Source organism: Magnolia sinica, chromosome 17 (genome assembly GCF_029962835.1).
Source record: "Magnolia sinica isolate HGM2019 chromosome 17, MsV1, whole genome shotgun sequence".
Lineage (NCBI taxonomy): Eukaryota > Viridiplantae > Streptophyta > Magnoliopsida > Magnoliales > Magnoliaceae > Magnolia > Magnolia sinica.
In genome coordinates, this window is record NC_080589.1 from 34,628,811 (window position 1) to 34,772,989 (window position 144,179).

Genomic DNA, 144,179 nt, shown 5'->3' on the forward strand with positions numbered 1-144,179 from the left:
TTGTGATCATTCCTTCTGTAGGATTAGGTCTAAGGTGTTTCTCACCCCTTGCAAGTCCTCGTAGGAGGCCTTCGGCGGGAGTGTACGTGGTGGGTGCTTTGTATTGACCCTTGCTATGTAGAGAGCATAAACACTTAGGTCCTTGTAGTAGGTCCTTGACCAGGGAGGTTTAAAAGTTAGGTGCTTTGTGTTGACCCTTGCTCATGGGAGCATAAACTTGTGAGGTTCCTTGACTGGATCCCTGGCCAGTGTGCCTAAAATCGGGTGCTATGTATTGACCCTTGCTCGTGGGAGCATAAATTGTGTCATGTGGACACGCTATGTCAGCCTTTGTGTAGGTTGTACTAGTTAGAGGTGAACTTGTTTTAAAACTTCCGGTTTGAGGTGAACCTGTTGTGAAACCTCCTTAGTGAAATATGGTATACTCATGAGTTGAGTGTGTCAGCTGGGAGTGGAGTAGACAAGTAGTCGAACCACTATAAAAATGACTATGTTTGTGATTGCTATTGTCTTCCATTACTTATGCGAATTCTATAAATGCCTTCATATTTAAGATCACATCTCACACACTGTCACATCCATCATAGACTATAACTTGTTTCCTGTTTATTATTTAAATTAGTTTTATGATTGGAACCTTTACCGGGCTTGGAAGCTAGTAAAGTTACTCTTTAGTAATCCGAATGTATGCCTGCGTTTAGGATTAGAGTGATAAGATTTAAATTGTCATAAAATATTAAAAAGTCTTATTCACCCCCCCTCTAGGATATATTGGTATATTCCTACTTCAACTAAAGCAGTCATTACTGCAATTTCAATTGGTATCAGAGCGGGTCTCTCGTAACGGCTTCACCACCTAGAGAGTGATCTTGACTGAAGTTGGTAATATGGCCAAAGGAGAGGGCTCATTGGTCACTAGACCTCCAGTATTTGATGGATCAAATTATATATACTAGAAGGCTAAAATGCACTACTTTCTGAGATCTTTGGATCATGATGTTTGAGATATAGTTGAAAGAGGATATGTACCACCATCTGAAAAAATAGTACTTGAAAATAGCACAACTATCACCAAACTAAAATCCAAAGAAAAGTGGACAACATTCGATAAAGAAAACCAAACTGCTGAGGCTAAAGTTATGAATGCTATCTACCATGTTGTGTCTTAAGATATTTTCAATCAAATCAGTATATGTGGGACAGCCAAAGAAGCATGGGATTTGTTGGAATAACCCATGAAGGAACAAGCATTGTGAAGAGATCCAAACTGCAACTCCTAACATCATAGTTTGAAAGTCTCAGAATGGAAGAGCATGAGACCTTCATGGAGTTTTTCACAAAATTGAATATCATTTGCAACTCCATGGGTGGATTAGGTGAGAAAGTTCCAGTCCCAAAAATTTGTAGGAAAATACTGAGATTATAACCGGAACGGTTCAATCCTAAAGTAACAACCATTGAAGAGTATAGAAACATAGATGAAATGAAAGTAGAAGAACGGGTAGGTTCCCTACAAACATTTGAACTACACTTCAAACAAACCCCAAAATAAAAAACCACTGTCCTCAAAACTTCAAAGAATACAACAAATGAGGACATTAAAAGTGAAAGAGAAAATGAAGATGAGGAACTAGCTTTATTGGCACAATGGTTCAGAAAATTCTTTCAGAAAAATCGTGGCCGTCCATTTAAAGGAAGAAAGGTGGACAACAAACTTTCAATAGGTAAATTTGGTAAAAAGACCAAAGAACCACAATGTTATGCCTGTTAGAAATTTGGAGACTTATCTACTGAATGCCCAAATAGAAAAACTAAGGGTAAAACAATGGTTGCCACATGGGATGGCACGGAAGAGTCAAACTCAGAATCTAGCAACTTAGAGAGCGATGAAGACCAGAAATCTTTGAAAATTCTTATGGTCTCCACTGCTCCAATCATTCCCATTGAAGTTGAGAACGAGGAAGAACTGCAAGCCACTGAATCATTTCCATCAGATAATGAGGAAACTGAAAAGGAAGAAGAAGAAGAAAAGGATAAATTGCAGGATGCCTATAATCAACTTTACATTCATAGCATTAACATCCTTAAAAGACTTGGAATGTTTGAAAACAAAAAGGAATTGCTGCAAAATGATCTGGATAAAACTTTGAAAATTAATACACATCTAATTAATGATCTACAGTAATATCATTCAGAGAATGATATATTGGAAAGAATCAATCTGTCCCTAATAACTGAATCATCAAAACTTACTAAACAGATTGAACTATTGGAGGAAGAAATTGAGCATCTCCAAAAAGAGAATCACACACTCTGGTTTGACTTAGAAAAATCCAAAAAATCTACTGAAATAAACTATAAATTTTTCCAGAGTGGTGAAAAGCTAGAAAAATTGTTAGGGATGGGAAGACAAGGAAAAGACAAGAGTGGCCTAGGGTATGATAAAATTAAAACAAGAACTGGAAATGCAGCACAAATGGATAGATCTTCTACTTCAGGAAGTAAAACTAGAACTACTCCAGTTTGTCATCTATGTGGTGACTTGGGTCATTATAAGTTTGAATGCATGACACCTGGGGGGACTCAACATAACTCTGGTTAAAATCATACTGATAAACACAAGCCAACCAGAAGAAGAACACATCCATCATCACCTAGAATGACCAACAGAATGGAGGGGTTAATGAATCAAGTTGCTGAACTTAAGTAAAGAAACTAAAAGCACCACAATTAAAAATCTGGCTACAAAATGGATAGTGAAAGAAAAGAAAAATTGCCCTGTAACTCACTCAATTCATATGCCTTGAAATATTGAGCATGGAAAGACAAGTCCAAGTCATGCATCTGAATCTGGGTAGCTGCTGAAATGATGCAATTTTGTTGAACTCTTAATGGTATATCTGAGGTCTCTCACCTCAACTTTTGTGTATAAACATTCTAATGTTTACAATTTTGGTTTATACAATGTGTGTACAAAATTTTGCAATATATACCACTTGATTCATAGATATACTAAATTATACATGGAAGTTTGTCGAAATGTTGAAAATTGAAAAACATTCACTATCGATATGTCTGTTAATACATCATGTGAACGTTTCGATTACATCGACCGAGAATCGATACCATCGACGACCTCTCGAGTAGCTGAAACGTCGAGATGGTTGGTCTTCCCTTGAACTCTTCATTGAAAATATCAAATAGGGTATATTGATATCATCGAACCTATGCTCGATGATATCAAAGGTTACTGCTCAATTAAAGTCGGAAGACAGAAAAAGAGGCTCACTTGTTTGGCATTGCATCTCTCCGAACAGTTTTTTGGTTGGACTCTTTCATCTCAAGCTACAATGTCTAATGACAAAGGACTGGTTCTTCCACAATGTTCCTCAACTAAGAGTAAGAAAGGTAAGAAGAATATGACTGCCTCATCTCCATTTGTCAACTTAAACTTTGTGGTAGAACGAGTATTCCATAGGAAGTGCATTGCACCTTTTGGGGTCATCAATCTCTTAGAACGGATTGGGTGGGGAAATATCGTAAATTTTGGTGGAGGATTTCAGCATAATTTTGTGCATCAGTTTCTGAACTTAATCTACAATGTTGAAAATAATCCTCCAATCATTTCAGTCGCTGTCATAAATCGGACCGAGCACATCACCCCTAGACTGATAAGTCGTCTGGTTGGTGTAGAAGTCACTAGGATACCTGTATCAGAATGAAATATGAATGACCTTGTTGTATGGGGAGAAGTTACTCGAGCACGATGTAATGGTGCTACAATACCGAGAAATGCAAAGAATGTTCTTCATGTTAAGCATCTCAATCTTACATATAAAATTCTTCACAGCATCTTCAACACAAATGTCTATCCTTGTGAAGTCTCTGCCAACAAAATTTCTCCATACATTCTTAATGTTCTATGTAAGACCCGTATCTTAGCCCATATCGTTCTGTATGCTTTCGCAGTCCTCTTGGTCGAATTCCGGTAACCCGCGATCTGTAACCGGCATTTGTGCGCGATCCTGAATTATATCCCATATTCTAGAGTTGGCTTGACTCGAGACTTGTACTCTTGCGACCGCGCCATTGCTACGGTTCCGATGCCGCGTATTACGCAACAAGGAAATACCCGGCCTAGGAGATGTGGGCACGTGTTTAGTTCGAGAAAAATGCTGCGCATTGCATATTTTGAGAGAATCTCTATAACATGTCCCATCAATCACATCAATCATAAGTTAAGTACATCCCATCACAAGCCATCACTCACCCTTACCTCTTCTTACCCAAAGTCAAAGCAACCCATGCTTAGCCTTCCCTTTCTTACCAATAAGTCAAAAGAGCCCATACCTTCCATCCCATCTCCCTTACATCTCCTCTCTGTCTCTCTCTTATTTTCTCATTTCAAGCAAATCCCATGATAGCAACCCACGTTTAAGCTCCATGGGAGAGAGCTAGTGTGGCCTACCTTCCTACCATCGGATCCCACCATCCTAAGCCCATCTCAACCGTTGAAATTGTCCCTTTAGAGCTCTATCATTCATTGGTGGAAGAAGGAAGAAGAGATCTTTAGGTGGGTGATTTTTGTGTGATTTTGATGATTAGAGGGCCCACATATGGTGGGACCCATCTGAATGTATGTGATTGTAAGCTAAAGGGGCCCATAGGGGTGGGGTCCCTCCCTTTCTTACGTTTCTCTCCCTTTCTCTCTCTTTCTCCCTATCTATCTGTCCCTCTCTCTATATTTTAGTGATGGAATGTGGCCCACCTATAAAGTATGTATTATATCCATGCCGTCCATGTACTGGACCCACCTTGCTAGACTGTCCAGCGGACGGGATTGCTGCCCGTCCGTTTGGACAGGCCTAGATGTAGGAAAACATGAATATCAGTTTGGCCCAGTTGTTGGGCCACCATGTGGATGAGGCCCCACCGCAACATACATACATAAATACATACATATATATATATATATATAATATACATCTGGTGGGTCCCACATGGGGCCTACCACATATGTACACTATATATGTATATATATGTATATATATATATATATATATATATATATATATATATATATATATATATATATATATAATATTAAATAAAAATATAAATTATATCTGGTGAGCTCACGTGGGACCAACCTTTATTGCACGTAACACATGTGTTGTGTCTAGCCGTCCATCAGGGACGGTGGTAGTACCCACCTGTGATGTATTTGTTTTATATCCTACGCCATACATCCCCATCACAGTGTCATTGTTTTGATTAACACCATCCATCAGGGACGGCGCGACCCTCTAACGTGTGGGTTTTGTTCCACACCGTCCATCTAAGGACGTGGGACCCATGTATATGTTGTATCCGTACCGTCCAAGTAGGACGGTGGGATCCACCATCATGTATGTGTTTTAGCTGCACCTCGGACGGTGCTGACCACTTGAGGTTGGGTTTCATCCACATTGTCCTGATCACAGACGTGGGGCCCACCATGAGGTTTTATCCACACCGTCTAATGGGAGGATGTGGGACTCACTTTGGATGCATATATTGTACAGCCACCCCCTCCTGTCCAGTCCGCTGGACGTTGGTTTTTTTAGCTATATATTTATATGTATATATAATAATAATGTATTATATTATATGGGGTGGGCCACACATGGGGCCCACCTAATATGGACGTGGATTGGTTGGAATATATCCCACTAGCCACCATGATGTATGTGAAGTATATCCACCAGCAAAGGACGGTGGGACTCCACCTGACGTATATGTTTTATTCATACCATCCATCTGTTTGATGGAATGGGCCCACCCCACATGTGTGACACATGTGGGCAGGTGGGACCCACCTTGATTATGTAATGTATTCCACATTGTCCGTCTACCGTGGAGCACACCTTAATGTTATGTATTTTCAGCTACACTGTCCATTCCGTTTGCTGGATAGGTGTGGCCCACCATGATATATGCGTTATATTCTCACCGTCCATTTGACAGTGGGACCCACTTTGTGTACTTCACAGCCACGCCGTCCATCCATTTTGGCTGCCACGTGAGGCCCAGATGATGTGTATGGAGCCCATTTGGAATGTGCAGGGCCCACCCCGATACGACGTATATAAGGCCCTTATGTAAGGCCCCTCGTGATGTATTTATGACCTTTGAATCAGGCCCATGTGAAGTATTTATGGCCCATTGATGCGGCCTACTTGATGTATATTTGAGGCCCATATGTGGTGTATATCATGCCTAAGTGGTGAGGCCCGATGTGATGTATGATGCCCATTGGTGCGGCCCATTGATGTGACCCACTTGATGTGTATATAGGCCCATTGATGCGGCTCATTGTGATGTGTATTAAGCCCATGGGATGTGGTCCATTGTGATATATTTTCGGCTCATATGATGAGGCTCATTGTGATGTATATGCAGTCCATGAGTGAGGCCCATAGTGATGTTTATTAGGTCCTTGTGTGAGGCCATGGGCCCACTGTATGTTTGGCTCTATGTGGGCCACTCCTTGGGAGTAATGTTGAGGCCAAGTATCGAAGTCGATTTCAATTTGTTGAGGACGAGTATTGAGGCCGATTTCGATTGTCGAGGCTGAGTATTGAGGCTGATTTCGATTTGTTGAGGTCGATTGTATACGTCGATTCCAATTGTCAAGGCCAAGTATCGAGGCTGATTCCGATTTGTCGAGGCCGAGTATCAAGGCTGATTTCGATTTGCCGAGGCCGATTGTATAGGCCAATTCCGATTCTCAAGGCCGAGTATCAAGGTCAACTCCGATTGTTGAGGCCAATGTATAGGCCGATTCTGATTATCGAGGCTGATTCTTTTTTGTCGAGGCTGATTGTATAGGCCGATTCTGATTGTCGAGGTCGAGTATCGAGGCTGATCGTATAGGCTAATTTTGATTGTCGAGGACGAATATCGAGGCCGATTCTGATTTGTCGAGGCCGATTGTATAGGTCGATTCCGATTGTCAAGGCTGAATATCGAGGCCAATTTCGATTTATCGAGGCCGATTGTATAGGCCAATTCCGATTGTCGAGGACGAGTATCGAGGCCGACTCCGATTGTCTAGGCCGATTGTATAGGCCAATTCCGATTATCGAGGTCGATTCTTATTTGTTGAGGCTAATTATATAGGCCGATTCCAATTGTCGAGGTCGAGTATCGAGGTTGATTCCGATTTGTAGAGGCCGATTCAGACTGTCGAGGCCGAGTATCGAGGCCGATTTCGATTTGTCGAGGCCGACTCCGATTGTCGAGGTCGATTGTATAGGCCGATTCCGATTATCGAGACCGATTCTTATTTGTCGATGCCAATTATATAGGTCGATTACGATTGTCGAGGTTGAGTATCGAGGCTGATTCCGATTTGTCCAGGCCAATTATATAGAACGATTCCAATTGTTGAGGACGAGTATCGAGGCCGAGTTCGATTTGTCGAGGCCGATTGTATAGGCTGATTCCGATTGTCAAGACCAAGTATCGAGGCTGACTCCGATTGTTGAGGCTAATTGTATAGGCTAATTTCGATTGTCGAGGCCAATTCTTATTTGTCGAGGCCGATTCTATAAGCCGATCCCGATTGTCGAGGCCGAGTATCAAGGCCATTTTCGATTGTTGAGGCTGATTTCGATTATCGAGGACGATTTCGATTGCCAAGGTTGATTGTCAAAACCTATGTGATATATATGCAGCCTGTGTTTAAGACCTAATGTGATGAATATGAGGTCTATGTGATGAGGCCCATTGTGTTGCATTTGAGGGCCAGGCGATGGAATCCAATGTGATGTATATTCGACCCATGTGAGAGGCCCATCGTGATGTGTATTAAGCTCTTGAGTGAGGCCCATGTTGTATATTTGGTCCTTATGTGAGGCCATGGGTCCACTATATGTTAGGCTTTATATGGGCCATTCCTTAGAGACAATGTTGGTGAAATGTCCACATTGTCGAGGTCAATTGTTGATGCCGGTTATTGATACCGATTATGAGTATGTGACAGCATAACATCATGATACATGCCCATACGCATCATCTACATGTTTATTGTGAGATGTGATTGACCCTTGCATATGCCATAGTACAGATGGTTTATGAGACTCCCTGATAGGTGGAGTTATCCCACATGAGCACACGGTATGCCCATGATTGATGCATGATTGGACTACATGACTCATGTATCTTGCATTGTGTGTTGTGATTACTGTATGTCCTAGCGACATCAGTGCCGTAGCCTCCACATGCATGTCGTTGATGGCTAGATGAGACACCAAAAATATATGGTTCGAACATCTGGTCACTTTGGATGTTAGTGGGTGAAAGTCCTTAAACTTCCGTGGCCAGGAGACGCCCCAAGGTTTAGACCGAGTGGATACATGAGTGCCTAAGTGCCGAATACCAGTAGGCCGTGTCTCCCACTGTGTCGTGGTCGGTTGGGAGGGGGTGTGGCCTTATCTGCCCGAGTGAGGGGGTTATAAACTAGGCTGAGTTTGACCAGCTCCCAAATGTGTCCGTTATCAATGAGCCAGGTAGGCATTGGTATACTACTAGTAGGCGGGTAGTGAGGTCTTTTCCACTCGCTAGGCTATGTGGCCGGCTGGGGCGATAGCCAGCTTGGAGTGTACTAGACCCCGGTGATGATGTTAGAGATATATAATACTGATTTGTGGAGCTAGAGTTGCATATTCATTTATTCACTATCCACTCGGGCTGGTGGTGCGTAACTATTTGTTATGTGTAACTTCGCAATGACAAGATTTCGGTTGAGGCGCGTGACTAACCTGAGATCAGGAGTTTACCATATTGAGTTTGACTATTCAAATTTAGGTATTAGATTGGTTTGGATAGAAGTCCCCTGTGATGGACCCCATAACCTACGATACTATGTACTATCATCCCAACTTCACACTCCAACATAGTCATTCCATTTACACAGTATATTGCATTACATCCGCTGCATATGGCATTTAGGGTTACTGTGTTTCCACATTTATATGGTTTAGATATAGCTGATGGTATTCATGAACTCATTAGGAATTGTATATTGCATTGCATCCACGACAACTGATATTTGGTTCTTTATGACTCTTCATTTGCATAGCTGATTTGTATTGCATAATCTAACATTGTTCGACTCATAGACTTACCAGTATTTTCGATATTGTATGATTATGGTATTGTATTGAATACTTGGCACTTACCTTGTGCACAAACTTACACCACCCTCCAAGCTTTTTATAAACTTATGCACGATAGATGCGTGTAGGTGATGTTAGGTTACAATAGCGTGGAGCTTAGAGCATGTAGCTGACTTCTGGAGCTTTGATTTTGACATATGTATTTTATCTTTTAGCATTGTATTCAAATGTTTATATTAGTCGATATATGATGACGATTTTGCCTTTGTGATTTGGGTGAACTTGTGGTTATGCTCTTTACATGTAAATGTACATTGGAAAAAAAATCCTCCTTGTAGGATCCCAGGATCAGAATCTAGCACAGCATCTTCAACACAAATGTCTATCCCTGTGAAGTCTCTAGCAATAAGCTTTCTCCATACATTCTCAATGTTTTATATGATGTTCATCTAGGTATTCACGTGTGACTACCCACTCTCATTTTACAACGATTAATTCGGGTGTCTTCAGATGAATCCATCACTACACTTCCATTCCCATGTCTTGTGTCCAAGCTGTCATGACAATTTGGGCTGCCTCCTACTAATGATCTCCCGCACCCGTGTGTCTGGTTCAACCACGAAGACATTTGCAATTTGAATATCATTGACAATGTGTTTCGTGGGGGAAAAACCGATCTAATCTCAGGTAAGGGAAATTTTGAGCACAGCCTCGACTCTGTTAATATCATTCACGCTATCGCAGAACGAGACATTATTCAGGACCTTTTGGATGGACAATCTCACATGATGAAATGGCTCGATGACTGTGAAGCTTGTCTTTCAAAGATCAAACACATGCTGATGATTCTGCAACATGCTACAAAAAAAAATTGGATTCCTTACCAGCGCAATAAAGGCATTCGTTGTCTACATTATGTCCTTCCCTTCATCACATACCTAGAGTCTCCCTAGAATGCCAAGAGCATTAATATCTTTTTGAATGCCCTTCGCTCATATGTGCGTGTGTGTGATGAATTACTAACCTGCATAGTATGACATGTTTTTTTAAGGACTATACTTTCTTTTTGGAGTGCCCATGGATGGGCTTGACATGTTGTTTGGTTTTGGGATGAATGTTATACTACTGCCAATCTTGGGCAGTATACATATAAATTCTTTTGGTTATGGCTATCACATATCTTCTTACTGCCATATTTTGCAATTCCCTGTTCTCCTTGGTTTTTCTGGGTTCTATCAATTATGCGTGTGATGCTTGCTCTTCATTTTCATATTTCTGCTATTCACTGCTCTTCTTGTCCTGATAAGCATATATGTTTTCTAAAATATGATGATCTTGCTCATCTATCTTCTATGCTTATACTCCCTGATTTCATGGTTCTCCCATATTATCTAAACTTCAGTCAATATCAATTGTTTTGGTATCCTTTGCCAATGATTGACAAAAAGGGGGAGAACAAATCCACACCTCGAAAAAGTTGTGTGTATCTACTTGTGGATGGTGATGTAGGTGTTAGGGGGAGCAGCTACAACAAGATAGGGGGAGATGCTGATAGGGGGAGCAACTTCTGAATGCTTGTATATGTGAACTAGATAGCATTGCACAATTGTGAAAAGTTCATGTACACACAATTTAAGATGTCAGTATAGAAGTTGTTCTAGGGTGTTTTGGTATTTTGTCACGTAATTGACAAAGGGGGAGATTGAAAGTGCCTTAGTTTGTCAATTAGCGTGAGTGTTGAGTTGGCTAGACAGAGAAGCTCCATAGGAAGATCAATCAATCGTCTTCCTCAACTGGATGTGGGCTCGAACTCGCCACTGGTAAATCTTAGCCTCACATCCCATGTCCCAAAACACCAGGTAATTAAAACCCTGAAAATTGATTTGGAATATCATAGGGCTTTTGGGTTAGAAAACCTTTCTTTAGGACTTCAGAAAAATCTCTAAGTTTTTTACCTTTGTCGATTTATCGATAGACTGATCGATGTAATTGAACAGTGTTGTCGATCTCCTAGAAATTCACTTGATAATATCAAAATGAGGACATAAGATGTCCAACAACCGCATATACCTCTGGATGGAATTATTGGTGTATCGATAGCCATATCGTTATCATCGAAATTTGAATCTCGAGTCTATCGAAGTTGACTTGATAAAATCGACATCATATATGATGTGTCCAAATTATGCTAAGGCAAATCATGAAATCTTCGATATATCGAAGTATTCCTCAATATCCTCAGAATTCAAATTTCAATGATATTAGAAGCCCTTCGATGATATCGGATTGGACACTCTGCTATCCAGCAATATTTTCATGTTGTTTTATCTTAGATTGAGGGTCACTTGGTAGAATCGATATTCGAATTTTGATGATATCGAAACCGGGTCGATTGCATCGAGAATGGACATAAACTGTCCAACAAGCTTAACTGGAAAATCTTTTGGATTTATTGATGCATCGACAAGTTTATCAATATCATTGAAATTCAAATTCCGATGATGTTGAGTGTGTCTTGATCATTCTTTTAACCTGAGATATTTCAAAGGCAAGTCTCTCTCATTTTTAAATGCTGAGGAATCGAACCTCGTGTCGATGAAATTGGAGTTCGAAATTTGATGACATCGACGCATGTTCAAGTTTCTCGACCAGTTAGCAAAAGGTTTCAAAAGTGTTTGACATTTGAGTTCGTGACATCGATTGGCCAGTTGATGTTATTGAGAGTATACGATCAATGATATCAAACTCTATAAAAAATGTGACCGTTTTATATCCATTGGAACCTTCTGCCTATTTAATGAGAGCTTGCCCTTGGTTGTTGGATAGAGAAAAAGAGAGAGTGTTTTTATGTGCTTAACCCTAGATCATATACCCTAAATCTTTTTCTCTTGTGGGAGTTCATCCTCCAATCCACCCTCATCATTGACATTCAATAAAGTGGATTGGGGAATGAACTTCCACATTCAAGGATCCTCCAGCTACCACCTTAATAGCAAATCATTAAGCTGGGATGCCTTGAATGCATAGATGATTGGAATTGCTCTATCTCCCTTATAGAAAAACATTCAATAGAGTAGGATTCCATTATAACCTTGACCCAACCCGTTGCCATGTATTGGTACATCTTCTGAGTTGCGGATCAAGGAAGCTAAAGATTCTTCATTAAATGAGGAGATCTTTAATAATGCGCTGAACTCATCTGCTTATCTGTAAGTCATTAGAGTCAAGAGGACCCTTGTGATCATTCCTTCTGTAGGATTGGGTCTAAGGTGTTTCTCACCCCTTATACGTCCTCGTAGGAGGCATCCGACGGGAGTGTACGTGGTGGGTGCTTTTTGTTGACCCTTGCTCTATGGAGAGTATAAAACTTAGGTCCTTGTAGTAGGTCCTTGACCAGGGTGGTCTAAAAGTTGGGTGCTTTGTATTGACCCTTGCTCGTGGGAGCATAAACTTGTGAGGTTCCTTGATTGGATCCCTGGCCAGTGTGCCTAAGATCGGGTGCTATGTGTTGACCCTTGCTCGTGGGAGCATAAACTGTGTCATTTGGACATGCTATGTCAGCCTAGGTGTAGATTATACTGGTTAGAGGTGAACCTATTTTAAAAGCTCCGATTTGAGGTGAACCTGTTGTGAAACCTCCTTAGTGAAATCCGGTACACTCAAGGGTTGAGTGTGTCAGCCGGGAGTGGAGTAGACAAGTAGTCGAACCACTATAAAAATGACTGTATTTGTGATTGCTATTGTCTTCCATTACTTATGTGAATTCCATAAATGCCTTCATATTTAAGACCACATCTAACACACAGTCACATCCATCATAGACTATAACTTGTTTCTTGCTTATCATTCAAAGTAGTTTTATGATTAGATCCTCTACCGGGCTTGGAAGCCAGTAGAGTTACTCTTTAGTTATCCTAATGTATGCCTGCGTTTAGGATTAAAGTGATAGGATTTTAAATTGTCATAAAATATTAAAAAGTCTTATTCACCCCCCCTCTAGGACATATTGGTATATTCCTACTTCAACTAAAGCGGTCATTACCGCAATTTCAATTGGTATCAGAGCGGGTCTCTCTTAAGGGCTTCACTGCCTAGAGAGTGATCTTGACTGAAGTTGGTAATATGGCCAAAGGAGAGGGCTCATTGGTCACTAGACATCCAATATTTGATGGATCAAATTATGCATGCTGGAAGGCTAGAATGCACTACTTTCTAAGATCTTTGGATCATGATGTTTGGGATATAGTTGAACGAGGATATGTGCCACCATTTGAACAAATAGTACTTGAAAATGACACAACTATCACCAAACCAAAATCCAAAGAAAAGTGGACAACATTCGATAAAGAAAACCAAACTGCTGAGGCTAAAGCTATGAATACTATCTATTGTGCTATCCCAAGATATTTTCAATCAAATCAGTATGTGTGGGATAGCCAAAGAAGCATGGGATTTGTTGGAACAACCCATGAAGGAACAAGCACTGTGAAGAGATCCAAACTGCAACTCCTAACATCACAGTTTGAAAGTCTCAGAATGGAAGAGCATGAGACCTTCATGGAGTTTTTCAAAAAATTGAATATCATTTGCAATTCCATGGGTAGATTAGGTGAGAAAGTTCCGGTCCCAAAAATTTGTAGGAAAATACTAAGATCATTACCAGAATGATTCAATCCTAAAGAAACAACCATTGAAGAGTGTAGAAACATAGATGAAATAAAAGTAGAAGAACTGGTAGGTTCCCTACAAACATTTGAACTACACTTCAAACAAACCCAAAAATCCAAAACCACTGTCCTCAAAACTTCAAAGAATACAACAAATGAGGACATTGAAAGTGAAAGAGAAAATGAAGATGAAGAAGTGGCTTTATTGGCACAACGGTTTAGAAAATTCTTTCAGAAAAATCGTGGCCGTCTATTTAAAGGAAGAAAGGTAAACAAGAAACATTCAGCAGGTAAATTTGGTAAAAAGACCAAAGAACCACAATGTTATGCCTGTCAAAAATTTAGACACATGTCTATTGAATGTCCACATAGAAAAACTAAGGGTAAAGCAATGGCTACCACATGGGATGATACAGAAGCGTCAAACTCAGAATCTAATGACTCTGAGAGCGATGGAGACTAGAAATCGTTGAAAATTCTTATGGTCTCCACTGCTCCAATCATTCCCATTGAAACTGAGAACGAGGAAGAACTGCAAGCCACTAAATCATTTCCATCAGATAATGAGGAAACTGAAAAGGAAGAAGAAGAAGAAAAGGATAAACTGCAAGATGCCTATAATTAACTTTACATTCATAGCATCAACATCCTTAAAAGACTTGGAATGTCTGAAAACAAAAAGGAATTGTTGCAAAAAGCTCTGGATAAAACCTTAAAAATTAATACACGTCTAATTAATGATCTACAACAATATCATTCAGAGAACGATAAGTTGGAAAGAATCAATCTGACCCTAAAAACTTAATCATCAAAACTTACTAAACAGATTGAACTATTGGAAGAAGAAATTGAGCATCTCCAAAAAGAGAATCACACACTCTAGTTTGACTTAGAAAAATCCAGAAAATCTACTGAAATAAACTATAAATTTTTCCAGAGTGGTGAAAAGCTAGAAAAATTGTTAGGGATGGGAAGACGAGGAAAAGACAAGAGTGGCCTAGGGTATGATAAAATTAAAACAAGAACTAGAAATGTAGCACAGATGGATAGATCTTCTACTTCAGGAAGTAAAACTAGAACTTCTCGAGTTTGTCATTTATGTGGTGACTCGGGTCATTATAAGTTTGAATGCATGACACCTGGGAGGACTCAACATAACTTTGGTCAAAATCATATTGATAAACACAAGCGAACCAGAAGAAGAACACATCCATCATCACCTGGAATGACCAACAGAATGGAGGGGTTAATGAATCAAGTGGCTGAACTGAATAAGAAAACTAATGAATTTGTAAGACAAGGTAACATGGTTCAATTGCCCAACTTAAGTAAAGAAACTAAAAGCACCACAATTAAAAATCTAGCTACAAAAGGGATAGTGCAAGAAAAGAATAATTGCCCTGTAACTCACTCAATTCATATGCCTTGAAATATTGAGCATGGAAAGACAAGTCCAGGTCATGCATCTAGATCTGGGTAGCTGCTGAAATGATGCAATTTTACTAAACTCTTAATGGTATATCTGAGGTCTCTCACCTCAACTTTTGTGTATAAACATTCTAATGTTTATAATTTTGTTTTGTACAATGTGTGTACAAAATTTTGCTATGTATACCGTTTGAATCATAGATATACTAAATTATACATGGAAGTTTGTCGAAATGCTGAAAATTGAAAAACATTCACCTTTGATATGTCTGTCAATACATCATGTGAACGTTTCGATTACATCGACCGAGAATCGATACCATCGATGACCTCTCAAGCAGCTGAAACATCGGGACGGTTGGTCTTCCCTCGAACTCTTCATTAAAAATATCAAATAGGGTATATCGATATCACCGAACCTATGCTTGTTGATATCAAAGGTTACCGCTCAATCAAAGTTGGAAGAAGGAAAAAGAGGCTCACTTGTTTGGCATTGCAACTCTCCAAACAGTTTTTTTGTTGGACTCTTTCATCTCAAGCAATAATGTCTAATGACAAAGGACTGGTTCTTCCACAACGTTCCTCAACTGAGAGCAAGAAAGGTAAGAAGAATACGACTACCTCATCTCCATTTTTCAACTTAAACTTTGTGGTAAATTGAGCAGTCCATAGGAAGTGCATTGAACCCTTTGGGATCATCAATCTCTTAGAACTGATTGGGTGGGGAAATATTGTAAATTTTGGTGGAGGATTTCAACATAATTTTCTGTATCGGTTTCTGAACTTAATCTACAATGTTGAAAATAATCCTCTAATCATTTCAGTCGCTGTCATAAATCGGACTGAGCACATCACCCCTAGACTGATAAGTCATCTGGTTAGTGTAGAAGTCACTAGGATACCTGTTTTAGAATGAAATATGAATGGCCTTAGTGTATGGGGTGAAGTTACTTGAGCACTATGTAATGATGCTACAATACTGAGAAATGCAAAGAATGTTCTTCATGTTAAGCATCTCGATCCTATATATAAAATTCTTGACAGCATCTTTAGCACAAATGTCTATCCCCATGAAGTCTCTGGCAACAAGCTTTCTCCATACATTCTTAATGTTCTATATGATGTTCATCTAGGTATTCACGTGTGCCTACCCACTCTCATTCTGCAACAACTAATTCAGGTGTCTTCAGACGAATCCATCACTACACTCCATATTCTAGAGTTAGATTAACCCAAGACTTGTACTCCTGCGACCACACCGTCGCTGCTGTTCTGATGCCATGTATTGCGCACCAAGGTAATACCCGGGCCAGGAGATGTAGGCCCGCGTTTAGTTCGAGAAAGATGCCGCGCGTTGCGAATTCTGAGAGAATTTCTATGACATGTCCCATCAATCACATCAATCGTAAGTCAAGTACATCCTATCACAAGCCATCACTCACCCTTACCTCTCCTTACCCAAAGTCAAAGCAACCCATGCTTAGCCTTCCCTTTCTTACCAACAAATCAAAAGAGCCCATACCTTCCATCCCATCTCCCTTACATCTCCTCTCCCTCTCATTTTCTCATTTTTCAAGAAAATCCCATGAGAGCAACCCACATCAAAGCTCCATGGGAGAGAGCTAGTGTGGCCCACCTTCCTACCACCCGATCCCACCATCCTCAGCCCATCTCAACCATTAAAATTGTCCCTTTGGAGCTCTATCATTCATTGGCGGTAGAAGGAAGAAGAGATCTTTAGGTGGGTGATTTTTTTGTGATTTTGATGATTAGAGGGCCCACATATGGGGGGACCCATCTTGATGTATGTGATTGTAAGCTAGAGGGGCCCATAGTGGCGGGGTCCCTCCCTTTCTTACATTTCTCTCTTTCTCTATCTTTCTCCTTATCTATCTCTCCCTCTCTCTATCCTTTAGTGATGGAATGTGGCCCACCTCTAAAGTATGTACCATATTCATGCCATCCATGTACTAGACCCACCTTGCTAGACTGTCTAGCAGATAGGATTGCTGCCCGTCCGTTTGGACAGGCCCAGATGTAGGAAAACATAAATATCAGTTTGGCTCAACTGTTGGTGTCACGCCCCGAAATCCGCCACCTGGGTATATTCGACCCCAATTTCGTACCCGTGGGCATGACTTATGTTTTGTATGTTTACATTTCATATTCCACACATATATTGACAAAATTGTGTGTGTGTGTATAATATTAAATAATAATATATATTATATCTGGTTAACCCACGTGGGACCCACCTTTATTGCACGTAACACATGTGTTGTGTCCATCCGTCCATCAGGGACGGTGGTAGTACCCACCTGTGATGTATTTGTTTTATATCCCACGCCGTACATCCCCATCACAACATCAGAGTTTTGATCAACACCATCCATCATAGACGGTGCGACCCGCTGACATGTGGGTTTTGATCCACACCGTCCATCTAAAGACGTGGGACCCATGTATATGTTGTATCCGTATCGTCCAAGTAAGTCAGTGGGATCCACCATCGCATGTGTTTTAGCTGCACCTTGGATGGTGCTGACCACCTGAGGTTGGGTTTCATCCACACTGTCGAGATCATGGACGTGGGGCCCACCATGATGTTTTATCCACACCGTCCAATGGGAGGACGTGGGACCCACTTTGGATGATATATTGTACAACCACACCCTCCAGTCCAGTCCGTTGGATGTTGTTTTTTTTAGATATATATTTATATGTATATATAATAATAATGTATTATATTATATGGGGTGGGCCACACATGGGGCCCACCTGATATGGACGTGGATTGGCTGGAATACCTCCCACCAGCCACCATGATGTTTGTGGAGTATATCCACACCGTCCACCAGCAAAGGACGGTGGGACTCCACCTGACGTATGTGTTTTATTCATATCGTCCATCTATTTGATGAAGTGGGCCCACTCCACACGTGTGACACGTGTGGGCGGGTGGGACCCACATTGATTATGTAATGTATTTCACACTGCCCGTTTGTCATGGAGTACACCTTGATGTTATGTATTTTTAGCCACGCTGTCCATTCCGTTTGCTAGACAGGTGTGGCCCACCATGATGTATGCGTTGTATTCTCACCGTCCATTTGACGGTGGGACTCACTTTGATGTACTTCACAGCCACGCCGTCCATCCGTTTTGGCTGCCACATGAGGCCCAGATGATGTGTATGGAGCCCATTTTGGAATGTGTAGGGCTCACCCCAAAACGATGTATATAAGGCCATTGTGTAAGGCCCGTCGTGATGTATTTATGGCCTTTGAATCAGGCCCATGTGAAGTATTTATGGCCCATTGATGCGGCCTACTTGATGTATATTTGAGGCCCATATGTGAGGGCCATATGTGGTGTATATGAGGCCCAAGTGGTGAGGCCCGATGTGATGTATGATGCCCATTGGTGCGGCCCATTGATGGGACCCACTTGATGTGTATATAGGCCCATTGATGCGGCTTATTGTGATGTGTATTAAGCCCATGGGACGTGGTCCATTGTGATATATTTTTGGCTCATATGATGAGGCCCATTGTGATGTATATGCAGTCCATGAGTGAGGCCCATAGTGATGTTTATTAGGTCCTTGTGTGAGGCCATGCGCCCACAGTATGTTTGGCTCTATGTGGGCCACTCCTTGGGAGCAATGTTCGTTGAATGTCCACATTGATGGGCAGTGATGGTTAAACGTCCACATTGTGACCTTCCCTTAGGCCTTTTTTAGTTAGGCCAATTATAGAGACCGATTTCGATTGTCGAGGCTGATTATCGAGGCCGATTCTTATTTATCGAGGCAGATTGTATAGGCTGATTCCGATTGTCGAGGTCGAGTATCGAGGCTGATTCCAATTTGTCAAGGCCGATTGTATAGGCTGATTCTGATTATCGAGGTCGAGTATCGAGGCCGACTCCGATTGTCGAGGCCGATTGTATAGGCCGATTCTGGTTATCAAGGCTGATTCTTATTTGTCAAGGCCGATTGTATAGGCCAATTTCGATTGTCGAGGTCGAGTATCGAGGTTGATTTCGATTGTCGAGGCTGATTATATAGGCCCATTCCGATTGTCGAGGCCGAGTATCGAGACCGATTTTGATTTGTCAAGGCTGATTGTATAGGCCGATTCCGATTGTCGAGGTTGAGTATTGAGACCGATTCTGATTTGTTGAGGCTGATTGTATAGGTCAATTTCGATTGTCAAGGCCGAGTAACGAGGCCGACTCTGATTATCTAGGCTAATTGTATAGGCCGATTCTAATTATCGGGGTCGATTCTTATTAGTTGAGGGCGATTATATAGGCCGATTCCGATTGTCGAGGTTGAGTATCGAGGCCGATTCTGATTTGTCGAGGCTGATTCAGATTGTCGAGGCTGAGTATTGAGGTCGATTCCGATTTGTCAAGGCCAATTATATAGGACGATTTTGATTGTCGAGGCAGAGTATCGAGGCCGATTCTGATTTATCGAGGCCGATTGTATAGGCCGACTCCAATTGTCGAGGTCGACTCCGATTGTCGAGGCCGATTGTATAGGCCGATTCTGATTAATGAGGCCGATTCTTATTTGTCGAGGCCGATTGTATAAGCCGATTCCGATTGTCGAGGTCGAGTATCGAGGGCGATTCCGATTTGTCGAGGCCGATTGTATAGAACGATTCTGATTGTCGAGGCCGAGTATCGAGGCTGATTTCGATTTGTCGAGGCTGATTGTATAGGCTGATTCCGATTGTTGAGGCCGATTATATAGGCCAATTCCGATTGTCGAGGCCAAGTATCGAGGTCGACTCCGATTGTCGAGGATGATTGTATAAGCCGATTCAGATTGTCGAGGCCGATTCTTATTTGTCGAGGCCGATTGTATAGGTCGATTCCAATTGTCGAGGCCGAGTATCAAGGCCGATTCTGAATGTTAATTCTGATTGTTGAGGCCGATTTTGATTGCCGATGCCGATTGTCGAAACTTATGTGATGTATATGCAGCCCATGTTTAAGGCCTAATGTGATGAATATGAGGTCTATGTGATGAGGCCCATTATGATGCATTTGAGGGCCAGGCGATGGAGTCCACTGTGATGTATATTAGGCTCAAGTGAGAGGCCCATCATGATGTCTATTAAGCTCTTGAGTGAGGCCCATGATGTTGTATATTAGGTCCTTGTGTAAGGCCATGGGTCCACTATATGTTAGGCTTTATGTGGGCCATTCCTTGGAGACATTGTTGGTTAAATGTCCACATTGTTAAGGTCGATTGAAACCGATTATGGGTATGTGATAGCATAGCATCATGATACATGCCCATACGCATCATATACATGTTTATTGTGAGATGTGATTGACCCTTGCATATGCCACAGTACAAATGGTTTATGAGACTCCTTGATAGGTGGAGTTATCTCACATGAGCACACGATATGCGTAGGATTGATGCATGATTAAACTACATGACTCATGCATCTTGCATTGTGTGTTGTGATTACTGTACATCCTAGTGACATCAGTGTCGTAGCCTCCACAGGCATATCGTTGATGGCTAGATGGGACACCAAAAATGTTTGGTTCGAGCATCTGGGCACTTTGGTTGTTCGTGGGTGAAACTCTTTAAACTTTCGTGGCCAGGAGACGCCCCAATGTCTAGATTGAGTGAATACATAAGTTTCTGACCGTTCTCACACTCTTCACTCCGGACTCCATCAAATCGACCCAGAACATCATCTAAACTTGATTTTTGAGGTGATGGCCAAGTCCAACATGGTGACCAATACAGCCTCAGATCATCGCTATTGGACTTTCGACGCACGGTCCAGGTCCGATCCAGAACTTCCAAAAATTCTCAAGAGCAAATGGATTTAGCGATGAATCCCAGATTTCAGAGTAACATAGCGCTAACGATTCTACAAGTTTTAAGTTATGCAGATCCAATTTAAAGTGATTGATGTTAATTTCACAAGCAATCGAATTTAGCGCTAATTACCCCATAATAGCTTCTAAGGAAAATAGAGGTAGTACTCGGGTCTTGGCACGAAATTTTTCAGGTCATTACAATCTACCCCCTTAAAGAAAAATTGTCCTTGAAATTTGTACCTTCTCATATTCCTTAAGGATCTGAGGGTAGTTCTTTCTGACCTCAGCTTCAGTCTCCCAAGTAGCCTCTTCTTCACTATGATGCGTCCATAATACTTTCACAAGAGGGATGACCTTGCTACGCAATACCTGCTCATTCCTATTTAAAATACGCGTCGGTCGCAGTATATATGTGGCATCCTCGCTCAACTGCACCTGCTCCCAACTGATAATATGCGAAGGATCAGGAACGTACTTCTTCAGCATAGAAACATGAAATACGTTATGCACGCCCGCAAGTGGTGTGGGCAAAGCAAGGCGGTATGCTACCACTCCCACTCGATCTAGTATTTGAAATGGACCAATAAATTGGCGTGAGCTTTCCCTTCTTACCGAACCGTAGAACTCCCTTCATAGGAGAGACCTTAAGAAATACATGGTCTCCAACCTCAAACTCAAGCGGTCGCCGCCTCGTATCAGCGTAACTCTTCTGCCTACTCTGAGCTGTCAGAAGTCGACGTCGAATAATGTCAACTTTCTCTGAAGTCGCCTGCACCAACTCCGGGCCAATCAAACTACGCTCGCCAACTTCTGCCCAGCAATGCGGTGCTCTGCACGGGCGACCATACAATGCCTCGTAGGGAGCCATGCCGATACTCGCCTGGAAACTGTTATTATACGCGAACTCTGCATAAGGGAGACAATCATCCCAACTGTCCTTGAAATCCAAAACACAAGCTCGCAACATGTCTTCCAGAATCTGATTCACACGTTCCGTCTGCCCATCTGTCTGCGGATGAAACGCGGTGCTGAACTTCAATTTCACACCCATCGCTTCCTGGATACGAGTCCAGAAGATAGATGTGAAACGCGTGTCTCTATCAGATACAATCTCCAAGGGAACTCCATGCAGACGTACAATCTCCTTGATATACAATCTAGCCAACTCGTCTGCAGAGTTTGTGACTCTGATCGGTAAGAAGTGAGCCGACTTCGTCAATCGGTCGACGATCACCCAAATAGAGTCATGTCCCTTCCTCGTTCTCGGCAACCCAGAAATAAAGTCCATAGAGATGAAGTCCCACTTCCATTCTGCTATGGGCATGGGCTGAAGCAACCCAGGAGGTCGGCGATGCTCTGCCTTGACCTGCTGGCACGTGAGACAACGAGATACAAACTCAGCAATGTGGACCTTCATGTTGTCCCACCAATATGATCTTCTCATATCCTGATACATCTTCGTGCTACCTGGATGCATCGCAAGCTTAGAACTATGGGCTAACTCGAGAACCTCCCGTCTCAAGTCAGGAATGTCTGGGACACATAACCGGCCACGAAGTCGTAGGCCCCCATCAGAACTAACACTCCACTCGGAGTTCTCATCTGTACCAACCCGCTTTCTCATCTTCGCCAAAAACTCATCATCTACTTGAGCTGCAACGATCTTCTCATCGATGAGGGGCTGTACACGAATGTGTGCGATAACCTCATACGGCTCTTCCACCGTAAGTTTCTGCTCAAAGTCTCGCACAAACTCCAACATGTCCCATTCTGCTATCATCAGCGGAGCCGCAAACTCTATAGCCTTCTTGCGACTCAACGCATCTGCCACAAGGTTCGCCTTGCCCGGATGGTAAGAAACATCGAACTTAAAGTCTTTCAATGTTTCCATCCATCGGTGCTGCCTCATATTTAAATCACGCTGCGTGAAAATATACTTAAGGCTCTTGTGGTCGCAAAAGAGCTCGAACTCCTCTCCATAGAGGTAATGTCTGCAGATCTTTAATGCAAAAATGACACGCCAACTCTAGGTCGTGTGTAGGGTAATTCTCTTCGTGTTTCCTCAAGCTGTCTCAAAGCATAAGCAATCACCTTCCTTCCGCATAAGGACACAACCCAGGCTAACACGAGAGGCATCGGTATATATCGTATACTTAACCCCTTGCTCGGCAATACTAGCACAGGGGCGGACGTTAATTTGTCCTTAACTCTTGAAAAGCTACCTCCGCCCTCTCATTCCAAGCAAACTTCAAATTTTTCCGTGTCACTGAGACAACGGTCCGGCTATCTTCGAGAAGTCTTGTATGAAGCGTCGATAATATCCTACTAGACCCAGAAAGCTTTCACCTCAGTAATCGAACCAGGTTGCTTCCAGTCCTAAACTGCAGCTTCCTTAGCAAGATCGACACTATCCCTTCCTGGACACCACATGTCCCAGAACTTGACTTCTTCTTTCCGACACTTCTTGAACAGCGCAAAAAGCTGATTCTTCCTAAGAGTATCCAAAACCGCTCTTAAGTGCTCCTCGTGCTCTTCCCGACTCGCAGAATATATCAAGATGTCATCGATAAAGACAATGACGAATCGAAATAAGAATGGCCGAAACACCCTGTTCATCAGATCCATGAACACGGCCGGTGCGTTCGTAAGACCGAACGACATCACAAGGAACTCATAGTGACCGAAGCTAGTCTTGAAAGCGGTCTTCTGCACGTCCTCATTCTTGACGTGCAACTGGTGATACCCTGACTGCAGATCAACCTTCGAAAAGTACCGTGCCCCCTTCAACTGATCAAACAGATCATCAATCCTAGGCAAAGGGTACTTATTCTTCACAGTTACCAGATTCAACCTGCGATAATCAATACATAATCGCAAGGAACCATCTTTCTTCTTCACAAACAAGACAGGTGCTCCCCAAGGAGACACACTAGGCCGAATAAAGCCCAAATTCAACAAACCATCTATCTGCTTCCTCAATTCCTCCATTTCACTCGGAGGCATACGATAGGTGGGCAAAGAAATGGGTGCCGCACCAGGCATGAGATCGATAGTAAAGTCAATCTCACGCTGAGGAGGTAATCCAGGAATCGACTCAAACACATCTTCAAACTCCCAAACTACAGGCGTGCTTTCAAACGCCGATTCAGCCATACTCTCCAACAAAGAAGTATAATAATTAAGACGAAAGGGTAACTGACCTGAACTGGGAAAGTAACTGTCTCGCCCTCAGGTCCATGGATTGTCACCGACCTTGCTTCACAATCAATCTCTGCTCGCATCCTCGTGAGCCAATCCATACCCATAATAACATCATAATGAAAAAGAGGTGCGACAAAAAAATCAACACGAATCGATCCACTTCCTAGATCAACCCAACAATCCATACAACGCTTGTTCATAGCAAAGGAGATCCCAGTAGCGGTAGTGAGTGTCACTCTTTGCATAGAATTAGTGCTCAAACCCAGATGCCTAACTACCGCATATGATATAAGAGAGGTAGTAGACCCCGTATCCACTAATATAGAAACGGGAATACCTTCAATGTGCGCTATAACCTCGAAGGATCTCGGCACCAAGTCAGACATAGGCGCTTCAACTGAGAGCGCATGAACTCGAGCCTGCTGCTGACGATTCGACGGAGGAACCATGGGCTGCTGAGGTAGCCTGAAGCTAGGTACAGAAGGTCTGAAGGATGGATAGGCTGGCACTGAACGAAGAGGTGGAGGCGATATAACCTGAGGCATCGGACGACTGATCCTCTGCGGTCGAGTAAATCTACTATCCCGCATACATGAAAAGCAAGAATGATCTAAATGCCCCATCTTTCCACAGTACGAACAGCGAAGATCAGCTCGCACCTGTTGAGCGGGCTGCGCTGAACGCCTCGGAGGAGAATCTGCCCGCGGCCTCTTGCCAAGAAATGGTGCACTCTGAAAGTCAGGTCACAGCCTAGGAACCATAGGTGCTCGCATACGGGACGACTTGTCCCCGTCCTGCTCTGCTCGCAAGGACATGCTCACCAACTCTGCATAGGAAGATATGCTAGCACAGCACATCTTCGATCGGATCTCAGGCCTCAATCCCTTAGAAAAATGCCGCATCCTCATCGGCTGATCGCTCAGAATCAAGGGAGCATAGCGACTTAGCTCAATGAACTGGTTCTCATACTCCGTCACCGACATCCCTCCCTGGTGGAGGCGAAGGAACTCGCTCTCCTTCTCGTGTCGGTACATAACCGGAAAATACTTCTCGTGTAAGCGTGCCTCAAACGCCTGCCACGACCACTTAAATCCTTCCTCAACAGTGCGAAGAACATTGTCCCACCATAGACTGGCCTCCTTCTCAAACATGAAGGAGGCAAGCTCGACCTGCTCAACCTCAGAGCAGTGCAGCAGTCTCAGCATCTTAAAGATGCGATCGATCTAATACTCGGCCTCCTCGGGTCTATGAGAACCCGCAAATGTGGGAGGTCGTAAGCGCTGGAATCGCTCAAAAGTGCAGCTCGCACTGGCGCTCCCAGATGGGGGCATAGGTGAAGCAAGAGGAGTCGCCCCCACTGACTGAGTAAAGATGTCAGCCATGGAAGATAGGAACTGCTGCTGCTGCTGAATCTACTGCTACTGCATCAACAACATCATCTGCTCAAACCTATCAGACGGTGGAGTAGACGAAGATGCACGGCTCTACTCAGGAACCGAAGGCGTGACTGGAGGAGCCATAGGTGTCGGCCCAACACCGGCATGAGACGGGCCCGTCTGTGGATCCGTCTGGCTATCGCTCAGGGGAAGAACCCCGACAAGTGACTCAACCAAGGAGAGACGGGCCGAAGTCTTCGAACCCTTAGGAGGCATACCCTACATTCAACAGAGGATGCAACCTGTAAGATTCTACGTCTACATAATCCATCCACACAACAATCACAGCACAACTTCAAAGATAAACAACATGCATGCCATTAAACAAAATTGTCGCAATACAAGAAGTGCAGGATTACATGAATCACGACAAGGAAAGCATGTGCACTACAACATCTAAAACTTCAAACAACAACAAACCACTTCCAACTATAAAGCCAACAACGGTTACACACAGACAGAAACAACAAAACAAAGCAAAGGACGGCTACAATGACAACTACTCGTCGAAATCAGGAGATGGAGGTGGGGCACCCTTATCCTGTAAGCAACACAGGATAGACTTCAGAGTTCGAGTCACCTTCTTGAACTTATGCTTCACAAGGCCTCGAAGATCCACAATATCCTGGCGTAGAACAGCCTGCCCTTCCTCAAGCCGTGTGAGACGGGCATCCCTGGCAGCCTGATCTGCGCTCTGCTCTGGTGCCACAGGAGGAGAGCTCTCACTCGTATCCTGTGCCTCAACCTCTTCCTCGTCCTGCTCTGTTTCTTCTTCAATCTCAGCTCCACCTTCGGCATAACTCTCTTCATCATCGCTCTCTGACTCATCCTCAGTCTCTGAGGCTTGACGACGAGGACCAATATCCATCTGTTTAAGGGTCGTCAGATTAATATGACGAACAGGTACCGACTTTTTTGCCCCAAGCCGATAGCCAAACTCATGTGCAAGCTTACAGATAAGTAGGCCAAATAGAAGCGAGTCGGTCCTCCTAGTCGAACGAGCGATGAGAATAATCTAGCGCAAGATGTACGTCGGTACACATAACTTCGCTCTTTGCGCCACCTGATACAGAAAATCTACCATCAGGCGCGTACACTCGCTGCGGTTGCTCCACCTTGGCTATACATTGAACGTACACATGTGGTGAAGCGATCGGAAGTCGTCCGTCATGTTGGTAGCCAGAAGACTTCTATTAGGCTGTCATTTGACCAGACGACCATACAGGAACTGAGTGCGACGATCCCTCTCGCGCATACTATTCAAATTCTTCTCACTAGCATGCACCTCACCAAGTGGCACATTGAGGAGTCGGGATATCAAAGCGACGTTGACCGTGGCCTCCCGACCGCTACCACATGGAATCTTGAACTGCAGAGGCTCCAGCGATGGATCATAAATATTGACATAAAAAGCTCGAACGGTACTTGCGTTGGCGCGATACTCGCCCTCAAATAAGGGACACTAACTAGCCTCTTCCAGGCGCTCCAACAACAGAAACTCGCCATATAGCCGCGGATCAACATGAGCCTCAAAAAGAACCCTGCGGCCTTCATAGAATCCATGAGATAACTCCGTCAACAAAGTTCTTCCAATGGGAGCTCGAGGATCAAGGTCCCGCTTGGTCTGAAACTCACGGGCGGCGGTCGTGCTCGCGGTGGCACCTCTCGGCCTCCGTGCACGGGTTGGACGGCTAGGGCCGGCTTCATCCACGGGCGCTCTCTTCTTCCCCATCAAAGAAAGAAGGGTAGAGATGGAAAATATGGCCGTGATAAACTCAAAGAGGGCCATAAAAATGAGAGAAAGAGAGAAATAGGAAGAATGGTGAAGCTTCCACACACTTGAGATCCTAAAGGAGGATTTGAGAGCCCAAATGAAAAGAAAAGAAAGTGTAAACAGCAATGGGGGTGAGGGTTTGAGATGGGTTGGTGGGGTGTGCACGAAAATGGAAGAAGAAGAAGATTTGGGGAGAGATTTGGTGGAGTTTTGAGAGGAACTTGAAGGAAAGGAGAGCTTGGGAGGGTGGATTGTGAAGGGAATAGGGTTTAGAAGAGGTTTTAATCAGCAAACCGTGGAGGGGTGGGCCACACTAGGCCACATGAGCGTCGGCCCGAGCCGGCCCGCTGATCGGCGAGGGCTCGTCGAACCGGTGAGGACATCGCCGGTCTCTGGACCGTCCGACGATGGCTCGCCATTTGGGCGAGGTCCTCATGGTCCCCTAACTCCAAAATGATGGGGGTCCCCCATGGGTCCACCTGGAAATGCCCCGATCGACCCCTTTGTCCGATTTGACGCCTATCGGGCCATTCGGGTTGCAATCTGATACAAACACAGATTTACTGATAATTGAAGGGTGGGGATGGAAAGTTAAACCATCTAAACTCATTAATAGATGGTCTAGAAGAGATTTTGGGTCGCTGTGTGTGATCAGGAGAGAGAACAGACTCGATCTCGGCGATCGTTTTCAGTAAACTTTTGCCGATAGAAGCAATAGGACACATACACAAATTCTATGATAAACTCGCACCTAAATACACAAAGGTGGTGATAGCGTGCGGTGTGTGACCATAACTCAGGTCTGGTTTAATCCAATTCATGCTTTGATACCAACTTGTAACGCCCTGAAATTCGGGGGTCGAGCATAACTCAGCTCCCGAGTTTCAAAACATCACTTATGCAACATATTGAATGATGGATGTATGTTGTCTGTATGAGTACATAAAACATGGAATAGATTAAGTCAAACTGCAAACATAATTCAGGGATAAGTGAAGAATGCAAGCGGAAGACTTAAAGAAAAATATGTGTACATGTGCAAATCCCTGAAGTACATATACATACCAGGTCATACTTACAAGTGTTACAAGTGTTACTATCAAAATGACAAGTATAAATTACATCATCTAATCCCAAAAAGAAATTCCAGAATCCCACGCATCAGAACAAGGCTCACTAGAACTCGCCTGAAAACTGCATGAAAGAAAATGCAGCCTCATCATCATCGAACTCCGGCTCTGTCTCAGGGGTCGCATCAATATCTGCATCTAAGACAGAGTCTGGTGGGTGTTTAAACACCGTCCCAGAACGTGGGAGTGAGTGATCAACTCAGTGGAACAATAAAGCAAAGGTTAACATGTTATCAATTCAATCAAGCAGTAATGATAAAGCAGAATAATCAAACATGTCCTAAGTACTCTTGTTAGTGCAAGGATGTATGTAGAATGATGCGTGCCCTCGCGCGTACACCCTCAGCGTCTTCATCTTACGTTACGCATGACATCGCCTCAAAGTGCGCCACCTCTTCCAGGCACATGCAAATGCGGTGCATGAACATGATTACCAAGTTGTTATTAGTCCTTTTCATACAGCAGGATTGGGAAGCTAAGGTACCTTCCTCATATCACCATCCAAACAGTGATCCATTCTAGGGTCGTCAGTCCTAGATCATCTCATACAATCATATGGTTTTAGGTCGTTGCAAAGGGTTCGTCACCAATCAATGCACGCCTATCATACCTTTGTTACTACACTAAGGCTCGTCACCTCAATGCGGTATCCAGGTATGCTCGAGGTCACTACAAAGGGCTCGTCACCAATCAATGTAGGCCGACAACACGAATATAGTGTCCCATACCACCGTATTCGGCTCACGAGTTTGGTTGCTCACTGGTCATTACGGGGAGGCTCGTCACCCCAGCGTAGGCCGATAGCTCGACCACGGTGTCCCATACCACCATGTCCGGCTCATGAGTCTTAGCGGATCAAGGTACAATGGTTAACAGGATTTACACTGGTAAGTTTGGTACCTTAGATTCAAGCAATAACGTCCATACATGGTGAACATACATCGGACAATCGGGTTACTTGACGAACTCGACTAGCACGAGCGCACGTTGGGTTGAACGACATAGAGTGCGCAAACACTCCGCGTGGCCAAACCACTGCCAACAACTCTAATACGACTTGGGTTCATCAAATTGCGTCCTACGTGGCGAAAGCAATCTCAGCCACGAACTCAAGGCCGATTATCGATTTCCTGGACTATTCATAGTCCCAAACACATTCCACTACAACAGATATTCATATCAACAATTTAGAATAGTAATGGAACAACAACTCAAATCATGTAGTATGTAAGCATTTGAAGAATAACAACTTAACATGGATTTGAACATAAGTAATACTTGAAATTAAACAACAAGGAATTTGACTTGCATATAGGAAATCATACACCACAATAAGAGAGTTGAGAATCGCTTCTCAACGCCCACAAATAGTATAATTTATTGTACTTTAAGTCATTCAGACATTTCTACAAACACTTAGAATACATAGTTCAACATACATGACGTATGTTGAAATACACGCATTTGGACAATTCCTTTTGCCAAGGAGTTTACACACATACAGTTAGCATAAGTACACGACAAATAATCATGGCAATCATATGTTCATATTATATACGTATACGGTACTTTCTACATATACATAGAATACACAAATCTCAATATAACACATGCATATCAGGAAAGCAAAATAAACATAGCTTTTAGCATGCGAAATCTCATCCATAGCAAGAATAAACCATTAGATGGCATTGAAAGCCTTGAAAACCATAACCTATACAATTACACCTTGAACTGATTCAGACGATATGTCTTCGTCAACGGCGACAGAATAACCTAAGGCAAGAATAGAAATGAGCTACAACAACACATAGACTCATCTAAGCTCTAAAACAGATTAGGGTTAGGTTAACTTACCCAAGGATGGACTCAGAATCGCCGGAATAACGATTCAAAAGTGTAGGTTTAAGGATGTAGAGCAACAGGAAAGAATCTAAGATGATTCACCAACTTCTCTCTCACTTTCTCTCTCTTTTCCTCTCTCTTTCTTAGCTAGGGTTAGGAAATTCGTATGGAAAAGAGAGCTAGGGTTTTAAGGTCTATTTATAGGCCTAACATTGATGAAAATAACCCCAGGGCCAAGGTATACTTAGGTTATAACCAAAACAGGCTTCTCTCGATCCAACGGAACACTTCTGGTGGGCCTATTTCCACGTGCGGTTAGACTTAAGCTTACTGACCATGGATCTAAGTCAGACTGAGTTTTCGTACCGATCGGATCTACAGATCAACCGTGGCGGACCACACTCAATTCAACGGTCACCGAAACTCGATCAGGTCCACAAGCACAAGGACATGCCTGGGCCATCTTCCCTGATCCGAGGGTGAAATTGGGTCAGAATCCAACGGTCAGATTGCTTAAAATCATCGCGCAAGCGACACGACTCAGATTTCATAAAATCACATTTAATTTCTCACCGTTCTCACACTCTTCACTCCGGACTCAATCAAATTGACCCAGAACGTCATCTGGACTTAATTTTTGAGGTGATGGCCAAGTCCAACATGGTGACCAATACAGCCTAAGATCATCACTATCGAACTTTCGACGCGCGGTCCAGGTCCGATCCAGAACTTCTAAAAATTCCCAAGAGCAACTGGATTTAACGATGAATCCCAGATTTCAGAGTAACATAGCGCTAACGATTCTACAAGTTTTAAGTTATGCAGATCCAATTTAAAGTGATTGATGTTAATTTCACAAGCAATCGGCTTTACAGATCAGCCGTGGCGAACTACACTCAATTCAACGGTCACCGAAACTCGATCAGGTCCACAAGCACCATGACATGCCTGGGCCGCCTTCCCTGATCCGAGGGTGAAATTGGGTCAGAATCCGACTGTCAGATTGCTTAAAATCATCGCACAATAGACACGACTCAGATTTCATAAAATCATATTTAATTTCTCACCGTTCTTACTCTCTTCACTCCGGACTCAATCAAATCGACCCAGGACATCATCTGGATTTGATTTTTGAGGTGATGGCCAAGTCCAACATGGTGACCAATACTATCTAAGATCATCGCTATCGGACTTTCGACGCGCGGTCCAGGTCCGATCCAAAGCTGGATTTAGCGATGAATCCCAGATTTCAGAGTAACATAGCACTAATGATTCTACAGGTTTTGAGTCATGCAGATCAAGTTTAAAGTGTTGATGCTAATTTCACAAGCAATCAAACTTAGCGCTAATTACCCCACAAATAGCTTCTAAGGAAAATAGAGGTAGTACTCGGGTCTTGGCACGAAATTTTTCGGGTCATTACAATCTACCCCCCTTAAAGAAAAATTTCGTCCTCGAAATTTGTACCTTCTCATATTCCTCAAGGATCTGAGGGTAGCTCTTTCTGACCTCAGCTTCAGTTTCCCAAGTAGCCTCTTCCTCACTATGATGCGTCCATAGAACTTTCACAAGAGGGATGACCTTGCTACGCAATACCTGCTCCTTCCTGTCTAGGATACGCGTCGGTCGCAGTACATATGTGGCATCCTCGCTCAACTGCACCTGCTCCCAACTGATAATATGCGAAGGATCAGGAACGTACTTCTTCAGCATAGAAACATGAAATACGTTATGCACGCCCGCAAGTGGTGTGGGCAAAGCAAGGCGGTATGCTACCGCTCCCACTCGATCCAGAATTTGAAATGGACCAATAAATCTCGACGTAAGCTTTCCCTTCTTACCAAACCACAGAACTTCCTTCATAGGAAAAACCTTAAGAAATACATGGTCTTCAACCTCAAACTCAAGCGGTCGCCGCCTCGTATCAGCGTAACTCTTTTGCCTACTCTGGGCTGTCAGAAGTCGACGTCGAATAATGTCAACTTTCTCTGAAGTCGCCTGACCAACCTCGGGCCAATCAAACTACGCTCGCCAACCTCCACTTAGGCGGTGCTCTGCACGGACGACCATACAATGCCTCATAGGGAGCCATGTCGATACTCGCCGAAAGCTGTTATTATACGCGAACTCGCATAAGGGAGACAATCATCCCAACCGTCCTTGAAATCCAAAACACAAGCTTGCAACATGTCTTCCAGAATCGGATTCACCGTTCCGTCGCCCATCTGTCTGCGGATGAAACATGGTGTTGAACTTCAATTTCACACCCATCGCTTCTTGATACGAGTCCGGAAGATAGAAGTGAAACGCGAGTCTCTATCAGATATAATCTCCAAGGGAACTCCATGTAGACGCACAATCTCCTTGATATATAATCTAGCTAACTCGTCTACAGAGTTTGTGACTTTGATCGGTAAGAAATGAGCCGACTTCGTCAATCGGTCAACAATCACCCAAATAGAGTCATGTCCCTTCTTCATTCTCGGCAACCCAGAAATAAAATCCATAGAGATGAAGTCCCACTTCCATTCTGCTATGGGCATGGGCTGAAGCAACCCAGGAGGTCGGCGATGCTCTGCCTTGACCTGCTGGCATGTGAGACAACGAGATACAAGCTCAGCGATGTGGACCTTCATGTTGTCCCACCAATATGATCTTCTCATATCCTAATACATCTTCGTGCTACCTGGATGCATCGCAAGCTTAGAACCATGGGCTAACTCGAGAACCTCCCGTCTCAAGTCAGGAATGTCTGGAACACATAATCGGCCACGAAGACGTAGGCCCCCATCAGAACCAACACTCGACTCGGAGTCCTCATCTGTACCAACCCACTTTCTCATCTTCGCTAAAAACTCAACATCTGCTTGAGCTGCAACGATCTTCTCATCGATGAGGGGCTGTACACGAATGTGTGCGATAACCTCATACGGCTCTTCCACCGTAAGTTTCTGCTCAAAGTCTCGCACAAACTCCAACATATCCCATTCTGCTATCATTAGCGGAGCCGCAAACTCTATAGCCTTCTTGCGACTCAACGCGTCTGCCACAAGGTTCGCCTTGCCCGGATGGTAAGAAACATCGAACTTAAAGTCTTTCAATGTTTCCATCCATCGGTGCTGCCTCATATTTAAATCACGCTGCGTGAAAATATACTTAAGGCTCTTGTGGTCGCAAAAGAGCTCGAACTCCTCTCCATAGAGGTAATGTCTCCAGAGCTTTAATGCGAAAATGACAGCTGCCAACTCCAGGTCGTGTGTAGGGTAATTCTCTTCGTGTTTCCTCAACTGTCTCGAAGCATAAGCAATCACCCTGTCCTTCTGCATAAGGACACAACCCAGACCAACGCGAGAGGCGTCAGTATATATCGTATACTTAACCCCTTGCTCTGGCAATACTAGCACAGGGGCGGACGTCAACTTGTCCTTCAGCTCTTAAAAAGCTATCTCCGCCCTCTCATTCCAAGCAAACTTCAAATCTTTCCGTGTCAACTGAGACAACGGTCTGGCTATCTTTGAGAAGTCTCGTATGAAGCGTCGATAATAGCCTGCTAGACCCAGAAAGCTCCTTACCTCAGTAACTGAACCAGGCTGCTTCCAATCCTGAACTGCAGCTACCTTAGCAAGATCGACAGCTATCCCTTCCTTGGACACCACATGTCCCAGGAACTTGACTTCCTCTTTTCAGAAATCGCATTTCTTGAACTGCGTAAAAAGCTGATTCTTCCTAAGAGTATCCAAGACCGTTCTTAAGTGCTTCTCATGCTCTTCCCGACTCGCAGAATAAATCAAGATGTCATCGATAAAGACAATGACGAATCGGAACAAGAATGGCCGAAACAGCCTGTTCATCAGATCCATGAACACGGCTGGTGCGTTCGTAAGATCGAACGACATCACAAGGAACTCATAGTGGCCAAAGCTAGTCCTGAAAGTGGTCTTCTGCACGTCCTCATTCTTGATGCGCAACTGGTGATACCCTGACTGCAGATTAACCTTCGAAAAGTACCGTGCCCCCTTCAACTGATCAAATAGATCATCAATCCTGGGCAAAGGGTACTTATTCTTCACAGTTACCAGATTCAACCTGCGATAATCAATACATAATCGCAAGGAACCATCTTTCTTCTTCACAAACAAGACAGGTGCTCCCCAAGGAGACACACTAGGCCGAATAAAGCCCAATTCCAACAAACCATCTATCTGCTTCCTCAACTCCTCCATTTCACTCGGAGGCATACGATATGTGGGCAAAGAAATAAGCACCGCACTAGGCATGAGATCAATGCTAAAGTCAATCTCACGCTGAGGAGGTAATCCAGGAATCGACACAAACACATCTTCAAACTCTCAAACTACAAGTGTGCTTTCAAACGCTGATTCAGCAATACTCTCCAACAGAGAAGTATAATAACCAAGAAGAAAAGGGTAACTGACCTGAACAGAAAAAGTAACTGTCTCGCCGTCAGGTCCATGGATTGTCACCGACCTTGCTTCACAATCAATCTTTGCTCGCATCCTCGTGAGCCAATCCATACCCATAATGACATCGTAATGGTAAAGAGGTGCGATAAAAAAGTCAACAAGAATCGATCCACTCCCAAGATCAATCAAACAATCCAAACAACGCTTGTTCATAGCAGAGGAGATCTTTGTAGTGGTAGTGAGCATCACTCCTTGTATAGAAACAGTGCTCAAACTCAGACGCCTAACTGCCACATATGATATAAGAGAGGTAGTGGACCCTGGATCCACCAACATAGAAACGGGAATACCTTCAATGTGAGCTGTAACCTCGAAGGATCTCGGCACCAAGTCAGACATAGGCGCTTCAGCTGAGAGCGCATGAACTCGAGCCTGCTGCTGACGATTCGGCGGAGGAACCATGGGCCGCTGAGGTGGCCTGAAGCTAGGTACAGCAGGTCTGAAGGATGGATGAGCTGGCGCTGAACGAAGAGGTGGAGGTGAAATAACCTGAGGCATCGGACGACTGATCCTCTGCGGTGGAGTAAAACCACTGGCCCGCATACGCGAAAAGTAAAAACGATCCAAATGCCCCATCTTCCCACAATACGAACAGCGAAGATCAGCTCGCATCTGCTGAGCGGGCGGCGCTGAACGCCTAGGAGGAGAATCTGCCCGCGGCCTCTTGCCGAGAAAAGGTGCACTCTGAAAGTCAGGTCGCGGCCTAGGAACCATAGGTGCTCGCATACGGGACGACCTGTCCCCGTCCTGCTCTGCTCGCAAGGACATGCTCACCAACTCCGCATAGGAAGAAATGCTAGCACAGCATATCTTCGATCGGATCTCAGGCCTCAATCCCTCAGAAAAATGCCGCATCCTCATCGGCTGATCACCCAGAATCAAGGGAACATAACGACCTAGCTCAGTGAACCGGTTCTCATATTCCGTCACCGACATCCCTCCCTGGCGGAGGCGAAGGAACTCACTCTCCTTCTCATGTCGGTATGTAACCGGGAAATACTTCTCGTGGAAGCATGCCTCAAACGCCTGCCATGACCACTCAAAACTCTTCGCAACTGTGTGGAGAACACTGTCCCACCAAAGACTGGCCTCCTTCTCAAACATGAAGGAGGCAAACTCGACCTGCTCAACCTCAGAGCAGTGCAGTGGTCTCAGCATCTTAGAGATGCGATCAATCCAATACTCGGCCTCCTCGGGTCTATGAGAACCTGCAAATGTGGGGGTCGTAAGCGCTGGAATCGCTCAAAAGTGCCGCTCGCACTGGCGCTCCTAGATGGGGGCATAGGTGAAGCAGGTGGAGTCGCCCCCACCAACTGAGCAAAGATGTCAGCCATGGAAGACAGAAACTACTGCTGCTGGTGCTGCTGCATCAATAGCATCATCTGCTCAAACCTATCAGGAGGCGGAGCAGACGAAGATGTACGGTTCGGCTCAAGAACCGAAGGCGTGACTGGAGGAGCCATAGGTAGAATCACAGGTGTCGGCCCAGCACCGGTATGAGACGGGCCTGACTATGGATCCGTCTGACTATCGCTTAGGGGAGAAACCCCGACAAGCGACTTAACCAAAGAGAGACGGGCCGAAGTCTTCGAACCCGTAGGAGGCATACCCCACATTCAATAGAGGATGCAACCTGTAAGATTCAACATCCACATAATCCACCCACACAGTAATCACAGCACAACTTCACGATAAACAACATGCATTTTATTTAACAAAATTGTTACAATACAAGAAGTGCAACATTACATGAATCGCGACAGAGAAAGCATGTGAACTAAACATCTAAAGCTGCAAACAACAAACGACTTCCAACTACTAAAGCCAACAACGGCAACACACAGAAAGTAAATAAAAAAAACAAAGCAAAGGACGACTACAACGACAACTACTCGTCGAAATCAGGAGATGGAGGTGGGGCACCCTTATCCTGTAAGCAACACAGGATAGACTTCAGAGTTTGAGTTACCTTCTTAAACTTATGCTTCACAAGGCCTCGAAGATCCACAATATCCTGGTGTAGAACAGCCTGCCCTTCCTCAAGCTGAGCAATACGGGCATCCCTGGCAGCCTGATCTGAGCTCTGCTCTGGTGCCACAGGAGGAGAGCTCTCACTCGTATCCTGTGCCTCAACCTCTTCCTCGTCCTGCTCTGTTTCTTCTTTAATCTCAGCTCCACCTTCGACATAACTCTCTTCATCATCAATCTCTGTCTCATCCTCACTCTCTGAGGCTTGTCGACGAGGACCAATGTCCATCTGTTTAAGGGTCGTCAGATTAATGTGACGAGCAGGAACCGGCTTTTCTGCCCCAAGCCGATAGCCAAACTCATGTGCAAGCTTACAAATGAGTCGGCCAAATGGGAGTGATTCGGTCCTCCTAGTCGAACGAGTGATGAGAATAATCTAGTGCAAGATGTACGTTGGCACACAGAGCTTCGTTCCTTGCCCCACCTGATACAGAAAATCTACCATCAGGCGCGTACACTCGCTGCGGTTACTCCACCTTGGATATACATTAAATGTACACATGTGGTGAAGCAAGCAAAAGTCGTTCGTCATGTTGGTAGCTAGAAGACTTCTATTAGGCTGCCATTCGACCAGACGACCACACAAGAGCCGGGTGCGATGATCCCTCTCGTGTATACTATTCAAATTCTTCTCATTGGCATGCACCTCACCAAGTGGCACATTCAGGAGTCGGGATATGAAAGTGACGTTGACCGTGGCCTCTCGACCACTACCACAAGGAATCTTGAACTGCAGAGGCTCCAGCGAAGGATCACAACTATTGGCATAAAAAGCTCAAACAATGCTTGCATTGGTGCGATGATCGCCCTCAAACAAGGGACACCAACCAGCCTCTTCTAGACGCTCCAACAATAGAAACTCACCATATAGCCGCGGATCAACATGAGCCTCAAAAAGGGCCCTATGGCCTTCATTGACTCCATGAGATAGCTCCGCCAATAAGGTTCTTCCAATGAGAGCTCGAGGATCAAGGTCCCGCTTGGTCTGAAACTCACGGGCGACGGTCGTGCTCGCGGCGGCACCTCTCGGCCTCCGTGCACAGGTTGGGCGGCTAGGCCTGGCTTCATCCACGGGCGCTCTCTTCTTCCCCATCAAAGAAAGAAGGGTGGAGATGGAAAAGATGGCCGTGATAAACTCAAACAAGGCCATGAAAAATGAGAGAAAGGGAGAAATAGGAAGAATGGTGAAGCTTCCACACACTTGAGATCCCAAAGAGGGATTTGAGAGCTCAAATGAGAAGAAAAGAGAGTGAAATCAGTAATGGGGGCGAGGTTTTGAGATGGGTTGGTTGGGTGTGCATGAAAATGGAAGAAGAAGAAGAAGATTGGGGAGAGATTTGGTGGAGTTTTGAGGGAAACTTGAAGAAAAGGAGAGCTTGGGAGGGTGTTTTATGAAGGAAGTAGGGTTTAGAAAGAGTTTTAATCAGCCAACCGTGGAGGGGTGGGCCACACTAGACCCCAAACTCGTCGGCCCGCCCGGCCTGGCCTGCTGAGCGGCAAGGGCTTGCCGAACCGGCGAGGTCATCACCGGTCTCTGGACCGTCCGGTGATGGCTCACCATTTGGGCGAGGTCCTCCTGGCCCCTTAGTTCTAAAATGATGTTGGTCCCCCCTGGGTCCCCTTGGAAATGCCCTAGTCAGCCCCTTTGTTCGATTCGACGCCTATCGGGCCATTCGAGTTAAAATCTAATTCAAATATAGATTTACTGACATTTGAAGGGTTGAGATGGGAAAATAAACCATCTAGACTCATTAATAGATGGTCTAGAAGAGATTTTGGGTCACTGTGTGTGATCAGGAGAGAGCACAGACTCGATCTCGGCGATCGTTTTCAATAAACTTTCGCCGATAGAAGAAACGAGACATAAACACAAAATCTATTATAAACTCGCACCCAAATACACTAAAGTGGCGACAGCGTGTGGTGTGTGACCATAACCCAAGTCCAGTTTAATCCAATTCATGCTCCGATACCAACTTGTAACGCCCTGAAATTCAGGGGTCGAGCATAACTCAGCTCCCGAGTTCCAAAACATCACTTATGCAACATATTGAATGATGGATGTATGTTGTCTGTAAGAGTGCATAAAACATGGAATAGATTAAGCCAAACTGCAAATATAATTCAGGGATAAGTGATAGACGCAAGTGGAAGACTTAAAGAAACATAAGTGTACATGTGCAAATCCCTGAAATACATATACATACCAGGTCATACTTACAAGTGTTACTATCAAAATTACAAGTATCAAATAACATCATCTAATCCCGAAAAGAAATCCCAGAATCCCACGCATCAGAACAAGGCTCACTAGAACCCGCCTGAAAACTACATGAAAGAAAATGCAGCCTCATCATCCTCGAACTCCTGCTCTGCCTTAGGGGTCGCATCAATATCTGCATCTAAGACAGAGTCTGGTGGGTGTTTAAACACCGTCCCAGAACGTGGGAGTGAGTGATCAACTCAGTGGAACAATAAAGCAAAGGTTAACATGTTATCAATTCAATCAAGCAGTAATGATAAAGCAGAACAATCAAACATGTCCTAAGTACTCTTGTTAGTGCAAGGATGTATGCAGAATGATGCGTGCCCTCGCGCGTACACCCTCAGCGTCTTCATCTTACGTTACGCATGACATCACCTCAAAGTGCTCCACCTCTTCCAGGCACATGCAAATGCGGTGCATGAACATGATTACCAAGTTGTTATTAGTCCTTTTCATACAGCAGGATTGGGAAGCTAAGGTACCTTCCTCATATCACTATCCAAACAGTGATCCATTCTAGGGTCGTCAGTCCTAGACAATCTCAGACGATCATATAGTTCTAGGTCGTTACAAAGGGCTCGCCACCAATCAATGCACGCCTATCATACCTTCGTTACTACAATAAGGCTCGTCACCTCAATGCGGTATCCAGGTATGCTCGAGGTCACTACAAAGGGCTCGTCACCAATCAATGTAGGCCGATAGCATGAATATAGTGTCCCATACCACCATAATCGGCTCACGAGTTTGGTTGCTCACTGGTCACTACGGGGAGGCTCGTCACCCCAGCGTAGGCCGACAGCTCGACCATGGTGTCCCATACCACCATGTCCGGCTCATGAGTCTTAGCGGATCAAGGTACAATGGTTAACAGGATTTGCACTGGTAAGTTTGGTACCTTAGATTCAAGCAATAACGTCCATACATGGTGAACATACATCGGACAATCGGGTTACTTGACGAACTCGACTAGCACGAGCGCACGTTGGGTTGAACGACATAGAGTGCGCAAACACTCCGCGTGGCCAAACCACTGCCGACAACTCTAATACGACTCGGGTTTGTCAAATCACGTCCTACGTGGCGAAAACAACCTCAGCCACGAACTCAAGGCCGATTACCGATTTCCTGGACTATTCATAGTCCCAAACACATTCCACTACAACAGATATTCATATCAACAATTTAGAATAGTAATGGAACAACAACTCAAATCATGTGGTATGTAAGCATTTGAAGAATATCAACTTAACATGGATTTGTACATAAGTAATACTGGAAGTTAAACAACAAGGAACGTGACTTGCATATAGGAAATCATACACACCAATAGGAGAGTTGAGAATCACTTCTCAATGCCCATACTAGGTTGATATATCACACATCAGATCATTCAGACATTTCTACAAACACTTAGACTACAAAGTTCAACATACATGACGCATGTTGAAATACACGCATGTGGACAATTCCTTTTGCCAAGGAGTTGACACACATACGTCTAGCACAAATACACGACAAATAATCATGGCAATCATGTGTTCATATTTTATACGTATACGGTACTTTATACATATGCATAGAATACACAAATCTCAATATAACACATGCATATCAGGAACGCATAATAAACATAGCATTAGGCATGTAAAATCTCATCCATAACAAGAATAAACCATTAGCTGACATTGAAAGCCTTGAAAACCATAACCTATATGATTAAAGTCCGCACCTTAAACCAGAAATAGAGTACCTAATTGATTCAAACGTTATGTCTTCGTCAACGGCGACAGGATAACCTAAGGCAAGAACAGAAATGAGCTACAACAACACATAAACCATTCTAAGCTCTAATACAGATTAGGGTTAGGTTAACTTACCCAATGATGGACTCAGAATCGCCGGAATAACGATTCAAAAGTGTAGGTTTAAGGATGTAGAGCAAAAGGAAAGAATCTAAGATGATTCACCAACTTCTCTCTCACTTTCTCTCTCTTTTCCTCTCTCTTTCTTAGCTAGGGTTAGGAAATTCGTATGGAAAAGAGAGCTAGGGTTTTAAGGTCTATATATAGGCCTAACATTGATGAAAATAGCCCCAGGGCCAAGGTATACTTAGGTTATAACCAAAACAGGCCTCTCTCGATCCAACGGAACACTTCCGGTGGGCCTTTTTTCACGTGCGGTCGGACTTAAGCTCACTGACCATGGATCTAGGTCAGGCTGAGTTTTCATACTGATCGGCTTTACAGATCAGATGTGGCGGACCACACTCAATTCAACGGTCACCGAAACTCGATCAGGTCCACAAGCACTATGACATGCCTGGGCCACCTTCCCTGATCCGAGGGTGAAATTGGGTCAGAATCTGACGGTCAGATTTCTTAAAATCATCGCGCAAGCGACACGACTCAGATTTCATAAAATCATATTTAATTTCTCACCGTTCTCACACTCTTCACTCCGAACTCAATCAAATCGACCCAGAACATCATCTAGACTTGATTTTCGAGATGATGGCCAAGTCCAACATGGTAACCAATACTGACTAAGATCATCGCTATCGGACTTTCGATGCGCGGTCCAGGTCCGATCCAAAGTTTCTAAAAATTCCCAAGAGCAACTGGATTTAGCGATGAATCCCAGATTTCAGAGTAACCTAGCGCTAACGATTCTACAAGTTTTGAGTCATGCAGATCAAATTTAACGTGATTGATGCTAATTTCAAAAGCAATCGAACTTATCGCTAATTACCCCACAAATAGCTTCTAAGGAAAATAGAGGTAGTACTCGGGTCTTGACACGAAATTTTCCGGGTCATTACACTCTCTCTATCCTTTAGTGATGGAATGTGGCCCACATATAAAGTATGTATCATATCCATGCTGTCCATGTACTGGACCCACCTTGTTGGACTGTCCAGCGAACGAGATTGCTGCCTGTCCGTTTGGACAGGCCCAAATGTAGGAAAACATAAATATCAGTTTGGCCCAACTGTTGGTGTCACGCCCCGAAATCCGCCACCTGGGTATATTCGACCCCAATTTCGTACCCGTGGGCATGACTTATGTTTTGTATGTTTACATTTCATATTCCACACATATATTGACAAAATAACTTCATTCATAAAATATAACAATCCAAAAATTTAATAATTAAACATTTATTTAAATAAAAATGTCCATGTTCCGACTATTCAAGATTATCATCAAACACATGTCATCGTAATGTTGTCATACTAAATTTCATTACACTTATTTAGAAAATGGTAAAGAAACAAAAATAAATAAAAGAAAATCTCTTTAAGCTCCTCCATGTGATCTCGATTCTGAAAATTTAAAATCCCAACAGGGTAAGCTGTGAAGCCTAGTGAGTAATCTCAACACAGGTTTCAAAATAATCTCATGTAATATGAATAAAACTGTATAAAAATACAATACATATTTGGGCAAAACAACAAATGAGGAGATTTAATAAACAAAATGTTTCAATGTAAATTCAAAGAAAAATGGATGAATGAAATCAACATATGTTATACTCCATAATAACATGTGCGGTTTATTCTTTTTAACACCAGGGCCAGTTTACACCGGTTGGCCAACACCCGCGCCAATACAACACCTAGCCTGGCAATGGGAACCTCTTGCATGATATGCTCACCCATCCAAAGGGCACTTGGTGAGGGACCCATTTGTACGTTAGCTGGTCAAACTACTACCCTACCGAACCTGGCAGTGGGAACCTTTTGCAATCCTGACATGCTCACCCACTCAAAGGGTACAGTAGATGTTCCAAAAGGTACCAGTTGGGTTTCTGGGACTTTCAACCTAAGTGTCTTGATTGCCCCACCTATTTACGCTTTAGGGATTTTCAACCCAGAGGACTTGATCACCTCACCTATTTTCTGGTGTTTCATAACAATTTTAATGATGCATGATTTTAATATTACATAAATCAAATATTTCTGAATATCTTCAATGACTACTATTCTTCGGTCAATACTTGATGTACATGATTTAATAAACTAAAAACAAATTTTCAATCAATGTAAATAGTATGTAGATAATTAAAATTTTACATAAAAAATAAAATAAACATTCAACATAATCTATTAGATCATGGTTAAAATACAATGTAAAAAATAAACATGCAAAGTGATTTATTAAATCTTGATTAAAAAGATAAGCATGCAACATGATTTATACGATTTAAGATCAATATAAAAATATATATAAACTCAAGATTTTGTAATAACTTTTAACAAAACAAAATCTAAATGCAAATAAATGAATTTTTTTAAAGTTAGGATTAACAATAAGATATAAAACTTCAATGAAATCATATTAAAGCAATGACAACAAAAATAATAATTTAAACAACATTTTAAGAAGCAGGGTAAGTAATTACGTCAAATTAAAAAGTATATCCAAGATGGCAATTTTGTGTTATAAGTACAATTGAATTAACAAATAAAATGAATTAAATTAAATTATATAGAGTTTTCATAAATATCAAGTGAGAGAAAAACTCACTTTTTCTTAAAAAACTATTTTCTTTTCTTTTTCTTTTTCTTTTCTTTTCTTCCTCTCTCTTCCTTTTTCTCTCTCCTCTTTTCTTTCTTCTTTTTTCTCTCTTCTTTCTCTCCCTCTTTCCAACGTAAATGAATAGAAACTTTCCTTTCTCTCTCTCTCTCTCTCTCTCTCTCTCTCTCTCTCTCTCCCCACTTTTCTCACGTCACACCACACTCCACCCTCACATTACAATTTCTTTTCTATCTCTCATACCTCCCTTTTATACCCTCTTCATTCCCATATTTAACACGTGTAAGAGAGAGTGGCTCTTACTACTCTCTTACCGTTTCTCTTTCTTCTTCTTTATTGGTCTGTTTAAAACATGTGCTGCACGTTCTCTGGTTTGCATGCACCACATGTTGTACGTTTCACATGTGCTATGTGTGTCACATGTATGGACATTAGGTGCATGTGATGTATGTGGTGCATGTGTGCCACACGTATAAGAGGTGTGTATGAAATAGGTGTTCATGGTGGGAAATGTAGTGTGCATGTGCACCATGTATCTCATGTGTGCCACATGTATGTGCATGAATGAAATTGTTATACACGGTGTCCAGTATTAAGCTATGGTTGTGATGATGTAGATTGATGGATGGATCAATAGATGGACGGATGGATGTATGGATAGATGGATGGATGGATAAATGTATGGTTGGATTCATTAGTTAATAAACAGTTGGATTGGATATGTCCAAATCAATGGTTGAGATTGAACCAATTGATCTTGTAGATCGACGATCATATCGGACTAATTGGGTAAGTCGATCAATGGTTAAAATCAATGGTTAAAATTGGATGGTCAAGATTTATTTGGATTATTACATTCTACCCTCCTTAAAAGAAATTTCATCCTCGAAATTTACATACCTATAATGCGAACAGGTGAGGGTATTTCTCTTGGATCTCGGCCTCTCGTTCCCAAGAAGCCTCTTCCTCAGTATGGTGACTCCACTGAACCTTGACTAACGGTATAACTCTGGATCGAAGCACTTGGTCTTTCTGGTTAAGAATACGTACTGGTTGTTCGATGTATGAAGCATCTTCTCGGATCTCTAATGGTTGTCAGTCTATAACATGAGAAACGTCCCGCTCATATTTCCTTAACATCGATACATGGAAAACATCATGAATACCAGACAACTGAGGCGGTAAAGCAAGCCTATATGCGACAACACCAACCCTCTCTAGAATCTCAAATGGACCTATATACTTTGGAGCCAACTTTCCCTTTTTACCGAACCTCATAATGCCCTTCATAGGAGAAATCTTTAAGAAGACGTGATCTCCAACTGCAAACTCTAGATCTCTTCTACGATTGTCTGCATAACTCTTCTGACAACTTTGGGCTGCGCGTAAATGGTTTCTAATGATAAAAATCTTCTCCATTGTCTCTTGCACAATCTCTGGTCCAAGCAAACTACCTTCTCCAACTTCTGTTCAACAATTTGGAGATCTACAAGGACTCCCGTACAAAGCCTCATATGGCGCTATGCTCATACTTGTCTGGTAGCTATTATTATAAGCGAACTCAATCAATGGTAAATGATCATCCCAACTCCCTTTGAAATCAAGCACGCAAGCTCGGAGCATGTCTTCAAGGATTTGATTCACTCTTTCAGTCTGCCCATCAGTCTGAGGGTGAAAAGCAGTGCTAAAATCAAGAGTGGTTCCCAGTGCCTTCTGTAAACTTCTCCAAAATTGAGATGTAAACCTAGAATCCCGATCGGATACGATAGATACAGGCACTCCGTGCAGTCTAACTATTTCTTTAATATATAGTTTACATAATTCCTCTAGGGGATAGGTAGCACGTATAGGAAGATAATGTGTGGACTTAGTGAACCGGTCGACGATGACCCAAACTGCATCATGATTATTACGTGTCCATGGCAATCCCATAATGAAATCCATGGATATGTGCTCCCACTTCCACTCAAAAATCGGTAGTGGCTGTAACATCCCTGACGGCTTCTGATGCTCTGCTTTCACCTGTTGACATGTGAGACATTTGGCTACAAAATCAATGATCTCCCTCTTCATATTATTCCACCAATATTGCCTCACATATCATGATACATCTTCGTACCTCCAGGGTGGATTGTGAATTTAGTGTGGTGTGCTTCGTCCATAATTTTCTTCTTTAATTCAGCCACATTTGGTATACATAATCTTCCTTGGAACCTTAATCCACCATCAGTACCAACTTTCCATTCCGACTTACCACCTTTTCAGCTTCTATTACCTTAGCTTGTATCCATGAATCTTGTTGTTGAGCTTCTATAACCTCACTAATTAAGGAAGGTTGAACGGCTAGGTTAAAGAGACGAGCTACAAACGTTTGCGGATTCAATTGGATGTCAAAATCCTTCACTGTATCTAACATTTTCCATCGATGAATCATGAGGTGAGCGATTACTCCATGTGGCTTACGACTTAAGGCATCTGCTACTACATTGGCTTTACCTGGATGATATTGAAGGGTGAAGTCATAGTCCTTCAAGAATTCCATCCACCGACGCTGCCTCATATTCAATTCTTTCTGAGAGAAAAGATACTTCAGACTCTTATGGTCTGAAAATAGCTCGAACTTCTCCGCATATAGATAATGCCTCCATACTTTGAGAGCGAAAACCACGGCTGCCAACTCCAAGTCATGAGTAGGGAAAATAGCTCGAACTTCTCCCCATATAGGCGTAAGCTACAACCTTACCTTGTTGCATAAGGACGCAACCTAAACCTCTATATGAAGCATCACTGAAGATTACAAACTTTTCACCACTCGAAGGAATGGTGAGGACAGGTGCTGTCATCAACCTAATCTTTAACTCTGAAAATGCTTGATCACAAGTATCATCCCAAATGAACTTTACACCCTTCCTGGTCAATCGAGTTAACGGTGCCGCAATTCGAGAGAAGTCTTTGATAAATCTTCGATAATACCCTGCTAAATGAAGAAAACTACGTATTTCGGTCACACTCTTGGGCTGTTCCCACTTCAGTACTGCTTCTACCTTTGATGTGTCTACTGACACGCCCTTCTTCGAAACTACATGGCCCAAAAATTTCACTTCCTCCTTCCAAAAGTCACACTTTTCAAATTTAACATATAATCGGTGTTCCTGCAGGGTTTGAAGAGTGACTCTAAAATGTTACTCATGTTCTTCCTGGGTCTTAGAATATATAAGAATATCATCTATGAATACTATGACAAAACAATCTAGGTGTGGCTTAAATACTTTGTTCATCATGTCCATAAATACTACTGGTGCATTTGTTAGTCCAAACGGCATCATGAGAAACTCGTAGTGGCCATAACGAGTCCTAAAGGCCGCCTTTGGTATGTCCACTTCTTTAATTCTAAGCTGGTGATATCCTGACCGCAAATCTATTTTGGAGAAAAACTTAGCTTCTTTCAACTGATCGAAAAGGTCATCTATCCTAAGAAGTGGGTATTTGTTTTTAATGGTAACCTTGTTTAGTTGGTGATAATCAATACATAATCTCATCGAGCATCCTTCTTCCTTACAAATAAGATTGGCGCACCCCACGGTGATGTACTCGGCCGAATGAAGCCCTACTCTAATAACTTTTGAATCTGCTCCTTCAGTTCCTTCAACTCTACTAGTGTCATACGGTACGGTGCCATGGAGATTGGTGAGACTCCGGGCATAAGATCTATACCAAATTCAATCTCTCTTCTTGGGGGCAACCCCAGTATGTCTTAAAATACATCGAAAAACTCACATACGATTGGAATTTGATTGATACCTACTTCATGTGGTTCTTCCTCCAAAAGTGCTAAGAAATCGCATAACGGTCCATTCTTTTGCTTTCCAAGAAACTAGAGTCTCGGTCGCCCAAGAATAGAGAATGTCATGATCTTCTCAAAACAATCCAACTTTGCATGGAACGAAGCTAACCAATCCATTCCCAGAATAACATCGAACTCTTGCATGTCTAATATAATAAGGTCGGCTAACAATACGAAATCTCCAACCATGACAGGGCAAGATCTACATATCTAATTTAACACTACGGAGCTTCCTATTGATGTAGCAATTACTAAATTCTTATCTAGGAGTTCAGGAGATAAACCCAATGTATGCATGAAAAGAGTCGAAATAAAAGAATGTGTAGCTCCTGAATCAAATAAAACTTGAGCGGGTGAGGAATACATAATTATGGTACCTCCCACCACTGCTCCATTAACATTTGCGTCTGATGGTACTATAGCAAACACACGACCCTGGGCTGGTTGTTGAGAAGCCTGACCTTCCTGCCTTGGCTGGTGGTGTTGTTGTTGTGGGCGTTGCTGCTGCTGATGGGGTCTTTGTTGCGAATTTCTCTGATACTGTTCCGGTACTTGATGATATGGGGGTCTCTGGTACTATGGTTGAGGTGCTTGAAACTGTGGCTAAGGTCTCGGGTGCATCTGCGAGGGCGCCTAATAATGTGGTTGCTGAGGGGGTTGTTTACAAAAACGCTCAGAGTGACCCTCTATTCCGCAATTATAACATTTACCCGTAAATCGGTTCATTGGCTGAGTGGGAGTTGAGGTGTTTATTACCATCGTCTTTAGTTTCTTGGAAGCATCACCCTGTGTTTGAGATGTATTCGATGCAGCCCTAGCATTGCTCTTCGCTTCTCTCTTTTGGTTACGACTTTTCCAGAATTCTTCGTTGTCTCACTCTATCATTAGAGCTCGTTCTACTACATCGGCATACAATCTAAGCTTAAGTGGAGTCAACTTGTTACGAATTGACCCTTTCAAACCTCGCTCAAACTTCTTAGCTTTGCGAGCTTCATCCTGAATCATAAATGGGGCAAAATGGGATAATTCAGTAAATTTAGACTCATATTGGCTTACAGTCATCTCCCCCTATTCTAAGCTTATGAATTCATCTGCTTTCTGCTCCGTACACACTCAGGAAAGCATTTCTCATTGAACTTCTCACAGAACATATCCCATGTCCATGTAGTATCTTCTTTAATTGTTATAGCAATTGTCTCCCACCAGTGGTCGGCCTCTCCCTCTAACATGAAAACTGCAAGTGTAACCTTCTGCTCCTCATCACATCCTAAAATAGTGAACATCTTCTCTATTTTCTTTTTTCACTTTTCTGCCTCCATAGAGTCCGACAAACCCTCAAAAGTAGGCGGCTTCAATCTCTTAAATTTCTCTATTAAGCCCCCAATGCCATCCTGCACAACTTGGGCGACTCCTCTATTATCACGACGAATGTGTTGTCCAAGAATGGCTACCATGTCGCCTAAAGCACGAAAGACCCCATCCAGTGATTGACCACTTTCGGTGGTCCCCGGTGTGGCTACCATAGGACTGGCTCTACCTCTCCCTCTATTTCCACGCTGGCTCCCAGACATGTTCTAAATCAAACAATAAGCTTTAGATATCACATAAGGATGGATCACTAAAAGACAATACTACAAGTTAAGTTTTGATCACAACAACACTTGCAAGGGATATATCCTAATTTTCAAAGTGACTAAGTTTTCAAGTAAAACCTAGGTCCTCAATGATTCTAAACTTGAGCTCTGATACCAATCTGTCATACCCCGAAATCTGGCACCTGGGTATATTCAACCCCGATTCCGTACCCGCAGGCATGACTTATGTTTTGTATGTTTACATTTCATATTCATATATTGACAAAATAACTTCATTCATAAAATATAACAATCCAAAAATTTAATAATTAAACATTTATTTAAAGAAAAATGTCCATGTTCCGACTATTCAAGATTATCATCAAACACATGTCATCGTAATGTTGTCATACTAAATGTTCATTACACTTATTTAGAAAATGGTAAAGAAACAAAAATAAATAAAAGAAAATCTCTTTAAGCTCCTCCATGTGATCCCGATTCTGAAATTTTAAAATCCCAACAGGGTATGCTGTGAAGCCTAGTGAATAATCTCAACTCAGGTTTCAAAATAATCTCATGTGATACAAATAAAACTGTATAAAAATATAATACATATTTGGGCAAAAACAACAAATGAGGAAATTTAATAAACAAAATGCTTCAATGTAAATTCAAAGAAAAATGAATGAATGAAATCAACATATGTTATACTCCATAATAACATGTGCGGTTTATTCTTTTTAACACTAGAGCCAGTTTACACTGATTGGCCAACACCCGCGCTAATACAACACCTAGCCTGGCAATGGGAACCTCTTGCATGATATGCTTACCCATCCAAGGGGCACTTGGTGAGGGACCCATTTGTACGTTAGCTGGTCAAACTACTACCCTACCGAACCTGGCAGTGGGAACCTTTTGCAATCCTGACATGCTCACCCACTCAAAGGGTACAGTAGATGTTCCAAAAGGTACCAGTTGGGTTTCTGGGACTTTCAACCCAAGGGCTTTGATTGCCCTACCTATTTACGCTTTGGGGATTTTCAACCCAGAGGACTTGATCATCTCACCTATTTTCTGGTGTTTCATAACTATTTTAATGATGCATGATTTTAATATTACATAAATCAAATATTTCTAAATATCTTCAATGACTACTATTCTTCAGTCAATACTAGATGTACATGATTTAATAAACTAAAAACAAAATTTTCAATCAATGTAAATTGTATGTAGATAATTAAAATTTTACATAAAAAATAAAATAAACATTTAATGTAATCTATTAGATCATGGTTAAAATACAAAGTAAAAAATAAACATGTAATGTGATTTATTAAATCTTAATTAAAAAGACAAGCATGCAACATGATTTATACAATTTAAGATCTATATAAAAAATATATATAAACTTAAGATTTTGCAATAACTTTTAACAAAACAAAATCTAAATGCAAATAAATGAATTTTTTTAAAGATAAGATTAACAATAAGACTATAAAACTTCAATGAAATCATATTAAAGCAATGACAACAAAAATAATAATTTAAACAACATTTTAAGAAGCAGGGTAAGTAATTACGTCAAATTAAAAAGTACATCCAAGATGGTAATTTTGTATTATAAGTACAATTGAATTAACAAATAAAATGAATTGAATTAAATTATATAGAGTTTACATAAATATCGAGTGAGAGAAAAACTCACTTTTTCTTAAAAAAGTATTTTCTTTTCTTTTTCTTTTTCTTTTCTTTTCTTCCTCTCTCTTCCTTTTTCTCTCTCCTCTTTTCTTTCTTCCTTTTTCTCTCTCTTCTTTATCTCCCTCTTTTCAACGTAAATGAATAGCAGCTTTCCTTCTCTCTCTCTCTCTCTCTCTCTCTCTCTCTCTCTCTCTCTTCTCTCTCTCCTCACTTTTCTTACGTCACACCACACTCCACCCTCACATTACAATTTCTTTTCTATCTCTCATACCTCTCTTTTATACCCTCTTCATTCCCATATTTAACATGTGTAAGAGAGTGGCTCTTACTAGTCTCTTACTGTTTCTCTTTCTTCTTCTTTATTGGTTTGTTTAAAACATGTTCTGCATGTTCTCTGGTTTACACGCACCACATGTTGTACGTTTCACATGTGCTATGTGTGTCACGTGTATGGACATCAGGTGCATGTGATGTATGTGGTGCATGTGTGCCACACGTATAAAAGGTGTGTATGAAATAGGTGTTCATGGTGGGAAATGTAGTGTGCATGTGCACCATGTATCTCATGTGTGCCACATGTATGTGCATGAATGAAATTGTTATACACGGTGTCTAGTATTAAGCTATGGTTGTGATGAAGTAGATTGATGGATGGATTAATAGATGGACGGATGGATGTATGGATAGATGGATGGATGGATAAATGTATGGTTAGATTTATTAGTTAATAAATAGTTGGAATGGATATGTCCAAATCAATGGTTGAGAGTGAACCAATAATTGATCTTGTAGATCAACGATCATATCGGACTAATTGGGTACGTCGATCAATGGTTAAAATTGGAGAGTCAAGATTTATTTGGGTTATTACAGTTAGGCCACCACATGAGGCACGCCTGATGTATGTATTGTATCCACCACGTGGGGCCACCTTGGTGATGTGCTGTATCCAGCACGTGGACCCCACCTTGATGATACCCATGTCCAGGCCGTCCATTACGCTAGACGCTGGAGTGTGTGTGTGTGTGTATAATATTAAATAATAATATATATTATATCTGGTGAGCCCACGTGGGACCCACCTTTATTGCATGTAACACGTGGTGTATCCAGCCGTCCATCAGGGACAGTGGTAGTACCCACCTGTGATGTATTTGTTTTATATCTTACATCGTACATCCCCATCACAATGTCAGTGTTTTGATCAACACCGTCCATCTGGGACGGTGCGACCCGCTGACGTGTGGACTTTGATCCACACCGTCCATCTAAGGATGTGGGAACCATGTATATGTTGTATCTGTATTGTCTAAGTAGGACGGTGGAATCCACCATCATGTATGTGTTTTTGCTACACCTCGGACGGTGTTGACCACCTGAGGTTGTTGGCTTTCATACACAATGTCCAGATCACGGACGTGGGGCCCACCATGATGTTTTATCCACACCGTCCAATGGGAGGATGTGGGACCCACTTTGGATGCATATATTGTACAACCACACCCTCCAGTCCAGTCTGCTGGATGTTGTTTTTTTTAGATATATATTTATATGGATATATAATAATATGTATTATATTATATGGGGTGGGCCACACGTGGGGCCCACCTATATGGATGTGGATTGACTGGAATACCTCCCACCGTCCATCTATTTGATGGAGTGGGCCCACCCCATACGTGTGACATGTGTGGGTGGGTGAGACCCATGTTATTATGTAATGTATTTCACATTGCCCGACTGCCGTGGAGTACACCTTGATGTTATGTATTTTCAACCACGCTGTCCATTCCGTTTGCTGGACAGGTGTGGCCCACCATGATGTATGCGTTTTATTTTCACCGTCCATTTGACGGTGGGACTCACTTTGATGTACTTCACAACCACACCGTCCATCCGTTTTGGCTGCCACGTGAGGCCCAGATGATGTGTATGGAGCCCATTTTGGAATGTACAGGGCCCACCTCGAAACGATGTATATAAGGCCCTTGTGTAAGGCCCATCATGATGTATTTATGGCCTTTAAATCAGGCCCATGTGATGTTTGGCTCTATGTGGGCCACTCATTGGGAGTAATGTTGGTTGAATGTCCACAATGATGGGCAGTGATGCTTAAACATCCACATTGTCACCTTCCCTTAGGTCCTTTTTAGTTAAGCTGATCATCGAGACCGATTCCGATTGTCGAGGCTGAGTATCGAAGCCGATTCTTATTTGTCGAGGTCTATTGTATAGGCTGATTCCGATTGTCGAGGCCGATTTGATTTATCGAGGCCAATTGTATAGACCGATTCCGATTGTCGAGGCCGATTCTGATTTGTCGAGGCCGATTATATAGGCCGATTCCGATTGTCGAGGCCAAGTATCGAGGCTGACTCCGATTTGACGAGGCCGATTGTATAAGTCGATTACAATTATCGAGGTCGATTCTTATTTGTTGAGGCTAATTATATAGGCCGATTCCGATTCTGATTGTCAAGGTCGAGTATCGAGGCCGATTGTATAGGCTGATTCCAATTGTCGAGGCCGAGTATCGAGGCTGATTCTGATTTGTTGAGGTGATTGTATAGGCTGATTTCGATTGTCGAGGCTGAATCCGATTGTCGAGGCAGATTGTATAGGCCAATTTTGATTATCAAGGCTGATTCTTATTTGTCGAGGCTGATTGTATAGGCCGATTTTGATTGTCGAGGTCGAGTATCGAGGCCAATTTCGATTTGTCAAGGCCGATTGTATAGAATGATTCCGATTGTCGAGGATGATTTCGATTTGTTGAGGCCGATTATATAGGCCGATTTCTATTATCGAGGCTGACTCCGATTGCATAGGTCGATTGTATAGGCCGATTCCAATTGTCGAGGCCGATTCTTATTTATCAAGGCCGATTGTATAGGCCGATTCCGATTGTCGAGGCCGATTCCGAGTGTCGATTCTGATTGTTGAGGCCGATTTCGATTGTCAAGGCCGATTTCGATTGCCAAGGCTAATTGTCGAAACATATGTGATGTATATGCAGCCTGTGTTTAATGCCCAATGTGATGAATATGAGGTCTATGTGATGAGGCCCATTATGATGCATTTGAGGGCCAGGCGATGGAGTCCATTGTGATGTATATTAGGCCCATGTGAGAGGCCCATCGTGATGTGTATTAAGCTCTTGAGTGAGGCCCATGGTATTGTATATTAAGTCCTTGTGTGAGGCCATGGGTCCACTATATGTTAGGCTTTATGTGGGCCATTCCTTGGAGACAATGTTGGTTAAATGTCCACATTGTTGAGGCCGATTGTTGATGCCAGTTATTGATACCGATTATGAGTATGTGATAGCATAGCATCATAATACATGCCCATATGCATCATCTACATGTTTATTGTGAGATGTGATTGACCCTTGTATATGTCATAACATAGATGGTTTATGAGACTCCCTGATAGGTGGAGTTATTCCACATGAGCGCACGATATGCACAGGATTGATGCATGATTGAACTGCATAACTTATGCATCTTGCATTGTGTGTTATGAATACTATACGTCCTAACGACATCAGTGTCGTAGCCTCCACAGGCATGTCGTTGATGGCTAGATGGGACACCGAAAATGTTTGATTCGAGCATCTGGGCACTTTGGATGTCCGTGGGTGAAAGTCCTTAAACCTCCGTGGCCAGGAGACGCCCCAACGTCTAAACTGAGTGGATACATGAGCGTATGAGTACCGAATACTAGTAGGCCACATCTCCCACTGTGTTGTGCTCAGTTGGGAGGGGGTGTGGCCTTATCTGCCCAAGTGAGGGGGTTATAAGCTAGGTTGAGTTTAACCAGCTCCCAAATGGGTCCGCTATCGACGAGTCGGGTAGGCATTAGTATACTACTGGCAGGCGAGTAGTGAGGTCTTTTCCACTCGCTGGACTACGCAGCCGACTGGGGCAATAGCCAGTTTGGAGTGTACTAGACCCCGGTGATGATCATAGAGATGTACAATATTGATTTGTGGAGCAGGAGTTGCATATTCATTCATTCATTCATTCACTATCCACTCGGGCTGGTGGTGTGCAACTATTTGTTACGTGTACCTTCGTAATGGCCAAGATTTTGGTTGGGACGCGCGACTAACCTGAGATCAGGAGTTTACCACATTGAGTCTAACTATCCAAATTTAGGTATGTGACTGGTTTGGATAGAAGTCCCTTGTGATGGGCCCCATAACCTGCGATACTACGTACTATCATCCTGACTTCACACACCAACATAGTCATTCCATTTGCATCATATATTGCATTACATTCGCTGCATATGGCATTTTGGGTTACTGTGTTTCCACATTTATATAGTTTAGATACAACTAATGGTATTCGTAAACTCATCAGGAATTGTATATTGCATTGCATCCACGGCATCTGATATTTGGTTCTTTATGACTCTTCATTTGCATAGCTGATCTGTATTGCGTACTCTGATATTGTTCGACTGATAGGCTTACCAGTATTTTTGATATTGTATGATTATGGTATTATATTGAATACTTGACACTTACCTTGTGCACACACTTACACCACCCTCTAAGCTTTTTATAAGCTTATGCATGATAGATGCGTGCAGGTGATGTTAGGTTACAATAGCGTGGAGCTTGGAGCATGTAGCTGACTTCTGGAGCTTTGATTTTGGCATATGTATTTTTTCCTTCAGCATTGTATTCAAATGTTTATATTAGTGGATATATGATGATGATTTTGCCTTTGTGATTTGGGTAAACTTGTGGTTATGCTCATTACAAGTAAATGTACATTGGAAAAAAAATCCTCCTTGTAGGATCCCAGGATCGGAATCTAGCGTATGGACGTTGGGATCCGAGAATGGGATACTACGGAGGCTGTCGGCACCGGATTCGGCGATCAGGAATTTTGTGAGCCCGGTTTCTAAGTTTGGGGCATGACATTCTATATGATGTTCATCTAGGTATTCACGTGTGCCTACCCACTCTTATTCTACAACAATTAATTTGGGTGTCTTCAGACGAATCCATCACTACACTTCCATTCCCATGTCTTGTGTCTAAGCTGTCATGACAATTTAGGCTGCCTCCTACTAATGATCTTCCGCACCCATGTGCCTGGTTTAACCATGAAGAAATCTGCAATCTGAATATCATTGACAACGTGTTTCGTGAGGGAAAAACCGATCTAATCTCAGGTAAGGGAAATTCTGAGCACAACCTCTACTCTGTTAATATCATTCAGGCTGTCACAAAATGAGAAATTGTTCAACACCTTTTGGATGGACAATCTCACATGATGAAATGGCTCGATGAATGTGAAGCCTGTCTTTCAGAGATTAAACACATGCTGATGATTCTGCAGCATGCTACAAAAAATTTTGTGGATTCCTTACCAATGCAATAAAGGCGTTCGTTGTCTACAATACGTCCTTCCCTTCATCACATACCTGGAGTCTCCCTGGAACGCCAAGAGCATTAACATCTTTTTTAATGCCCTTTGCTCATATGTGCATGTGTGTGATGAATTACTAACCTGCATAGTATGACAAGTTTTTTTAAGGACTATACTTTCTTTTTGGAGTGCCCATGGATGGGCTTGATATGTTGTTTGGTTTTGGGATGAATGTTATACTACTGCCAATCTTGGGCAGTATACATATATATTCTTTTGGTTATGGCTATCACATATCTTCTTACTGCCATATTTTGCAATTCCCTATTCTCCTTGGTTTTTTCTGGGTTCTATCATTTATGCGTGTGATGCTTGCTCTTCATTTTCATATTTTTGCTATTCACTGCTCTTCTTGTCCTGATAAGCATATATGTTTTCTGAAATATGATGATCTTGTTCATCTATCTTCTATGCTTATGCTCCCTGATTTCATGGTTCTCCCATATTATCTAAACTTCAGTCAATATCAATTGTTCTGGTATCCTTTGCCAATGACTAATAAAAAGGCGGAGAACAAATCCACACCCCGAAAAAATTGTGTACCATAGCATGATTGTTCACTCCCCAAGTATAGGGTTGTGATGTAGTAATAAACTCGGTAAGACCGAGGTCGAATCCACAGGGACTAAAACCTGTACGTTATCTGAAACCAAGCAGAACTAGAACTAGACTAAGATGCGATCTAAATCAAATAGAATTTAAGGACTAATTGTGGAATAATTATCTAAAACTTTAAGGAATTAAGAGGAAGAAACTAGGGATTCAGAGGATCCACTTGTAGAGATCAGGGAGATCTTATGCATGCATCACGGATTATGGAATTCAAACTGAACTTTCTTGATCTAGTTTTCAAGAGATGAAAGGTATATGAATTAGAATGGATTCCATCATCCAACCATGCCCAGGAGACAAAGCAAACAACAGGATTAAACTAATTACCAACCAATCAAAAGTATATGAAAGTTAGGAAGAGTACTATCATCCAACCATGCCCAGGAGACGATGGTGAACAACAGGACCTCCTGACGTCATAAACATCAAAAGAGAAAAAGAGATATTCAAAGTCATTGCAAACCCATTGTAATTTCAGTCACAATAGACCATTAAAGACTGAGAAAATATTCTTTTAATAATCAACTCAAAACCAAGTTCAGTTCATAAATTTAAATGAAAAGCAGGAAATAGTGTCTCCCATCTCGCTACAGGCTTCACCTCTTAGCCCTAGCTAAGAGGATTAGCTACACATGAATGGGCTGATTAAAACAGCAAAATAAAAATAAAAAGGGAAAGAAAAGAACAAGAAGGAAAGAGAGCAAAAAAATCCGCTTCACGTTTCTTCCTTTCTTCCTTCAATCCTCCAAAACGAGCAACTCCACACGCTGCCCATTCCCCCCGTCCTCACGTTCCAGCCGTGCCTCAACTGACGTGCAGCAGCAACCCACGTTTTCTCTCGCTGTCTTCTTTTCTTCCTCACGTTTCAGGCCGTAGCTCCTTCTCCTCCCCTAGTTCAATGCCCTTTTGTCACGTTCCACTCCCCCTTATAGGCAGGTGCGTAGGGCCATGGAGAGGTTGAGTCTGAGAAGGAATAGGCTGCGGAAGATCTATTTAGGCAAGGCTGGTGCGTAGGGGCGTTTTGCAGCCAAGAAAACGGAAGGAAAAACTTCCACTTCCATCACATTATTTCCAAATAGCTGACGTCCCTTGGGAAATCTCTGGACGAGATACACGATGAATGGTTTGGATCATGCCTCTGATCAACTATGGTGGGCCAGAACCGCACGGAAAACCCGGGTTTTCCGGACGCGAAAACAGAGTAGCGTCCTTTGGTGCTGTGACAATGGTGGAGCCCACTTCACTATTTTTCTGAGAAATCCAAGCCGTCCATTGAATGAAGAATGAAAAACCAGGTGGGAATGGCTGGTTTCGGATCAAACTTGGTGTGGCCCACGAATTTCTTCGTTGCACCGTCTATCCTGCGTTTACATGCACTGTACCTGTGTGTGTGTGCATGAGACAAAAAAAGAAAGCTAGGCGACGGTTTTGGTCACCTCGCAGAGCATATGGACGGTTCTGATTGTCGAAACCTGCGATGGATGGGGCCCACTACACAAAAACGGACGAGCAGCGTCCGTTCGCTGTTCTCCGCATGCGAGAAGGATCGGGTCAGCGCCGCTGACCCGATCGGTTTGATTCGCTGTACGTCGCGTGCACTTACGCACCGTGCTCTGGCAATTCAATGGGGTCCACTCGTGATGAATCTGAGAAATCCGTTCCGTCCATCCGCTTTGACACGTGGTTTAAGGCGTTGAGACCAAAATTGGAGTATATCCAGATATCAGGCGGGCCCCAAATCAAGATTTTAGGGGCTGATCTGTCTGTTGAGCCACTTCTGAAGGGATCTGAAGGTTGAAATTTGACGTGTACGGTTAATTTGTGGTCCTCAGGCAACATATGAAATTCGGAGCCGATCAGATGGTGGGAACCCTGTGATCTTGCATTCTGGCTGACTTTCAGGCCACTTGAGCTTTAGTTTCTCGATTTCCGCGGATCCCTGGCGTGTAATTTCATTGATCTTGGTCCCGTGGAGTCCATCCCATGCTTTAATGTCATCAGAGCGTTAAATCCATGCTTTAAGCATCCTTTTTCAGTCCATGCTCGTAAATACACCCTGCATTACAAACACGATTAAATCAGCCATTAAACGGTATCATGCTTGTAGATTCATGCAATAACTGGGTCTGATATGCAATATTTGACCCTCAACACAACCCCCAACCAGCATTTTGCTAGTCCCGAGCAAAGTATGCGAAAAATAAGTTGAGAAATACAGGACAATTTTTATGAACTCAAGCGAGTTTTTTATTTTTTAAAAAATAGTCTAGATTCGAAAATTCTAAGATGCATGAATGTTGGATATTACTTCCTCCTGGAATCAAGTGCACAATAAATTTCATAATCAACTTTAAAGTATTTATGCATTAATTAGAATAATTCTAAACAATGAGTATCATGAGTGTATAATAAAATCTCGGCTTATCATCATTAAGAAATCCAATGGATAATTTTTATGATAACATTGATAATCAAAATAGTATTTAGGACACTCAAAACTTAAACTAGAATTTGCCTTTCAGTTCTCTTTTTTTTTTTTTTTTTTTCTTTTATCGAGGGAGAGGAGAATTGAATCCGCACCTATAGGGAGCAAACCTATGGTGAAAATTATTCGCCTAACCTTTTCCAAAGGTATCTCTCTCTCCTGTTTTTTTTTTTTTCATGACGGGCAAATTTTCCAAGCTGGTTCCTTACATGCTTAGTGATTACCAAGTTAACCCTTTAATATCAAACTGAAATCTTAATGTGAAAGCGAGATGTGACATGTGAACTCATAACTCAATCAATGTTTAAAACTTCCAATTATAGATTAATACTTCAAACTTAACTGTGAAATCTAATATAATAGATAACTGAATCTAAGAGTCATAAATTACCAACTTCACTTATCTTGTAATTTTAAATCCAAGATGGTTATCAAAATCACTTCAAATTCAACAAAATGTCAGAAAATTTTTAAAATTTTCACAACTTTTGTACAAGACCAAGAAAATGCTGATTAGGTGACCTAATCTCCCACCCCAACCTAAAGTCTACATTGTCCTCAATGTAAAAGAAATAAGCATGCGATGCACATGGGACAAAAAGTAAATGAGAAGTGATGGAAAGATAATACCTGGATGAAAGAATCAAGAGGCTTTTCAAAGATTTCTACGTAAGAGCGGTCAGCACAAGAGAGAAACCAACAGAAGTAAAATAAAATAACAAAAATACAATCCTACCTATACCACTTTCGTAGGTGCTCTCGATTGCATTTAGCGTATGCAACAAGCCTTTAAACCCCTAGGTTTCCCTTAGTGGACGAGTTGTAGTCTCGTGAGGGTTTGCAGTAATGTTACCCACAAACATTGAAATAACTAATGATAAGTATGAAATGATGTGAAGAGCTTGGTTGCCTCCCAGGAGCGCTAAGTTTACCATCTTTAGCCGACAAGTAAAGCAACTACCCTAGTCCTATGAAAGCGATAAACCTACCTATACCTCCATCGACTAGGAGATCAATCCTAGTAAACAGGATCGATCGAGGCATGGACATGTCCTCTGAATCAAATTTCTCGACAAATGGTTTCAATCGATGTCCATTGACTTTAAACTCCTTGCCATTATCGGGATCTCTTATCTCAACGGCCCCATGAGGAAAAACAGTAACAACAATGTAAGGGTCGGTCCAACGAGATCGAAGCTTACCTGAAAAGAGATGTAATCGAGAATTGTACAAAAGGACCTTCTGACCAGGCGTGAATGATTTACGTAAAATGTGTTGGTCATGGAATGCTTTCATCTTGTCCTTGTAAATTCTCGAATTATCGTACGCATCATTCCGGATTTCCTCAAGTTCATTCAATTGAAGTTTGCGTAGCGAGCCAACGTTGTCCAGATTGAAATTAAGATTTTTGATTGCCCAGTACGCTTTATGTTCCAGCTTCACAGGCAAGTGACAAGCTTTCCCATAGACAAGTCTAAAGGGGGACATTCCAATAGGGGTTTTAAAGGCAGTACGATATGCCCATAAGGCATCGGTCAATCGGATTGACCAATCCTTACGATCTGGGTTAACCGTTTTCTCCAAAATGTGTTTAATCTCCCTATTGAAAATCTCAGCTTGTCCATTTGTCTGTGGATGGTATGGGGTGCTCACCCTATGAGAGATACCGTATTTTTTTATTAAGCTCTCAAATGGTTTATTACAAAAGTGTGAGCCCCCATCACTAATGATGGCTCGAGGCGTTCCGAATAGAGAAAGGATGTTTTCTTTTAGGAATTTAATGACCGTGCGATGGTCATTAGTTCGACACGGAATCGCTTCGACCCATTTAGTGACATAATCCACGGCGAGCAAAATATACAGATTTCCAAACGATTGGGGGAATGGTCCCATGAAATCGATGCCCCAGCAATCAAATGCTTCAATGATAAGGATGGGATTCAAAGGCATCATATTTCGACGGGACAATGCTCCCAATTTCTGACAACGCTCACAAGCTTTGCAAAACTCATGAGTGTCCCTAAACATAGTGGGCCAGTAAAAGCCACACTGCAGAATCTTGGCCGTGGTCTTTTTAGCAGAAAAGTGACCACCACAGGCCTGTGAGTGACAGAAGGAGATGATGCTCTGATGCTCATCGTCTGGTACACATCTCCTTAGGATTTGGTCTGGGCAATATTTAAATAAATAAGGGTTATCCCAGAAAAAGTTACACACCTCGGTTAAGAATTTCTTCTTATCTTGTGCAGTCCATTGTGTCGGTATGGCACCTGTAGCAAGATAATTAGCAATATCAGCGAACCAAGGTGAATGGGAGACTCGGAACAGTTGTTCATCAGGGAACATGTCGTTGATATGAGTCGCCTCAAGGGAATCAGATGTATTAAGGCGAGAAAGGTGATCGGCCACTACGTTCTCTACTCCCTTTTTATCTTTAATTTTCAAATCAAATTCTTGGAGTAGAAGGATCCATCGTATCAAACGGGGCTTAGAATCATTCTTAGAAAGAAGATACTTAAGTGCCGCATGATCTGTGTAGATAATGATCTTGGATCCGATCAAGTAGGACCTAAATTTGTCCAAGGCGAACACTACAGCTAAGAGTTCCTTTTCCGTAGTCGAGTAGTTCACCTGGGCAGAATTTAAAGTTCTACTTGCGTAATGAATGACGTAGGGCCGTTTATCTTTTCTCTGGCCTAGGACCGCTCCAAGAGCATAATCAGAAGCGTCGCACATAAGCTCAAAAGGAAGGCTCCAGTCGGGTGGCTGCATGATAGGTGCAGTGGTTAACGTGCCCTTAAGCTTGGTGAAAGCTTCCTGGCACTGCTCAGTCCACTCGTATGGAGCATCCTTTTGAAGAAGATTACATAAAGGACGAGAGAGAAGACTAAAGTCCTTTATGAATCGCCTGTAAAATCCTGCGTGTCCTAAGAAGGATCGCACGTCTCTGATGTTCTTGGGTGGAGGTAGGTTAGAGATAAGATCGATTTTTGCCTTATCTACCTCGATTCCTTTGGACGAGATGATATGCCCAAGGACAATTCCCTTCTGAACCATGAAATGGCACTTCTCCCAATTAAGTACCAAGTTCTTTTCTTCACATCTTTTCAGCACACATTTAAGACTTTCCAAGCACTTGCTGAAAGATGGACCATAAACAGAGAAGTCGTCCATGAAGACCTCTAGATATTGCCCTACCATATCAGAAAAGATACTAAGCATACATCGTTGAAAGGTGGCAGGGGCATTACATAGTCCGAATGACATCCTTCGATAGGCAAAGGTGCCGTAGGGACATGTAAATGTGGTCTTTTCCTAGTCTTCAGGGGCTATCTCTATCTGGTTGTAGCCCGAATACCCGTCAAGAAAACTGTAATAGGAATGACCAGCTAACCTTTCCAGGATCTGATCAATGAATGGTAAAGGAAAGTGGTCTTTCCTCGTGACGGTATTCAATTTTCTGTAGTCAATGCACATTCTCCAACCAGTAGTGACTCTAGTTGGCACGAGTTCATTATTAGCATTGGCTACGATGGTGATTCCGGACTTCTTAGGGACCACTTGAGTTGGAATCACCCATTGACTATCGGATATAGGGTATATAATACCCACGTCCAATAGTTTAAGAACCTCGGCTTTAACCACTTCCTTCATGTTTGGATTTAGTCTACGTTGTGGTTGCCGAGCGGTTTTTGCATTATCCTCAAGATATATGCGGTGAGTACAAATCGAGGGATCGATTCCCTTGAGGTCCGCTATCGTCCATCCCAGGGCTCCTTTATGCTCAATGAGAGTAGATATAAGCATACTCTCCTGTTCTTTCTCCAGGTGGGCAGAGATCACCACCGGGTATGTCTCATCTTGACCTAAATAGGCATATTTCAAATCAGAGGGCAAAGGTTTTAGGTCAAGCTTCGGCAGCTTGAGGTTAGACGGAAGAGGCATTACATCGGTTTGTGGTAATTCTTCAAATTATGGCCTCCACCGGTTAACTTCAAGTACCGGTGCAGTATCAAGCAAGGCACACGTCTCCCTAATCATGTCATCATCAAAATCATGGGAGTGGGCCAGGCACGTCTCCAGATGGTCGGAGGATAAGGTCAGCGGTGTCGTATCTTCCATGAAAGAGTCAATCATGTTAATGTCGTGGAAATCGTCATCATCCTCGGAGTTGCTGCCGTTATTGAAAAAAATGTTTGACTCTAATGTCAAATTTCCAAAAGACATAGTCATGACACCATTCCTGCAATTGATAATTGCATTTGACGTGGCAAGGAATGGGCGATCAAGAATGACGGGAATCTGAGTGCTCATGTTATTGATGGGTTCGGTGTCCAGGATGATAAAGTCTGCAGGGTAGTAAAATCTATCGACCTGGACTAACACATCCTCAATTATCCCTCTTGGTACACGAACAGAGTGATCAACAAGTTGTAGTGTGGTTAGGGTGGGTTTTAATTCACCTAAACCTAACTGTTTGTATACCGAGTAGGGAATCAAATTGACGCTCGCTCCTAAGTCAAGAAGTGCGTGATCAATTCGATGGTTCCCGATTACACATGATATGGTTGGGCTACCGGGATCCTTGAATTTCTGCGGCACGTCTTGCTTCAGGATGGCACTCACTTTCTCAGTCAAGAAGATTTTCTTTTGAATAATTTTTCGTCTTTTGGTCGTGCATAAGTCTTTCAGGAATTTGGCATATGAAGGCATCTATTTAACGACATCAAGTAGAGGAATGTTGACTTTCACCTGCTTCAACACCTCTAGGATATCCTGAGAGTTAGAGAGAGGTTTTGGTGAAACTAACCGTTGGGGGAATGGAGCAACTGGCTTCTCTAGAAGTTCCGGTTCTACTTTTTGTGGGGCATCACTGGATCCATCATTGTTGTCCTCTTTTGGTTCTTGAGGCTTTTCGGGCCTAACCGGGAAGAGTTTTATCAATGATCTTCCCACTCCTAAGAGTGGTGATGGATTTAGCATGCCCCATCTGATTTGAAGAGCTGGGATCATTATTCTCGTACTGCGGTTTAGGATTGGGGAGAGGTTGTGCGGGAAGCATCCCCTTTTCTATAACCGTCATACGAGAATATATCTTTTGCATAAAATCTGTAATTCCCCGCATTGCCTAAGCCAGCTCTTGTATAGGATTTTGAACCGGTTCCTCTTGAGGTTTCACTTGATTTGGATTTTGATTGAAGAAACCTGGAGGGGTAGCCATTTGTCCATTCCTCTAACTAAAGTTTGGATGATTTTTTCAGCCAGGATTGTATGTATTGGAGTTAGGTCCAGTAAAAGGTCTTTGATAGTTATTTACGGCATTGGCTTGTTCATTCAACACTCCTCGAAACGAGGGTATTGTAGTACAATTTTCAGATGTATGAATGTTGCAATCACAGATGCCGCAAACAATTTCATTGACCTTATCCTTCTTTCCTTCCATGGCCTCAACTTTCCTTATGAGCGTAGTCACTTTACACTTGAGATCATCCTCTTCTTTCAAGAGATATAATCCACCTTTCTCCTTTAATTGAGTCGGCCTAGACGTGGTGTTCGCCATTGGGTAATAGTCCCATGATTGTGTTTTTTCAGCGAGACTATCGAGGTAATCCCATACCTCGTCAACATCTTTGTTGATGAACTCTCCATTACACATTGTCTCGACCATTTGGCGCATGGAAGATGTCAATCCATCATAGAAAAAATTTGTAATGCGCCACGTTTCAAATCCGTGTTGTGGGCATGAACTGACCAAATCTTTGAACCTTTCCCAACATTGGAAGAATGTTTCATCTTCCTTTTGGGCAAAGTTCATGATTGCTTTTCTGAGGGTAATCGTTTTATGATGTGGGAAGAATTTTTTTATGAATTTCCTCTGCATATCGTTCCATGTGCCAATGGATCTAGGACGCAGTGAATGTAACCACGTCTTAGCTTTCTCTTTTAAGGAAAAAGGAAAGAGTTTCACCCTAATTGTATCCTCAGATACATTAGGAAAACATAATGTAGCTATTATCTCATCGAACTCTTTCAAATGTAAATATGGACTTTCAGATTCAAGTCCATGGAATTTGGGAAGGAGTTAGATAACTCCTGGTTTGATGTCCATTTGTCCTGTGTTTTCAGGAAAAATCATGCATGAGGGGGTACTCACTCCCGCCGGTTGTAGAAAATCTCGTAAAGTACGAGGCGGGGGTGCTGTTGCACCTCATTCTCATCTGGGTATCCTCCACCTTGGGTGGAAGTAGAGGAGGTTGGTCTTCAGCCATAACTAATTAACTCCGGGGATTTCGAGCGGTGTCTAGTCTGCGATGGATAGTCAACCCCTCAACCAATCCTCCTTCGATCAAGAGACGTCGAGTGTCGTCACGGGCCCACTTGGGCATGAAAACACTCGACCCTCGATTAAAAACCTAATCCTAAGAAAGGAAAAGAAAATCTAGAAAGAAAGAGAGAGTTGGAAAGAAATTACCAAATTGGAGTCCTAAGTTAAAAACCTGCAAAATAAAACAAAAATAAGTTAGATTCTAAAAAGAGAAGAATAATCCTTTAAAAGAAAAATAACAGTGAATTAATTTCTAAAAGAAGGTATTCTTAAAAGAGAGTGGAAATCTCTAAAATAAATTATGAAAGATCTAAACTAGAAAGTAAATTATTAAAAGAGAACTGAAAAATAGAAAGTAGGGAAGGAGCTTACCGAATTAGAAATTTCTATCTTAAAGGCCTACAAAATAGGAAGGTTAGTTTCTAAACAAAAATTCTAAAAATAAATTAGGAAACAAATTAGATTTTAAAAGAGTTAAAATTAGAAAGTTAATTTCTAAAAAGGGAAAAAAATAACCTAATTTCTAAAAATAAACTATTTCCTACAGAAGGGAGGATACTAGAATTAGAAAATTTATAAATTTAAACCCTAATTCTAAAAATAGGAAAAAGTAGAGAGATTAGGAAGGAATTACCAATTGAGAAACTTATGTCAAGATCCTATAAAACAGGAAACAAGTTAGTTTTGAACTCAAATAAAAATAAATAAAAAACTAAGGTTAGTAAAATCCTAATCTTAAACTAATCCTAAAACCAATTAATTTCAGAGAATCGTAACCGTCAGTCCCCGGCAACGGCGCCAAAAACTTGTTCACTCCCCAAGTATAGGGTTGTGATGTAGTAATAAACTCGGTAAGACCGAGGTCGAATCCACAGGGACTGATACCTATACGTTATCTGAAACCAAGTAGAACTAGAACTAGACTAAGATGTGATCTAAACCAAATAGAATTTAGGAAATAATTGTGGAATAATTATCTAAAACTTTAAGGAATTTAGAGGAAGGAAACTAGGGTTTCAGAGGATCCACTTGTAGAGATCAGGGAGATCTTATGCCTGCATCAAGGATTATGGAATTCAAACTGAACTTACTTGATCTGGTTTTCAAGAGATGAAAGGTATATGAATTAGAATGGATTCCATCATCTAACCATGCCCAGGAGACAAGGCAAATAACAGGATTAAACTAATTACCAACCAATCAAAAGTACATGAAAGTTAGGAAGAGTACTATCATCCAACCATGCCCAGGAGACGATGGTGAACAACAGGACCTCCTGACGTCATAAACATCAAAAGAGAAAAAGAGATATTCAAAGCCATTGCAAACCCATTGTAATTTCAGTCACAATAGACTATTAAAGACTGAGAAAATATTCTTTTAATAATCAACTCAAAACCAAGTTCAGTTCATAAATTTAAATGAAAAGCAGGAAATAGTGTCTCCCATCTCGCTACAGGCTTCACCTCTTAGCCCTAGTTAAGAGGATTAGCTACACATGAATGGGCTGATTAAAACAACAAAATAAAAATAAAAAGGGAAAGAAAAGAACAAGAGAAAAAAAACCCGCTTCACGTTTCTTCCTTCCTTCCTTCAATCCTCCAAAACGAGCAACTCCACACGCTGCCAATTCCCCCCGTCCTCACGTTCCAGTCGTGCCTCAACTGACGTGCAGCAGCAACCCACGTTTTCTCTCGCTGTCTTCTTTTCTTCCTCACGTTTCAGGCCGTAGCTCCTCCTCCCCTAGTTCAATGCCCTTTTGTCACGTTCCACTCCCCCTTATAGGTAGGTGCGTAGGGCCGTGGAGAGGTTGAGTCTGAGAAGGAATAGGCTGCGGAAGATCTATTTATGCAAGGCTGGTGCGTAGGGGCGTTTTGCAGCCAAGAAAACGGAAGGGAAAACTTCCACTTCCATCACATTCTTTCTAAATAGCTGACGTCCCTTGGGAAATCTCTGGACGAGATACACGATGGATGGTTTGGATCATGCCTCTGATCAACTATGGTGGGCCAGAACCGCACGGAAAACCCGGGTTTTCCGGACGCAGAGTCTCCGCAATTCCTTGCGCTGTGCTGATGGTGGGGCGCGAGATCGATGTCTTTAGGAAAATCCGCTCCGTCTACTGAATGAAGAATGAAAAACCAGGTGGGAATGGCTGGTTTCGGATCAAACTTGGTGTGGCCCACGGATTTCTTCGTTGCACCGTCTATCCTGCGTTTACATGCACTGTACCTGTGTGTGTGTGCATGGGACAAAAAAGAAAGCTAGGCGACGGTTTTGGTCACCTCGCAGAGCATATGGACGGTTCTGATTTTCGATACCTGTGATGGATGGGGCCCACTAATGAAAAACGGACGGACAGCGTCCGTCCGCTGTTGATGCGGAAGAAGAAGACGGGTCAGCCCGTCTTTGACCGGGCTGACCGTCCGGTGCGGCGCGGGCAGCGGTGCCTTATGTACACGCGCTGTACATGCGGAGTCCACTGTGATGATCGTGAGAAATCCGCTCCGTCCATCCGCTTTGACACGTGGTTTAAGGCGTTGAGACCAAAATTGGAGTATATCCAGATATCAGGCGGGCCCCAAATCAAGATTTTAGGGGCTGATCTGTCCGTTGGGCCACTTCTGAAGGGATCTGAAGGTTGAAATTCGCCATGTACGGTTAATTTGTGGGCCCTTGGCCATGTATGGAGTTTTGAGCTGAACGGGTGGTGGGAACCTCGTGATCTTGCATTCTGGCTGACTTTCAGGCCGCTTGAGCTTTAGTTTCTCGATTTCCGCGGATCCCTGGCGTGTAATTCCGTTGATCTTGGTCCCCTGGAGTCCATCCCATGCTTTGGTGTCATCAGAGCGTTAAATCCATGCTTTAAGCATCCTTTTTCAGTCCATGCTCGTAAATACACTCTGCATCACAAACACAATTAAATCAAGCTAATAAAAAGGCGGAGAACAAATCCACACCCCGAAAAAATTGTGTATCTACTTGTGGATGATGATGTAGGTGTTAGGGGGAGCAGCTGCAACAAGATAGGGGCAGATTGCTGATAGGGGGAGCAACTTCCAAATGCTTATGTATGTGAACTAGATAGCATTATACAATTGTGTAAAGTTCATGTACACACAATTTAGGATGTCAGTAAAGAAGTTGTTCTAGGGTGTTTTGGTATTTTGACAAAGGGGGAGATTGAAAGTGCCCTAGTTTGTCAATTAGCGTGAGTGTTGAGTTGGCTAGACAGAGAAGCTCTATAGGAAGATCAATCAACCGTCTGCCTCAAATGGATGTGGGCTCGAACTTGCCACAGGTAAATCTTAGCCTCATATCCCATGTCCCAAAACACCAGGTAATTAAAATCCTTAAAATTGATTAGAATATCATAGGATTTTTAGGTTAGAAAACTTTTCTTTAAGACTTCAGAAAAATCTCTAAGTTTTCTACCTCTGTCGATTTATCGATAGACTGATCGATGTAATTGAACAGTGTTGTTAATGTCCTCGAAATTCACTCGATAATATCGAAATGAGGACATAAGATGTCCAGCAACCGCATATACCTCTGGACGGAATTATCAATGTATCTATAGCCATATTGTTATCATCAAAATTTGAATCTCGAGTCTATCGAAGTTGACTCAATAAAATCGACATCATATATGTTGTGTCCAAAGTTCTGCTAAGGCAAATCATGAAATCTTCGATATACGAAGTACTCCTAGATATCCTCAGAATTCAAATTTCGATGATATTGGATTGGACACTCTATTATCCAGCAATATTTTTAGGTTGTTTTATCTTGGATCGAGGGTCACTCGATAGAATCGATATTCAAATTTTGATGATATCGAGATTGGGTCGATTGCATTGAGAATGGACATAAACTGTCCAACAAGCTTAACTGGAAAATCCTTTGGATTTATCGATGCATCGATAAGTCTATCGATATCATCGAAATTCAAATTCCAATGATATAGAGTGTGCCTTGATCATTCTTTTAACCTGAGATATTTCAAAGGCAAGTCTCTCTCATTTTCAAATATCGAGGAATCGAACCTTATGTCGATGAAATCGAAGTTTGAAATTCGATGACATCGATGCATGTTCGAATCCTCGACTAGTTGGTAAAAGGTTTCAAAAGCGTTTGACATTTGAGTTTGTATCATCGAGCGACCAGTCGATGTTATCAAGAGTATATGCTCGATGATATCGAACTCTGTAAAAAATGTGACCGTTTTATATCCGTTGGAATCTTCTGCCTATTTAATGAAAGCTTGCCCTTGGTTGTTGGATAGAGAAAGTACACATAATGATTTGGTCATGCACCATTAGCCCGAGTGGATAGTGGATGAATGAATGAATGAGTCAAATGCTGAGTACGTAACCCCTACACGGTAGCCTGCCAGCACAGTAGCCTGCTAACCACTAGTAGCTCACCCAGGCCCTTAGGCCCTGCCCACATCAGCATCCACCCACGTGTGCCCACCCACGTGTGCAACAGTGACGGGGTGTCATCATATCAATACCGTACATCTATAAGATCATCACCAGGGTCTAGTACAATGCTGTCAGCCATACTAAGGTATGCGATGCAAGGCCTACGTGGCCAATGTCATATGTAAGATGCAATCACGTATCATGTCATTCCTCATCTGAATCCACATATCAGTACGGTTCCTCTCTGGATAATCACCAGGGTCTAGAACACTCCAAATGGCACTACTCCTCCCCCAGGGAATCCAAGTGGGCGTAAGAGACCTAACTATCTACCTGGCCAATAGCCTGTCAATACCTATCTAACACATCAATAGCGGACCCATTTATGAGCTGGTTAGACTCAGCCTAGCATTGCTCGCTGCTAATCTTTCCTTAAGTAGTTGTTTTTGGGGTAATTAGCGCTTTACTCGATTACTTGTGAAATTCGCATCAATCACTTTAAATTGTATCTGCATGGTTCTAAAGTTGTAAATTAGTTAGCACTACGTTACTCTGAAATCTGGGATCCATCGCTAAATCCAGTTGTTCTGGGGAATTTTTGGAAGCTCTGGATCGGACCTGGACCGCGCGTCGAAAGTCCGATAGCGATGATCTTAGGCTGTTGCGGTCACCATGTTGGGCTTGACTATCACCTCGAAAATCAAGTTCATGTGATGTTCTGAGTCGATTTGATTGAGTTCGGAGTGAAGAGTGTGAGAACGGTTGGAATTTATTAAGCTTTTATGAAATCTGAGTCGTGTCGCTTGCGCGACGATTTTAAGCTATCTGACCGTTGGATTCTGACCCAATTTCACCCTCTGATCAGGATGGTTGGCCCAGGCATGTCCTAGTGCTTGTGGACCTGATCGAGATTCCGTGACCGTTGAATTGAGTGTGGTCCGCCACGGCTGATCTGAAGAGCCGGTCGGTACGAAAACTCAGCCTGACCTAGATCCATGGTCAGTGAGCTTAAGTCCGACCTTTCGTGGTTATAGGCCCACCAGAAGTGCTTCGTTGGATCGAGTGAGGCTTACTTTGGTTATAACCTAAGTATACCTTGTCCCTAGGGTTATTTTCATCAAGAATAGGCCTATTTATAGTCCTTAAACCCTAGCCCTCTTTTCCATACGATTTTCTCTAACCCTAGCTTGGAAAGAGAGTGGAAAAGAGAGAGAAAGTGAGAGAGATAAGTTGGTGAATCATCTTGGATTCTTCCTTGTTCTTCTTCATCTTTGAACCTTCACTTTGAATCGTTCTTCTGACGGTTCTGAGTTCTTTTGGGGTAAGTTAACCTAACCATAATCTGTGTTAGAGCTTAGATTAGTTTTGGTGTTGTTGTATCTCATTTCTATCCTTATTTTAGGGTATTCTAGCGCCGTTGACGAAGATAACTCGTCTAAATCAGTTCGGTGGTTCTTTCTTCGCTTAAGGTGCGGACTTTAAGTGTATAGGTTATGGTTTTCAAGGCTTTCAACGCCAGTTAGTGATTTATTCTTGTTATGGATGAGATTTCACATGCCAAATGTTGTGTTTACATTGCTTTCCTGATATGCATGTGCTATATTGAGATTTGTGTATTCTAAGTGTATTTATAAAGTACCGTATATGTATAAATTATGCACTTGTGTTTGTCATGATTATTTGTCATGTATGTATGCTAGATGCATGTATGACAACTCCTTGGTGAAAGAAATTGTCTAAGTACATGTATTTCAACATACGTCATGTATGTTGTTCCATGTATACTAAGTGTTTGTAGAAATGCATGAATGATCTAAAGTGTAACTTATTACACTAATTGTGGGCGTTGGGAGGTGATTCTCAATACTCCTATTGATGCGCATGATTTCCTTTATGCAGTTATATTCCAAGTTATTTCAATTCAAGCATTTCCTATGCTTACATTTATGTTAAGTTGATATTCTTCAGATGCGTATGTACCATGATTTGAGTTGTTGTTCCATTACTGTTTTACATTCCATATGAGTATCTGTAGTAGCGTAAGGTGCTTGGGACTATGCCTTAGTCCAGGAAATCGGTAATTGACCCTATATTCGTGGTTGAGATTGCTTTCGCCACGTAGGACGTATTAGACGAACCCGAGTCGTATTAGAGTTGTCGGCAGTGGTTTGGCCACGCGGAGTGTTTGCGCACTCTATGTCGTTCAATTCAACGTGCGCTCGTGCTAGTCGAGTTCGTCAAGTAACCCGATTGTCCAATGTATGTTTACCATGTATGGACGCTATTGCTTGAATCTAGGGTACCGAACTTACCAGTGAAATCCTATTAACTATGGTACTTGATCCGCTAAGACTCATGAGCCGGACATGGTGGTATGGGACACCGTGGTCGAGCTGTCGGCCTACGCTGGGGTGACGAGCCTCCCCGTAGTGACCAGTGAGCAATTAAACTCGTGAGCCAATTATGGTGGTATGGGACACTATATTCGTGCTGTCGGCCTACATTGATTGGTGACGAGCCCTTTGTAGTGACCTCGAGCATACCTGGATACCGCAAGGAGGTGACGAGCCGATCTGTGGTAGTAAGGGCATGAAAGGCGTGCATTGATTGGTGACGAGCCCTTTGCTACGACCTCAAATATATGATCGTATGAGATGTCTAGGATTGACGACCCTAGTATGGATCACTGTTTAGATGGTGATATGAGGAAGGTATCTTAGCTTCCCAATCTGTGTGTGAAATGGACTAATAACAACTTGGTAATCATATCCATGCACCGCATTTGCATGTGCTTTGTAGATGTGGCGCACTTTGAGGCGATGTCATGCGTAACGTAAGATGAAGACGCTGAGGGTGTACGCGTGAGGGCACGCATCATATTGCATACATCCTTGCATTAACAAGAGTACTTAGGATTTATTTAATTGTCTTGCTTTATCATTATTGTTTGATTGAACTGATAACATGTTAACCAGTGCCTTATTGTTCCACTCAGTTGATCACTCACTCCCACGTTCTGGGGCGATATTAAACACCCACCAGACTCTGTCTTAGGTTCTGATGTTGCAGATGTGGATGCGACTTCTGAGGCAGAGCGGGAGTTGGATGATGACGAGGCTGCCTTCTCCTATATGCAGTTTTCAGACGGGTTCTAGCGAGCCTCGGTCTGATGCGTGGGATCTCTGGGATTATTTTGGAAACTGAAATGATGTAATTGATACTTATAATTTTGTTAAATAACACTTCCATACGATCTGGCTTGTATATGTAATTAAGGATTTACACTTGTACACATATTTTCCTATAAGTCTTCGCTTGCTTTATTCACTTATCCTGAATTATATCTGTGTTTGGGCTTAATCTATTCCATATTTTATGCACTAATACATCAACATATATCTATCATTAAAATGTGTTGCATAAGTGATGTTTTGGAACTCGAGAGCTGAGTTATGCTCGACCCCGAATTTCGGGCGTTACAAGTTGGTATCGAGCATGATTTGGATTAAAAACTGGACCTGGGTTATGGTCACACACCGTACGTTGTCGTCACTTTTGTGTATTTGGGTGCGGGTCTATCATCGCTTTTGTGTTTGTGCTCCGTAGCTTCTATCAGCGAAAGTTTCTTGAAAACCTTCGCCGAGATCGAGTCTGTACTCTTACCCGATCACACACAGCGACCCGAAACCTTTCCTAGACCCTCTATTAATGAGTTTAGACGGTCTATCTTCCCTTTTTCACCTTTAAACCTTTCAGAAATCGTTATTTGAATCAGATTTCTGTCAAAATGACCCGATAGACTTCAAACTACGCAAGGGGCCAATCGGGGCATTTGCTGTGGGACCTAGGGGGGACCACGTGTTTTGGACCAAAGGGGACCAGGAGGGCCTCGCCAAAATAACGAGGCATCGCCGATATGTCCAGAGACCGGCGATGCCATCGCCGGTTCGGCGAGGGATCGCCGGTCAGCGGGCCTGGCCTGGCGGGCCGACGCGGGCCGATAGTCCCTAGGTCTAATGTGGCCCACCTCTCCACAGCTCCACCTTTTTATCCCTTTCTTTTACCTACTTCCTTCACAAAATCCACTCCCAAGCTCTCCCTTTCTTTAAAAACCTCTCCAAATCCTCTCAAATCTCTCCCCAATCTTCATCTTCCTCCATTTTTCGTGCAAACCCATCACCCCATCTTCAAATCTTCCTTCCTATTGCTGATTTCTCTTCCTTTCCTTCTCATTTGAGCTCTTGCTTTCCCTATTTGGCTAATAGTTGTGTGGAAGCTTCACCATCTTCCTATTTCTCTCTTTCTCTCATTTCTCATGGCCCTCTTTGAGATTGTGACGGCCATCTTTTCCATTTCTTCCCTTCTTTCCTTGATGGGGAAGAAGAGAGTGCCCGTGGATGAAGCCGGGCCTAGCCGCCCAACCCGTGCACAGAGGCCGAGAGGTGTCGCCGCTAGCACGTCCGCCACACGTGAATTTCAGACGAAGCGAGACCTCGATCCTCGAGCTCCCGTTAGTAGGACCTTGTTGGCAGAGTTGTCGCATGGAGTCTATGAAGGCCGTATAGTCCTTTTTGAGGCTCATGTTAACCCGCGGCTCTTTGGTAAGTTTTTGTTGTTGGAGCGCCTAGAAGGGGCTGGTTGGGGTCCCTTGTTCGAAGGCGAGTATCGCGCGAATGCTAGCACTGTTCGGGCCTTTTATGCCAACATTCTGGAGCCTTTGCTGGAGCCTCTGCAGTTCAAGATTCCTTGTGGTAGTGGTCGTGTGGGTATCGTCGATGTTGCTTTGATATCCCGCCTCCTGAGAGTGCCACTTGGTGAAGTGCATGCCAGCGAGAAGAATGTGGACAGTGTGCGCGAGAGGGATCGTCGCACCCGATCCTTGTGTGGTCGTCTGGTTGAACAACAACTGAATAGGAGTCTTTTGGCTTCCCACATGACGGACGACTTCCGTTTGCTTCACCACATCTTTACGTTCAATGTATATCTAAGGTGGAGCAACCGCAGCAAGTGTACGCGCCTGATGGTGGATTTTCTGTATCAGGTGGGGCAGGAAGCGAAGTTGTGTGTGCCGACGTACGTCCTGCGCCAGATTATTCTCATCGCTCGTTCGAGTAGAAGGACCGAGTCGCTCCCTTTTGGCCGCCTCATTTGCAAGATTGCACATGAGTTTGGCTATAGGCTTGGAGCTGAGAAGCCGGTTCCTGTTCGTTATATCAATATGAGGACTCTTAAGCTGATGGAGGTTGGTTCTGGTCGGCTTGCCTCAGAGGGTGAGGCTGAGTCTGAGAGCGGTGATGAAGAGAGTTATGCTGAAGGTGGTGCGGAGTCTGAGGAAGAAACAGAGCAAGACGAGAAAGGAGATAAGGCATGGGATTCAAGTGATAGCTCTCCTCCTGTGGCGTCAGAGCAGGGTGCAGAGCAGATTGCCAGAGATGCCCGTCTTACACGGCTTGAAGAAGGGCAAGCTGCTTTATGCCAAGATATGGTTGATCTTCGAGGCCTTGTTAAACATAAGTTTAAGAAGGTGTCTCGGACTCTGAAGTCTATCCTGTGTTACTTGTAGGATAAGGGTGCTCGCCTCCATCTCCTGATTCCGACAAGTAGCTGTCTTCGTGGCCGTCTTTTGCTTTGTTTGTGTTTCTTTCTGTGTGTAGCCGTTATTGGCTTGTAGTTGGAGTGTTGTAGTTGTGGTAGTTGTTTGTAGTTGTTGTAGCTGTTAGTGGTTGTTGTTGTTGTGGTTGTTTGAAGTGTTAGATGTTGTTGTTTTCATGCTTTCCTAGTCGTGATTCATGTATTTCTCTGCACTACTTGTATTACGACGATTTTGATTAATGGAATGCATGTTGTTTGTCTTTGGAGCTGTGCTGTGTTGTTGTGTGGATGGATTGTGTGACTTAGAATCTGACAGGTTGCATCCTCTGATTGAATGTAGGGATGCCTCCTAAGGGTTCGAAGACTTCGGCCCGTCTCTCTCTGATTGAGTCGCTTGCTGGGGTTCCTCCTTTGAGCGATAGCCAGTCGGATCCGCAGGTGGGTCCATCTCGTGCCGGTGTTGGGTCGACACCAATGGCTCCTCTAGTCACACCCTCGGTTCCTGAGCCGAGCCGTGCACCTTCGTCTGCTTCGCCTGTTGATAGGTTTGAGCAGATGATGCTGTTGATGCAGCAGCAGCAGCACCAGCACCATCCACCAGCAGCAGCAGCAGGAGTTCCTCTCGGTCCATGGCCGGCATCTTTGCTCAGTCGGTGGGAGACTCCAACTGTTTCACCTATGCCTCCATCCGGGAGTGCCAGTGCCGGTGCCAGGCGGCACATTCGAGCGATTCCAGTGCTTGCGACCTCCTACTTTTGCGGGTTCTCATAAACCCGAGGAGGCCGAGTATTGGATAGACCGCATCTCTAAGATGCTGAGACCGCTGCACTGCTCTGAGGTCGAGCAGGTTGAGCTTACCACCTTCATGTTTGAGAAGGAGGCCAGTTTGTGGTGGGACAGTGTGCTTCGCACTGTCGAGGAGGATTTTGTTTGGTCGTGGCAGGCGTTTGAGGCGCGCTTCCACGAGAAGTATTTCCCGGTGACGTACCGACATGAGAAGGAGAGTGAGTTCCTTCGCCTCCGCCAGGGAGGGTTGTCGGTTACGGAGTATGAGAACCGGTTTACTGAGTTGGGGCGGTATGTTCCTTTGATCCTGGGTGATCAGCCGATGAGGATGCGGCATTTTTCTGAGGGATTGAGACCTGAGATCCGATCGAAGATTTGCTGTGCTAGCATTTCTTCTTATGCGGAGCTGGTGAGCATGTCCTTGCGAGCAGAGCAGGACGGAGATAGAGCGTCCCGCATGCGAGCACCAATGGTTCCTAGGCCGCGACCGGATTTCCAGGGTGCACCTTTCCTCGGCAAGAGGCCACGAGTTGATTCTCCTCCTAGGCGTTCGCCCGCCAGCAGATGAGAGCTGATCTGAGATGTTCTTATTTTGGGAAGGTGGGGCACTTGGACCGTTTCGGTTTTCCGTATGCGAGCAGGTGGTTTTACTCCACCGCAGAGGGTTAGTCATTCGATGCCTCGGGTTATTTCTCCTCCTCCTCTTCGATCGGCGCCGGCTCATCCATCCTTCAGACCGCGGTTCCTGGTTTCAGGCCACCTCAGCGGCCCATGGTTCCTCCGCCGAATCGTCAGCAGCAGGCTCGTGTTCATGCGCTTTCAGCTGAAGCGCCTATGTCTGACTTGGTGCCGAGGTCCTTTGAGGTGACAGCACATATTGAAGGTATTCCCGTTTCTATGCTAGTGGATACAGGGTCCACTGCTTCTCTTATTTCTTATGCGGCAGTTAGGCGTTTGGGTTTGAGATCTGTTCCTATGCAAGGAGTGACGCTTACTACCGCTACGGGGATGTCCTCTGCTTTGGGCAAGCGTTGTATGGATTGTTTGGTCGATCTGGGAAGTGGATCGATCCGTGTTGATTTGCTAGTCGCACCGCTTTATCACTACGATGTTATTATGGGTATGGATTGGCTCACGAGGATGCGAGCTGAGATTGATTGTGAAGCGAGATCAGTGACGATCCATGGACCTGAGGGCGAGACTGTTACTTTCCCAGTTCAGGTCAGTTACCCTCTTCGTATTGATTTTTATTCTTCTCTGTTGGAGAGTTCGGCCGATTTGGCGTTGGTTAGTACGCCGGTAGTTCAGGAATTTGAAGATGTGTTTGAGTCGATTCTTGGATTACCTCCTCAGCGTGAGATTGATTTTGCTATCGATCTTATGCCTGGTGCGGCGCCCATTTCTTTACCCACCTATCGTATGCCTCCGAGTGAAATGGAGGAGTTGAGGAAGCAGATAGATGGTTTGCTGGAATTGGGTTTTATTCGGCCCAGTGTGTCTCCTTGGGGAGCACCTGTTCTGTTTGTGAAGAAGAAGGATGGTTCCTTGCGATTGTGTATTGATTATCGCAGGTTGAATCTGGTAACTGTGAAGAATAAGTACCCTTTGCCCAGGATTGATGATCTGTTTGATCAGTTGAAGGGGGCACGGTACTTCTCGAAGGTTGATCTGCAGTCAGGGTATCATCAGTTGCGCGTCAAGGATGGGGACGTGCAGAAGACCGCTTTCAGGACCAGCTTCGGTCATTATGAGTTCCTTGTGATGTCGTTCGGTCTAACGAACGCACCGACCGTGTTCATGGATCTGATGAACAGGGTGTTTCGGCCTTTCCTGTTTCGATTCGTCATTGTCTTCATTGATGACATTTTGATTTATTCGGCGAGCCGGGCAGAGCACGAGGAGCACTTAAGAGCGGTTTTGGATACTCTTAGGGAGCATCAGCTTTTCGCACAGTTCAAGAAGTGTGATTTCTGGAAAGAGGAAGTCAAGTTCCTGGGACATGTGGTGTCTAAGGAAGGAATAGCCGTCGACCTTGCCAAGGTAGCTGCAGTGCAGGACGACAAACATTCTTGAGGTGAGGAGTTTTCTTGGATCTTGCAGGCTATTATCGATACTTTATTCAAGACTTCTCGAAGATTGCCGGACCGTTGTCGCGGTGACACGGAAGGATTTGAAGTTTGTCCAATGTATGTTTACCATGTATGGACGCTATTGCTTGAATCTAGGTACCGAACTTACCAAAGTGAAATCCTATTAACTATGGTAATTGATCCGCTAAGACTCATGAGCCGGACATGGTGGTATGCGACACCGTGGTCGAGCCGTCGGCCTACTTGGGGTGATGAGCCTCCCGTAGTGACTAATGAGCAATTAAACTCGTGAGCCGAATATGGTGGTATGGGACACTATTCGTGTTGATAGGCTGCATTGATTGGTGATGAGCCCTTTGTAGTGACCTCGAGCATACCGTATACCGCAAGGAGGTGACGAGCCGATCTATGGTAGTAAGGGCATGAAAGGCGTGCATTGATTGGTGACGAGCCCTTTGCTACGACCTCAAACATATGATCGTATGAGATGTCTAGGATTGACGACCTTAGTATGGATTACTATTTGGATGGTGATATGAGGAAGGTATCTTAGCTTCCCAATCCTGCTGTGTGAAATGGACTAATAACAACTTGGTAATCATATCCATGCACCGCATTTGCATGTGCTTTGTAGATGTGGCGCACTTTGAGGCGATGTCATGCGTAACGTAAGATGAAGACGCTGAGGGTGTACACGTGAGGGCACACATCATATTGCATTCATCCTTGCATTAACAAGAGTACTTAGGATTTATTTAATTGTCCTGCTTTATCATTACTGTTTGATTGAACTGATAACATGTTAACCAGTGCCTTATTGTTCCACTGAGTTGATCACTCACTTCCACGTTTCTGGGGCGGTGTTACACACCCACCAAACTCTATCTTAGGCCCTGATGTTGCAGATGTGGATGCGACGTTTGAGGCAGAGCGGGAGCTAGATGACGACGAGGCTGCCTTCTCCTATATGCAGTTTTCAGACAGGTTCTAGCGAGCCTCGGTCTAATGCGCGGGATCTCTGGGATTATTTTGGGAACTCAAATGATGTAATTTGATACTTATAATTTTGTTAAATAACACTTTCATACGACCTGTCTTGTATATGTACTTCAGGGATTTACACTTATACACATATTTTTCTATAAGTCTTCCGCTTGCTTTATTCACTTATCCCTGAATCATATCTGTGTTTTGGCTTAATCTATTCCATGTTTTATGCACTAATACAGTCAACATACATCCATCGTTAATTATGTTGCATAAGTGATGTTTTGGAACTCGGGAGCTGAGTTATGCTCGACCCCCGAATTTCAGGGCGTTAGATTAGCACAAAAATTTCCAAGGTCATTACATAAGGTCACGCCCCCTTCCAACTGACCACGACACAGTGGAGACGAGGCCCAATGGTATTCGGCACTCGTGCGCTCATACATCCACTCGGTCTCGACGTTAGAGCATCCTCTTAGTATCATAAGGATTTAGGGACTTTCACCCAGGGACATCTATGGTGCCCCATGTAGATCCAAAACATTTTCGGTGTCCAATCCTGCCATCTACAATATACCTGTGGAGGCTACAGTCCTAATTTTGCTAAGGCGTATAATAATCATATCACAAAATGCAAGATGCATGAGTCATACTATCCAGTCATGCAGCAATCCTGCATGTACTGCTTGCTCATGTGAGGCAACTCCATCTCTCAGGGAGTCCCAAAAATAACTAGCCCAATGGCATATATTATGGTCAATCACTCCTCATAACAAGCATGCAGACGATGCGTATGGCATGTGTCATGATGCATGCTATGCATAATTATCAAACATAATAATGATCAGCCTCACACAATCACAATGGGTCTCACACATCGTAATGGGCCTCATACAATCACAATAGGCCTCATACCATCACAATGGGTCTCATACAATCACAATGGGCCTCATACAATCACAATGGGCACCATACCATCACAATGGCCTCATACAATTACAATGGGCCTCATACAATCACAATGGGCCCCATACCATCATAATGGGCCTTATACAATCACAGTGGGCCTCATACCATCACAATGGGCCTCATACAATCACAATGGGCCTCGCACAATGGGTCTCATAGCATCACAATGGACCTCATACCATCATAATGGGCCTCATACAATCATAATGTGCCCCATGCCATCACAATGGGTCTCATCATGGCCACAAGATGGGTTCCAAGGTTTGAGTAGTACTACAGGGTATGGTAGAAAGCATTATTCTCAATGAAGGCCCAATAAGAGAAAATGGAAATGAGATTCTAAGGAGTTTGCAACGTGGACATTTAACCATCATTGCTCCTAAAGTACGGCCCACTTAGACTTTAACTTATAATGGGGAATGGGCTAGCTATGGGCCCTAAGGAGTTTGCAATGTGGACTTTTAAACATTATCACATGAATCATGGTGGAATCAATATCACTCTTGGACCTCACACTAGAGTCTCATATATATCTAAAATTCATTGCAACAGGCCTCACTACATAGGCCTCAACACCAGGGCCTCATATATATCACAGTGGACCTCACCACATAGGCCTCAAATACATTACAATGGGCCTCACCACATAGGCCTTATATACATCACAATGGCCTCATCATGTGGGCCCCACATACATCACATTGAGCCACATCCCATGGTCCTCACATACATCTCATTGGGCCACATCCCATGGGATTCATATACATCGCATTGGGCCACATCTCATGGGCTTCGCATACATCACATTGGGCCTCATACAAGGGTCTCATAAAACAGCCTATGGCCCATACAATAGCTAAAAAATAAATGGACATCATCCACAATATTTCACATATCATGTTGGGCCTCAAGCAACGGCTCAAAGCCTAAATACATCAAAATGGGATACACGAGGGGGCAGCCCATGGCCTAAAAACATCATGGCCAAAGAGAACATCCTACTCATGCATTATTTTGGGCCTCATGGACAACCCATATGCCTCAATTAAATGGCCAAGGTATAACCAACACCCACCAATGTGGGCTTTACAAATCAGCCCAAAACTAGACAAGTTGGATGGGCGACAAAGATTCAATCACATACATCATACTAGGCTTACAATCAGCCCACAAGACCCAGCACAATGGATGGGTAGCACTAGCATGTGAAGAGACACTAAGGCTGGATGTCCAACCCATACAGTCCTGCCTGGACGTCTAAAAATCTGGACAGCAAGGTCCTCATACAATGAGATGGTCAGTGGGCCACGCAAGGCATAAACGGGGCCCACAATCACATAGAAACACAAGCATAGAGAGTACTCAAACATCCTCAATCGGGTGGGCCACACTACTTCAAAACAATCAACTAAATGCAGAATTATCTGGGCCTTTGCTGGACATCCAGCCCACTCAACTTCCTAGGCCTAATGGGGTCCAACAATTACATTATTTGGGCAAAACAATTAATTCATGATGGCCTGTAAATATTACAGTGGGCCCGACCAGATGGAAACATGGATAGAACTCATAAAAACAAAGTGGGCCTACTGCTGGACTATAGGTCCAGCAACACCTGTAAGACCAGTATCCTAGTCCGTACTGTTCCGTCGACTCCCGCGATCCTTCCGATTGAATTTCAGTAACCCACGACCTATGATCGACGTTTGCGCATGACCCTCAGTTGTATCCTGTAGATTTGAGTATGCTTAATCTGCGACGTGTATCATTACGACCGCACCGTCGCCGCAGTTCCAACGCCGCGTCTTGCATACCAATCCGATACCCTAGCAGGGAGATGTGGGCCGGCGTTTATTTTGAAGAAAACACCAAGCATTTGTAATCCCAAGAGAATCTCTATGACATGTCCCATCAATTAATCAATCACCTCATGTCAAGTACACACACCCATGCTTTCTTTCTTCACAAGTCAAGCAAACCCAAAAGTCAACCAATCTCTCACCTCACCCATCACTCACCTCACATCTATCACTCACATCTCTCTTACAACCACCACACCTCTCTCTCTCTCTCTCTCTCTCTCTCTCTCTCTCTCTCTTTCTCAACACAAATTCCAAGCAAAGTGGTGGACGTCCATGGCTTTCCAAAGTGAGAGAAAAGTGTGATGGATGTGGCCCACTTCCCCTTCTAAGATCTTTCATCTTAGTCATTCATTCCTCATCATCTTCCAGTAAAGAGAAGCACAAGGAGATCGGCGTTCCAACGAACTAAGAAGATCGAACGGTAGGTGTTCCATTAGGCCTAGATTTCCTTTTTTTTGATGAAGGGCCAAGTGAGGCCTACCGATTGATGGTATGGATCTCATTTTAGACCCTAGGTGTGGCCGATGGCCCACATTGATTATCATGATCATTCCATGATGGGGGCATTCTCCATGGACCCCATCATGATGTTTACTTTCTAGTTTAAAAAGGAGGTCATCTAGATCTTCCATTTTTGTGGAGAAGAGATCTTCACCGTTGATTTTGATTGGTGGGCCCATATAAAATGGGACCCACTTGATGTATCTTATAAATCATGTAAGGGAGGGCCCATAGTGTCGGGGTCCCTCCATCACACGTGTCCCACTCCCTTTCTCTCTCTCTCTCTCTCTCCCTCTCTTTTTCATTTCTCCTTATGTGATGATGTGGCCATGTGGCACACCCGAATGGACCCCACCATGAAGCATGTATTTTATCCAAGCCATTTGTGGGTGGGGCCCACTTTATATGTGTTCTTACCCAAGCCATCCAGCCACTCGGTGGCCCACCAGCCCACCTCATATGTATGTGTTAGGCACAAACCGTCCAGCGTCCAGGGACGCTGGACGTGAAAAGAAAATAGAAATATTAGCTTGTTTCAAAGCTTATTGGGTGGGCCACTCATACAGGCCCCACCTTGATGTATGGTTCTAATCCAAGCCGTCCATCCCTTTCCCTAGCTCATTTTAGGCATTGAGCCTAAAAATGAAGCCAATCAGATTATTTGGCGGGCCAGAGTTTAGAAAACTGTAATTTTTACCCTTGAAAAACCACCTAATGTTTCTATACGCCAAAACACCTTGAATACTGGGCTTGTTTGGCTTGTCTTGAGCTATGGGAACCAGTGGATGGGGTAGATTCTTTTGATGTGGGTCCCACCTATGAAAAACCTCAAGAATGCATGTTTTAAAAAAAATCAAAGCAAATAGTAGCGTCTGCTGCTGCTGCTGCTGATAAGGACAGCAGCAGCGTCCTGCGGTTGACGGACGGGCAGGCCGTAAGTCCCTGCTGTGGGCCCCACCATGATGTGTGAGAAAAATCCACTCCTTGCATTTCGATGGGCCCCTTTGGCACAGTGGACCCTCCCAAAATAGCCATATCCATAGCTCAGGTGGCCCTCATGGCAGGGAGCAGTGGATTGAACATTTGCCCTTGAAACCCTTTTAGGTTGACATAGAAGTTTTGGATTAACATGAAATTTGTTTTTCCCTTTCATCCAGGTTCGTGTGACATTATCAATGGTTGGATGTCAAATAAGCACTATGGTGGGCCCCACGTGGGACCCACAGTGATGTATGTGTTTATTTCACACCGTCCACGGCTGTGGACAGTGGAACCCACCATGCGGTATGTGTTTATTTCACACCGTCCACGGCTGTGGACGGTGGGACCCACCATGGGGTATGTGTTTTATCCACGCCCGGTCCCCCCTGACTCTGGTGCTGCACGGGTCAGGCCCTGCCATGATGTATTTGCTGGTTCGCACCATCCAGAACGCTGGATGGTGGGCCACCCCGTGGTTTAGGTGTTTTATCCACATCGTCCACACCTGGACAGCGGGACCCACATCATGATGCATGGGTTGCATCCAAACTATCCATCCATCTTGAAAGCTCATGAGTCAGATCCATAGTTCATGTGGACCCCCCCCCCATGATGCCTGTGTCGCATCCAATCCATCCAACCATTTTGTCAGGTAATTTTAAGGCTTGAGATCAAAATTAAGACAGATCTAGGATTAGGTAGACCACACTATAGAAAATAGTGGGTTTGACTGTCCACCATTTAAAACCCCTTTCAGGTCAGTGTGAGCTTATGATTAGATTGGATGAGAAATAAATGTTATCGTGGGTCTTAGGAATTTTAATGGTGGAAATCATTATCACCACTTATCTTTGGGTGTGGCCCATTTGATATGCATGGGGCCCAATTGGTGTGGCCCATTTGACATATATATGGCCCATGGCGCATTGTTGAGGCCCACCTTGATGTGTATGAGGCCGTCGTTGAGGCCCACCTTGATATACATGAGGCCCATGTTATGAGGCTCATTGTGATGTATCCAAGACCCATGGGTTATGGCCCATTGCAATGTATGTAAGGCCCAATTAGTGTGGCCTATTCAATATATATATGAGGCCCATGTGATTAGGCCCACCTTGATGTATTTGGGGCCCATGGGTTGAGGCCCATTGTGATGTATTAGGGCCCATGAGTTGATGCCCATTATGATTATTAAGGCCCGTGGGTTGAAGCCCATTGTGGTGCATTCGGGGCCCATGGGTTGAGGCCCATTGTGATGTATTAGGGCTAATGGGTTGAGGTCCACTGTAATGATTTAGGGCCCATGGGTTGAGGCCCAATTGATGTATTGAAGGCCCATGGGTCGAGGCCCAATGGGATGTACATAAGGCCCATTGTAATGTGACTCCACCATGGTTTATTTGTTGATGTTTAGGGTGGGCTATGCCTTGGGAGCAATGTTGGTTTGACGTCCACATTATAAGAATAATGTTGGTTAAATGTCCGCATTATAACTCTCCCTAGGGCCCATTGATAGGCCCATACTTATTGTGTGTAGGCCATTAAGGCCCATCTTCGTTGTGAGGATAGTTCATCACTATATAAAATGCTTAGTATAACTCCATGATTCATGCCCATACGCATCATATGTATGCCTGATATGAAGAATGTTTGATCATAGCATACGCCATTGGGCAAACTATTTACGGGACTCCTTATGAGACGAAGTGCCCACATTATCGTGCCGTACGCGCAGGATTGCTGCATGACTGGGTAGTGTGACTCATGCATCTCGCATATATGTGACTTGATTATTGTACGCCCTAGCGACATCAAGGCCGTGGCCTCCACAGACACATCGTGGATGGCCAGATGGGACACCGAAAATGTTTGGTTCTAGCACTATGGGCACGTAGGATGTCCTTGGGTGAAATTCCCAGAACCTCCTTGGTACTAGGAGATGCTCCAACGTTTAGACCGAGTGGAATATGAGCACTGGTGTCTATACCATGAGGTTGTGTCTCCCACTGTGTCATGGTCGGTTGGAAGGGGGTGTGGCGTTATCTGCCCGAGTGAAGGGGCTACAAGCTAGGCTGAGTATGACCAGCTCGTAAATGGATCCACTATCGACGATCCGGGTAGGTATTAGCAGACTACTGGTCAGGCGGATAGTGAGGTCTATTCCGCTCACTGGGCTATGCAGTTAGGGAGGAGGCAGTCGGTGTCGAGTGTAATAGACCCAAGTGATTTCCCCAGAGAGCAACAACACTGATATGTGGACTTATTGAGCAGGAATTGCATATCCATTCATTTATTCATTCACTATTCACTCGGACTGGTGGGGCGTAACTATTTGTTACGTCTACCCTCGCACGACAAGAATTTTGGTTGGGCGCGTGACTAACCTGAGATCAGGAGCTTACCACATTGAGTCGGACTATCCAAATTTAGGTATGGGACTAGTTTGGATAGAAGTCCCTTATGGTGGACCCCGTAGCCTGCGATAATACGTACTATCATCCCGACTTCACATTCCAGCATGGTCATTTCATTCGCACTGCATATTACATTGCATCCGCAGTACTTAGCATTTTGGGTTACTATATTTTATACTTATATGGCCTAGACGGACTTAATAGAATTTGCATATTGCATTGCATCATCAGCACGTCATATTTGGTTTCCACATTTGCATAGCTGATCCACATTGCTTATTCTGTTATTGAATGATTCATGGACTTACCAGTATTTTTCCGCTTACTCTGATATCATATGATTCATGATCTTATCAGTATTTCTGCTTATCTCGATGATGTATGATTTATGGCCTTTATTATATACTTGGCACTTACCTTACACACACTTTCACCACCCTCTAAGCTTTCTATAAGCTTATGCATGATAGATGCATGCAGGTGGCGTTAAGTTGCAACAGCCTTGAGCTTGGAGCGTGTAGCTGTCTTCTGGAGCTTTAATTTCGACATATGTATTTCCCTTTCAGCACTGTATTCAAATGATTATATTAGTGGGTATGTGATGATGATGTTGCCTTTGTGATTTGGGTAAACTTGTGGTTATGCTCCATTATAAAAAAAATAAAAATAAAAATTCATTCTAAAAATCCTCCTTGTAGGATCCCAAGATCGGAATCTAGCATATGATTGCCGGGAGCCGAGAATGGGGCACTACGGAGGCTGTCGGCACCGGATTCGGCGATCAAAAATTTTGTGAGCCTGTTTTCTGAGTTTGGGGCGTGACAACACCCCAATTAATCTAGGCATCTATAAGGCCTGGACGACTAGCCCATAACAAGCACATGGTGGGCCCCAACACTAGACGTCCCAGCAGGGATGGGCCACACAAAATGGGGGAAACGGCTAGGCACAACATGTCATCAAAGTGAGCTATATGGGACAGCCCTTAACCCATAAAATAAATGAACAGCAAGGTCAATATACACATCAAGGTGGGCCTTACCGATCAGCCCTATGGTCAAGAAAAATAAGTGGACAGAATGCCTACAATACATGCATCAAAGTGGGCTTATTGCAACACAAAATGGGCCTCACACAAGGGCCTAATGAAACAGCCCATAGCCCTCACAATGGCTGGAAAATAAATGGGTTCCACTCATATTATCTCGTACATCAATATTGGGCCTCTTAGGTCAGCCCATAGCCCACATACATTAAGGTGGGCCACATGGGGGAGCCCAAAGCCCAGAAAAATACTAAGGTAGGCTATGTCTAGTACATCCAACATGGTGGGCCTCTTTGGGCAACCCATAGGCTCCAAAAATATAGCTAGGCCAAGTGTACAATATACCCAATATAGTGATTTACAACTCAGCCCATGAAGTCTGCCATAATGGATGGATAGCACCTCACCAATAGGAAATTCTAAGGTTGGATATTTAGCCCATCTGGCCCACTAGACATTTAGAAAATATAGGCAATTTGGCCCAAAACTTGTAGATTAGTTAGCACTACGTTACTCTCAAATCTGGGATCCATCGCTAAATCCAGCTGTTCCGGAGAATTTTTGGAAGATCTGGATCGAACTTGACGCGCCGAAAGTCCGATAGCGATGATCTTAGCCTGTTACTGTCACCGAGTTGGGCTTGACTATCACCTCAAAAATCAAGTCCATGTGATGTTCTGGTCGATTTGTTTGAGCTCGGAGTGAAGAGTGTGAGAACGGTTGGAATTTAATAAGCTTTTATGAAATCGAGTCGTATCGCTTGCGCGATGATTTTAAGCTATCCGACCGTTGGTTTCGACCCAATTTCACCCTCCGATCAGGGAAGGTGGCCCGGGCATATCCTTGTGCTTATGGACTGATCGAGATTCCGTGACCGTTGAATCGAGTGTGGTCCGCCACGGTTGATCGAAGAGTCGATCGGTACGAAAACTCAGCCTGACCTAGATCCATGGTCAGTGAGCTTAAGTCCGACCTTTCGTGGTATTTGGCCCACCAGAAGTGCTTCGTTAGATCGAGAGAGGCTTGCTTTGGTTATAACCTAAGTATACCTTGTCCTTGGGGTTATTTCCTTCAAAGTTACGCCTATTTATAGTCCTTAAATCCTAGCTCTCTATTCCATACGAATTTTCTCTAACCCTAGCTTGGAAAGAGAGTGGAAAAGAGAGAGATAGTGAGAGAGAAGTTGGTGAATCATCTTGGATTCTTCCTTGTTCTTCTACATCTTTGAATCTTCACTTTGAATCATTATTCTGATGGTTCTGAGTTCATCTTGGGGTAAGTTAACCTAACCCTAATCTGTGTTAGAGCTTAGATTAGTCTTGGTGTTGTTGTATCTCATTTCTATTCTTGCTTTAGGGTATTCTATCGCCGTTGACGAAGACAACTCGTCTAAATCAGTTCGGTGTTTCTTTTCTGGCTTAAGGTGCGGACTTTAAGTGTATAGGTTATGGTTTTCAAGGCTTTCAATGCCAGTTAATGATTTATTCTTGTTATGGATGAGATTTCACATGCCAAATGTTGTGTTTACGTTGCTTTCCTGATATGCATGTGTTATATTGAGATTTGTGTATTCTATGTGTATGTATAAAGTACCGTATACGTATAAAATATGCACTTGTGTTTGCCATGATTATTTGTCATGTATGCATGCTAGATGTGCGTATGACGACTCCTTAGTAAAAGGAATTGTCCAAATGCATGTATTTCAACATATGTTGTATCATGTATTCTAAGTGTTTGTGGAAATGTCTGAATGATCTAATGTGTGATATGTCAACCTAGTATGGGCGTTGAGAAGCGATTCCCAACTCTCCCACTAGTGTGCATGATTTCCTTTATGCAAGTTACATTCCTTGTCGTTTAAATTCAATCATTACATATGCTTACATTTATGTTAAGTTGATATTCTTCATATGCTTGAGTACCACTTGATTTAAGTTGTTGTTCCATTATCGTTTTACATTCCATAGGAATATCTGTTGTAGTGTAAGGTGTGTGGGACTATGCATTAGTCCAGGAAATCGGTAATCTGCTTCATGATCGTGGTTGAGGTTGCTTTCGCCACGTAGGACGTATTAGACGAACCCGAGTCGTATTAGAGTTGTCGGCAGTGGTTTGGCCACGCGGAGTGTTTGCGCACTCTATGTCGTTCAACTCAACGTGCGCTCGTGCTAGTCGAGTTCGTCAAGTAACCCGATTGTCCGATGTATGTTCACCATGTATGGACGCTACTGCTTGAATCTAGGGTACCGAACTTACCAGTGAAATCCTAATAACCATGGTACCTTGATCCGCTAAGACTCATGAGCCGGACATGGTGGTATGGGACACCGTGGTCGAGCTGTCGGCCTACGCTGGGGTGACGAGCCTCCCTGTAGTGACCAGTGAGCAACTAAACTCGTGAGCCGATTATGGTGGTATGGGACACTATATTCGTGCTGTCGGCCTACATTGATTGGTGACGAGCCCTTTGTAGTGACCTCGAGCATACCTGGATACCGCAATGAGGTGACGAGCCGAACTGTGGTAATAAAGGTATGAAAGGCGTGCATTGATTGGTGACGAGCCCTTTGCTACGACCTCAAATATATGATCGTATGAGATGTCTAGGATTGACGACCCTAGAATGGATCACTGTTTGGATGGTGACATGAGGAAGGTATCTTAGCTTCCCAATCCTGCTGTATGAAATGGACTAATAACAACTTGGTAATCATATCCATGCACCGCATTTGCATGTGCTTTGTAGATGTGGTGCACTTTGAGGTGGTGTCATGCGTAACGTAAGATGAAGACGCTGAGGGTGTACGCGTGAGGGCACGCATCATTTTGCATACATCCCTGCATTAACAAGAGTACTTAGGATTTATTTAATTGTTCTACTTTATCATTACTGTTTGATTGAACTGATAACATGTTAACCAGTGCCTTATTGTTCCACTGAGTTGATCACTCACTCCCACGTTCTGGGGCGGTGTTAAACACCCACCAGACTCTGTCTTAGGTTCTGATGTTGCAGATGTGGATGCGACTTCTGAGGCAGAGCGGGAGATGGATGATGATGAGGCTGCTTTCTCTTATATGCAGTTTTCAGACGGGTTCTAGCGAGCCTTGGTCTGATGCGCGGGATGCTGGGATTATTTTTGGGAATTTAAATGATGTAACTTGATACTTATAATTTTGTTAAGTAACACTTTCATACGACCTGGTTTGTATATGTACTTCAGGGATTTACACTTGTACACATATTTTTCTATAAGTCTTCCGCTTGCTTTATTCACTTATCCCTGAATCATATCTGTGTTTTGGCTTAATCTATTCCATGTTTTATGCACTAATATAGTCAACATACATCCATCATTAAATATGTTGCATAAGTGAAAATATAGCTAGGCCAAGTGTACAATATACCCAATATAGTGATTTACAACTCAGCCCATGAAGTCTGCCATAATGGATGGATAGCACCTCACCAATAGGAAATTCTAAGGTTGGATATTTAGCCCATCTGGCCCACTAGACATTTAGAAAATATAGGCAATTTGGCCCTTATACAATCAGGTGAAATGTGGGCCTAACAAGGCATCAAAGGGGCCTAAATACTGTTCAACAAGGAGGTATATATCATACAAGGAGATGGGCCGGTTGCTGGACTTTTGAGCCAGCAGCAATCCAGTCACTCTAAAGGTCCAAGGGCAGGATGGCTGAGATTAAAATACACATCAAATGGGTCACACGTCCAGGGGGATGGATGGCATAGATACAACACATCAAGGTGAGCCTGTTGCACCACAAAATGGGCCTCACTTAAAGGCCTAACATATATCATATTGGGCCTAATGGGACAGCCCATGATCCAACCAAATAAATGCATCATGGTGGCCCTACACATGCCAGATGGGCTGGGTACCACTAGATGGATAGCCTAAATATATGACACATCCATTAACTGGGCCGTCTGCCCCAAACGACAAGGATGAAACACGTACAGCATGGCAACCCATGTCCAGCCCATGGACAGTGAGGATATACAACACATGAATCATGGTGGCCTCACATGGGACCCATGGTCCAGACGGACGATGGATAAAGCATATACATCAAGGTAGGCCCCACCTCCACATGTGCAGTGTGTGTGAGGTGGGCCCCACCTGTCTAGCAAACGGATGGCGTGGATAAGACCCATACATCACGGTGCATCCCATGCAACACCGTCCAGAGATGGACGATGTGGGTACAGAATACATACATCAAGGTGGGCCCCACCTACCACCATCCAGTAATGGCGGTGTAGATATAAAACCCATACATCATGGTGGGGTCCACATGCCACAACTGGATGGTGGAGACCCCACACGTGCAGCTGGGTCCGACCATCTAGCAAATGGATGGACAGTTGGGTATAACACATACCTCATGATCAGACCCACAAAACTTGCTGACATCAATATAGTAGTAATGCTGTTGGACTGCTGGGCTGCTGGCCAGCGTCCAGCAGATGGACAGTCTAGATAGAATACATGCATCGCATGTGGGTCCCACGTCCATGTGTGGATGGATAGTGTGGATATTCATCAGGTGGGACTACATGTGTGGCCCACCAAAGCTTTGAATAAAGATGATATTTGTGTTTTCCATTTCAGGGCGTTACAGTGCTAGACCATCCAGCCCGCCACTGGACGTTGACAAGGTGGGCCCCACAGGTAATCGACACGGATAAAACACACACATCATGCAAGGGGGCTCCACGTGGGTGGGCCACCCATCCTGAAAATCAGGCTGATTCTATGTGATTTTCCTCATCCAGATTGGCCTAAAAATGGGCAGCAAGGTGGCCCAAAAATCTGGATGTGTGGATGTCCCAAGTTTGGACAGCAACATATATTATCAAGTGGGCCATTATGCAGGGAGCAAGAGAGAGAGAGAGAAGCACCCACCTAGGATCTTGATCTCCTTCTTCCACCACTATGTCCTAGAGCTCTAAGGGATGACATTTAATGGTTGAGATGGGGTCTTGATGGTTGGATTGTGAGGGCTTAAGGTTGGAAGTGGCTGGATTTTAGGAGCTTTCATGGACGGTTGAAGGTTACTAGGAATGAAAATAAAGAAGAAGAGAGGAAGGGAGAGAGAGATGAGAGAGGTGTAGCTTCCTAAGCAATGATCATGGGTGTAAGATAATAATTAGTTTTGTAAGAGGTGTGACTCATGGGGAAAAGAAAGGTAATCATGGGCCAGAGGCTAGGGTAGCTAGAGCTAGGATGATGTCATCCTAGCCTAGGCATCATGATTGCTTGCTAGAAAATCTACTTGGACACCTCAAGTCCCGCAACTTATGATCAACGGCCGAGATAATGCGCAGCCCGAATCTCACATTCTAAGCGTCACATTGACGCATGAGACGCGGTATTGGAATGATGGCGATGATGTGGTCGCAATGACATAGGTCTCAGGTCAAGCCGAATCAGGTTCATAGGACGCAACTTAGGGTCACTCACAAATGCTATCTATAGGTCGCGGGTCACCAGAATTCGACCGGAAGGATCGTGGGATCTTAAGGAATGACGGGGTACTAGGACACAGGCCTTACACGCCCCACCAAGTGCTTTTATATGTTTTAGGCATGTCTTCACATGATTTTAGATGGTATGGCCCACTTGAGTTCCATATACGGCTGATTTTTGGGATATCCCATAATTTAAAGGGGACCCATCAAATTCACGGTGTTGATGGTTGACACGCATCACAGTGGGGCTCACATAGTTTGACTCATGGGAAGCTCCCATGAACTCAAACCGCATCGACATTTTTCTCATATATATATATATATATATATATATATACACACACACACACACACACACTTCCCATGAACTCGACCACATGAAACCTTTTTCCTATATATATATATATAGATATATATATATATATATATATATATATGGGAAGTTCCCATGAACTTAGACTGCATAGAACCTCTTTCCCACACACACACACATATATATGGGAAAATGTTCTATGCGGTCTGAGTTCACGAGAACTTCCCACAAGGTTGAGTTGTGTGGGCCTCACCATGATGCATGTCAACCATCTACCCCATCAGCCAGATGCACCATTCCATGGTGGACCTAGGGCTTAAAAATCAAGTCAATTCATGACTTGTGTGGGCCACACCACATACAAAAATTAAGAGGGGTTACCCTCCATTAAAACATTCATAATCATTTATTAGGCCCACCGAGATGTGGTTCACAAATCCAGTCCATTCATTATGTGTGTCCCACTTGGATGAGGGGTTAGTCTAAGGTTCAAATGCATCCAAATTTCAGGTGGGCCCCACCATATGCTTTTATATGTTTTAGGCATGTCTTCACATGATTTTAGATGGTATGGCCCACCTGAGTTCCGTATATAGCTGACTTTTGGGATTTTAAATAATTTAAAGGGGACCCATCAAATGCACGGTGTTCGACACACATCACGGTGGGGTCCACACAGCTCGACCTCATGGGAAGTTCCCATGAGCTCAGACCTGATAGTTCCATGTTCGGCAGCAGCCCTGACGGTTAAATCGTTACGTAAGCTTATTTTTTAGTTCCAGCTTTGCTAATGCAAGCGTGCACAAGTCGGCTAATGCACATGCCGCCACGAGATTTAGATTTACCTCAATTTTGGGAGCAAGCCCTAAAACTATCTTTCAAAATGGATGGAAAGCGTGGATAAAACACATACTTTATGGTGGGGTCCACATAGCACCGACCACTAGCCAGCTCACTAGCCAAACCGCGTCCTGTGAAAACCTTTGGCAGGAAGTTGTTGTGTTGGGAACCTAGGTGAGGCTCACCATGATGTTTGTGAGAAATCAAACCCATCTATCTGTTTTGTGCGCTCATTTTAGGACATCTCCAAAAATGAGTCGGATCCAATACTCAAGTGGGCAAAAAATGTGAGGATTAAACATCCACGGTTGAAATATTCATGGGACCATAGAAGTTTTGAATCAGGCTAATATTTGTGTTACCAGTTCATCCTAGTAGAAATGATGTTATGAACAGTATGGATGGCATGTAAACATCACTGTCAACCTAGGGAGGTTTCAACTGCAGGAATTTCCTTACCCACCTTTTCGTTTATAGTGGTCCACTTGAGTATTGTATCCTGCTCACTTTTGATTTCAAGTATTAAAATGAGTTCAAAAAATGAGTGAATGGAGTAGAGTTCTCACAAACATCATGGTGGGCCAACCTAGGTTTCTAACGCGGAAGGCAGTTTAGCTAATGATCCTACCACCAACTGGGTGGCCAGTTGTCGGTGCTACGTGGACTTCACCATGATGTATGTGCTTTATCCATGCCCTCCATCCATTTTTGAAAGATAATTTTAGAGCTTGATCCCAAAAATGAAGTAGATCTAAATCTCAGGTGGACCACATCATGGGAAAAGAGTAGTGATTGAATGTCCACCATTAAAAACCTCTTGGGCCCCACTATAATGGTTATTTGACATATAATATGTTCATTAGGTCATACAAACTTGGATGAAGGGAAAAAAATCTATATCAGCATGATACAAAACTTTTGTTTCCTGTAAGAAGTTTTTAATGATTGGGTTCAATCAACACTAAGCGGTCCACTTGAGATTTGGATCAACCTCATTTTTAGGCTCGTACCATAAAATAATCTAAATGAATGGGTGAACAGCATGGATGAAACACATACATCATGGTGGGGCCACAAAGCACGGACCACTGGCTATTGGGTAGTGGCGATCCGTTTTCGTTCATAGATTTTGAGAGGCGGATTGCCTACTGACAACCTCTGCGGCGAGGTGGCTAGTGAGAGTGCTCTATTGGCCTCGCATGATATGTGTGTTTTATCAAAGCCGTCCATCCATTTTTTTCAGATTATTATAAATTACTAGCCCGAAAATGAAGGAGATCCAGATCTCGACTGGACCACATCATAAGCAAATGGTGGCGATTGATTGTCCACCATTAAAAACTTCCTAAGGCTCATTGTAATGTTTATTTGACATCCAACATGTTGATTAAGTAATGCACACCTGGATGAAGAGAAAACGGGAATATCAACTTAATCCAAAACCTTTGTGGACATTAAAAAGTTTTTAATTGTAAGTGTTCAATCACCACTCTTTTCCTGTGGTGGACCGGACTCATGCCATAAAATAGTTTGAAAATGGATGGAAGGCATGGATATGATACATACATCATAATGGGCCCACAGAGCACTGTCAGTAGCCACCTCATTACCAACCTTGTCAATATGCAATCCATGTTTAGCATCAAGGTCATGTGAACCAATGCATAGGTGATCATTATATATATATATATATATATATATATATATATATATATATATAATGGTTCTATGCAGTCCAGTTGATGGGAACTTCCCATGAGGTCAGGTTATGTGGACCCCACCGTGATGTGTGTCAAACATCAACACTGTGCATTTGATGAGTCCCCTTTAAATTATGGGATATACCAAAAATTAGCCGTACACGGAACTCATATGGGCCATATCATCTAAAATCATATGAAGACATGCCTAAAATATATAAAAGTACTTGGTGGGGCCTACTTGAAATTTGGATGCCTCTGAAACTTCATCTGACCCCTCATCCAAGTGGGACACACATAATGGATGGGCTGGATTTGTGAATCACATCTTGGTGGGCCCAAAAAATGATTATGAATTTTTTAATGGAAGGATAACCCCTCTCAACTTTTGTATGTGGTGTAGCCCGCACAAGTCATAGATTGACTTGATTTTAAGCCCGAGGCCCACCATGGAATGGTGCATCTGAGTGATGGGGTAGATGTTCGACACCCATCATGATGGGGCCCGTTGGACTGCATAGAACTATTCCATGCGCGCACGCACACACACATATACGTGAGTAACACTCACACACACACACACATATACATTAGTAACGCTCACACACAATTAGTTGGACAAATCAAATTGGTCTTTATCCAACTAGCTTTGTATTAATTATCAAAAAAATATTTTCCCAAGTAATATACCACGTGAGGATTCATAAAATCAAGTTTTACATAAGTATGATAGAAATTATATGTCAAAGATCTGGCCTGTCCAGCAAATAGAACCTACTAATTGTATTTTATCTATTACAAATCAATAAACAATCATCATCACTAAAACCACACATACAAGTTGCATAAGTATGGCTAGAATGGATTTCTAATAGCCCCATTTTCTTGTAAATAAATATCATACCATTAATCATTAAAAATAATAATTTATCCTTTACATGTTTAGAAGAAATCCTATCTAATTAATGGACCATATTTCTTATACATTTACTGCACTGCACAAATACATCACATGTGTGCAGCTTCCTAAGTCATCCCATTTTCTCTTGACATCCATTGCCTAATTTACAACTAATGTTAATAAATGCTCTCATGCCGAGAGATGCTACCTTGAGGATACTTTGGGACGCAGATTAAATACTAGGTTGAGTAGTGAGACTCCCTACTGAAGTGACGTCGCCAAGTTATGTGGACCACACTATAATGTATGTGTTGTATCTACATCGTCCATCCATTTAGAGATATTATTTTAAGGCACAACCTAGAGAAAGATGCATATCCAAAGCTTTAGTAGACCCCACCACAGAAAACGGTGGAAAGATTGATGCCCACCATTGAAACCTTCCTAAGGCCCACCCTAATGTTTTTTCCAAATCCAACCTATTCAAAAGTTAACAAAGACATTAAAGAAATGAAAACACAAACATCAGCTTGATCAAAAACTTTTGTCCTTTAAAAGTTTTTAACGGTGGCGTCACTCTCCCCACTGTTTTCTGTGATGGGGTCCATTAGAGCTATGAATGTGACTCATTCTTTAGATTTCAGCCTAAAATAATCTCTCCAGATGGATGGACAGCGTGGATATAAAACATACATCATGGTGGGGCCCAAAGAACTTGGTGACGCCACTTCAGTAGCACTCTCCCCACTCAACCTGTCAGTATCCAATCCGCACCCGTTACTTGGTAAAAAGAGTACCCAGCTTGGGTGGGTCTCACCGCGTGTTAAAGTAAAACCCATCCCAATCACATGTGGGTCTTTTCGGCTACTTAGCCTAACATGTGATTACACATCTAATGGTAGGAGGGACACGAATTGCGTCATACCCCGCCCAGACAGTAAGGGCAGAGCTTCATGGGGCCACCTATGTAAGTGTTTTATCCACAGAGTTCATCGTTTTTCTTAAATCATTTTAAGATATAAGCTAAAAACTGAGGCATGTATAGGGCTTAAGTGAACCACAAAGTGGGGATTAAGCATCCACCGTTAAAAACTTCTTAGGGAGTCGGAGAAGTCTTGGAGGAAGCAGATATTTGTTTTTTCACTTCATCCACGTCCACATGACCTTATGAATAGGTTAGATGGTTAAAAAAAAAAAAAATCACAGTGGCCCTTAGAAAGGTTTCAATGGTGGGTGTCATTATCACTGCAGCTTCTTTGGTGTGGGCCAACGGAGCTTTAGACCTGCTTCATTTTTATGATCATACCTTAAAATGATCAGAGAAAAGCAATGAACGGCATGGATAAAACACTTACATTACGGTGGGCCCCACAGAGCCCAACACACACGGCATCCAGGTCAGAGTTGATCTAACATACACATCAAGATATGGCCTCATAAAATGGACGTGGGCCTCATAAAATGGACATAGATTATGTACTACCTCCGTTCCCAGAAAATAATATAGTTATGAGAAAAGATCAATGTCTCTCGTAACGGACTTAGATGGTGGAGCATACCACACGGCATGAGCGTGTATAGATGGCAAAGATCTGTAGGCCTCACCATGATGTATGTGTTTTATCTAAGCTGTCCTTCCATTTTCTCATATTCCTTAAAGGCATGGCTCCAAAACTGAGGCTGATCCAAAGCTAAAGTAAACCCCACCCAAAGAAAGTGGTAACAGTGATGCTTGGCATTAACATCTTCCTAGGGCCCACCATGATGTTTATTTGTCATCCAACCTGTTCATAAGGTCATACGGATGACAAATATCAGCTTGACCTAAAACTTATGTGAAATCCAAGAAGTTTTTGAAGGTAGGCATTGGATCCCCATTTTTTCTCGTGGTGTGGTTCGGTTGAGCATCGAATCTGCCTCATTTTTTCAGATCATACCTTAAAATGATTTGAAAATATGTATGGACGGCGTGGATAAAACATATAAATCATGTTGGACAGATTTTCAATCCCTTGATCTAACATTGGGTGATTCACTTTATGGTGGAAGTGGATTTCAAATTAACACCATAGCAAGGCCCATATGAATCGCCAACCCTTTGTTACCTGAAATCATTTATCTCTATAAACGAGTGGTGCCACAGCGCGAACAACCACCCTCCTATTTTTACAGGGCCCACCGTGATGTGTAAGTAAGATTCACTCCAATCATTAGATGGGTAATCCCATTTTGAGCCTTGAGCCAAAAAATCATGCTAAACCTATGATTTAACTCAGCCACAGCAATGGAAGTAGTTGGGAGAGATGTTTAAACTTTTTTTTTTTTACCAAGCTCAACATGACAAGCAATCCACTCCAACCATTAAGATGATACAGTAAAAATCTTTGCCTAATGTCCAAAAATCAGGGGCATGTGTGATTCAGGTGGGCCAAACTAATGAGAATAGTTTGGAGGGTGAGTTTTCCTTGTACACTGTTTTCAATAACGTGGTCCACTTAAACCATAGATGAGGCTGACTTTTTTTATCCATGGTTCTAATAAATATGGGGTGACTAGTTGGGGTGGATTTCACTTTAACACCATGGTGGGGCCACCACAGCTGCCTACTTTTCCTCTTAGAATAACTTTTCTCCTATCTTGTAATTAAATAACATTAATTAGTCCTTCAATTAATCAACTATTTGGACGCAAATGCAATGTACAACTAGTTGGACCGCCAAACTAGTTATGGATTTGAGTGTTAATTAATGCTAATAAACAACGCCCACGATAAAGTTATTTCGAAGAGTAAAAGAGATGTCAGCCTAGGTAGGCCCATCATACCATTAATGAGAAAGCCACTCCAACCATTAGGTGAGTCACACCAACCTAGATACTAGAAATAAGCCCCATCCCTAGTTTAGGTGGACCACACAATTGGAAATAGTGTAAAATGAAAGCTCAACATCCAAATGGTTTCCCTTGTTATAGCCCAGTTGAATCACATATGTGCCTAATTTTTGTGCGTCAAGACTAAAGTTTGATGTGGTATCGAATGGTTGGAGTGGATTTCATATGATCATCATAGTGGGCCCTATAAAAATTAAGTGTGGACATCCCTCTCCAAATTATTTCTCTTGATATAGCTCACTTGAATCACATGTCAACTTGATTTTTTAACTCTTGGACCATCATGGGATTATAAGTGTACGGAGTGGATCACACACACACACACACACACACACACACACGCACATACACACCTAAAAAATCAAGTGTACATCTGGCATCCGTAAGCTCATCCCTAAGTTCCTGTAAAAGTGATGTGTTTCCGCGAGAAATAGCCCTTTATAAGCTACTATTTCCCGTATGATAACTTTTAAAGTACTAAGCGTGTATAAAATCCAACCCTTCCAACAGTTTAGTACCAACATGAGTATCATTCATTACAATGATTGTTAGTATTTAATTATCAAGTGGTCCACACCATATAAAACAATAAGTATACGTTGGTAAATGATGACCATACAACTAGATATTAAAGAGTTATGAAAAAAGGTGATTCTTATTATGTTAAACATATTAGAAGATTTAGATGTTATATAAACATGAAATGTTTGGAAGTTACCAGTGGTTGCACCTTGATATATAGTTCAAACCGTTGGACATAAAACTTTGAAAAAAAAAGTTTTGGAACTGAACTCAGCAGATGCGGATTAGCTACTTACAAGTTGAGTAGCGAGACTGGCTACTGAAGTGACATCACCAAGTTATGTGGGCCACATTATGATGTATCTTTTGTATCCATGACATCCATTTATTTTAAGATATCATTTTAGGGCATGATCCAAAGAATGAGGCATATCCACAGTTGTAGTGGACCTCGCCAAAGAAAATAGTGGGGAGAGTGATGCCCGCTGTTTAATACTTCCAAAGGCCCACCATGATATTTATTTAAAGTCCAGCCTGTTCACGAGTTAAAAAAGACATGAAAGAAGGGAAAACACAAATATCAGCTTGATCAAAAACTTTTGCGGCCTTTAGAAGTTTTTAATGGGGTGGATGTCACTCTCCCCACTATTTTCTGTGTTGGGTACACTGGAGCTTTCAATTTGACTCATTCTTTGGATCTTGCCCTAAAATGATCTCTCCAAATGGATGGACAGTGTGGATACCAAACATACATCATGGTGGGGCACGGAACTTTGTGACGTCACTTCAGTAGCTAGTCTTGCTACTCAACCTATTGGTAACTAATCCGCATCCGAAGTCGGCAATAGAAGTGCTCTATGGCCCATCATAATGCATGTGTTTTGTCCACCAGGTCTATCCATTTTTCCATATCATAGTGGGACATGATCCTACAAATGAAGCAAATCCAAACTCCGAGTGGACTACACTGAAAAGGAGAGCTTAAGATGTCCTAGAGGGGAGGGGGGGTGAATAAGACTGCCAAATAATTGAAATAAATGGTGAATATGTAAATAAAGCAAAGATCTCAATTGCTTAAGTATTGAAACATTGATTCCAAATAATTCGTAGAACAACCTTCACCTAAAGTTTTAGGCAGAATAAACTTATTTCACGAATTTCTTTAAAATCAAAACCTCAAAATTGCAAGAGTAAATATAAAGTATAACGACATTCACCACTCAATTGAAATTAAATACAATCAATCCACCACAAATAAAATAAAAGGTATTCACCACATGACATAAAGAATTATAGTGGTTCGATTCTTTAAAAATAGCGACACCTACTCCACTCCCAAAATTACTTCCGTCATAATTTTAGCTTTCACTATGAAAGATTTTCTCAGGTTCACCTTAATAACCTTATACAATTCTTGTGATTTTCACAGGCTATCACAATCAAACCCAAACTGAGATTTTACAGGCTATCTCAGACAAAACCTTAACTGAGATTTTAACAAGCTATCTCAGAAAAACCTAAAAGAGTTTAGAAGGTATATTTATCTTCACTGTAGAAGACATATTAGAAGCTTATAGCTGAAGAACCTTTTTCTTGAATGTATATTGTTCTTTGTTCAGTCAGATAGAAAGGATCTAGGGTTCTATTGATTTTAATTAAGTTAAACTTAAAGGCTACTTAAATCAATTCTCTTAGATCTCAAAAGAGGAGTATAGTTTACTCTCTTTAGAATCAAACTTAAAAGATTTGAGATAAAGGGAATTGAAAAAAGCTATATAAATTAAATTATAAATACCGTTCAATAGCTTGCTAATAAGTTGAGCTTCTCTCTCTCTTGTAGAAGGATTTTGATAATTAACTTGTGTAATTCGGAATGAAAGAAGATCTCAATTTATAAGCAAAAAAGTTAGAACTTCGGCTAGCCAGAGATTGTCTTCAACTAGCCCGAGCAGACCGGATTTAGTTCAATGGATTTTAGATTGCGCAAGATAAACTTTATCCAAAATTTGATTGGCCCGAGGTTAACTTCGGCTGGCCGAACAGCACAGTTCGGCTAGCCAAATTTGCCCTTCGGCTGGCCGAATTCTCCCAAATTCTAAAAGATGATGTTGCTGGAATTTGACCCGAACTTTCTCGGGATAGCCAAATTTCAAGCTTGGGCTAGCCGAACTAAAACTTGGGCTAGCCAAATTTACAACAAAAATTAGTTGGATTCAGGCTTGATGTTGGGTTGGCCAAACTAAAAGTTAGGCTAGCCGAATTCCAAGCAAAATAAGCATAAAAATCCAAAATTTAAACATTTTGAAAGCACCTAGTCCTAAGGTCTTTCTAGGGTTTTATACCACCTAAGATATATCAAATATCTATTCTTCTTTGTCTTGAACGTAGTCTCAGACTTCATCTTAAACTTGAACTCGATCTTTTCTTGAACATTAGTGGATCTTGAACTTAATCTTCTCTTGATCTTGAGCTTAATCTTGAGCTTGATTTTCTCTTAACACAGGCTGATCTTGAAGATCTTTTATCAGGTTGTTTTGTCTTTACGAAATTTTGACAACTAAAGTGTGCTCAACATCTTAGCACTTACAATCTCCCCCTTTGTCAATTTCATGACAAAACAATTATCATTACAAATATGTAATCATTGAAGTCTTGAAATCAGGAGTAAGTCTTGCAAAGGATCTTCTTGTAATCTTCAGCTCAACTAACACTCCCCCTCAACCAGAACCCCCCCCACCCCCGTGAAATATACATATGGCATTCCATACACATTAGCATTCCATATTCATAGCATACATAACATTCATTCCATTCCATTCTCATTCATTCCACTCAATTTCCCCCATATTAACATATTAATAATAGCATTGATAACTACTCTCTCCCTTTTTGTCACAAGTTGACAAAGGAAGAATAAGATAAATCTCATAAATCATATGAAATTACCAATACCAAGAAGCATCTAGAATTGAGCATATGAAATAATTTCCAATACCAAGGAACATGTGGAAATAAAATAGTATTAAGCACATGATAGTGCTAATAACAGTAAATCATAAGGGAAAGCATATGAAGGTGGTTAAAGTTTAAATGTTAGTGAAATCATCTAAGTACCAAGACACAAAATATAGTTAAGTTAGAGAACCATAATAAGTTTTTTTTTTTTTTTTTTTTTAAAGAATCTAGCTTAATCCGACCCAAAGGAAGGAGGAGCAGGCATCAAAGGATCATGTTGGCTCAAACTCCAGGTGATGCGATGGAAGTACTTCTCCATGTACTTCATTGTAGACTTCTGGGTTTATGCCAATGAATCCTACGATACATGCAAGGCTTCCACTTTCTCCTCCAGTGCTTTAAGTCGTTCATCAACTCGAGGGGGCTGGTAGTCAAAATCAGCTGGATCATCTGAATCATCATCCAACTCGATGTCTTCCATGGTGGTGTATGTAGTTGGTTGTATTTCCTCCTCTTCTTCATTTTGGCCAGGAAGAGGTGTGATGTTCATCATATTCAGATTGGAGTTATTAAATGGGAATTCGAATTTTGGTGCCTCAAACGAAGGAATTCGAACATTATAATGAAACACAAGGCAAGTCATAAGATGAGCAAATAGAATCAAACCGTGCTTTGGGATGCAAGCAAAACTGAATGATGATGTAACATATTAGGGACGACAGATAGACAGGCATACCAGAAACAACATAGTAAAAAACTCTAACCATGAAGGAAGTAAGATCAGTCTTATTCCCGGCTCGAGGATAAACGTTGGATATGAAAATTCGATGCAAAATGCAGTATTTTGAGAGCATTTGGTTTGCGGGGAGGGTATTACACAATCGTCATTCTGCATTAAAGCAACATAGTTTACATATAATGGTTTTTTTTCAGAGTTTGACATTTTCTCTGATAATGTGGCAATAGTATTCTATCATCCACACAAATTATCTCCATTAATGCCAAAATAACTTACAACATTATTGTGAATGCCCCTTCAACAAATTGTACTGAGAATGATAAATTCTTAAGTAAGACATCACAAATGGACTCATACATGCCCTGCATAATGGAGCGATATGTTGTTCCACCCCAACCCAAGATGCGTTCCCATCCAACCTCTGAGAGAATAGGAATAAGACCAAATCAAGCAACGTGGTCTAAGTTGATGGATTTTTCAATGATGATATCTCTTGTGCGGAAATCCTAAACATAATCTGGATCATCCTCTAGCAACTGTAGGGTCCGTATGCCAAGAGGGGTTGATCTAGACGATGAACTAACACGATTCTTGTGAGCTGTTTTCTTAGTTTTATATTCCATAGCAATTTGAACAATTAAAATGTTTTTAAAAAATGACAAGAAAATGAGTAGATCATATTTGGATCAAAACCCATAACAAATAGGGTTTCAAATGATGAAATAATGACTCAAATAAGTTTTTCTAGCAAAAGACCACCAAATACTAGAAGAATTTTGAAAAGAAATCACTTACTAGCAAGTTTGGAAGATGGGTTAGTCAAATGGAGCACCGGCTAGCCAAGGAAGAAGAGAAAGAATGAAAGAAATTAGGGAGTTTTCCCCTTTTAGAGTCAAATCCGCGCGATCCTTAGCTAGCCCGAGCATGTGGTCAGCTAGTTGAAAAATCTTAAAAATTGTGATTTTTTTACATTTAATTTTTTATTAAAATTTTATTTTCAATTCATGCATTTCATTATTAAAAATAAACATAAACATAAATGCATAAAAAATAATAATTAATTAATGATACATAATCCAATATCATGCTTCAAGTTTGAAAATTTAGATTTGTTGAGCAGCTTACTTAGTATATTTATAAGCTGCTTCTCAGTTTGAATGTATTTCAACATGATGGATTTTTCTTCAACTAATTCTCAAATATAATGGTATCGTATGTCGATATGTTTCGTATGAGGATGTTGAATTGGATTTTTAGAGATATTAATTTCACTCGAATTATCATAATATAAAATCATTGTATCTTGTGTAATTCCATAATCGGCTAGCATTCTTTTCATCCAAATTAGCTGAGTGCAAGTGTTTCCTACTGCAATATATTCAGCTTCAGTAGTAAAGAGAGATACGGAATTTTGTTTCTTGCTGAGGCAAGATACTAAGCAGTTTCCAACGTAGAAACATCCACCACTGGTAGATTTTATATCATCAACATTTCCTGCCCAGTCTGCATTTGTATATCTGGCAATTTGTTGTTCACAACTCTAAGTGTAAGGTCGCGATGTAGTAATAACTCAATGAGACCGAGGTCAAATCCACGTGGACTAATCTTGTACGTTTCTGAAAATAACTAGAACTAAAACTAGAAGAAGATCTAAATTAAAAATCTGAAATAGAAAAGAGTAATTATGAATAATGTTTAAACTATCAATTAAAAGGTGAGAACTAGCGTGCCACGGATGCTACCTTACTTAATTCAAGAGATGCAGCTGGAATCAGAGTCCTATCTTATCTAGTTGAAAGAAGAGATAATCAAATCTCTGAACTTTTCATTGATCTAGTCTCAATGGAAGAAAATTGTGAATATTTGGAAGGGATTCCATCACCCTACCATGCCTAGGAGACGATGGTGAACAATAGGATTTACAATCTCACAGTCTCAAATAGGAAAAGAAGATATCCAAAGCTATCGCAATATCTGTTGTAATTTGAGTCACTACAAACCATAGAAAACTAAAAATATTCTTTAAAATCAACTAGAAATCAATGAAGTTCAATATAAATAAGAATCAAAGAAAGATAAACATCCTAATCACACTACAAGCTTCACCTCTTAGCCCTAGCTAAGAGGTTTAGTTAACCATAGACATAATTAAACCAAAATCTCTCAAACAAAACATGAAAACAAACTACGGAAGAAGAAGAAGAACTCTTAGTGGTGGCTCTCCACACTTTTGCTCCACTCCTTAAATCCTGAAAGATCCTGAAGAACGTCCTAGGGACTCCTATTTATAGTTGTGAATCGCCATCTTACGCACCACTTTGGAATTTCCACAAATCGACTTAAATTTACGCACTCTGCATAAGCCCTGCGTTACGCTTCGGTTGGACCGAAGTCAAATCCAAATCTTAACAGGATTTTGTTTCGCCAGTTGCCCAATTTTGGTCAAACAGAATTAATCTTCGAGCAAACCAAATTAACTCCTTTCAGTGCTGGAGCTTTTTGTGCACTTTCAGTTGCACCGAATCTTCCCTTCGGTCGAACCAAATTATCTATCAGTCGAACTGAATTAGCTTCTGAATTTCATCTTTGATCGCTGGACTGTTTTGTGCTATTTCTGTTGGACCGAACTTAGGTTCAATCGGACCGCTAGCTTGATTTGATTTTGATCTCATAAAAGGTAAAATCAATATTCCCTTTTCAAAAGAAATAAAATTGAATAGAGATCACAAAATCAAATGCAAAAAAGCTACTAAAAGAATCTTAAATACTAACCAATTAGCTTCTAAATGTGAGGACAAGTTTTTCAGAGTTGTGACTTGAATAGCTTTTAATGAATTGAAAAACACTGAAAATCATCCTTAATTTATAGGCAAAAATACTGTTCACTCGACTGGCCTAGATGTCAGCTCGACTGGTTGAAGGACCATTAACTTTTCAAAAATTCTGGCGTAATAAGATAAGATCATCACTCGACTGGTCGAGTGGCCTGCTCGATTGGTCGAGCCCTGCACTCGACTGGTCGAGTGGGACCTAGAAATGTTGCTGGACTTTGCGTCAAGCCTGCTCGACTAGTTGAACACTGTTCACTTGACTGGTCAAGCAGTCTCCAGGGTTAGTCGAGGGTCCAACAGAAAATTTCAAAAATTCACAACAAACCTTGGACTGGTCGAGGGAATTCTTGGACTGGTCGAGCCAGTGTCTGGACTAGTCGAACCATGACTAGGACTGGTCGAAAAATGACTTATAAATTTATCAAATGACTAATGATATTGTATGACCTATCCTAAGGTCAATCTAAGGTCAAACAAACCTTACTTATGAGATTAATTCATCACATATCATTCTCTTGAAGTAGTTGAAGCTTTGAAGACTTGATCTAGTACTTAAACTTCTTATTCTTGAACCTCTTGATCTTGTACTTGAACGTCTTGTTCTTGAAAGTAAACTTCTTAATGTTATACTTGAACTTCTTGATCCTGTACTTGCATGACTTGATCTTGTACTTGAATGACTTGATCTTGTACTTGAATGTAGACAAGATTGGCAAGGATGACATGAAGTTTATCTTACAATAACCACTAAACAAGATACAAATTCTAAGAGGTTTTGACATAACAAAATTTAACAAATATAGGAGCTAGATAAGATATCATTTAGAATCTCCCCCTTTGTCAAATTTGTGATAAAACAAACCAAGATCAAGGAATCATGCAACGGTTAGATCAATAATGAATCATGCACCAATTAGATCAATAAAGAATCATGCACTAGTTAAATCAATAAAGAATCATGCATCAGTTGAAAACTGGTCAGCATAAATCAATACTCCCCCTTAATACAATACTCCATAGAATCCAAGCGAAGAGAGAAAAATAAAATAACCACACTTCTCTCCACATATTCTCCACAACAACTTTCACTCCATAGAATAAACATATAACACAAATTCTCCCCCTTTTTTGTCACAATATGACAAAGGAAAGAACATATGATGGAAATATAAGAGAAGAATAAGAGCATTGATTAATGAGAATAAGAAGTAAGTTCAAGATAACGGAATGTCAAGATAACCATTAAACATGTCCACAAAAACAAGAAAAACAAGTCCAAGAGTCAAGAGAAATTCAAGTATGAAAGTCATTACATATCAGAAATTCAAAACTAATCTAAACTAAAAGAAGGAGCAGGTATGGAAGGATCAATTTGATGAAGTCCCTTGTTAATGTGCCTAATATATTTATGCATATATTTAAATTACATTTCTTGGGACACATGCATACCCTCTACCTTCTCCTCAAGAGATTGCAAACCCGAATCAAATTCAAAAGGCTGATAATCAGGATCAGCCACAGAGTCAGACTCAAGCTCATCAAATATAGCATCCATATTGACATCATCTGGAGGTAAAGTATTATCTTCTATAGTTGCTTTTGCTGCTCCTCCAGTACCTACATCAACTTGGCCTGGAGCCAATCTCATATTCATCTTGTTTATGTTCAAATTGTTAAATGGTAGATGGTTAATTGGAGTTTCTCCAACAAACATTGCCACAAGACCATGTGTGGCTAGTGCAGTCATAAGATAGGCAAAAGGTATATTGCAATGACCTGGGTAGAGACGGAACTAAATAATGATGTAACATATAAGGGATAGAAGATAAACGGAAACACCAATAATAATCGAATGAAAAATACGAGCCATGAATGTAGTAAGCTCGGCTTTGTTACCAGATCTAGGGTAGACATTTGAAATGAAAATTTGATGGAGAACCCTGTATCTAGGTAACATAAACTTGGAAGCAAGCGCATTCTCAGAACTCCATTCCACATTCATGTTGCATAAAACTCTAGTGAGTAGTCTCTTCTCAGATTCAGACGGTTTTGCTACAAGTATATGAATGGGAATACTGTCATCATTAACTAGAAGGTCCATTAGTCTAGAAATTAAGTGACGGTCCACTTCAATTGGACCTTCTCTAGTTGTTATTGTAAACATTAGATTCTCAACAGAGAAGTCACTAATGCAAGTATACATGGCCTACGCAATAGAGCGGTATGCCGGTCCGCCCCAATGAAGAATGTTATCCCATCCTATAGATTAAAGGAGTGAAATAATACCAAATGGTGTCAAATGATCAGGGTTAACTGTCCATTCAACTATCATATTGCGTAAGTGAATATCCCCCACATACTCGAGATCTTCCTTGGGTGACCGAATATGGCCCACCGTGATAGGAGCGGAACGAGAAGAAGAGGGACCATAAGATCCTTTCTTCTTGCTTCTACTCCCCATTGCAATAGGAAAATCAAGGAAAACAAGGATTGCAAAAGATGCAAGAATGGTTTCTAGTAAATCAGATTTTTAGTTAGAAAACCCACAAAACAACCATAAAGCATGAAATAAACAACACAAACAAGGAAATGAAAGTACAAAGAACTTAAATCTACAAGGAAAATGAAAATGATGTACTAACCATGGAGGAATCGAAGATGGGTTCGACTGGTCGCGGTAGGGCTTGTTGGAGAAAAACCAAATGAAGAAAAAGTTATTTTCCCCAAATAAAAGGCTAAACCCAAGATTCATGACTGGTCGAGTACATACTCGACCGATCGAGCCACGACTGGTCGAGTGTGTACTCGACTGGTTGTGCACCACTGCAAATATGTAATTTTGCATCTTATTTGAATTTTAAAATTTTCAGAATAGTAAATATATATATATATATATATATATGTTATGATACAAATAGGCACACGTATCAGTTCATATTACACATACCAAGATCAAATTTCAATTTTGCAAACCTATTTTTGTCGAACAGTTTTGTGAATATGTCTACAAGTTGATTCTCAATCTGAATATATTCCAATGAAATTATCTTTTCTTCCACCAATTCTTGAATATAATGATATCTAATGTTAATATGTTTGGTTCGGGAATGTTGAATTGGATTTTTAGAAATATTAATTGCGCTTGAATTGTCACAATATAAAACTATAGATTCTTACGCAAATCCATAATCGCTTAACATTCTCTTCATCCACATAAGCTGAGTGCATGCATTACCAGCAGAAATATATTCAGCCTCAGCTATGGAGAGCAATATAGAACTTTATTTCTTACTTAGCCAAGAAACCAAATAGTTCCCGACATAGAAATAACCACCACTAGTCGATTTACGATCATCAATGTTACCTGCCCAATCAGCATCCGTATAACCAGCTAACTACATACTAGTATCATGTAGATACCAGAGACCAAGATTAACAGAACTAGTGACATATCACAAAATGCACTTAACAACAATCAGGTGTGACTCTTTAAGGTCTGATTGATATCTAGTACAAATACCTACGATGAAAGCAATATTAGGTTGGCTCGCAGTTAAATATAATAAACTACCTATTATACTGCAATATAACTTAGGATCTACACTTTTACCTATTGAATCCTTAGAAAGTTTAGGTGTCATACTCATAGGAGTATCGAATTTCTTACCGCTCTCAAATCTAAATTTTTTCACCAAGTTTAAAACATATTTGGTTTGAGAGATAAATATCCCATCAGCAAGCTGTTTCACTTGTAAACCTAGAAAATAGTTCAATTCTCCTACCATGCTCATTTCAAGCTTGGACTTTATTAATTTTACAAACTCAACAGACATGTTAGCACAAGTAGATCCATAGATAATGTCATTAACATATATCTGTACTAGTAGAATGTGATCATTGTATTTCTTTACAAACAGTGTCTTATCAATACTTCCTATTACAAAGTTATGACTTAGTAAAAACTTAGTCAACTTCTCATACCATGCCCTGGGAGCTTATTTTAAACCATAGAGTGCTTTTTTCAAATGATAAACATGATTAGAATGTTTAGGATTTTCAAAACCTTTAGGTTGTTTTACATATACCTCCTCATGTAGATCACCATTCAAGAAAGCACTCTTGACATCCATTTGATAGATTTTAAAATTTTTGTTACAAGCAATGGATATGAACAGTCTGATAGATTTAAGACGAGCTACTGGGACAAAGGTTTCATCATAATCGATGCCTTTCATCTGAGTGTCCCCTTGTACAACCAGTCTCACTTTATTTCTTATAATGTTACCTAATTCATCAGACTTATTTTTAAAGATCCACTTGGTTCCAGTTATATGTTTATCATTAGGTCTAGGAACCAAATGCCATACATCATTTTCAACAAACTGATTGAACTCTTCTTGCATATCTACAATCCATTTTTCGTCAGTAAGGGCTTCTTTTACATTAGCCGGTTTTATCTGAGATGTAAAGCACACATAGTTGCACATATCTTCTAATTGCTTACGAGTGTGCACACCAGTGAGAGGATTTCCAAGGATTTGATCAGTTGGATGATCTTTAAATAATCATAATTCAGTGTCATTATTTCGACTGGATGAAGAGTCTGGTTTATCAATTAATGAGACTTCATCATCTTCTGAACTAGTGGAAGATGTATTCAGATGATCATCTATGACAATATTAATGGATTCCTGAATTACACCAGTCCTCTTGTTAAGAACCCGATATGCTCGACTATTTAGAGCATACCCTAAAAATATCCCTTCATCACTTTTGGTGTCAAATTTACCCAGATTTTCTCAGTCACGCAAGATGTAGCACTTGCTGCCGAAAACTCGAAAGTATTTGACAGTAGGCTTCTTATCAAACCACATTTCATAAGTAGTTTTACTATTTGATCTTCTAGTATAAATGCGGTTAATTATATAACAAGCAGTATTTACGGCTTCAGCCTAAAGATTTTTAGGTAGCTTCATACTGTATAGCATTACATTAGCCATTTCTTGAAGCACTCTATTTTTTCTTTCCACTACACCATTTTGTTGTGGTGTTTTGGGCACAGAATATTCATGTGATATTCCCTGGTCACTGCAAAATTTCTCAAAACTGCTATTTTCAAACTCAGAACCATGATCACTATGGATCTTAGTGACTTGTGATTCTTTTTCAGTTTGGATACGTTTAAGTACCCTTTTTACTTCATCGAGAGTTTCTGATTTCTCTCTTAAGAAGACTACCCAAGTGACCAGAATATACTTCTTGCCACCTCGACTCTCCGTTCTAGTTGGTCCAATGAGATCCATGTGAAGAAGTTCGAGTGGTTTAGATGTGGCATTAGAGTTCACCTTTTTGTGAGCACTCCTGGTTTGTTTACCAAACTGGCACTCGCCACATATTTTATCCACTTTCTTTACTTTGGGTAGACCTCTTACCAATTCATTTTTGCTCAATCTATACAAGTTGCGGTAGTGTACATGTCCTAGGCACTTATGCCATAATTCGGTCTCATCAGTTTGGACTATGTAACATGATAGCTTAGATGAGCTTGAATCACTGACTATGTAGTAGTTCTCAGAAGTTTTGTGACCAGTTAATATTACAGAATCATTCTTATTCAAAATTTCACAGCCTTGGTTGGTAAATTTTACGCTATGATTATTATCGCATATTTGAAAGATACTTAATAGATTATGTTTTAAACCTTCTACATATAAAACATTCTCAAATAGAGGGAGGTTAAAGAGTTGAACAGTACCTTGGCCAACAATTCTGCAGTTGCTACCGTCATCAAATGTGACTGAACCATCAGTCATGTCTTTGAGATTGGTGAAAAAATCTTTGTCACCTGTCGCATGCCTAGAGCATCCACTGTCTAGGTACCACTTTGATTGACTTAAAGCCTTGAAAGCAGTGTGAGCAACCAAACAAGTAACCTTAGGAACCCATTTCATTACAATTTTGGGTTTAGGAACATAATTGGTCTTTTTATGTTTTCAATTGTTATAAGTCCTACCCATTGAGTTAGATTTTAGAAGCTCCTTAAGTAGATCCACAATTTTTTCAACCAAAGGGTTATGATTCTGATTTCTATACTTGATATGATTGCTTTTAGGTTTAACATTCTAAAAAGTTTTAGCATTTTTAGAATTATTTTGATTCAAACTTTTCCCTTTTGAGTTTGAAGACTCCCCTCTAACAAATTTAGGTGGAGTATTCTTATGTTTGGGAGGAGTACTTTCATCATAGCCCAATCCAGATTGATCGCTACATTTTCTGGATCCAGATAAAAGTTTTTCTAATTTAGGATCACCTTGGGCATACCTTCATGTGTCCTTCAAACTTAAAAGTGAAGAGACTTTTAGTTTTAGTTTTTCATTTTCAAATTTTAAGTTTTCAACTTGGGATGTTTTGAAATCTAAGTCGCACTTAATTTTTTCAAAGCAATCTGACAAGTGTGATTTTTCTAAGACTAGATTCTCAAAATTCTCTTTTAGTTTAGAAAACTTTTCTTTCTGAAGTTTTAACGTTACAGCTATTTTGTAACTTTCCTTGTATAGGGCATCATAAGCATCTTGAAGATCTTCTTCATTTTCATGGTCACTACTCAAATTTTTTTCAATAGTTGAATCATCATTATATGAGAAAGTGAACTTGGCTAGAGTCATTAGGGCTTTAACATCATTAGCCGACTCGGTTTCAAAATCTTCTAACTCAAAAGAGACTTCAAAACAAGAGGATTCATCCCATATAGCCAACAGACCTTTCTTTTTAGACTTGTCCTTCGTAGGACATTTATTTGCTAGATGCCCATATTCATGGCAGTTGAAGCATTGGCTGTCTTTAATTGATTTCCAAGTTTTAGATCTACCCTTTTTCTTCTTAGAGGGTTTTTAAAAATCAACTCTCTTTTGGCTTTTGAAAATTTTATAAAACTTCTTTGCTAAAAGCACCATATCATCCTCTGAGTTTTCGCAATCAGAATTATTATAATCATGAGAAATACTTTTAGAAAATTTTAGGGCTATGGATTTACCTTTAGGAGCCTTAAATTTTAACTCGTGGGTTTGTAAAGAACCAACAAGTTCTTCAACCTGCATGTTATCCGTATCATGAAGTTCCTGAATGGCAATGATTTTTGAATTCAACCTTTCAGGCAATGAGCGCAGTATTTTTGCACAGACTTTACTTTTTGGAATGTTATCTCCAAGACCCCACATTGAGTTGACTATGTCATTTAACTTAGTATAGAAGTCTATGAATGTTTTACTTTCTTCCATACGTATTTTCTCAAACCTAGTGGTGAGGATTTGTAGTTTAGATTTCTTGACAGTAGTCGTACTCTCATATATCATTTCTAAGATATCACAGGCTTGTTTTGCAGTATCATAAGATATAATCCTTTTAAATTCATCTGGTGATAGTGCACAAGTAATTGTATTTAAAGCCTTGGCATTGGCATTGCCCTCATTTTTTCTGAAGAGTGGTCTAAGTATTATAAGGTGCAACCTTAAGTATTTTAATACCATAAATGTCTAGAACTTTAATGGTAGGTGGATTACATTTGGTTACTGTGGATTGTCATACATTTTCATCGATATATTTCAAGAAAATTCTCATTCTGGCTTTCCAATAGGCATAGTTGCAGCCTTCAAATGGTGGTGGCCTAGTATTTGAAAGGCTATCAAAATTTGACATGTTATAAGCTCAAATCGGTTAGCTCAGGAAATAAATCCAAATAAATGAGCTATTAGGCTTTGATACCACTTGAAAAGGCCGAGCTAAAAGTCCTAGAGGGGGGGTGAAATTAAAATAAAAATTAAAAAAATTAAATGCGAAATAAGAAAGAACTTAAAAGAGATAGCACTAATTAATCCCAAATAGCATAAATAAATAGCAACCTCAAATGCACAAGTATTGAGAGGTTGATACAGATGTTGTTCTAAGGACAACCTTACACCAAAAACCGATGGCTTATTGTAGGACAACCTGATTGCTAGAACAGTCTATGTATCAAAATCCCAAACTGATACAGAGGAAAAAAATAAGAAACAGAAATTAAATTCTACTGCTATTACAACATTCACCACATGTGCAGAAAGTAAATTACAACCATTTAACACAAATGCACAAAAATAAACATTCACCACAACTCTAGCAATTATAGTGATTCGCTTGTGTGTACACCAACTGTTAGAAAATAGCCACACAACTACTCCACTCCCAATATCCTCACCCATGGGATATCAGCTTTCACTATGAAATAGGTTTTTCAAGGTTCACCCAAAACCTTCACAATTGTGTTTTCAAAGGGATACCACAATTAAAAACCCCACTCACTGAGATTTTCTGGATATCTCAATCAAAACCAAAACAAAAGATTTTTTAGCAATCTTACAAACCAAATACAGAAAATTGAAATATACTTATTTGAAGATTCTCCTTTTGATGAAGCCCGGTAGAACCAATTTAGTGTAAATGTTCAATGTAGATGTTCAATGTCCAATCTCACATATGAAAGAGTTCTTAGGTCAAAATGATTTTTAGATTAAATCAATCAGGGCTACCTTAATTTGATTTTGATCTCACAAAGGGTAAAATCAATATTCCCTTTTCAAAAGAAATAAAATTGAATAGAGATCATAAAATCAAATGCAAAAAAGCTACTAAAAGAATCTTAAATACTAACCAATTAGCTTCTAGAATGTGAGGACAAGTTTCTCAGAGTTGTGACCTGAATAGCTTTTAATGAATTGAAAAACTCTGAAAATCGTTCTCAATTTATAGGCAAAAATACTGTTCACTCGACTGGCCTAGAGGTCAGCTCAACTGGTCGAAGGACCAACAACATTTCAAAAATTATGGCGCGATAAGATAAGATCACCACTCGACTGGTCGAGTGGGACCCAAAAATGTTGCTGGACTTTGAGTCGAGCACTGTTCAGTCGACTGGTTGAGCAATCTCCAGGACTAGTTGAGGGTCCAATAAAAAATCTTAAAAATTCACAACAAACCTTGGATTGGTCGAGTCAGTGTCTTGACTAGTCGAACCATGACTAGGACTGGTTGAAAAATGACCTATAAATTTATCAAATGACTAATGATATTGTATGACCTATCCTAAGGTCAATCTAAGGTCAAACAAACCTTACTTGTGAGATTAATTCATCACATATCATTCTCTTGAAGTAGTTGAAGCTTTGAAGACTTGATCTAGTACTTGAACTTCTTATTCTTGAACCTCTTAATCTTGTACTTGAACGTCTTATTCTTGAAAGTGAACTTCTTGATCTTGTACTTACATGACTTGATCTTGTACTTGAATGACTTGATCTTGTACTTGAATGTAGACAAGATTAGCAAGGATGACATGAAGTTGATCTTACAATAACCACTAAACAAGATATAGATTCCAAGAGGTCTTGGCATAACAAAATTTGACAAACCTAGGAGCTAGATAAGATAGCATTTACAGACCAAAGTTATCTATTTTCTGTTGTGGATTCTGAAGTCTTTCAAGTCATTTCTTCATCCATGTTTCTGTTGCAGATTCTGAAGTCTTTTAAGTACTTGGTTTCCTTCGATCTTTGGCATGTAAATTCTTCATTCTTGGTCTCATAAGATCTATCCTTTGCCTTGGTGATTCTTGAGCATCAAATCCATGTTTTTAGCATTCTTTTTAATCCAGGCTCTTAGATTCACCTTGCAATACAAACATGTATAAAATAGAACATAAGTATTATCATGTTCATAAAACCAACATATAAATGAGGGAAAATATGCAATATTTGACACTCAACACACTCCCCAACCAGTATTTTGCTAGTCCCAAGCAAAACATATGTAAAATAATCTTCCATTCTCAAAGTTCAAAACTTCTTTCAAAAAACAATCTTTTGTGCAGATGAGTATGAACGAGTATAATACAAAGAAGTGAGAGTGAAAATTTAAAAACCTAGAGCTGAACCAAACAAGCATTCAGTCAAATAGGTTTTCTATCAATCGCTTAAGTGCATAAGTTCATATACCAAGTTTTCCGAACGTGCTTAGTGAATTCGAACTTACTTCCATAAAAATACCATTTTTCATAATATTAGTCATGTTCATCACTTCAAGACTAATCGAATAATCAAGTGCTAATTCCAAACTTATTCCCTTTTTTCTTATTTTTCTAGTTTTTGATTTTGATATCGATGATCCTTTTTAATTATTCATTTTTTTTAGATTCTTTTCAGATTTTTTTATTCCTTTTTAAACTTTTTCCAGTCTTTTCATCATACATGACCTTTTTGTCAATCTTACTATTTTTTAACTAGTTCTTTTCATCTTTTAAGCTAGATAAAATTCTCCAGACTTAATTCCCCATATCTATCAATGATGTACATGCTATCAATGAGAAATTCTAGTACATTTCCCAGAAAGCAAATTGAATGTGTCTTACGATTTAGATCAACATGATATTCAAACTTCCCCTTAATCAATTGAGTACAAGAACTTTTAGTGATAGACTACTCATTCGATCAAACTCCAACAATTCAAAAATCAACATTCATCTTATCATACTTAAAACATTCTTAAAGAATGCACAAACTATCGCTTTTCAAACAGGTTTTCCTTTGAAAAATTGAAAATTCCACAGTTTTTTTTGCTTAAAAACTAAGAAAAACTGAATAGTTTACCTAATCCCCTAAAATCTGTATTGTCCTCAATGTAAAAGATATAAGCATGCAATGCAAATGAGATAACCAAAAGAATGGAGAAGTGATGGAAAGGTAGTACCGGAAGAAGGCGAATTGTAGCTCTTCCAAAGTTCTCAATGTAAAGATGGGTTAGCACAACAACTAAACAGCTGAAAGCAAACTATCCTAGTCCTAAATCTTATGAAAGCAATAAACTTAACTACACCTCCATCAGACTAGGAGATTAATCCTGATACACATGATCAGTTAGAGGTATGGACATGTCCTCTGAATTAAACTTTTTAACAAGTGGCTTTAGACAATGTCCATTTACTTTGAAAACATTGTCATTTGTTGGGTTCGTTATCTTAACGTCCCCATAAGAATAGACATTAGTAACATTGAAAGGGCCGATCCAACGAGAACTGAGTTTATCCGGAAAAAGGTATAACCGAAAATTGTACAGGACTTTTTGATCGGTTAAGAACTGTCACGCCCCAAACTCGAAAACCATGCTCACAGAATTTCTTAACACCAAATTCGATGCCGACAGCCTCCATAATACCCCATTCTTGGCTTCCAGCACCCATACGCCAGATTCTGATCCTGGGATCCTACAATGAGGATTTTTCAATGTGATTTTTTTTTGTAAAGGAGCATAACCACAAGTGTACCCAAATCACAAAGGCAACATCATCATCACATATCCACTAATATGAACATTTGATTATAATGTTAAAAAGGGAAATACATAAATAATAAAATCTTTATGAGCTCGACGTACGCTCCTGCCTCAATGCTGCTGCAACTTGACGTCACCTGCACACAATGGTCGTGTATAAGCTTACAAAGAAGCTTAAAGGGTGGTGTACGTATGTGCACAAAGTATGTGCCAAGCATATAATATCAGCATAAGCAGAATACTGGTAAGTCTATAAGTCATACAATATCAGAGTATGCAATGCAGATCGGCCATGTAATGCAGAGTCATAGTGAGTCAAATATCAGATGCCAAGGATGCAATGAAATATGCAATTCCTGACAAGCTACGAATACCATCAACCTCATCTAGGCCATATAAATCCAGAAACATAGTAACTCAAATGCCATATGTCGTGGATGTAATGCAATATGTAGATCCTGGTGAGTCTATAATACCATCAACCTTATTCAGGCTATGTAATACAGAAGCATAGAAAACCAAATGTTATGTGCTGAGGATACGATGTAATATGCGGTGTGAAAGAAATGCCCAAGCTGGAGGGTGAAGTCGGGATGATAGCACGTCGTATTGCAAGCTATGGGGTTCATTACAAGGGACTTCTATCCAAACCAGTCTCATACCTAAATTTGGATAGCTAGACTCAATGTAGTAAACTCTTGATCTCAGGTTGGTCGTGCGTCCAACCGAAATCTGAGCCATTATGAAGGTACACAAAATGATTTGGTTGTGCACCACCAGCCTGAATGGATAGTGAATGAATAAATTAATGAGTCAAGTGCTAATTACACAACTCCTGCTTAGCAAGTCGGCATATGATCGCCACAGCGCTTCCAATGTGGGACAAGGTTTTGCCTCACTGTATGTATAGTAACCTAGCAGTACAATAACCTGCCAACCACTAGTAGCTCGCCCAGGCCCTTAGGCCCCGCCCACATTAGCGTCCACCCATATATACTCGCCCACGTGTGTAAAAATGATGACGCATTACAATATTAGTACCATACATCTCTGGGATATCACTGGGGTCTAGTACAGTCCACACTAGCTACTGTCTCCCTAGCCACACAACCTAGAGAGAGGAAAAGACCTCACTACCTACCTAGCCAGTAGTCTGCCAATACTTACCCGGTTCGTCGATAGCGGACCCATTTATGATCTGGTTAAGGTCAGCCTAACTTACAGCCCCCTCACTCGGGTGGATAAGGCTACACTGCCTTCACAACTGACCACGACACAGTGGGAGACACCGCTTACTGCTATTCAGCACTCAAGCACTCATGTATCCACTCGGTCTAGATGTTGGAGCATCCCTAGTACCAAGGGGTTTAGGGACTTTTACCCACGGACATATTAAATGCCCGTATGCTAGAACCAAACATTTTCGGTATCCCAATTGGCCATTCACGATATACCTGTGGAGGTTATGGCCCTGATGTCGCTAAGGCGTACAGTGATCATGCCACACAAATGCGAGATGCATGAGTCATATTATCCAGTCATGCATTAAACCTGCGCGTACTGCGCGCTCATGTGGGACCACTCCGTCTCACAAGGAGTCTCGTAATAAACCATCCCAACAGCACATGCTATGATTAGTCACTCCTCATAACAAGCATACATATGATGCGTATGGGCATGTATCATGATGTAATAAAGCACATAGGCATGATTATCTGATAAGGCAGACAACAATAATCCACAATCAACCTTCACTGGCATGTCACATACTAAGAATATAAACTAAACAACATGCTCCTTCTACAACTACAGGAGTCCATGCGACATGTCTTACATTAGCCTTCCAAGGCTCTGCATGATCCAAGATGGGGACGATGGGTCTAGTCCATACGTCGAGATAGGTTCTACATAGTGGATATACCAATATTGAAATGGATGTTAGGGAAGACCAGGGAAGAGGTAATGTCACGCCCCAGACTCGGTGACCAGAACTGACAAGAATCTCGATAGCCGATTCCGGTGTCGACAGCCTCCGTAGTACCCCATTCTCGGCTCCTGGAACCCATTCACCAGGTTTCGATCTTGGGATCCCACGAGGAGGATTTCTATAATATATTTCAATCCATAAAGAGTATACCCAAGATTATAACAAGATAACCATAGATAATAACTATAGGAACACATCAAAAAATCCACTAAGAATTTAAACTTTATACATGATACAAGGCTCAAAGGGGAAATACATAAATAGGATAAGGAAATCTCTAAAAGGTCCTCGGCACACTCCTCGCTCCTCAGATATTGCGGCTGCCTAGAATCACCTACACGCATCAATCGTGCATAAGCTTATAGAAAGCTTAGAGGGCGGTGTAGGTGTGTGATACCAGTGTTGAGAAAGAAATATAGAGAATGCGACATGAACCATGACGATATAAATGCCACTAGCCATACCAAAGCTAAGTTATGCAATACATAAGTATTGGGCGCCATCCTAAGGCGATGCACAAAAGGCCTACATAGACAATGTTGTATGCAAGGTGCAATGCAATTATGCCAGTTCTCATATCAAGTCACACATCATATACAGTTCCACTATAGGGAAACCACTAGGGTCAAGTACACTACTGGTTGATTACTGCTCTCCAAGACCCGCATAGTCAAACGAGCATAAGAGACCACACTACCCACCCATGGACAGCCAATTACCAGCAAGGCTAAATGGTAGAAGACCCATTCATGAGCTGCTCAAACTTAGCCTAGCTATTGCCCCCTCACTAATGCGGGTAAGGCCACACCCCATCTCAACCGACCACGCTATAGTCGGAGACGTGGCCTAATGGTATAAAGCACTCGGGCGCTCATGTTTTTCACTTGGTCTCGGCATTGAGGCATCTCCTGGTACCATGAAGGTTTAGGAGCTTTCACCCAAGGACATCCTGCTTGCCCTAAATGCTCAAGAGGTATTTCCGATGTCCAATAACAACGACCCACGACGTACTAGTGGAGGCATTGGCCCTGATGAAGCAAGGACGAATAATATCATGCAATGTAATGCCAGATGCATGAATCATGCATATCAATCATGCATCACCCCCGAGCATCCAACGTGCTCAACAGGGGAACTCCATCCCTCTGGGAAGCTATCATATAATACCCAATGGCACAACCATGACGACATACACAATGTCAACCAAGCATACAATGATGCGTATGGGAGTGGGTCATGAAGATGAATAAGGGTGCCAATGTAGTGAGATGTACTCTCTACTTACCCAAGTAGGGTCTAGGTACTTAGACAATCCTCATAAGGAATACAACTCAAGTGGGGGGCCAATAACCTGGGGTAACCCACAAGACTTAAGCATACAAAGCTATAGGCCTAAATGACATAGATGGACCTAACAAGAGTCTAAGGTGGGCATCCAACCACACTTAAAAGGAAATGGGCCTAGAGGGGTCCATAATGGGGACATTCAACCACCATTTCCCCAAAAGGCATAACCAACAACAAGCCATATAGATACAAAGCCTAAGGCCCACATCCAAGCCACATAATGAATCCCATATAAAGGTATAAGAAAAATGGCCCAATCCACCTATAACAATATGGGCCAAAAGAAGGGAAATCAAGGCCCAAGTCTCAATGGAATCCATGTATTAAGTTGGACTTGCTGGGCAACCCATGAGCACAAGTACATGGCCCAAAATCAAAATCAAGTCTAAGCTAGGTAAAATGGGCCTCACAATATCAGCCCAATAACTGGTAATTTAAGTGGGCAATTAAGGGCCCAATTTCACCCTTACTATACCCCACAAGTCTAGCAAAATGGAGGAAAATAGCTCATACACATGGTTGGGCCAAGCTGGGATGTCCCTGCCCAATCTGGGCCCACTGGAAGTCCCAAAAATCTGATCTATGTTTGGGTCCACAAATGATCACTAAAGGTGGTCCATGATGCATTAATTAAGCCCAAGAATTTTAAAATATAAGGGAGCAAAAAATACCCAAAATTCTCAATATGTTGTGCCCCACATTCAATAAAATTTCAACCATAACAATGTTCATTTGAGGCCCTTGCTGGACTTTCAGCCCACCCAACTTCTTGGGCCTGCTAAGGTCTAGAAACTTGTCAAAATATATGGAAATTTATCTCATGAAGGCCAACAATAATCAGGGGGGGGGGGGCACTAGATGGAGAGTGGGTCAACACCATAGAAGTCAAGTGGGTCTGTTGCTGGACTGCAAGTCCAGCAACAGCCCAAGAACAGTTAGGCGTCCCATGGGTTGGGCAGTCCAAGGCCTGGATGGCCTGGACCAATACATACATTAAGGTGGGCTTTACATGTGCTAAGGCAAGCCCCGCAGGGGACATCCACCAAGGGTGGACCCTCCCACATGGGCCACCCAAATGGGGGAATAGCATGGATGAAACACGCCATCATGGTGGGCTTGCACGCTGGGGATGGCCAGCCCATGCTGGACGTCAACCCAGCTGGACATCCAGCAGGGCTGTTGTCCCAGCCCTGTGGTCCTCAAAAATCACGGCCCTGTGGGCCCTAGAACATCAAAAGTGGGCCTCAAAAAAATCATCCATAAGGTGCAATGGGTTTGGACCCAAAAACTCCTACAATAACAAAGAGGACAACAAGGTTTGAAGAAAAAAAATCTGCTACTACATGTTGTTGTCCTCAACTTGAGCACTCCATTAGAGTGGGTCCAAGGCCTCTAAAAATTTGAAAAAGGGGGGCCAAGATCCCCTAACATGTATACATCAAGATGGAGTTCAAAAAAGTGGCCCACCTTTACTAGAAAAATTTATGATTTTCAGATTCCATCAGACTGTATTGTTGGACTGTCAAACAGAAATCTAGCTGTCCAACCATTTTGGCCCACTCTTTTGGATGCCCAAATGAGGTCAAATGAAGGTGAAAATTGGCATGCATATAGGTGGGGTCCACACCTTCAAGAATAACATATCAAATGGGGCCAAACACCCCAAAATCTAAGCTCTAGTCAGTCCAAAAATCTGCCCAAAAAGTTTCTGGACAGCAACATATTGCTGAAATAAAATAATTATAACCACCACTAAAAGAGGAAATCATCCCATAAAAATTGTGGTATGGACCACCTCAGTGGGCCCTATAGACACCCAGACCATTTCCACCATCAAAACCCCTTTGCATGTGCCCCTTTTTGGTGCAATTGGGGCCATAACGTCTATGGAGTGGACTTTCAAGGACCTCCACTCTCTTGGGATGGTCTGGATATTTCTGAGCCACAAGGTGGACCACACACATCATGATCAGAGGTATATACAAGGGAAAAATAAAAGATCCAGCCATAAGGGAAGGGGCTCTGCCACATTAAGGCCCTTCCCTTCATCACACAATCACAAACATCCACTATTACATGATTTACAAGGATCTACAAGGGCATAATGCTTCCTACTCAAGATCTGTGGTGGAGATGTAATCTCCACCAAGGATCAAGGGTCTAGATGACCTAAGGAACCTTAAACATAAGAAATAAAGCCATGTAGGGGTCCATGGAGGATGGCCTATTGCATGGATCATGCATGCACTAAGGATGGGCTATGAGCCACATCCATGAAGACATGGGGGCCACCACCATCATTTGATGGGCCCCACATGCTTCAAGATGAAAGAAAAGAGGAAGAACAACTATGAAACAAAAGAAATTAGAAATCTATCTTTATCTAAAGAACACCCATGTCATGCCCCAAACTCAAAAATTAGGTGCACAAAATTCCCGATCGCCGAATCTGGCGCCGACAGCCTCCGTAGTACCTCATTCTCAGCTCCCGGCACCCATACACTAGGTTCCAATCCTGGGATCCTACAAGGAGGATTTTCAACATCAATTTGATTCATAATGAGCATAATCATAAGCATAACTCACGAACAATAGCAACAAGAACACTATCATAAAATCCACTATGATCAAAAACTTTAAAGTACAATGCGTAAGAAGGGAAATACAAGATAATAAAGCCAAAACTTTGGAAGCTCTGCAGTACGCTCCTGCTCCTAAATTGCTACTGCCTAGCATCACATGCATGCAACAATCATGCATAAGCTTATAGAAAGCTTAGAGAGTGGTGAAAGTGTGTGCATATGGTAGAAATGTAAGTTTACAATATTAGAGTAATATGGAAATGCCGATAAGTCTATGACTGTCATCAACCGTACCAAGGCTATGCGATGCAAGGCATGAGTGTTATTGGCCATATCAAGAACATGCGATGTACGGAGTGAATGATGTCGACCATACTAAGGCCATGCGATGCAAGATGTAACTCAAGCACACCAATCCTCATCCGGATCCATATGTCAATGTAGCTCATCGCCGGAACATCGAATATCAGTATAGTTCTCACTCTGGATAATCACTAGGGTTTAGTACACTCTATACCAGCTTGTCGCCCCCATCCGAGAGCACAACTGGATGAGTAGAAGAGACCTCACTATCCGCCTGCCAATTCAGCCCCGACTCGTCGATAGCGGACCTATTTCGCAAGCTAGTCAAACTCAATCTAGAAATTACCCCCTCACTTAGGCGGGTAAGGTCACACCCCTTTCCAACTGACCACGACATAGTGGGAGATGCGGCCTACTGGTATACGGCCCTTGTGCGCTCATGTATCTGAAAGTGCCCTGGTTTGTCAATTAGCATGAGTGTTGAGTCGAACAGACTGTAGAGCCTCATAGGAAGATCAATTCAAGAGTATGCCTCAACCGGGATGTGTGCAAGCTCACCTCAGGTAAATCTAAGTCTCACATCCCATGTCCCAAAACATCAGGTATATAAAACCCTTAACACAAATTAGAACATTATAGGGTTTATAAGTGAGAAATTTTTTTCAAAAATCAAAAAATTCTCTAAGTTTTCTTGCTTTGTCAATTTTATCAATACACTTCTCGATAGAATCGACCTACTCTATTGATGTCCTCGATGCTTAAACGATATCATCAAAATGTGGACAAAAGTGTCCAGCAACCACATATATATTTGGACTAATTTATCGATATATCAATCTACCCATCAATATCATCGATATTTAAATCTCGAGTCTATCGAAAGTGACTCGATAATATCGACAGACAGATATCCGGCCCCCCTGTTTTTACTTAAGAAAACCTCATGTGCATCGATATATTGAAGTCATTCTCAATACCATTGAAGTTCAAATCTCAATGATATCGGAAGACTCTCGTTGTTATCGGTCATGAGCGCCTATCTTCTCCAGCAATTATTTTAGGATTGTTTATCTGCGATCGAGGGGCACTCGATAGAATTGATATTCAAATATCGATGATATCGGTATCGTTTCGATGACATCGAACAAGGACAGAAACTGTCCAGCAAGCTTAAATGAAAATCCTTTGGATTTATCGATGCCTCAATACTCTATTGATATCATCGACATTCAAATTTCGATGATCTCGAAGGTCCCTTGATCATTCTTGTAAACCTGAAATATTTCATAGCTAGTCTCTCTCATTTTCAAGTGTAGAGGAATCAATCCTAGTATCGATAATATCAGAGTTTGAAATCCGATGACATCGACGCTTGTATCGATTCCCTCGACCAGCTGGCAAAAGGTTTCAAAAGCGTATGACATTTGAGTTTGGTTCATCGAGCGGCTAGTCGATGCTATCAGAGTATACGCTCGATGATATTAACTCTGCTTGATGATATCGAACTCTGTCATAAATGTGACCGTTTTATATCCGTTGGAACCTTTTGCCTATATAAAGAGAGCTTGTCTATTGTTGCTAGTAGAGAAAGAAGAGAGTGCTTTTGAGTGTTTAACCTTAAATCATATATCCAAAGCCCTTTCTCTTACAAATCAAGGGAGTAGAAGACTCTCCATCAACAAGGAGGAGATCTTCGTCAATGAGCTGAATGGGACTCATCCACTTATCTATAAGTAACTAGAGTCCAGAGGACCCTTTGATCATTCCTTTGTAGGATTGGGTGTAAGGTGTTTCTCACCCTTGCAAGCCCTCGTAAGAGGCCTCCGGCGGGAGTGTACGTAGTGGGTGTGTTGTGTGGACCCTTACTCTGTGGAGAGCATAAACATTCGGTTGAAGGTGAACCTGTTTAAAAGCTTAGGTTAAAGGTGAACCGTGTGAAACCTCAGTAGGGTCTTATGGAAGATCCTTGGCCAGTGTGCTTAAAAGTGGGTGTGTCGTGTTAACCCTTGCTCGTGAGAGCATAAACAATCAGCCTCAGTGTAGGTTGTAAAGGTTGAAGGTGAACCTGATTTAAAACCTTAGGTTTGAGGTGAACCGCTATGAAACCTCCTTAGTGAAATCCGGTACACTCAAGGGTTGAGTGCGGTTACCGGGAGTGGAGTAGACAAGTAGTCGAACCACTATAAAAATGACTGTGTTTGAGATTGCTATTCTTTTATTTGTGTGATTTGCTTTAATATTTTCATATCTGAATATCTGTGATCACACCTCACACACTTACATAGTCATATCCATCATAAACTAGGTTGAATATTGTTTACTTCTTAAATAGTTTTGATTGGATCCTCTACCGGGCTTGGAAGCCAGTAGGGTTACTTTTGAGTAATCCTAATATGTGTCTGTTGTTAGGATTAGTGTAATAGGATTTAAAATAAACATAAAATTTTAAAAGTCCTATTCACCCCCTCTCTAGGACATATTGACATATTCCTACTTCGACTAAAGCGGTTTCACCACAATTTCAATTGGTATCAAAGCGGGTCTCTCTTTAAGGGCTTCACCACCTAGAGAGTGATCTTGACTGAAGTTGGAATCATGATAAAAAAAGGTCTTAGAGGATGAAGCAGATAAAAACAATTGCCTTGTAATCCATACTGCTCTGAAAGTTGGCAATAGTTCAAAATGGTACCTTCACAGTGGATGCTCCAGACACATGACTGGTGATCAAACTCATTTTTGTGAGTATTCAAACTTTGATAGAGGATCAGTCACATTTGGAGATGGTAGCTCAGCTAAAATTATTGGATAAGGAACAATAACTGTACCAGGCCTTCCAAAAATCAAACATGTCCTCTGTGTAAAAGGTCTGAAACATAATTTCCTCAGTATCTCCCAAATCTATGACAAAGAACATCTGGTCACTTTCTTAAAGGATGTGTGTAGGATTTTAGATCATACAAGAAAATCTCTCATAAAAGGTTTACGTACTAGTGATAACTGTTATGTCATTGAAAGTACCAATGAGGGTATGTTATCCACAAAGTGTAATATGGCTGTAAAAAATGAATCCAAATTATGGCACTAAAGGTTAGGACATGTTCACTACCGAAATTTAGCCAAGCTCAGCTCAAAAATTTTGGTTAAAGGACTTCCCAAGATTAGAAAAGAAGAAAAAGTTGTCTGTGGAGAATGTTTAAAAGGAAAACAGATAAAAGTCGGCCATAAAAAGACAACCACCATATCAACAACAAAACCCTTGGATTTGTTGCATATGGATCTGGTCAGTCCAACCAAAGTAGAAAGCAACGGCAAGAAAAGATATTATCTTGTGGTAGTAGATGACTACACCAGATTCACTTGGGTTACATTCCTTCGAGAAAAATTAGATGCCTTTGAGGAATTTGTAATCGTGGCAAAGCAACTGCAAAATGAAAAAGGATATTGCATTAATCACATCAGAAGTGATCATGGTGGGGAATTTGAAAATGAAAATTTTGAAAAATATTGGAATGAAAAAGGAATTCGTCATGAATTCTCGGCTGCAAAATGGAGTCGCTGAAAGAAAAAATCGAGTATTGCAGGAGATGGGATCAGTTATGCTAAACGGGAAAGATATGGCAACAAGTTTCTGGGCAGAAGCTATCAATACTACTTGTTACATCATAAATAGAGTATATCTTAGAGCAAGCTTGAACAAAACTCCATACGAATTATGGTATGGGAAACTACCTAGTGTGAAATATTTTCGGGTGTTTAGTAGTAAATGTTACATCTTAAGAGATAGAGATCACCTTGGAAATTTTGAGTCTAAAAGTGATGAAGGAATTTTTCTGGGGTATGCCTTGAATAGTAGTGCTTATAGAGTGTACAACCTAAGAATTCTCACTATTCAAGAGTCTGTCACTGTGGTAATTGATGATCATTCTCATGAAGAAGATACCCCAGTAAATGAATTAGAAGATGATGTATATTCATGCATACTAGAAAAATCTTATAACAAATCTCCATCATCCATAGAACCTCAACCATCATCTGACATACCCATCATAAAGGATCACCCTCGAGAGCAAATTATTGGAGATCCTAGTGACAGTGTGAAAACTAGATGATAGATAAAATATCTATAGTCATTTCTGATTTACCTCAAAGATTGAACCCAAGAATATTGTAGAAGCTCTTTAAGATGAACACTGGATAAATGCTATGCAAGAAGAACTTCAACAATTCCAGAGAAATGAGGTATGGAAATTGGTTCCCAGACCAACTGATACAAATATCATTAGAACTAAATGAGTCTTCAAGAATAAATCAGACAAGTTAGGCATTATAATCAGAAACAAAGCAAGGCTAGTTGCTCAAGGGTACTCACAGATAGAAGGGATTGATTTTGACGAGACATTTATCCCTGTTGCTCGTCTTGAGTCTATTAGAATTCTTATGTCCGTTGCATGCACACTAAAGTTTAAACTGTTCCAAATGGACATTATGAGTGCTTTTCTTAATGGGGATCTTACTGAAGAAGATTATGTAGAACAACCAAAAAGATTTTTAGATCCTAAGCACCCCCATTATGTTTATCGTCTGGACAAAGCTCTGTATGGTCTCAAACAAGCACCACGTGCTTGGTATGAACAATTAGCAAAATTTCTTTTAGACCATGAATTCTGCAGAGGAAGTGCAGATAAGACATTGTTTACCCAGAGAACAAAGAACTCATTACTCATTGCATAAATTTATGTGGACGATATAGTCTTCGGTTCAACATGTGAAGATGTTGCTCTCAAATTTGCCAACCTCATGAAATCTAAATTTGAAATGAGTATGGTTGGTGAATTAAACTTATTCCTAAGATTGCAGGTCAAGCAGCTATATGATGGAATCTTCATCTGTCAAACCAAGTATGCAAACAATTTGGCGAAAAGGTTTGGTCTCGAATCTAGTCACTCTTATCACACTCCCATGAGCACGACACTCAAACTTTCCAAAGATGTAAATGGCAAGAGTGTGGATCAACATCTCTATTGGCGTATGATAGGCAGCCTACTATATCTCACTGCTAGTCGTCCTGATATATCTTTTAGTGTGGGAGTATGTGCTCGATATCAGGCAAATCCTAAGGAATCTCACCTAACGACCGTTAAGAGGATCATTAAATACATAGCAGGAACTACCTCCTTCGGACTGTGGTATCCATTTGAAACATGCACCATCATCATTGGATACTCTGATGCCGACTAGGCAAGAAATTTGGATGATCGAAAATCGACAAGCGGAGGAAGCTTTTATGTTGAAAACTGTCTAGTCTCCTGACAGAGTAAGAAACAAAACTCAATATCATTATCCATTGCCGAGGCTAAATACATTGCCGCTAAAAGTTGCTGTGCACAACTCCTTTGGATGAAACAGATGTTATTGGACTGCGGGATTGAACAACCCACGATGAGTCTTTTCTATGATAACACAAGCGCAATCAACATTTCAAAGAATCATGTCCAACATTCTCGTACCAAGCATATTGACATCCGTCGTCATTTTATCCGAGAACTTGTTGATGACAAGATTATTACATTAGACTATGTTTCCACAGAAAAGCAACTCGCAGATATCCTCACCAAACCTCTTGATACAAATTGGTTTAGTGACCTTCAAAAATCCATTGGAGTATGCACTCATTAAAAATATCCCAGTGAACATGAGCCACATAGGTAAATCTTCACACTGGAACATTCATGGTTAAGTGTCAGCCACAAGTCTAAACCTCTTGTATTAACCATGTCAGTTTTAGGATGCCAGATTATAACATTTTCGATGTTCTCTGAACTGTGTCGATATCATTTCAATGATATCGATATTCAGCATCGATGAAATCGAAGAATCTCGGGAATGCAAGGTAATAACCAGTGGTCCTTCCCAACGGTTGAAGTGACCTAATTTCCACCGGATATTGGCACTTTCCAAATGGTCATCAGCACAGTCTTTAACACCATTATAACATGTGATCGATGCCATCAATGAGGGATCGATATGATCGATAGAGCTGCTATAAGAACGAGGGTGTATTCGATTTCAAAACTCTCATACCCCTTTCATTCTCTAGTTGCTTCTTCTTACCTTTCCTTGTCCCTCACACTGAAAAATCATGATCAAAGGTAAAGGTAAGTCTCTTTCTTTAAAATTAAAGACTAAGCAACCTAGCGAGGATCAACTCATTCTGGCAGAAAGACATCCAGCCACTGTTGTTGAACGTCTGGTTCTTAACAGTGCCATCAAGCCCTTCGGCGTAGACCTCCTAAAAGTGATGGGATGGGTGGTTCTTATCAAAGAGGAGTAATCCATGAATTCATCAGTAAAAGTCATGTTATTCGTGATGATCCACCGTGTATTCAAATCGACTTCTTACATTACTCCAAACACATCACTTCCATCACCTTGGGTAACCTTCTTGATCTCGAGGTCACTCGAATTCTAGTAACCAATCGCAATCTCAATGGTCTAAGTGTGTGGGGAGAGGTGACTCGCGCACTATGTCAAGGAACCACTATCTCTCGAAATGATGATAATTCACTTCATATTAATCATCTTGGACCCACTTTTAAAATCCACCATAACATTTTTGGGTCCAATGTCTATCCATGTGATGTGAATGGTAATCATCTTTCTCCCTTTGTGATGAATGTGATGTATGATGTGTTTCAAGAAGTTCACGTATGCCTCCCAATGCTTCTTCTCATGCAGTTAATTCATATCATCCAAGGCAACCATCATCCAAGGCAACCATCAGAATACACTCGCCTTTCCTGTACTCATCTGTAAACTAGCTCATCATGTTGGTCTCCCTGCCATATCTGATGTCGTCCATCCAGAAGCCTGGTTTGATAATGATACAGCCCAGGTGGCTCAGCAGTTATTTCTCCCTTCATCTCTTCCAGAGAATAGTGCTCCTCTGCAATCGGCTGCTCAACCTTCATGTCCTTGGGGATCTAATCAAATGCCACTGCTAAGTCCGGAGTCTATCACAAATCGCCAAGCTCAACACCTCGAACGTCACCTACTAAATGGGATGGCTACTATGGAGGAGAGCCTTTACAACTGTGAGAGACAAATCACCGTGATTGAAGAGAAAGTTGTCGCTTTTCAATAAACTAGCCAGCAGATGGTAGATTTGCTCACACATGGTGATCCTCGAGGACGGTAGGAGCTGACTGGGAAAGTTCTATGTTGCTGCGGTTTTTCACAGTTTTTTTTTAGGTGCCCATGGATGGTTTTTTTTGGATAACTATTAATCTACTACTGTTTGTGGCAGTATGTGTTTTGCATATTTGGATATGGCCGTTATAATTCAATATTTTTACTACCATGATTATGTCTCATTTGTCCCCTGCTTTATCTTGTTTCTGATATGGAGTGCATGTGACTTTCATGATTATTTTACTCCTATCACTACTCTATCTGATCTGCTATACATACATACTTACCGCAAATGATGTCTGATTAAACTGATTTGATTATATTCCACCTATCTGTTATATGCAATTCCTCTGAATAAATAGTTCTCCCACATGCTTCAAGCTTCAGTCAATATCTGCTATAATGCTATCTTTGTCAATGACTGACAAAAAGGGAGAGAACATTTCAAACACCCCGAACAGAAAATTGTATATCTGCTTGAATGGTGTTGCAGGTGTTAGGGGGAGCAGCTACACCAAGATAGGGGGAGTTTGCAGTTAGGGGGAGCAGATACTAGGTTGTGAACATGGGTTCTCTAAAAATTGTAAAATTGTGTAAAATGTATGTACACACAATTTAGGATATGTTTGTCTAGATACAGTTCTAGGGTGTTTTGGTATTTTATCATGTAATTGACCAAAGGGGAGATTGAAAGTGCCCTAGTTTGTCAATTAGTGTGAGTGTTAAGTCGGACAGACTGCAGAGCCTCATAAGAAGATCAATTCAAGCGTCTACCTCAACCGGGATGTGTGCAAGCTCGCCTCAGGTAAATCTAAGCCTCACATCCCATGTCCTAAAACACCAGGTATATAAAACCCTTAAAACAAATTAGAACATTATAGGGTTTATAAGTGAGAAAACTTTTTCAAAAATCAGAAAATTCTCTAAGTTTCTTGCTATGTTGATTTTATCGATACACTTCTTGATAGAATTGACCTGCTTTGTCGATGTCCTCGATGATTAAACAATATCATCGAAATGAGGACAAAAGTGTCCAGCAACCACATATATCTCTGGACTGATTTATCGATATATCAATCTACCCATTGATATCATCGATATTTAAATCTCGAGTCTATCGAAAGTGACTCGATAATATCGACAGACAGATATCCAGCACCGCTATTTTTACTTAAGAAAATCTCATGTGCATCGATATATCGAAGTCGTTCTCAATACCATCGAAGTTCAAATCTCGATGTTATCGGTCATGGGCACCTAAGTTCTCCAGGAATTATTTCAGGATTATTTTTCTGCGATCTAAGGGCACTCGATAGAATCAATATTCAAATATCGATGACATTGGTACGGTTTTGATGGCATCGAACAGGAACAGAAACTGTCCAGCAAGCTTAAACGAAAATCCTTTGGATTTATCGATGCCTCGACACTCTATCGATATCATCAACATTCAAATTTCGATGATCTCGAAGGTCCCTCGATCATTCTTATAAACCTGAAATATTTCATAACAAGACTCTCTCATTTTCAAGTGTCAAGAAATCGATCCTAGTATCGATAATATCGGAGTTCAAAATCTGATGACATCGACGCTTGTATCGATTCCCTCGACCAACTGGTAAAAGGTTTCAAAAGCATATGACATTTGAGTTTGGTTCATCAAGCGGCTAGTCGATGCTATCGAGAGTATATGCTCGATGATATCGACCCTGCTCGATGATATTGAACTTTGTCATAAATGTGACCGTTTTATATCCATTAGAACCTTTTGCCTATATAAAGAGAGCTTGTCTATTATTGCTAGTAGAGAAAGAAGAGAGTGCTTTTGAGTGTTTAACCTTAGATCATATACACAAAGTCCTTTCTCTCGAGGGAGTTCATCCTCCAATCCACCCTCATTATTGATATTCAATAGAGTGGAATGGGGAATGAACTTCCACATTCAAGGATCCTCTAGCTACTACCTTAATGGAAAATCATTAAGCTAGGATGCCTTGAATGCATAGATGATTAGAATTGCTCTATCTTCCTAATAGGAAAACATTTAGAGAGTAGTATTCTATCATAACCTTAACTCAACCCGTCGCCATATATTGGTACATCATTTGAGTAACAGATCAAGGGAGCAGAAGACTCTTCATCAATAAGGAGGAGATCTTCGTCAATGAACTAAATGGGACTCATCCACTTATCTACAAGTAACTAGAGTCTAGAGGACCCTTTGATCATTCCTTTGTAGGATTGGGTGTAAGGTGTTTCTCACCCTTGCAAGCCCTCGTAGGAGGCCTCCGGCAGGAGTGTACATAGTGGGTGTGTTGTGTGGACCCTTGCTCTGTGGAGAGCATAAACATCCGGTTGAAGGTGAACCTATCTAAAACCTTAAGTTAGAGGTGAACCGTGTGAAACCTCAGTTAGGGTCTTATGGAAGATCCTTGGCCAGTGTGCTTAAAAGTGGGTGCATCGTGTTAACCCTTGCTCGTGAGAGCATAAATAGGCAGCCTCAGTGTAGGTTGTAAAGGTTGAAGGTGAAACTAATTTAAAACCTTAGGTTTGAGGTGAATCGCTGTGAAACCTCCTTAGTGAAATCTGGTACACTCAAGGGTTGAGTGTGGTTACCGAGAGTGGAGTAGACAAGTAGTCGAATCACTATAAAAATGACTGTGTTTGAGATTGCTATTCTTTTATTTGTGTGATTTGCTTTACTATTTTCATATCTGAATATCTGTGATCACACCTCACACACTTACACAGTCATATTCATCATAAACTAGGTTGAATATTGTTTACTTCTTAAATAGTTTGTGATTGGATCCTTTACCGAGCTTGGAAGCCAGTAGAGTTACTTTTGAGTAATCCTAATATGTGTCTCTTGTTAGGATTAGTGTAATAGGATTTAAAATAAACCATAAAATTTTAAAAGTCCTATTCACCCCCCTCTAGGACATATTGACATATTCCTACTTCAATTAAAGCAGTCTTCACCGCAATTTTAGTATCCACTTGGTCTCGAGGATGGAGTCATCCTCTAATACCATTGGGTTTAGGGATTTTCACCCAGGGACATCTATGGCACCCCGATGCTAGAGCAGTATTTTCAGTATCCAATCTGGCCATCCACGATGTGTCTGTGGAGGCTATGGCCCTGATGTTTCTAGGTCATACAGTAATCACAATCACACAAATGCAAAGTGCATAAGTCACGCAATCCAATCATGCATCAACCCTGCGCATACCGTGCACTCCTGTGGGATAACTCCGCCTATCAGGGAGTCCCATAAACAATCTGCCCTAAGGCATATGCTATGATCAATCACTCCTCATATCAAGCAAACATATGATGCGTATGAGCATGGATCATGGAACTATACTAAACATGTTATGTGGTGATGGATCCTGTTCATAACGAAGAGGGGCCTAGACGGCCTACACACAAGTATGGGCCTATCAATGGGCCTTAGGGAGAGTTACAATACTGACATTTAACCATCATTGCTCTTACAATGTGGACGTCAAACCATCATTGCTCCCAAGGCATGGCCGTCAAAACATCATTACATACATCATGGTGAAATCTCACCTTGTAATGGGCCTCATATACATCATATTCGGCCCACGCAAAGGCCTCACATATGTCTCATTGGGCCTCATTTAAATCAAATGAGCCGATCGAATGGGCCGAATCAATGGGCTAAATTAAATGGGCTGAATCAATGGGCCGAGTCGAATAGGCCGAGTCGAATGAGTCAAGTTGAATGGGCCGAGTCGAATGGGCTGAGTCAAATATGCCGAGTCAAATGGGCTAAGTCAAATGGGCCGAGTTGAATGGGCCGAGTCGAATAGGCCGGGTCGAATGGGCTGAATCAATTGGGCTGAATCAATTGGGCCTATCAAATGGGCCAATATAAATGGGTTGAATCAAGTGGGCCGATCAAATGGGCTAAATCAAATAGGCCGAATTAATTAGACCTATCAAATGGGCCGAATCAAGTGGGCCGCACCACTACACCAATCATCTATTATTAGGGATCATTTTAGAGTATTATATAAACAATGAATCATATCAAAAGATCAACTGGACCATACCACAAATGGCAGTGGAGGTAATGTTTTCCACTGTTTGGACTAGACAGGGCCACCACAACATTTATTTTCCACCCAATCTATTCATATGGTCACAAGACCTGGCTAAAGAGGAAAAACAAATATCGTTTGATCTAGAACTTTTTGGGATCCTTGAAGGATTTCAATGGTGGACGTTCAAACCCACTATTGCTATGGTGTGGTCCACCTGATAACTAGATCTGTCTTATTTTTATTCCCAAGTCTTGACACAGACTTGCCAAAAGGATGAACAGTTAGGTTGTATCACATACATCAGGGGTGGGGTCCACGTACGTGGCCCACTAGTGATATGAATCTGCTTCATTTGTCTAGAGTGCTGCTACTGCACGTGCAGCAGCAGCTGATATCAGTCGTTGGCCCATCGTCAAATCAGATGGACAATGGGGATTTAAAATGGATAGACGGTGTGATATGTACATGCCTAATGGGGTGCATGTGGCATGCCAGATGGATGGACGACGTGATTTGTACATGCCTGGTGGGGCGCATGTGGTGTGCCAGATGAATGGACGACATAATTTATACATACGTCATGGTGGGTCTCATAGTAGACAGGCCCCACTGCAGATGCAGCATCAACTGTTGTGACGGTACAGGTGGGTCCAACGTAGGGCCCACCACCATATATCTAAAGCCTATATGTGTATATATAATATTATATTATATTTATATAAGATAATATAATATTATATAATATAATATAATATATTATATTATATAATAATATAACATAATATACTGGAGCTATAAAAAGCCACCGTCTAGAGCCTTGGATGCTCTGGATAATGCTAATCTTCACATAAATCATGGTGGGTCCCACACGTGTGGCCCACCTCTCATACATAAATAATGTATAATATATATATTATATTAATATATATCATACTTTCTCTTCTTCTTTTTTAAAGTGAGCTGGTTAGTGCATTCCAGCATAGGGATCTCCACTGTCCCAACAGTGGATGGTGTGGACCTCCACCTGCAATAGGATGGGCCACACCGTCTGATGGACAGTTTATATATAACACATATTTATGGGGCCCACTCCATCATGATAGATATATATAGAGAGAGAGAAAGAGAAGCGAAAAAGGGGAGGGACCCCGCCACTAATGGGCCCTCCCTTATACAATGCATGCATCAAGTGGGTCCCACATCAAGTGGGCCCTAAAATTTAAATCAACGGTGGATCACCCAACTATCGGCCTTCTTCTTTAGCTCCTTTGACTCCTATACTCCTTGCCTTCAATTTTGATTGAGGATGATGAGGAATGAATGGTTGAGATGAGAGATGAGAGGGTGGAAAAGTGGGCCACACATGTTTTTGGGAAAGATTGGGGAGCTCATACGTTGGAGCTTGGGTTGCTTAGGAGTGAAGAGGGAAATGAGAGAGAGAGAGAGAGAGAAGTGATGAGTGAAAAGGGATGGGATGATGGGTGATGGGTGATGGGTGGAGTGATGGAGTTATAAGAAAGGGATGGGTAGAGAGAGAGAGAGAGTTGACTTTGGGAATGGGAGAGAGATGGGTTGTTTGTAGTTGACATTGATTGATTGATTAATTGATTGATTGATGGGATAGGTTGTAGAGATTCTCTTGAAATTTTCACGCGTGACGTTTTCCTCTAAATAAACACGGGCCCACATCTTCTGACCTGAGTATCGGATCGGTGCGCAAGTCACGGCGTTGGAACCGCGGCGACCGCTCGATCGCTAAGATACAAGTTTCGAGTCGAGCTAACTTTGGTATGAAGGACTCAGCTTAGAATCACGTGCAAATATCGAATATAGGTTAAGGGTTTTCAAAATTCGATCGTGGAAGCCTATGGAACAGTACGGTCTAGGATACGATTCTTATAACCCACCTCAAGATCTATCTTCAATCCTTCACCACTATGATCTTCTAGCTCCAAGGAAGGGATTTCTATGGTGGAGATGGGTTAGGAATGGTTAAATTGGAGGGAATTAGAGAGAGAGGGGGCTAGAGAAATGGAGAAGGTGGGGACGTTAGAGGGGTTCTAGCAAGAGGGAATAGAGAAGAAATGAGAAGGGAAAAAGAGGCTTGGGAGATGTAGCTAGAAGGCAATGATTTGTCTCTCTAAAAGAGGCTAGTCATAATGGCCTAGATAAGAGAAATGTAATGATGAGCATGGGAGAAGCAACCCATGCTTGATAGGAGCTAGGCTATAGGGTAGGCTTTCTAAAAAGCTATGAATAGGGATAACATCATCATGCATGCAGAAATGTGCAATGCTAGGGTGGGTCTCACCAAATCACACATCAACGGTCTAAATAGAACACGGCCCATAACTTATGATGTACACATCGGATTCACGCACGAGATGCGGCGTTGGAATCGCGGCGCCAATGCGGTCGCAATGGGATAGGTTTCGAGTCGATCATAGTCAGGTCTACATGACCAGACTTAAGGATGATCGTAAACACTATCCTTAGGTCGTGGGTTGCTGAGATTCGACCGATAGGACCGCAAGACCTAAAGGAATGACATACACACTTGGGGTAGGGTCTTACAGGTGATGATGTACTCATCCTACAAATAATGAATGGTTTAGATGACATACTAATGTCGAGGATGGGCCTTACACTCATCCCAAAAGGGGTAACTGGACGATGTGGATGATATATACATAATATCAAAGTCCTCGCAATCAATTATGAGAGTAGAACACATCTCACGAGACGAGTCAAGCAGGTGTACAAGAGGATGAATCTAAGTACAACAAGTGGGTTTCCTCACCCTCTCTATCATGTAATAACTACGCTTCCCTATGAGGGCCCGATATGAATATAAGATGGGCTTTAGTGGGTCCATACATCTAAGACTATATGTCCTTCTAAATGATCTGGGTAGCCCATTCAACGTTTAAGTGGGCCTCAAGTTTTATCTCTAAACTTGGGCAAACACATGTACCTAGGTGGGCCACATTTCCAATGGGAGGCCTAGTATGAATATAAGATGGGCTCCAAGGTTTGGGTAGTCCTACAGGGTGCGGTAAAAAGCAACAGCATCAATGGCGAACCAATGGTTTGGGTTAACCCACTAAGCAAGGATGGGAAATTATTATCATCGATGGGGGCCCAATGATTTGGGATAGGCCCAATGATTTGGGATAAGCCCAATAAGGAAGGACTGGTATCGCTAGCACCAATGGGGGCCCAATGATTTGAGTAGCCCACTAGGGCTAAATAGGTAACACTATAGGGGACCAATAGATGGGAATGGGCCTGACAAAGGGATCTAGAGAGGCTTACAATGTGGACATTTAACCACCATTATTCCTTAAAGAGCGGCCCATTAAGAAATCTAATATACAATGGGGCCCATGGCCCGAATACTACTTAGGAACAAGAATAGGCATCACACTTAACATTTCATATAACATGGTGGGCCTCAAGAAACGGCCCATGGCCCACATACATTAAGATGGGCTATATATATGGGTGGTCCATGGCCCAGAAATATCATGGCCAAAGGAAACATACACTACGATGGGGTCACACATCACGAGCCTCATCACAACAACTTCATGTACATCATATTGGGCCTCACACAAGGGCCACATATACATCACATTGGGCCTCACCACATAGGCCTCATATACATCACATTGGGCCTTACATAAGGCCACATATACATCACATTGGGCTTCACCACATGGGCCTCATATACATCACATTGGGCCTCACACAAGGCCACATATACATCCCATTGGGCCTCATCACATGGGCCTTATATACATCACATTGGGCCTCACATAAGGCCACATATATATCACATTGGGCCTCACCACATGGGCCTCATATACATCATATTAGGCCTCACACAATGCCACATATACATCACATTGGACCTCACCACATGGGCCTCATATACATCACATTGGGCGTTACACAAGGCCATATATACATCACATTGGGCCTCACACAAGGTCACATATACATCACAATAGGCCACATCACTTGGGCCTGATATCCATCACAACGGGCCCCATCACTTGGGCCTGATATACATCGAATAGGCCCCATTACTTGGGCTTGAAATACATCACAATGGGCCCCATCACTTGGGCCTGATATACATCAAGGTGGTCTCACCATCCTCACATGCGGATGGTACTGATAAAACACTTACATCAGGGTGCCCCAGTACAATGGACAGATGGTGTGAATACTTACATCATGTGGGGTCTAGCAAAATGGACGGACGGTGTAGATAGAATACATACATCAAGGTGGTCCCACCGTCCTTGCTAGACAGTGCGGATAGAATACATACATCAAGGTGGTCCCACCACCCTTGCTGGACGGTGCGGATTCAACACATATATCATGGCAAGCCCCACACGTGGCAGATGGTTCCCACCGTCATGACTGTCTAGATGGTGCAGATACAACGCATACGCTATGGTAGGCCCCACCGTCCAAGGACTGGATGGTGTGGCTAAAACATACATCTGGTGGGGTCCCACCATCCCTATTGGATGGTGCTAGACTCCACACATGTATGTGGGTCCCACCATCCAGTCAGGTGGATGGTGTAGATATAACCATACCTCATGATTAGACCCACAGAACTTGTTGACGTCAATACAGCAGCTATATAGCTGGTGGTCCCCACAGATGAACGGCGTGGCTGTAATACATACATTGAGGTGGGTCCCATCGTCTAGTAAGATGGACGGTGAGGATAAGACCCATACATCACGGTTGGACCCATCAAATGGACGGTGTTGATAAAACACATGCATCACGGTGGATCCCACCGTCCAGCAGACTAGACAATGTGAATATACACATATCATCAAGGTGGGTCCTCGTGGTGGCCCACCAAAGTTTTGGATCAGCTAATATTTGTATTTTCCTTCATCCAAGCTTGTCCCAACGGACAGGCAGCAAGTCTGCATGTTGGACAGGCAGCAAGGTGGGCCTCACAAACGGATGATCTGGATCAGGTGGGCGGGCCACACACCATCACAAAAGAGAGAGAGAGAGAGAGAGCAATGGAGACCATCACTATGAGCCCTCCCTAAGTGGGCCATATAAATACAATACAACATCAAAATGGGTCCCAAATCATGTGGGCCCTAAATCGTAAAAATCAACTGTGGAGATCCATTTTTCACCAAAATGCAAGGTTTAGATGACCTTTTCACAATGGGAAAAATAAACATCATGATGGGGTCCATGGAGAATGACCCCATCATGGGATAAACATATGAATCATGGTGGGCCATCGACCACACCTAGGGTCCAGTGAGATCCATACCATCAATCGGTTGGCCCCACTTAGCCATCATCAAAAACACAATCTAATCCTACAAATCACCCACCGATTGCTAATCTTCTAGGCTCCTTGGAATGTTAAGCTACTTGGCTTCAACTTAGACGAAGGATGATGAAGATTGAAGGGCTAGGATGAGAGGTTAGGGGGTAGGAAGTGGGCCACACTTGGTCTTTCTCTCCTTGGGAATTGCTTGGACGTCCACTCCTTGGTTGCTTAGAAAATGGTGGAGAAAATGAGAAGGAGAGAGAATGTGATGGGATGAAAGGGATGGGATGTGTGTAAGAAAGGGATGGGTGGAGAGAGAGAGAGAGAGAGAAAGTTGACTTTGGGGATGACTTGTGTAAGACAGGGATGGGTTGTGTACTTAACTAGTACTAGATTGATAGATGTGATGGATGGTAGAGATTCTCTTGGGATTCGCAATACGCAGCATTTTTTCTCAAAATAAATGCAGGCCCATAACTCCTTGCGTGGGTATCGCATCGATGCGCAAGTCGTGGCGTTGGAACCGCGGCGACGGTGCGGTAGCTAGGATACAAGTTCCAAGTCGAGTTGACTCAGATCTATGAGATGCAACTTAAGGTCATGCGCAAAAGCTATCTACAGGTCGCGGGTCGCCAAGATTCGATGGGAAGGATCACAAGAGTCCAATGAACGGTATGGACCAGGATATGGGCCTTACAAGAATAATTTCTGAAGGATGTTCCTGTCGTGGAACACCTTCATCCTATCCTTATAAATTCTCGAATTATCATATACATCATTCCAGATTTCCTTGAGTTCATTCAACTGAAGTTTGTGCAGTGAGCCAGCATTGTCCAAGTTATAGTTCAGATTTTTGATAGCCTAGTAGGCTCTATGTTCCAACTCTACAGGCAAGTGACAAGTTTTCCCATAAATGAGTCTAAAGAGAGACATTCCAATGGGGGTCTTAAAAGCTTTATGGTATGCCCATAAAGCATCAGTCAAATAGATTGACCAGTCCTTGCGATCAGGGTTAACCGTTTTCTCCATAATTTGTTTAATTTCCCTATTAGAAATCTCAGCTTGTCTACTTGTCTATGGGTGGTATGGAGTGCTTACCTTATAAGAGATGCCATATTTTTTCATTAAATTTTCGAATGAACTATTACAAAAGTGTGAACCTTCATCACTAATTATGGCGCGAGGCTTTCCAAACCGAGAAAGGATGTTTTCTTTTAAGAACATAATGACCATTCGATGGTCATTGTTCCGGCATGGGATCGCATCGACCCACTTATTGACATAGTCTACTACCAACAAAATGTACACAATCCCAAAGGATTGGGAGATTGGTCCCATGAAATCAATGCCCCAGCAATTAAATGCTTCAATGATCAAAATGGGGTTTAGAGTCATCATATTTCGATGGGACAATGCTCCCAATTTCTGACAATACTCACAATCTTTGCAGAACTCATGAGTATCTTTGAACTTAGTGGGCTAGTAAAAGCCGCACTATAGGATTTTGGTCTTGGTCTTTTCAACAGAAAAGTGACCACCACAAGCCTAAGAGGGATAAAAGGAGATGAAACTTTGATATTCATTATCTGGCACACATCTCCTTAGAATTTGGTTTAGGCAATATTTAAACAAATAAAGATCATCCCAGAAAAACTTACGTACCTCGGCGAAGAATTCTCTTATCTTACGCAGTCCAATGTGTCAGCATAAAACCTATGGCAAGATAATTTGTAATATCAGCAAACCAAGGTAGTTGGGAGAGTTTGAACAATTGTTCATCAGGGAACATGTCATTTATGAGTGTCATCTCAAGGTGATCGTGGAGATCAAGCCTTGAAAGATGGCCAGCCACTACGTTTTTTACTCCCTTTTTGTCTCGTTTATTCTAAATTAAATTCCTGGAGTAGAAGGATCCATCTTATTAAGCGGGGCTTAGCATCATTCTTAGAGAGAAGGTACTTTAGCGCCGCATGATCAATGTAGATGATGATCTTAGATCCAATCAATTATGATCTAAATTTGTCCAAAGCAAACACTATGGCTAAGAGTTCCTTCTCCGTAGTAGAGTAGTTCACTTGGGCAAGATTTAGAGTTCTACTTACATAATGAATAACATAGGGCTTTTTCTCTTTTCTCTAAGCTAATACTACCCCAATAGCATAGTTAGACGCGTCGCACATAATTTCAAAAGAGATGTTCCAATCGGGTGGCTGCATGATAGGTGTGGTAGTTAACATGCCCTTGAACTTAGTAAAAACTTCCTAGCATCACTTAGTCCACCCCTATGGTACATCCTTTTGAAGTAGATTGCATAAAAAATGAGAGAGATGACTATAGTCCTTTATGAATCGTCTATAAAATCCGGTGTGTCCTAAGAAGGATCACACGTCGCGTATGCTCTTGGGTGGAGGTAGGTTAGAGATAAGGTCAATTTTCACCTTGTCTACCTTAATTCTGTAATGTCTGAGAAAAATCCGTACAAAGACCCGAGTACCACCTCAGGCAGAAATCACTAAGGGTCAAATTCTGTAGAAATTAGACAAAAATTAGTTAAGTACTACACTAAATAAACTGGAGAATTAGCTCAAACCACTTTCTATACGAACTGCAAGACCCAAAACTATTAGAATCACTAACTTAACATTTTCTAAAAACCTATGATCAGTCTCAAAACCTAGTTGTTCTCGGAAGCATATTGAAACCCCGTATCGGACCAGGACTGCACGTCGAAAGTCCGATAATCGTGAAACTATAAGATTATAACCACCTTACTAGGCTTGACAACCATCACGGGAATCGAGTCCAAATAGTATCCAGAAATGCACAACTTGAGCCTGGAGCGAAGTGTGTGAGAAACACAAATATCTTTAAAAAATGAACTCAAACTTAAGTGAATTGGGTTGTTCGCTTGTAGGTTAAATTTAAGGTGTCAGACCATCAGATTCTGACCCAACTACACCCTTGAATCAGGAAAATTTTCTTGTACCCATTGGTATACTTGTGGCCCTGATCGAGTGACGATGACCGTCGAACTGAAAAAGGTCCTCCACGAGTGATCAACTAATACGATCAGACCAAAATCATAAACTGGCCTAGATCCATTTTCAGGGAACTTTTCCCAGACTGTATACGAGCAATGGACCTCCATATGAGCTCCGTTGTCCTGAAACAGACGCCTTTTGGCTATAACTTAAGTATACCATGGCCCTGGGACCATTTGGACTAGTTCTGGGCCCATATAAGGACCTTAACCCACCCCTCTCATTCCATACGAATTTTTCTAATCCTAGGAGAGAGAAGAGAGAAAAGAGGAGAAAAGAGTGAGGAGAAAGAGAGAGTTCAGGAGATTGTTAGTG

General features: G+C 41.9%; 1 non-coding gene and 1 pseudogene across 1 annotated transcript; one reads left to right on the forward strand and one right to left on the reverse strand.

Moving 5' to 3' along the window:
• Nucleotides 1-48,959: 48,959 nt before the first annotated feature.
• LOC131230478 (uncharacterized) lies at nucleotides 48,960-108,366 on the reverse strand (annotated as a pseudogene).
• On the forward strand, nucleotides 65,207-65,313 carry LOC131232194 (small nucleolar RNA R71). The gene has a single exon (XR_009164812.1). It is a non-coding gene; the product is annotated as a small nucleolar RNA R71 (small nucleolar RNA).
• Nucleotides 108,367-144,179: the final 35,813 nt, after the last annotated feature.